The sequence below is a fragment of the Amia ocellicauda genome, chromosome 10, assembly GCF_036373705.1.
Source record: "Amia ocellicauda isolate fAmiCal2 chromosome 10, fAmiCal2.hap1, whole genome shotgun sequence".
Classification (NCBI taxonomy): domain Eukaryota; kingdom Metazoa; phylum Chordata; class Actinopteri; order Amiiformes; family Amiidae; genus Amia; species Amia ocellicauda.
In genome coordinates, this window is record NC_089859.1 from 2,438,024 (window position 1) to 2,559,919 (window position 121,896).

Genomic DNA, 121,896 nt, shown 5'->3' on the forward strand with positions numbered 1-121,896 from the left:
TTATGTGAGTAGTACAGTAAAGCACTAATAACATACACATGTTGATGGCCATCCTGCTGTGACACCTTGTGGACATTTGTAAAAGACCTCTTCCCCCTGTAAATCCGGTCTTACCCTCGACACAGAAAGTCTACAGGCATTTCAGTTCTCATAGATTTGACATGTGAGTGTAAACACACGTCTCTGTATGAGAAGTCAGGTAATGAAAACTGTACTACTATTGTCAGAAGACAAATTATATTAAAATAAACTTAAAAAAAAAAACAATCTCCACATAAATATGTATATTATTTACCAATAAATCAAAATATTCTGTTCAGCAGTTCACAAACATCAACAGCAACAAAAACGTCATTTATAGAAATAATGTCTGTTTAGTCAAAGGTGGATATATTAAGCCTTTAATAGTGATGTTTTGTCTTGTCATTAAAATCTAATTTCAACATGGTTTTTACTCCGGTCAAGCATGTATGTATAATTGAATAACTTCCCTACAATTAAAACACTGAACACTCAGGGTCAAAACTGAGTAAATGTCAACATGCTTTTATATTATTGTAAATGTGGACAATTTACAGTTGCTGAATTTATACCATTATCTGTTAATAAATACTGTTCAACCTTTTTCTTACTTACGTTCACACAGCTTTCTTCATCAGACAGTAGAGGGCGCCCGGGAGCTAAAGTTTGCCTTCAGTTGAGTTTTGAATCTTGGCGTTGACATTCGCCATTCATTAATGTTTTACATGGTAATAAACTAGATTATGATCTAGCAGTGAACAATATTCTACGCAGCATTGAATAATGTCTGTGTAGCATTTTCAGAAGAAGGCCACACATGAAGCCACATAATGTTACCTTTCAATTAAAAACCAAAACATGAAACTAGATTAATGCAATTAATTTATCAAACACAGTCTTCCATTGATTTCCTTCAAGGGAGCAGATTTTTCGTTATTGATTTTAAAAGCCCAACACATTGTTACGGCTGTGTGTGTACAGTCCTGGCTTCAAGCCCATGTACTTAATGACGCAATAATCGCAACATGTATGATTGCAAATTGCTGTGGCAGTATGTCAGGCTGAGGTTTTTTATTTTTTGTACAAGTGTGAGGCTCTCATTCTGAAAGGGAAAAATGACATAAAAGAAGAAAGCATACCTGATACTGTGTGCTGCAGAGGAACTCATTTGTATGCTGCTAATACTCCTCAATAATAACAATAACACAGCGAATGGGAGGGTAAATAATACTCTGAGATGTGTGCAATGGCTGTAATTACCGCACGCGTTTCACACCCACTGTATCTTCTGCAGTGGAGATAAATACCCACAGGGCCTTGACTCTAATGCTGGTGTTTGAAAGCCTGTCTTCAGAGCATCCCCTGGGGTCCAAATGGATGGTGACCCACAGGGCAGATTATATGTTGTACACACACCTACACCACTGGTTTCCATTAATGTTATCAGGTGTAAAGTCGGTGCATCATTATTCCTTTGGCTGCAGCCGTCTGTTTATCTAGATTGGCCCATTTGTCACTTCTGTTGTATTCATTGTTTTGCATCTTAGAGGCCTCTTTGTTACTTCTGTTGTGGTCGTTGTTTTGCATATTAGAACTGAACATAGAGCCGTTAGCAGCTGTAGTGTAGTTGTAGATTGTGTAATGAATCTACAGAACAGGACATGTTTTGCTCTGTCGTCCCTTTTAAGAAATGGTTAAATCAATCATAGAGTATTTGATATGCTTTCCCTGATAAAAAAAAGTTGAGCAGCTTTGCTCTATTGTGTCGAACCTGTAAAGGACCTTTAAAGGCTTTGCCGAGGCCAAGGCCTGACCCTTACCCATCATGCTTCGCAGTTCAATGTACACAAATCGCTTTCAACATGCTGAAGGAATAGCTTTGGTTCGAATCTCGCTCACCGGAGCAAACCGTTGTGGATCTGTGGATGTTCATGTCATGTTGCTGAGCACAGAGACGGCCCTTCGCTGACATGAAATGAGAAATGCTTTTTTTTAATGCACAGGGACTAACAGGACACGGGCCATTTCTGTTTGAATCTTTGTATTCCATTTCTATTGTTTGCATCTCTTTACCAAGTGTACTTAATCCAGCCAAGGACTTCCCCAGCAGTTGTGTCCTTTGGAGTCTTCGGTGCCTGACTGTGCCTGAATCACCACTATTACTAATCCTATTGGTACTACTACTACTGACTACTAGCACTACTACTAGTTATGTACACTTGCGTATAGAGCACGGCAATGATTGATTGGTCCAGCGTGAGTCAGGATATATTGCTCACCACGATACGCCCTTGGTATTGTCATCCCTAAAGAATAATTCGCCACCAAGAGCTAGAGCGATGGCCCAAGATGGGCGATTTCTGCAGGAGGCTCTGTCACTCATAGTTATTTCCACATCAGCGGTAACGAATGGTTTATTGAAATGAAGACAGGTAGCCACAGGTAGAGAGACTGAGATCCTGTTGTGTCACTATACCTCTGGGTCCTTCTGCGTCTCCTTATTCCAGAGGCACCTCACCTTGCATACGTAATTCAGACATCGTAGAAGTGGGTACATTTGAATTTGAATACTTACACATGCCCCATCACTAAGCAAATCTCTGTGAGAAAATGCAAATTCACCCCAGGGCAACATACATGATTACACAATCACTATCATCCAAAGTTTTATATTTACATTATCACAATGTTACAAGGGAAACAACATAATTATTACAATCATCCAGTTACGGTGAAACCAATTTAAAGCAAATGATCAAAACACACACACACCCCGCCGAGGACACAACGTCTGTTTTGATAATCTTGTCTCTTCGTCATTGCAGTTGAGTTTGGATACCCAATATCTCCAGCATTTTGTGAGTGGTACATACAATGTAATATCTTTTGATACAGATCACATTTGTAGGTAATGATCTCCTCTATGACGGATATTGCATCCCATTAAGAAAGGTTTACAGTTGTGTGCTTTGCAAGATGAAGCTCACATTCTTTGAACTGCCTGTTTCTGAGCTATTATATACTATTTGGCTTTGAACTTCTCTCTATATATTTATCCCCTATAACTTCAGCAGTGTTTGAAGTAGACATACAGTGTCTATTCCAATACAGGACTGTGAAGTTAGATTTATGGTAAGATTTGACTTGAGTCAGTAAAATCTCATGGAATAAACTTAAATACATTCAGGTTTTTATCTTTGGGAGGAAATTAAGCTTCTTTTCACTTTGTTTTTAGACACACAGAAAATCCTGAGGCACAAAGGGCAGGGAATCTTTAAAAAAAGTATTTTAAAAAGTTAAATACAAACAAATGAAATTAAAGCCATTGCTCTAGCACCACCTTTTTACAAGTTTTTGATTGTTAAAAACTTTTGCATTTTACATTTCTAATACAAAATAACTCAACCTTTGGTAATAACATTAGCTATTGTCACTTAAATATGTTCTTCATATCAATAAAAAGACAGTAAAACAGTAAAAGTTGCTTTGAATGTATTCATATTTTAGTCAAATCTTTCTAATGACAGGTGAGTGTCTCTGGCACATATTATTATTAAGATAGATTGTACCAAAAAACTAACATTTTGTTCTCTTTGGTAGATCAGGAAAACCGGTATTTCAAATTCCAAGACTGCATTAGAAAAGGCTTCGTCTGGCAGTCGAGTAAGCTGCAGTAATTCCTCTGTAAGCACAGGTAGACAGAGGCTCCCTCGAGAGCTTTATTAAGGTTAGCTATCTGGAGAGGCTGTCTGCACATGCACCGACTGAGAGAATAACTTTCCCCGAGTTAACTGAGCACTTCTTTGCTTTGGGATTGTGAAAGATGTGCCCGGGCTCTCTGTAAAATAAGTTATTTCTTGACTGTGTGACAAAGCTGAAAAATCTAAACTTTGGAACATCATAGTTCCTTATTTAAAGTAATTAAATGCATACACATTATCTTGACTGTTGAAGCACTTGAAACAGGTGGCAGTTTTCCTATGTAAGTACAGATGAAAATTTAAAATAATTATGTAAATTTACTCCTACTGATATTATATATATATATATATACACTCACCTAAAGGATTATTAGGAACACCTGTTCAATTTCTCATTAATGCAATTATCTAACCAACCAATCACATGGCAGTTGCTTCAATGCATTTAGGGGTGTGGTCCTGGTCAAGACAATCTCCTGAACTCCAAACTGAATGTCTGAATGGGAAAGAAAGGTGATTTAAGCAATTTTGAGCGTGGCATGGTTGTTGGTGCCAGACGGGCCGGTCTGAGTATTTCACAATCTGCTCAGTTACTGGGATTTTCACGCACAACCATTTCTAGGGTTTACAAAGAATAGTGTGAAAAGGGAAAAACATCCAGTATGCGGCAGTCCTGTGGGCGAAAATGCCTTGTTGATGCTAGAGGTCAGAGTAGAATGAGCCGACTGATTCAAGCTGATAGAAGAGCAACTTTGACTGAAATAACCACTCGTTACAACCGAGGTATGCAGCAAAGCATTTGTGAAGCCACAACACGTACAACCTTGAGGCGGATGGGCTACAACAGCAGAAGACCCCACTGGGTACCACTCATCTCCACTACAAATAGGAAAAAGAGGCTACAATTTGCACAAGCTCACCAAAATTGGACAGTTGAAGACTGGAAAAATGTTGCCTGGTCTGATGAGTCTCGATTTCTGTTGAGACATTCAGATGGTAGAGTCAGAATTTGGCGTAAACAGAATGAGAACATGGATCCATCATGCCTTGTTACCACTGTGCAGGCTGCTGGTGGTGGTGTAATGGTGTGGGGGATGTTTTCTTGGCACACTTTAGGCCCCTTAGTGCCAATTGGGCATCGTTTAAATGCCACGGCCTACCTGAGCATTGTTTGTGACCATGTCCATCCCTTTATGACCACCATGTACCCATCCTCTGATGGCTACTTCCAGCAGGATAATGCACCATGTCACAAAGGTCGAATCATTTCAAATTGGTTTCTTGAACATGACAATGAGTTCACTGTACTAAACTGGCCCCCACAGTCACCAGATCTCAACCCAATAGAGCATCTTTGGGATGTGGTGGAACGGGAGCTTCGTGCCCTGGATGTGCATCCCACAAATCTCCATCAACTGCAAGATGCTATCCTATCAATATGGGCCAACATTTCTAAAGAATGCTTTCAGCACCTTGTTGAATCAATGCCATGTAGAATTAAGGCAGTTCTGAAGGCGAAAGGGGGTCAAACACAGTATTAGTATGGTGTTCCTAATAATCCTTTAGGTGAGTGTATATATATATATATATATATGCATTTATATAAAGGTCATTAATTTATTTTGATATTTTATTATCAGCCCACTGCTGGGAGAAAGCATCCCCAAGATATTTTCTCTTGTTTTGATATAGTTTCCCTATTCCAGTTCACAACGTCAAAGCGCCCCATTTCTTATGTTGTGATCTTCTAGTTTTTTTTCAAATCTTTGTATCCATTCAATAACTTATTTTGTCCATCTCTGGCCTGTTCGTCTGGCCCATCACCATTTTAACGTTTTCACTTTTCACTCTTTTTCTTGTCTCTTGTTATTCCACTGTATTAATATACATCTCCCCATGCTTTCTTGTGTTGTTTGCAGTTTCTGTATAATTTTTGCATTAACAGGTTTCACACCCATACGTGAGCATTGATCAAATACTTTTCTCTTAAGACAAATGGGTGAATGTATTTTCAATGTTGTGCCATTTCTTCCCATTTTTACTCTTCTTTTGATGTCTTCCATAAGATCTCCCTGTGTTGATGTGCTGTAGACATGCTCTTAGGCTTCTTCACGTATCTTTTGATCTTCCGAGTTTCTGAGTTTCAACCAAGCTGTTGAGCATGACATTGGTCTTACTCAAGGTCATTTGGAGTCTAGTTTTCTTGCTTGCATGAGAGAGTTCTTGAATTTGACGCTGCGGGTCATTTGTTAACTTGAAAGTGATTTCTGATGGGAATTTGCATTTCTAACACAAACTGCTGGCACACTTGATATGCTGTTAATGCTTTATATTCACATTAATAAAAGTATTAAACAAGAGTTCATGTCCATGATACACACACACACACAAATATATTTACATTTCTGACAGTTCTTTAAGATGTTTTTTCTGACAGTTGCTGAAGCACTTGTTCACAATCAACACATGCTCCAAGTTAGACATACTTCTACTGAATTAAATCAAGCATATTTTCTCCACGTGTCACTCATACCTTCATAATGAATGCCTCAGAAATTGAATAAAGATGAGAACAAAAGCCTCTGAGTCTTGTCGTACGGAGGATGTAATTAGTTTGAACCATCCAGTGTTATTTATGTAAGCTTATGGATTATGAGGAAACTTTCAAAAACTTCTGCAAGTGTGATCGAGTTGAGAAAGGATGGCTAAATTAACTAGGTTTTGGAAAGTAATCTGAAATTATAGACTAGCATCCTTAATAGTGAGTAATAAAGCAAATTAAACAAGTTTCCACACTGACTACAGTATTGATTCTGCTCTTTACATTGTGATCTGTGTGTAGGTCAGAGATAATTAAATTTTGTACTTTGGAATAAGAGTAATAGTTAATTGATTTATCCTGTTTTTAATGGGCATTCAAACAGCTCGCACTGGTGTAAGTGATTTGAGAGTGCGTGGAACATATCATGTGCTATAATGAGCATCTTGACTTTTCAGATAAGTGGGAATTCCAAGGTTGTGGCTTGTTTCACTTAATTACTTATATAACAGCAACTGGTAACTGTAACATAGGGGGGGAAATGGTGCATGGTAAATATTTTGGAAAACAAGTATAGCAATATTTCATAATATAATCAAATAATACAAGTAAGCACAATAATAATCATAATAACTTATAAATTGAAATTGATCACCTCCTTTTACTGACATGCGGTATACATGAATCTCAGCATGTGATGGGATGTAGTCAGTAGGTTTAGATTAATAACAAAGTACTGGTACATAATGTGATCTAAAGTAAAGTATATAATTAATCTTAAAGGGTTTCCCAGGCGCCGACACTGGCTTGTTTCAGTTTTGTTTTGTTTTTACTAAATTGGTATGTAAGACCAGAAATGTGCAACCTGGGTTTGAGAATAATTTATATATATATATATATATATATATATATATATATAATGTTTCTATTAAAATGGGAACTATTCCTCCTCCACCCCAACTGTCACAGGGATCCTGCTGCCCCCGGATGGGAGTTCACCAGAACAAAGCAGAAGACCTTTTGACAGTTGCCTAATAAAACTATAATAGCCGTTATGCTTTTAAACAACTGTGTGTATCCTCCTCTTCCTCCTCATAAAAATGATTAACTTGAAAAACTTAAAGCACACATTCTTCACTGGAATCCTGCCACAGACTTGTATGCATTATTTATTTAAGAAGATTATTTGAAATTTGCCAGCTCAATTTGCAGCAGGTGTTTTTAACAATCCTATCTGCTGCATGAGCAAAGCATGGGAACAGACATTAAACAAGCTACACTATCTTAAACAATTTATTGCAATATTACAATACAAAAAAATATATAAAAAAACATCAATAATCAAAAGCATCAGTTACAACAACAAGACATTATATTTTAACAAAGTATGTAATTAGTTTCTAGTGTTACCACTAAAGTTGTGCAAATCCCTTTGAATATTTCTAATTGTGTTACCATGTGCAGCCAATACACAAATATCAGAGCTTGCAGGGCTCTTCCAGGTCAGACATCTGTTTTTGATGTCACCTTATGGACTCCATTTGTAATGCACATCTTTCTCTCCTATTTATGTCCAATGAACACAAAGGTGATCCACACTGCATACATTAAACACAGCACAGTAAATAAAACAAGTGAAGCCTGAGGTGTGGCTATGACATCATGACCAGAGCTCCAGTTTGCAGCTCCTAGACCCCCTCAGGTCTTATTGATAATCAGCCAGGCTCTCTATCCTAGACTTGTTTGCATATTTGTGTACATATATACCATTGAAATTTAAAGAAGGCTTAAATATAGTGGTCAGATTCCTATCTCCCCATCCTTTTCACATTCAGGTAAATCACACAATGATTAAAAAATATATCTGTGGAGCTTTACAAAAGGATACCAAGTTACAAAAGGCCTAATGTACACTTTTTTTTTAACACTTAAATGTAACCTCATAGTTTTTAATTATTATTTTATCGTTGTTTACAGTAAACCACAAACTCATTCATGTTGGCTAAATGAATCAAAGGAGACAATCAAGGTCAACATTTCAAACGTTGAGGGACCAAGCAATGTATTTAAAAAATTGTCCCTGAAAATAATTACAAATTATAGACAGTTCCCAGAGTACAAAGCAATATGAATTATTATCCAGTAATTAGTTTTTGTCAATATTACGGTACAGATTCAATTTAAAAGATCTCCTAGTAGTTCTTAGAACATGTAGTATCATGAACATTAGTTTTACTTTTTCCAAGAGTTATTGTGATCGCTGTCTTTTTAAAAGCCTAAATTTGGTCAATAGATTGCTTCTCTGAAATAAATAACACAGGAAAATCATCCGACTGCAAAACAGATTGACAAGCTCCAAGTTTGCAGACCTTTTGAAGGAAACGCAAGTGCAAAACAGACAGAACAACAAACCTACTTGATATATAGCAAATAAAAACACTGATGAAATTCATCCTTTGCTCAACAAAGTAACGATCATCCCTCTAATTTCTAGAACGAGTTCAGTAGCTTCAACACTGGTCATTTTTAAATGCACGGAAATCACGCTTTGACAAACAGCGCATCTGTGTTTCATTTTAATGACACATCTCATCTATCGGCAGTTCTTTGCAGCACTGAGAGAGAAAAGCAGTGACCTGCACGTTCCCGACTGTCGCTGTAATGCCTCTCTGTCACACTGCGGCAGTTAGCTGGCTTTTCTGTGTCATTCTGGTTCACCTGGACCACAGCAATTTGCATCCGTGTTACTGGCGGCTAATGGGTGCAGACACTGAACCGTCTCTGAGTGGCATATTCGCACAGGAGGAACAGCGCGTCGAACCTCTGCAGTCGGTGGAACGTGTTCAGCAGGTCAGGCACGGTGCTCAGCGTGCTGCAGGAGAGGTAGTTAAACACGTGCTCAAAGCCCCGCATGCTGTCCAGCACCTGCCCGGGGACCCTGAGCTCCAGGCCCACCTGTCTGAAGTTCTTCACTCCCGGGAACGATGGGTCCAGCTTCAAGGACAGGGCTTCGACCACAGCCTTGGGCACCCGACCCAGATGAACCCCTGGAGGAGATGACAAGAGTCCAAGTCAGTGACCTCAGGCACGGTGAGGTCAGTCGGTGGCAGAAACACTATTAAATATTCACCACAGCTTGTGTCAGCATGGAAAACCTTCATCAGGGCTTTCTTTAATGTCACTAAAATTAAATCGGCAGGATAAGTTCCACTCAAAATCCAACTGGTGCGGATTTGCGGACGTGAGGTTATTCGAATTCCAGGAGACGGGGCTTTAACTTCACAGAAGCATTCGAGAGCAAAAGATCCCGGTCGGACGACTGTGCTCTCATTCACATTCAGAACTGCTTTCATTTCAGACATTTCCCCCAAAACTAATTCATATTTTATCACTGGTTGCCCTCAGCTAGTTCTGAGTCTCCTGATCTCCCCATTAGATATTTGGGGACAATTAGTCTCTTTGGATCGAGAGGAAAATGCACCCAGACAAGAGTTTACACACAGATTAGTCAATACTGTCTCCAAAATGTGTTGTCAGAAACAGTAAGGCATTGTGAATTCAGCTATATTTCTCAGCCAAGATAATGGATAGATTTGGGACACATTTTGCACAGTGGAAACGGATCAGTAACGGCTCATGAAGCAGGCATGTTCAAGTGCTTAAAAGTTTCATGCAGGACTTTAAGAATCAAATACAGTATATCTGTGTACATCACATGAATTCTCATCCACTGAAGTTAATGCTGGCAAGACAGCTGATGCTGCAGCTTACGAGGCGACTCCCAGGCAAATCCTGGATTTGATAAAAAAAAAAGTTTCTGAATCTGTAGTCACAGTGACTCCTTAACCTGCCAGCCAAGAACTAACAGAGGATATTTCTGAAAGGAATTAAGTGCTGTTAAGAAGTTTGACCAATTAACAGTTCGAGGAGTATATTTATAAAGATTGTTATCAATAGTTGGCAGGATCTGCTTTAAAAGTTTGCCGATACTCCCAGCTGTTTTCTACCCTAATGTAAACCTCTGATGATATTCACAGAACACTGAATGTTTACTTCGAGGAAAGTACTCTGTGTTTAAAATGCTGTAAACCGTGCATGCTTCACTTGGTCACAAGCATTGCAAGATGAGGAAAGTTAGGCTGTCCCTGCTTTACTTACGTTATATCATTTAAAAGCCATTAAAAAGGTCAGTGTAGTACATCCAGTTTTTCTCATCCTACACGCACAAAACAGACATCCTTTGTCAACTATGAAACCTAAGGTACATATTGTAAAAGCATGTTTCTTGTACCACAGAAGTATAGTGATATAAAACTTTATTATTAGCTCTTTGCATTTTTAGACTGGATTAACAGTAATCGGGATGAAACTAACTCACTGTGGCATTCGGAGTGGCATGAAAGCTTTATTCTCCTGGATAAAACATTCCTCACATCAATTTGTGATTCAAAAGTGCTTTTGAAATGTATCCATTCATAATACTATTACTATAGCTCATGATTACAACTGTTGCTACTCACAGCTGTAGGTTAGGACACTTGACTGCATGGTGCCTGAAGAAATATTTCAAAACACCACAGAAGAAAATAATGTTACACAAGCCCTGAAGGGTAAATTGATCGGGTTTGACTTGTGGCAAATCACTGATCAGTAGGGTCAGATGTGTTTCAGCTGCAGTAACGTCTTCAATGATTTGCACTCAGTGTCTTCAAAGACACTAAAGCAAGAAGAAACCAGGTTAATCACTCTGGATCCCCCATCGTATTTTAAACAGCCTCCTGCATTTCTTCACTAATCTGTTTAGTCTTTGATGTCTTTTGATCCGTTTAATAAACCAAACCGATGCCTTATATTTAAGGGTCGGTCTGTGATTAAGCAGCTAGTGATGATTTGGAAATTATAATACTAAAGGCAATCTCAAAAGCAAAACATAAGAAGAAAATAATAGATTGAATCTAAAACCCCATTCACACTGAAACAATTGCCGGCAAATTGGCGGCATTTTGTTGCCAGCAAGGTCTGTGTGAATAGGTTATTGCCAGCAAATCATTGCCAGCAATTTTCTGGCAAGGCTCCTAGTCTAATTGCCAGCAATAGAGTGTCCGTACAATGTTTATAAATTCCTTGTACAATTTTAAACACATTTATTTAAACATTGGATGTTTACACAACTAATCATCATTGCAGTATTGTGTTAATAAAAAATATATATATTAAATGTAAGCCATTTGCAGATTATAATATAATACAAATATGTAATATAACATTATTTATACCTGTATACCTATCTAAAATAACAGCATATCGGTTATAATAATATACACATGAGTACTAGACATTGCACTCACCCTGCGTGACATCACAGCTCGTCTTTACCAGACTCTGAACTTTAGAAACCTAGATTTAAAGAGAGAGATAGAGAGAGAGAGAGAGAGAATTAATGAAAGAGACACACAAAGCAGTTCAGCTAGACATGTCTCTCAGGGAAAGGGCAGCTCTTGGTTGGCTACTGGCAAACTACAATACATGCCTGAATAAAATTAAAATTGGTGGTGTGTACTTTTCATATTGTGAATTAAATTACTTAAACAAAAATGTAATCTTATTTATCACTTATTTATCCCCAACCTTTCACATTTTATTACTTTCTTAATTCTAAAATCACTTGGAAAGTCGGGTGAGTGAGCAGACATCAGCGCTGTGCATCTGTGGTTCCTCAGGAGAGACAAGACAGAGACAAGTCTTCAGAAACGCACATTGTGACAGACATGCTATTGTCCGTTTGCTCAGAGACCCATAGGCAGCTTTTACACCGTCCAGACAATGGGATGCAACTGAGACTGCGGCAGTCTGACCTTCAAGATTAGATTTAATTATGATTTAAGGCAGGGGTGGGGATCCTTTTTTCATCAAGGGCCATTCGAGTGTTCACAAATGTATTCACAGGCCACAACCTTAATTAATACACCTTCATCAAAACATTAATACAGATGAAACTTACATTCTAATGCAAGAACAAATCACTTTTTTCTAAACGCGCACACTGCAGTCAAAACATAAATAACTATATAGCCTACAATAAGCAAAAAGCTCAAAACAGCATACAATAAGAGAATGAAACAAGTGTAAACGTAAATATTGGAATAATGCTCAAAAGCAATATTGTATAGTTCAAAAATAACTATTGCATTTATCAAAACATAACTGTACACTAAAGTAAACATTTCCAACACTGTGTAAACTTTGTTTTCAACATACAAAGTTACAGTGAATAAAATCAGTGTATTTCAATAAACGATTTACTATATATTTAGCCTGCATATCGGGACGCTCCACACAGGACACGTTTCTGAATTTTTCCCTGCAGGAGCTCGTACCTAACACTGCATTTTGACAGCCTCTCCAGGTGAACACTTTTACTGCACGAATATATAGCATCGCAATAAATGCTCCTCCACTGATATTGTCCATGAATCATTATTTTGGTGGATGTGCTGCGCTATTGCTCTCTGTACTGTACAGTATTAATCGTGTATTGATCAGTGGAGTAAAAGCACTCGGTGCCATTTGGACCTGGCGTTTCACTCGCAGGTTTTCACAGCCCTGGCACAAACACACGAATGATCTGTCATTGCCAGTATCACTGATGCCCCTGAATCAGTCATGTTCATATACACAGCATGTCCAAAACGCGCTCTCTTCAATCTCCGTTTCCAATCCATGTTTATTTGCAGGTAATCACTGTATGCACTCAATCTGACTACAGCTGTAAGAAAACCCCTGTAATGCTGGACGTTCCCCACCCCTGATTTAAGGTCTGAACAGATTCCCATACCAAACCCAGTTTATAGTCATCTTGATTGTATTTGAACATTGGGAAGAACAGAATATTAAGATACAATCCCAATTAAAGTACGATTTTGTATTTTTATGAGTTAGTTAGCCATCAGTTATTATAAAGCTGGTTACCATCTCACTGCAGTTGATGCTGTCAGTGCCGAACTGGTCACTGGTTCTCTCACAGCCGTCGGTATCCAGGTCAGGTCTGTCAGACGCTCTGCTGCTTTGCTCCGCTGACCTGTTGTCCACAGAGCAGCCCTCCATCTCCGCTGGCACCAGGACAGGACTCTCCTGAAGAGCTTCACAACTCTGGAAGTCCATCTCGGTGCACTCGACCGGGGTGTGCTGCAGACATGTGCGCTGGTCAGAGGCACAGTACAGGTTGGCCGGTCCTTTATCCTGTTTAGATTCCCACTGGGTAGAAGACATCTCTGAGGGATATTCGGCACTGTGTCCGGAGCTGGAGGACCTCTGAGATGAACAGGCCGAGGAGCAGTGACCGCACGGCAGGTCTCTCATCAGAGGCTGGGTTTCAGACGAGCTCCTCAGGAACGGAGGTTTGAGATCCGGGGACATCGTCATGGTCCCTGCGAACGAACACGCCTGGATGTAGGATCTTAAGCTGGTGGGAGACGTGTCCTCTGCAGTGAATGGGTGAGACGGACCTGTGGAAATGGGACGTGTATCAGAGCTCTCACAACGACAGGGTATAAGGAACTTATTTATAGACCTCTGGATCCAGAGGAACACTGGGGAAATTGTGTTCACACTCACACAATAGAGAGTCTGACCTGTATGGAACAAAAATATATATGATTTATTGTATGCAACAACACAAAACCACACTTGGCTCGTGTGAAAGGAATACATGGGTACACACTTCCCCCAGAACCTAAACAGAACACAGCAAAGTATAGATTAATGTATTTTATTCATGTTCTATCCTTTTGCATCCTGTGAGATGGCAATGACAATAACGAGGACTTGCTTCAACATCAATGTTGCAATAGTGTCTTTCTGGGTGATAATTTGAGGGTCAGCCATCTTACCCGTGACTCGCACTTTGTCCTGAATTGTGGGGCTCAGAGTAATTCTGGTTTCAGTCGTGGCATCAGACTCCCCCGCTTCCCTCCGAACAGCACTTTGAGACCTCAGGCACCCTTCAAAGAACAGTACAATACTATCACAAAAGTATGATGCACAATGTAGATGGTGTTTACCATGATTGATTCCCCCTTTCACAGCCAGTTTGCACTGTACTTCTTATTTCCCTGAACCACAAACATGAAATCTCCTCTTACTAACATAAATAGAATTGTTTATCACATGGAATTAAACTATATTTACAAAAGAGTAGGTTGGATGTATCTGTTAGTCATGTTTACACCTTTATTTAAGACTAATCTCTTATCACGACTGAGCTTCCATTTAGCATAACAATTACATTAACTTATTATTTATAAAGTGTATTTTCTGTCAGAGACAGACACTCCCTAGAGAGACAGTAAATCTAGCACTCCTTTTACATAATGAACACTTGTCTGGTCTATTCAAACACCAACATTTATCATAAACAATTATCAACATCAAATCTGAACAATTTCGTAATTGGCCCCTCCGAACAAACAGAGCTCACCACACCGAGGTTAACTTTTATTATGGTAAACAAAATGAATAAGGGAATTAAAAAAATCAATACCTTGAACAAAGTTCCTTATAAAGGTGCGCCTGCAGTACACAACAGACAGCATCACTAAAGCAATCAACACGGTACCCAAAGCGGCACAAACTGCAGCCGGTATCGTGGCATCTTGCGGGGTTGCTTCTGAACTCCACACCCTCACAACATCGATGCCTCGGCTTCCTGCAACGCAAGTCACAAAATAAACACAACTGCCGACTCCGATTTGAATTCAAATACAGTCTTCAAAGGAGAATTGGTTTCATTTTGGGTTTAAACGCTGACAGGTATCATTTTCATGATGGGGCTCACTCACTCTTGAAATGATTTGAAAGTGTTCTGCAGTTTCTGTAACAGCACCAACTCAAAGCCATTAAGTCTTTTACAAACTTTTATGTCACTTTCGCAGCTCCAGCTGAAATAAAGTTGATCCTGTGTAACAGTACATCTTGAATAGCTCTTCATTTCAAATCACGGTTAATACATTTCTATCTGGTGTGCAGTAACCACACTTGCTGTCGGGAGAATAGGACAGTTTCATATTTAATATACTGTTGTTCCTACATAGCCATTACTACAAAGTATGTCTCATAGTTTGTGTTTCCAACAACCTACTTGTGCACTGAGGCTCGCTGGCGGACGAGAGAGCACAGGGCATGCACTCCAGATCCCGCAGACCGTCGATACGAGTTTTACTGAAAAACCTGCAGATCAGAGAAGAACACAGGTCAGCTTTAGAAGACACACTTTTATATTCATTGTTCGTGTTATTTATCTTTGTATGCATGCATCTATACTTTAACGTATATCTCTAAATTGGACAATTAGAATTTCTACACATCAGTTCCTTTCGTGCATTTTTCTTTTTTCTGCCCTCGCTTGTGTTTCTGCAGCTCCAGGTTGTGTGTGTCTCAGTGCTGTGTTGTCACAGTGTGCAGGTGCCGTACAGAGAGCCACCCACCCTGGTAAACACTCTCCACACACCGCGTTGCTGCTGCCGGTGCAGTTGGAGGTCTGGTGTCTGTTAACGAGTTTACAGGACTGACACACTTTGCAGCCGTGATGCCCCCAGTCATCTTTATACCACCTGGGCCTGCAATTCACACAAAGGGCTTCTTCTCCGCTGCTGTAGCCACAGTCCTGTTGACAGGGGAAAGCAGAGGAAGGAATGAACTGGGAATGAAACGAAAAACACAGACGAGCACAGGCAACTCTGTCATCACTCTGGGAAAGGAATGGTTTATTTTTATATATAAAGTCTGACACCATCTTGAAGAGGTTGCATTTCAGTCAAATTACACCAAAGATTGTTGCTATGGAAAGATAACAGATGTTTTGTGTTTTGTTTTTTTCATCTATCTAGATATAAATCCTTATGATTTTCTCCCTGATTGCACAAAAACATTTTTTAAAGACAGCTTCTCGAGACTATAAATGTAAAGTGGAGGTACAGTAGAGTACTGTTGTTTCAGCTTCCGCAGGGCCGAGAGGTTACTCGAGTTCAGGATTAAAGCAGCTTTGGCAGGAGGTCGCTTTTACAGCAAATGTGCAGATTCAGGGCCCGTCTGCCAAGTGTACTTGATTCAGGGCCCGTCTGCCAAGTGTACTTGTGTGAACTTGGAACAAAGCTTCTTGTGCCAGCAGGCTTCTTTCACCACAGTCAAAATACACTCTGCTCCCTCTTACAGTAATCTGAACTCCTAGCCGCACTCTTGTGTTGTTGTTTTGCAGTGCAGTGCCTTTGCATTAGCCGGGGGTATTCGCTCCAGGTATATCTGTCAGTATAATCTGTAGTCCTCTTTGTAAGAATGGCCTATATTCTATCAATCAATCTATCTATCTCTCCAGATCACATACTGTGCTGCAGGCCCTTTCTAAATTGACTAAAATGGCTGCTGATCAATGCTGCACGCATTGTTTGTTTGTTGTATGAAATGGACCCATGGGATCAAAACAACACAAACCCACCTCGGAGAGCTCCTGTCCCGGGCCACACTGCTGGCATGGGAGACACTTCCCATCCACAGAGAACTGGTTTGCAGAACAATCCATAGAGAAGATGGCTCTGTAATAATAATAGTAATAATAATAATAATAGCAATAACAATACATATTAATACAAATACCTAAAGAATGAAGGAAGGTATGGCTATTTAAGAAGAAAACAAATAAAATATCTTACAAAATGAATGCAGAGATTCAGGGCAACAATGTATACAGACCCAGTTATTCAAGTAAAGAAAACGCGGCTTTAACTGTTAAAAGCAACAAGTAACACGTTGCTGATCTTCTCATGGTGTTGTTGAGACTGTATATTGTCATTGCACTGCCATCGGCTGTGTGGTCTGCTGTCCTGAGTCGGAGAAGAAACACACAGAGCTATTTTAAATCACTACACTGACCCAGCAGGTCAAACTACACCCCCCAGTTAGGGATGTAACCCCAGCCGCACCAGATATGACACAACTAGTGTCTGCGTCTTTTAAAAAAAAATACTGGTATTTAACCGAAATCTTTTAAGTTCATATCACAAAGAGTGACTCATTCAAAAGCCTGTGTGTAACAGTTAATTGAATATGCGGATTGTTTTAAAGAAGCCCGCAAAGACTCCTCTAACTACCGCGTTTATTTGTTAAGGATAACATGCACGATTGTTACACAAGTGAAAAACTCGTGTACAATGAGACACAGTAACCGCCTCTCTCTCTGACAGAAGCCCCGGTACTGTACCTTGTGCATCTGCGGCGCACTCCTCACACATACACAAAGACTTTAGTCCCTCGGTGAATCCCCGTGCAGTCTGTGCAGTCTGTGCGGTTGTGCAGTTTGTGCGGTTGTGCAGTCTGTGCGGTTGTGCAGTCTGTGCAGTTTGTGCGGTTGTGCAGTTTGTGCAGTTTGTGCAGTTTGTGCGGTTGTGCAGTCTGTGCAGTTTGTGCGGTTGTGCAGTCTGTGCGGTTGTGCAGTCTGTGCAGTTTGTGCAGTTTGTGCGGTTGTGCAGTCTGTGCAGTTTGTGCAGTTTGTGCGGTTGTGCAGTCTGTGCAGTTTGTGCGGTTGTGCAGTCTGTGCAGTTTGTGCGGTTGTGCAGTCTGTGCGGTTGTGCAGTCTGTGCAGTTTGTGCGGTTGTGCAGTTTGTGCAGTTTGTGCAGTTTGTGCGGTTGTGCAGTCTGTGCGGTTGTGCAGTCTGTGCAGTTTGTGCGGTTGTGCAGTTTGTGCAGTTTGTGCAGTCTGTGCAGTTTGTGCGGTTGTGCAGTCTGTGCGGTTTGTGCAGTTTGTGCGGTTGTGCAGTCTGTGCAGTTTGTGCGGTTCTGCACAGTGGTCTGCGCACTGCTGTATCCCTGCCGACACCGCGCTGCTACACATGTCCCGACTTGTCCCAACATGTCCCGCAGCATCCCTGTCTGCACAAACTCACCCCTGGATACGCTGACACTGCAACTCTGAAGCTAAAGCCATTGACACAACGATACATTTAAATTGCACAATTAGACAGCTTGATCTCCACAGTTTACCTATACAATCTTCAAAAAATATGTTCCCTGTCAATTCTCTGCACTGGATCTGTTCTTGATGTTATGAATGCAGAGACTGAATAACCCTGAGCGGTGCTGGTCAATTTGACTGTAGTGTGTAGTGTATTACCTGCGAGACACGATGTCCCGGCTGATCGGACCCACGACCCGGACGCCCCGCACTGAGCCGCTGATCTGAGCCGCTGATCGGGCAGCCGCGCTCTGGCTGCAGGGCCAGGTTGATGCAACAGCGCGCAACTTCAGAGCAATCTGCGCCACGTCCACGTCTGCACTATCCACAAATAAGCGTAAATACACCGAGAGGAGAACAAATACATAAAGACATACATACATAGATACATATTAATTAATACATAAATGTTGATATAAATATAAAATGTCCATGTTATACCGATATGTATTTATTTCAATATTTATTCATCTATTTATGGATTATTTTCTATCTGTATTTATTTTACATTTTGGCATAGATAGTCCTCCGTAAGCAACTTAAGACCGCCCACCTCTACCATGACCCCAGTGACTGAGGGGGCAAATGAGCAGTCACTCACTCACTCACTCACTCATTCATTCTCTCACTCAATCACAAAGCGGGGTTTTTAAATCCTCTGCCAAGACCCTTGGGATACAGTGTAGTTCTGCTATGACAAATATTTAAATTCATTATACCTATGGGTATATAGAAAGTTTTAATTATATATATATATATATATATATATATATATATATATATATATATATATATATATATATATATATATATATATATCTTAAAGTCTCGCTAAAAGGCCCAGACCTTCTCTTGATGAGGTAAGGTCACTGCCCTGTGGCGCAGGAGACAAAGGTTTGAATCTCAACCTGGCTGGAACCCCCCGGGATGTTTTATTGGTGTGAGAAGTGGGATGGAAGAGGTGCACTGTAATTACTGGGGGGTAAGTATAGCGAATTAAAGACAATTATATCTCTTCATTTTGTATTATATGTTATGCCTCAAGTGGTTAGTATAGGAAGTGAACCACAATGTTCCACATTTTATAACATAATTAGTACTATTTGTATCGGAGGAAGAACCAAAATAAATGATCACAACCGGAATAACGCAGATTAGTTTTGCTATTTAAGAGTTAAGCACATTGCTGTTAACAGATTCTATGTTCTACTTCAATTAAGAAAAAACACAAAGCAAGTAAAGGTTAAATACATATTTTAGATTGTGTATGATTGAGGTATCTGTCATCTTACGAAAAGGAGATGGCAAACTTTATGTTTTATGAATATGTCCAATAATATAAATACAAATATAAACAAGAAGGGAACGTATATTTAAAAAAGGGGAGGGATTCAGAATGCATTTGTCTGCATTTGGTGTGTTATTAACATATATTAACATGCATTGCACCTATATCCTAAACTAGCCTTCAGATAAAATAGTCATGATGAAATTAAAATATGTGAAACACATGGCACCACAAGGAGAGGACATCAAATGAACCCTCAAAAGCTGACGGTTACTGATTTCCTCTTTTAACAATTAGTTCAATAGCTGTTAGTATTGTTAGTATAATATCAGTTTAAGTTAATGTAATCAGTAGCATTATCAATATTAGATTTTGTTTTACTAACAGAACTATTTAATCAAGTTTAATGTAATAAGATGTAATATTTGATATGAAACACAGTAGCCTTTTTGTCAAATTACTTTGTTGCTGGAGTACATTTAAATTGTTCTAAAAGCAAGCCTTCAAATACTATTAAGGTTACAAATATCATCTTTCTAAAATATCATGAACATCCGGGGCAATATGTGCCAGAGCTCTTAACTTTGACATCTGTTTATATGTCAGGATTCAAGTGATCACAGACTGACATCTCGCCTCCCCTGAAAGTGTTCAAGTGTTTTGTCATAATGGGTCTCAGGAAGATCTATTTTAAAGCAAAGAAAAAGTTACATAATTGCAAAGGATGGTGGTACCTATATTTCACCTTCGTTGATAATGGTTTTATACAGTTTAGCGGGCAAACAGAATTGAAGCTTTGCTTAAATAGCATGACAAGCCACTGTCTGCGATAATCTGCATGTATGGATTCCCTGAATTGTCAGAAGGCAGAGAAGTCACATTTCCCCCGTTCCTCCCGCTTATTCAGGGCTGATGAGTTATGCATTCTCACAATACATGAATAAATACCACATACATCCCAGTGAGTATTTATCTAAGGTGGCTTCCATGTTGCTGTTTTTACCTGCTGTTTTGTTGCTGTACAACTTATACACAACACTAAAAGGGTTACTATATCACCACAATAACTTCATTTAGCTGATACACAATCACAATACAGTGAGTGACATTAAGTGATATATACTAGGTAGAGTTTCTGTTAGAGAAAGGGTGTGCAAAAAAGGGTTTCATTCTTTTGAAGAGTCTTCTTTAAATAGCCAAAGCAAGAACATTAACCAAAGTCAAAAGAGCTGTTGTCCAGCACCAGATCACAGTTGAATAATTCCTGTTATAATGGTTATTCCACAACTGCCAGTCTGCATAGTAGATTTAACACCCATAAAAAGCACCCGTGTGGCCAGTGTTTGGTGCCACACTTTCACGCTGCCATCAGTAGCAAACAGACTGAATCAGGATCCTTCAGACCGCTCACTGTTTTCCAATGGCCTGCTGTCTAATCCTGGTGTGTTTGTCAGAGAGGACACTCTGCCAGCCCAGAGATCACAGAGCCCACTGTTCATGGCGTGGGTGGTGTGGAAATGCCCCATGCTTGACTGAAGATGCTGCTCCACAGTCCTACAGACGGTCACCTGTGTGCTGGCGCTGGCCTGGGCAGCAGACATCCCTGTCCAGCAAACAGGTCTGCCACGTTTCCTCCTGCTGGATGTGGTTTTCCCATTCAACACCATGCTGGGGTGAGCATAGACTACACAATAGTTGCCCATGCTTGGCGTACACCAACAAAAAGGCCTTGTGCAAAAACCTTTGTGAAGAAATACAAGTACCTTCTAATACACGGACAGAGAATGCCCAGACTGTTATTATTATTATTGTTGTATTGTAGGATGACTTGTGTATGTATGAAATTGAAGCTCCTAAAAAGCTTCAATAATTATTTATTTGCTTTTCCTTAATTGCACATTAATTGTATGTTGTTGTATGCTGGAACTTTAGAAAAGCAGAATACTGCATCCTGTCATTGAAATCATTGTTACCACTGGGCGGCACAATCTGCCATGAACAGGCAGTGCTGCCGGCCAAACGATAACTGAGGAAATCCACAATCAGAGCCTGTTCAACAAGTGCCCACTAATAGACGATTAGAGGTCATCAGAAACCAAAGTAGCTGCTGCACTTTCTGTGTGCATGTTTGTGCGTGTTTGTGCTCTGTAGAAGGTTGTTGTACAAGACTTTGAATGTTAATTAACATGTAAAAATGTGCTAAAAGCATGCCCCAAAGCATGGATATGTAGTCAATTTCCAACATCACGATCTGTGATTGTCAGCAATAATCATATTCCCAGTACATTATAACATCATGCAGTGCCCCCTGTGTACTTTTTAACATTCAGAATATTACTCCTGTTGATGGGGTGTTCATTTAGTTCTCCACCTTGAGAAAGAGTCCGTTGGTAGGCAACTGGCCAAGTCTCCCTGGGTCTGACCTTGGCAATGACCTTGCGGCTAATCAGCGATGAACAATTCTGAGAAGGTGTATATTAACATACTGCTTTCGTTGCAAGCGTTAAAAAACATGCTAATCATATTATTAGATAATTAGGTCATCTATAATTTAAAACTTAATTAAAACTGTTTACTCTTGGCAATGTATCACTGTTGCATAAAATGTCTGACTTCTTATGTAATTCTTATATATGCCTAAGTGGGGAGTGTAAGTAAAAATAATTGCTACAAGGCAGCATATAATTAGAAACCTCGCACACAAGTGGGTTTGTGACTTGATGTTGGCCTTTTCAAATTCAGGTTGGTGAGAACAGGTGGAGGATTTTCATATTGCTTATGCCTTGAAGATGTGTAACCTTTTTAAAAAGCTTTTAAGGAGCTGGGGTTTGCTCTTTTCTGTTTGATACGTTAAATAGTTTTTAGTAGAAGTGCACCTAACATAAATCAATAGGGAGAAATGTAAGTAGGTACAGGAGACATTTTATGCAGAATGCCAGAATCATTTAATGTGTACTGTAAAAGCATTTACAACTTTCTTATAACTGTATGGATGTGTTATTGATGTGAATGTTTATTTCATACTGATCCAAAACATTTCCCTTCGATTCATTCATTATTTTGTTTGTTAGTTGTTGTGGTTTAGCTCACTTGCTTGGTTGTTATTTTCTCCTGCCTACAGTTTAGTTTATTTAGCTTTTTTAGGCTGATGGTTCACTAACATTTACACAGGCACTGCAAGTATGTCCGAATAGCATTTTTGAGGAGATTGTGCCCCCAGTCAATCCACACAATAAAACAGCGCTATGATGCCACAAGAGAATGACCAACCTCTAGATACGAATCCCACACACACGGTCTATCCCCTATTCAACTGATTTCCAATGATGGCTCCCCAAATACAAATCCAGTGCCAGAAATGCACTGCAATTTCACAGAGAAGGATTTCTGATTTCACCCACATCCCTACAACCCGACACACAGCCCTGCCTTTCATCGACTGCAAGGGATGTCACTGAAGCACAGTTGTTCAATGTTTTAAAGGTGTTCTTTCCTGGTGTGCAGCTCTGTATAGCTTTGTCTAGACAGTGAGGGGAACGTGGCATTGTGTGGCTTTGGCATTTTCTTCGAGTGACTAAACCCAGCGTCCTCTGATACGTCCAAGTCTTCTTTCTCGGACTCCCAGCTCTGGTGTTTGTGCTTAGGAAAGCAGAACTGATTACTATTAAAACACCACATTCTCCAGGATGAGTATTGTCCACAGTCCTTGCACTTATCTTTGTTCATATTTCCTTGTCCTTTGTGTCTGAAATGATAGCTTGGGTGCTGCTTACACAGTACTACAACAGTCTCCTCAGATCAGGAAGAAACCGTTATATGTTTTATACAATATAATGGATGTATTCATGCTTCCATCATTTCTAGACTTATCCATATTTCCCTTTTAATGGGAACATTTTAATCATAATCCATAATCACCTGTATGAAAAAAAAATAGTTGATTCCAGGAAATATGAATGTGTTCCCATTAAAATAAATATATAAATATCATGAAATATGGATACAAGTAAATGTATTACAGACAGTCGAAAGTGCAGAGCCCTTAATTGATTGCTCAACATGATCTCCCTGTGTGCCTTTTTCATAACAAATAATTACATAAATATGAACCAAATCACTTATGTTACATTTTAATGTGAAGTACTGCTTTTCCAAATGCATTTCTCAATGCCTTGACTCACGTCATAGATACAGACCATGTTTGCTGTATTAATTGAAAACATACATCTAGTACAAGATTGCCAGACTTATTTATTTATATATATAGAGAGAGATATTCGTGAGAGCCTCAATGGGACTATAAGGTAACCAAGGTAACCTTTGCTGGAGAACATTACATTGGGTCTCAACATTTGAGATACATTTACCAGAAATGCATTGTGAAGGAGATTGGGTAGTAAACTGACTGTTACACATACCCTGTTCAATAATCAGTATATTCATATGAATTGCCTATGGCCTTAATTGCCGACTACAAAGAAACTAATTCACTTTATTACATCCCAGGTGATGCAGGTTCTGATGCAAGCAAACCCATCATATAATGAAGTTCAATCCAGCAGGTTTGAAAAGAAATTATGTAAGGCAATGATGCACAGAAATCTGGATGTTTTATTTTCCAATATAATTAACATCTTTGGTTATTTTAGGTCATTCTAAGGGTAAACTGCAAAATACCAGGTTGAAGGATAATTGATTTTTACAGAATGATCCCTGACCCATTTGGTAAAACCTGAATTTTGCTGTATTTATACAACAGTAATATATAGTAATTATATATCTCCTAAGGACCAATTGTATTTGCAAGTTTTCAATTTTCTGAACATGTTCTGAATCATGTTCAAATGCGCAATTCTGTGCCGTTCAAATTTCAAGGTTCCTGAACTCCTTATCTAACCCTAACCTTACAGTTTAAATGTCCCCAGACCTTCATAATCTGTTGTTTTCTTATTTTTTTCCATTTCAGACAAATCTTTCTCTAAAAGTTGTGGGAATCCAACTATTGTTTTCATCTTTTGAATGAGCCGTTGAACAGTCAAGCAGATGCTGTTGTGCTCGGAGAACTTAAAACAATTATATGTAAACATGAAAAAGAAACTGTTCATAACACATAACGATGTGTTCCAAATGGAGTTTGTTTGAGGTTCAGACAATGGCGTAGTATCGTGCAGAAGCCTCCTTACATTCCCAGATTGAACCTCAAACAACCCACGGTCAGCCGTTCATGATGTATTTGTTTAGACTTCATACTATTTTTGGTGTTATTTGTTTTATCATTATTTTGATTTTGCATTTGTCTCTAAAGATCGAATCCTTTCTGTGTTTTTTTGTGTTAATCACCATGTTTTCCTATAACCTTTTACATTATACTTCAAACTCTTCCTTTCACACAATTTAAGATCAGTAAAGGTTTAACTCAGTGTTAACTCTTTCATAGTTTCTCTTAATAAAAACCACATCTACGTGATGCCTTGTCTAAACACTTCCATCTGAGCTTGAACAACTCTCTCTATACTTCATAAGAAAATGTGCAATACAATTCAACACCCTTGCATTTCTCTCCCCCAGGGATACATTTAATTCACTTTATAAGACTGTGAAACTGAAACCATTTCCAGCTCTCTGACACAAAGTTTGTCTTGACATTGTGGAGTTCTTTGCTACGTTTTTTGCAAACTATCCATCTCCTTCCCTCCTTCCCAACCGCTCTCATCTCCCCATCTTTCACAGTTATTAAACATACCATGGTCATTTATTTTATTTTCATCCCTCATCCATCCCTGTTTAGTATTTCTGCTCAGAGAGCCAACAGTTTGACATCCTGCAGGCGTTCAACGGTGTCATATTTACTCTTAGAACAAGGAAAGACAATCCATCAAATTTAGCACCGTGAGCAACAACTAATGCGATGTCTCTCTCAGAAACATAGAAACAGATAAACATCAGCACCTGGGTTCGAACGGCCCGAGAAAAACAGAATGAGAGTTTATGCAAATCTGCAATGGAAAAGGAGTGACTAAGTGCTCGGCCCATATGGACACCACGTTTGACAAAACGAAGCCCCGATTCAAGTCAGAGCATTTTTGTTGCGCTCATTATTTGGCAACTCTAAAGGTTTTCACCAGCTGTGAAATGTGGGATCTGTCTGGCACATTTTTCTTTAGTTAAGAAAACAACAATGAGAACTTTAGGGAAACAAGATAGATAGATTAGATATATAGATAGATAGAGAGAGAGACAGATAGAGAGATAGAGAGATATGGGGTCATTGGTCTAAAACAATACCCTTGTTTGTTCAGATATTGCATTGCTCATTCATGGAATGGCTTCAGAATGTTTTAAAAACATTAGCTCTGACGCATTTGGAAGAGCAGGTAATTAAAGCAGTGTTTGGGTCAGGGTTAATGGTCAGACAATATCTCACAGTTACGAATGCAATCACATCGTTTTATTTCTCCTGGCTGTGATTCGACTCCTCAGTTTTTTTATTTGTAAGGGATGTGACAGTAAGGACATATACACTTCTTATTTTAAATCATTCACTAAATAATTGACTCAGCTTTTGAAATTGCGCGGCCAGACTAACTTTGACATTATTAGCCAGACACACACAAGCTGATATTTTATACCAGAATTGCTGTGGTTTTCTTAGAACTGATTGAGTTCCCCGCCAGTGCATCCTGAACCCGTGGTAACCTCCTCATATTTGCATGGGGCAGAAATGAGCGCAAAGTAATGCCACAGGTTATTCGACTGGTGAATAATGGAAAGGTTTTATCCCAACTAGTACGCTAGAAATAGCATTTGAATGTAAAAGTGTAACTCAATAGCTCTGCTTCCTCTCTCTCCCTTGTCTAACCCAGGTCCTGAAATGGAAGGGGAAACAATATATAATGAATTAAATCAAATGGTGGACTGGACAGTTGTCCTTGCTGACGTGAGTCGAGGAAATATCAGCAGATTGTCCTGCATTTTTAACCTGCGATGGATTTTCCATCCCAAGACCGCAGATGCAAATACTAATCTTACATAACGGTGGAAGGTTTTATTATTGTCTGCAAATTTAGATGGCCGTGACCCCTCAATATAATAATCTATGTTGCTATTTCTAGAGTAAAAGGTAGGCTTCCTCTCCCTGACGATAGAAATAGCCCTGTTTCAAGCTGGGCAAAGACAGAGATTGGGGCAGACATTATTATTTCAAACATCCTTTGTTTTTCAGCGCTGGCGAATATCACGGTACTGAAAGCCAATGGATGCAAAGGGAGGCATCGATTGGTACAAGGTGTGTATAAATGCTTTATAATCAGAAACATAATAACGGCTTAATAGATGGTTAATAACCAGGTACAGTATTAACAGACATCCACCACTGACTAACTGCATGTTATTAACAAATTGTACACTATTTGCATGTGGCCACACTTTATGGACTTTATGCGAATAGTTTTGTGTATAAGTCATATCTAGAAATGTTAACCATCAGTCTTAGTTCTGACATCTCAAGGTACTAACGGATGCCAGTTTCAATCTTAGGAAGAGTGACTACCTTTAAAAGTATTTATTTTGAAATTGACTCAATTATTTGCTCTTCCTCTGGCAGAAAGCAGGACTCTGGCAGATTTGGCAATGTTTCTTCACCTTGCTATCTGTAGTATTTTCATAAGCTCCTGTTTTTTAGCACAGGTTCTTCTTTAAGACTTTTTTCCTCTTTCAAAATAGTCAGACAGGAACTACAGCACATCAACCAAATGTTAATAAAAACACTTTAAGTCTGCTTTTAAAGCTTCATTTTATTGAAAATATCTTCCTCATGGGTTTTTTTCCTCTGATGTTCAGAAGCATCAGGTAAAACCCAAACAATGAAACTATAGACTACGTCATGCAAGATCTGGGGGCCCATGGACTCGCCGACATCTTCAGGGAAAAAGTCTTGAAAATGTTCATTAAAGAAGTCCAGTGGTCTTTCACCCAGTGTGGCAGATTTCAAGGATGGATGTGTGTTCTGGTGGGAGCTGTCCTGCTGAAGGCCATGTAACTCAGCCAAATCACTGCCAGACGGACGCTGAAATGTTTCAGATAAGAAGGGGACTGAAATATTTAACACCTGCAGCCAAAGAAAAACTTTAAAGTGATAAGTCTTCTTTTTTTCTCTAAGGTTTACATTTCTGGAATCAGGCTTTTGACAGCATCAATGACATCACCCTGGCTATTCTCCTTCTGAAAATATTAATTATAGCTAATTAGCAAACGTGTGGGGATCCTCTCTCAAAAAATGGGATGCCAGGGTGGGGATGTTCTCCAAAATTACGTATTGTGTTCCTAAGGGCAAAACCAACTAGCCTTCCAACTAGATTGTGCTTTCCTTATGTTCCAGTTTTCTGAATAATTATACAGTAGAATCCCATATCCCTGCAGATATATTAGATATTAATATAGATGTTTTTTTTAATCTACTAGAAACTGAGTGGTCTTATTACCACAATGTATACTTTCATTACCAAAGATATTGATGAGCAATATGAACAGGCCACCTGCCTTTGAATGCAAAGACTTATTAAAGCCTTATTGAATTATTAAAGCACATATTCAGAAAGGTATCCAGCCCCTGCAAGCTTTTTATTCAGCTCTACTTGTCCACTTCCATTGCATTGCATGTCACCAGCACTCTGCGGGTATTGTTTTTATTTCCCATGTGACAAGCGTTTTCTCTTCACATCCCCATAGTTGTTAAGCTCTGAGAGTTATTTGTTTAAACTCACAGTCAAACACAATTTTGCATCACGACATCAAACTCAGTATCGTATGATTTACATCAAGTGTTACAACACATTCTGGGCACTATTATGAATTATTACTGTAGTGGGAAAATGTACTTTTATTATTTTCTTTATATTCTTTGTATTAGTAATTATTTTATATATTGTTAATTCAGTTCTGTCTATAAAGCAAACCATTAGTTTGGATTTACTCCTTTCTGGGAGCTACTTTAATTATTAGTTTGCTTAAAAAATGTGGTCTGTAGCTTCTTACCAAACTAAGGATGCTACAGAAATCCAAGTCATGTTACCCTGCCTCCGCCTAATAAGGTTCATTGTTTCTTGAATTGTATACAGCTGTTGTCTTTTTAATACTTTTTGAAATGTCTTTAATCAATGACTGTATTAGTATGCATGAGGTCACTTGAACTTAGACAACTGGATTTTCATGGCATGTGGTGAACTGAACTTGTACAGGTGGATTGAACTTGTACAACTGGTTTTCATGGCATGTGGTGGATTGAGCTCATACAACTGGATGTGATTGAGAAGATTGTAACCTATCATCTATCAAAATCTACAAAGGGGCATCTTCCAACTCACATCTCTAGTTCTTTTTCTTTGTGTGAGAGGAAAGCTCAGAGTTAACTTGTAATTATTATTGTATATAATAAACATATTTAGTTATTTCTTCATCATGTGTATCCTGGGATTTACTGATACCACTGCAATATTAACAGAATTAATCTAAAGGTGAGAATATTATACTAAGAAAACAAGTACTGTGCTTAACCCACAAATGTTTTCCACATATCATTGGGGTGAAAGAGGCAACAATAAAACAAGAGAAACCAAGTGAAGAATCCTCTTCACACAGAAAATGAGATCCAGGCGAGGTTTCTCTTAGTTCGTATTCTTAGCTTTCATCTCAACTCAGACATGTTTTGATATAACAGCTGTTCTTCCACCTTCATCCAACACTTTTAAAACCTGGTCCTATTTCTGAATGGCAAGCTGTCTCAACAGCTTTCTGATAATTACCTCAGAAACCTGCGTTCATGTGTATTAAAGCAGTTTCTCGTTTGGCCTGGATTGCTTATCTTGGCTATAATGTGATGCAAACTGATGTTGCTCAATGCTCTGAAGCCCATTGGCGTGAATTGTGCGACTGTGATCTACTTCCCCATTTCTATCCTGAACTTTGGGGAATATTTGATTAGATGGAATTGAGTAATTGTTATATATCCCATTTTATATTTAAAAGAATTATAAAGTATCCATTAATTAATTTGTGGTTGGTCTGTGTGTTGATTAAATTTTGTTTAATATACATATGTATATAATATCTGTGACTGTGACTGTGAATGTTGAGAGGTAACATTAAGTATAAAGCTGTTTTAACAATCTTTCAACAATTATCATTCAAAATAAAAATGTACCTTCCTAAATGATTTTCAATATTGTATCAAGTTGTAGCGGCCCTTATAAAGCCTTGAGTAAATGAGTAGGTTGTGATATACAGCTCTGGAAAACATTATGAGACCACTCCAAGTCATCAATCAATCAATGTTAAGTGGTCTCTTAATTTCTTCCAGAGCTGTACAGTATTACACGATGCTATTTATTAATGTCTCTAAGCATTCTTATCAGGGGTTTTGCTAAATAAATTGTGTTTCAATTATTGTTGCACATTACTCTTGCGAAGAAGGCCTGCTAATTCATATTGATCACGTTTAAACATTATTGTTTTTGTGGAAAACAGAACAGCTACATGTTCTGAAACAACAGCCACCACCCCCTCCCTGATTCTATGATATAATTAGCACTGTGGATAACACTGCGGTTGGGATACATCTCATTTTAATGTATTAATATTAAAAGCTGGTAAGAACATTCTGGGATCTGCCCTTGGGAGCTGATGTTCAAGGATAGTTAAGGAGGCGATAAAATAAATCCGCCGCCGGGGTTGTGTTACTTGCATGAGAACCTCAGCATAACTTATGCTCCCAGGATCCATAAATTGCATGTTTAACACGCAGAAGATGCAAGATAATCCTCGGCTCGCTCCTCCAGCTGTGTGGTTTCTTTATTTTGACTCCGTCCCCCTTGTCAAGTAAACAATACGGAAAGTCAAGTGTTTATATACAAAAGGTCAGCTGGCTTTGGCTTTCATTGAACACTGCACGTTTGATGTGGCCTGGCAAACATTCACCCAAAATATGGCAATATAATACTGTCTTTTCAAGTTGTGGGTGGCAGACAGTTAAGGAGTGTGTTAATATTTAATCTTTGGCTGTTCACTGCTTCAGAGCCTGGCAGAGACAGTGTCCTACTGTATCATGAAAAGGGGGTTTATATGAAATAGGGAGGACGCGGTTTTGTTTTTCACAGTACACTGCTCCAAAACACTGCCCCTGTCCTGTGCCAACATCGCACCGGGCACGATATGCATTCATCACTATGTAAGTCTAAGAGAAAACAAATGCATTGTTTCATAACTGGATGAAAACTATATGTTGTAGATATTCCTCCAACATTTCCACTTTGAAATCTGGAGTGCTCTCCGGTTTGGATGTACACACTGTATAAGTGTTGTGGTCTGTTTGATTTTCACAGGATACCAAGACAATTGCTCTTTTGTGACTGTAACTAATTAATGGGCTGATTAAATCTAAAGGTTAATCCTCACACACTAATGGAAAACTAGAAAGAAAGTGGTGTTTTCTTATTGAGAGGAGGAAGATGCTTCTCAAGAAACATTAAGCCACCACTGAATTCAGGTTTGTTGTTGACTGTGAGCAAGGTCAAGGTCAAGGTTTGGTATTATTCTGGGCTTGGAGTGTGAGGTAATTCAAACTGACTGGTTCCTATTAATGATTCTGCATTTCTATTACATGCTAAAGGAATATGCTACAAATGTCTGTTAAAAGGGAAAAGCAAACAGCCTTAAAGATACTTTTTAACCAGATGACACTTATTCATCGACATGACGAGAGAAGAACTCCTTTTTCATTGTCGAAACTTGCTAAGAATTTCCACTGTAACTTTATATCTGAAAAGCATTCTGTTTAATTTCACAAAATCTGTCTGTATTCTGAATAGGAAAATGTATATGGCCCATCATCACTGATATTGGCCCCGACAACCAAGCGACATGGTTTTAAAATGACTCAGTGTTTGTCTTCTATTAAAGTCCTGCTCACGTGCTTGGCTGAAGGATACATTGACTTTAGTATCTACTGCTTATAAATAACACAGTCCTCTTCATGTGTTTTGGCTATTTACTCGTGTAATGCTATTTAATGTGATCTGTTTTAAATTACAACACTTGCCAGGCGCTGCGCACACATGAATAAATCAATAAACAAACAAACAGACACAATGAATTGAGGGCCGCAAGTGAGAGAGCGTTATTGCTTTCTTGGCATGAGCCCAGAAGGGCGGTTATGATTTTCTGTGCGTTTTCCCTGTACTGTATGAAACGTGTTAAAAACATACCGGGAGCTTAATCAGTTGGGTACTTAGGGACAAGCATTGGGTCTAAGGCTTGACTTGGTGTTGTCTTCATTTGTGAAGGGACTCGGCCAGCTATGATTTTGGTCAACCTTTTTTTTTGTTTTTCGGAGGATTATTCCTGCAGAAACTCCTCAGCATCTAATGTCGTTAGCAATGGCTGCGAATGGCCCCTGTTTTTAACTGCTGGAACGCCTTCAAAGGCAGTGTCTGGGGTACCCACTGGCCAGGAAAAGGTTGTCTTTTTCCTTCCTCACTAAGAGCCATAGATGGGAAAATAAAGATTCCCCTCCAAAAGACTATTCTCTTAACCTTGAATTCGCTTTCAAAATAATTGGTTCAGTCGCATTTTATCCTTGACCTTTTACTCTTGCAGAATGATGCAATAGCAAAAGCACTCCAGCTCCTCTACTGCACACAAACACACATTTACCACCCTTCCACCACCACACACACACGCACACGCATACACACACACACACACACACCTTCAACCAAGCAAACTACAGACATATTTCCATAGACCTTGATTTTTCCTTTTTATAAAAGATTGTCAAAGTTACATTGAGCTGCAGACTGACATGAATTTTACCTTTCCCTTACTTTGTACATACTACTTATTAGGGTTATAATAATAATAATAATAATAATAATAATAATAATAATAATAATAATAATAATAATAATAATAATAATAATTGCATCCATACAGACTAGGTCAATAAATATATATTCACAACTGAATCCATCAGCATAAAATGGTCTACAATGATTTGAAATGACAATACTGCGTGTGTGAAATGCATGCAGACTAAATGATGGTTAAAGACACATTGGTGTCTTAGATCTTCAGTCAGTGTCTCTTTCTCTCTGAGTAAATGGTTCCTGTGTTTCTCGAGGCCCTGGATGGAGACAATATCTGTGGATATTAGAAATGTAGGTAAAATGCTAATGTTATTTAGGTTTATTAAGTTCACTGCTGTTCCACAATTGTCATATCATATATTGCACAAATTAGATTTAAATAGTTATTACTTGTTTGTGTTTGAATTCTTGTCAAAGAAAGTAATCATCAATTGAGGCACTGGAAGGCATTGTGACATTGCTTGGACAGCAAAATGGTGAAGACAAACAGATTCACACGCACACAAACACATATATAATCTGCAGAAAAAAATACAACTTGACCCAGTGGGAGTTAAGAGATGTTATTGTTTCCTATGTATGTGATGTAATATTAAAAGGAAAGTATAGAGAACACAAAATATATTGTAATATGGAAACGTGTGAGGATCTGAGGATATTACGGTAGCCTCAAACTACAATGATTTATGTAGCTGTTAATTATAGCTTAGTGTCTTGTCATTTGTCAATGAAATGTTTTGATCTCTCGGGATTCATGCCTTGCCTTGGATTGTTTGCTGTAGAATTTGCCTGGGTTTGCAACAGATGTGGGGGAACATCCATGGTGGCTGAAATGCCCCAGACAGCCATAACCTGAAACCAGAGCTTCATGGCTCCTGACCCTTGTCTGAAGCCACTTTGGCAACAAAATGTGGTTCTTGTGTAATGCTTTTGTCCAATACGGGTGTTTCTTCCAGTTCTTGTAGTTGACCTCACAAGTTCCTGAGGTCTCAGTGTGTTTAAACACACTTTTTTATGACTTTAGTTGAACTCCAATGGGCTCAAACACGAAATGACAACTATTTGTTATAATTTTATTCCAAATACAATCATTATTCCTATGTCATATGCAGATGTGGGAGATTACGGGAACTCATCCCTTTTCCAAGCCAGGAAAATATTGAGTTAAATCTCTCCAGGGCACTTGATACACCTCACCTGGACTCGTGCTCACGTCTGGTCACCACGCGAGGAAGACATCGCTTCTGTGGAGGCAGTTCAAAGGACAGCCGCCAGCCTAACTGGGGATCCAGAGGGACGTGGCATTTGCATAGATTGAGGGGATTTAATCTGTTCAGTCTGCAACTGAGACGATTACACAGGGACACGACTGAGTTTCTCAAAACCAAGAAATGCATTCACCATGTCAATGCATCTTCCAGATCAACGGTGATAAAGGGACCCAGGATACAAGTGGATAATGAGTCTGGAGGTATTCAGAGCATGGCTCTACGGCTACGCCGGTGCAGCCGATTCCTTGGGATCAATTAATAAAGGCTTCATGTCATTCTCGGAACAAGAAGTTACCGAACTACCAAACACACGAGTCAGACGCCCTCTTCTCAAGTGTGCCATTTCTCACGTTTCATATCGATAGGTTGCGTATGCAACCCTGGTTATCTGAAAAAGGAAGCATTGCCCAAGGGGGAGGGGTTTCTGCGCACTTCCATAGGAACCCGATGTAGGAAACGTCACTCTATCAAAGCTGCCATTGGCCCCTGCGCTCATCACTCAGAACAGGTCCCTTCCACTTCCTGTTCTATAAAATGTGACGTCAGCGCAGTTTTGTCCTCTTTTGCCGGGAGCCAGGACCTTGCAACCCTTGGCAGTGCTTCCTTTTTCAGATAACCGGGGTTGCATTCGCAACCTATCATTATCTTTCAAGTCGGAAGCACTGTCCAAGGGAGAGGGGTTACTGTATAACCAAGCCGTTGCAAGGGAGGAGGCAGCGAGCTGATAAGGCAGCCTGCCCCGAGGTGTACTGCTAGGGGCCTCGGCAACACAACTCCAGACAGTAACCTCAGGGGCCCCTAGGGCCGCACCTGAGCCACCCAGGAGCGAGGATCGTAGTCACGCTCTTACCAGGAACTGTCTAGAATCACCATATACTAGGTGGGGCTACAGAGGTCAATTCTTACACTCTCCGCTCACAATAGCAAGGCCGGCTGCTCTACTAGTGCAGCTAGGAACGAGGCCAAATCTACTTGCACAATATCTGGCGCGGGCAATCAAGCACTTTGTGCAGCCTCCGCGCATTATCATGGCAGTAGACCCCTGATCCCATAGGAGCGGGGCCACAGACCCAATGCATAGCTGGCTAGTCAACAGAGTAGCCGAGCTGAAAAATAATATATAATATGTACAAATCACATGACAGCTAGAACTTCATGCTGTCAGCGTGCAGCACAGGAGCATCCAACTCAACTGAAAAGTACAGAGTGGAAGAGCTCCACTGTGCTGACAATTTGATTTCATACAAACAAACTATATACACCACGGGCGCAGGAGCCAGCTCATGCACCACACAGTGGCCACTTGCTCCACTAGCACAGCTAAGAACGAGGCCGAACCAGCTCTATAATGTCATCACAAACAAAACTATATACATTCTGGGGCGCAGGAAACTTTTCGTGTGCTTCCTGCATAACCACAGAAGTGGTGGCCGCCAGCCCTATTAGCATAGCAAGGAGCAAGGCCACACCAGCTTGACTGTTGTGACAAACAAACTATATACACCACGGGGCACAGGAACGTGTCCATAAGACACAAATAGTTGGTCTGAGTGTCGAATGTCCTTAGTGTGTTCCTGTTGGTATATGAAAGCAGGGCATCCTGACAATATTATTAAAGGTTTGAATGCAAATCGAGGTTTACCTGTAGGCCTACAGTTGTGTTCTAGTGCTGTTAAATGTTTGTGTTTTAAGCAGTATGAGCGATCATTTCCTAATTCTGTTTACCTGCTAATAAACTGCACTGTATTTATCATTTTTTGTTTGTACGTTGGATTTATCTGCAACGTAACAAATTAACCTGATGCTTAAAAAAATACAGCTGTTAAAGAACAAGACAAATCCTGTAACAGTATACTGTTGAGCAAAGTATAAATATAAAATAATAATGATCCACCTTTCAATGTTTATTTCTGCTGTCAGTCATTGCCTTTAAAGCTGTAAAAATTAAATAAGCAACATAGTACAGACTGGTGACAAATGAAAGGAAAAACCAACATAAAGTGTCTCAGTGAGGGGTTGGGCACCACAAGCCCCAGAACAGCTTAAATGCTCTTGGCACAGATTCTAGAGTCTCTGGACTCTACTGGAGGGATGAACTCCATTCTTCCAAAAGATATTCCCTCATTTGGGGTTTTGATGATGGTGGTGGAGAGCGCTGTCTGACACGTCTGACCCTTCCCTCTTAGGAGGCAAGTGGACCCAAACCATGCCAGGAAAATGCCCCCCACATCATAACATAGCCTCCGGACCCCATCACTGTAGGGGTGCAGCAGTCTGGCCTGTCCCGTTCTCTTGGTGTCCCACACATGCACTCGCCCACTTGTCGAGAATATGGTGAAGGATGACTCATCTGACCAGATCACTTTTTTCCACAACTCTGTAGACCAGTGCCTATGGTGCCCCAATAATGCCCCCTCTTTCACAGTCACTTAGATCCTTTCCTCTTGCCATCTTGATCCAAAATCGAGGTCAACTGGGCCTGCTCAGCATTTTTATACATGACACAGAGCATTATAGGATGTTAATTGCTTAATTGTATCATGCAGTACACCTTTATTGTATAAAATATAGGAGACATATAGAGAATTACATTTAGTTATTTATACCATGATATTAAGGTTACTGTGGTGTTTTTGCTTAAGGTTATCGTACTGTGGAAATATAGACATACTGCTCTCAGTAAAGGGGCAAAGATAAAACCTGTCCTGTCTCTGAACATCCTGCAATTGATCTCAACCCACCATTCTAGAGACACCCCCACTAGCAGGTTTTATAAATTGCCCTTAAATCTCCAATTTACATTCGTACCAATTGAGCCTTTGGTAAAAGATGATAATATTGAGATCTCTTGGAACAAACCCTCAAACCTCCTTCTGCCCCAAAGGACCAGAGCTGTCTTAACTGAATATGTGACTTTGCTTAATTGATCAATAACGAATGTGTTCTCAGTATTTACAGCTGGTGATTTGGGGTGACCTGTGAACCTGATTGGATGGTAGCTCTCCAACATCAGGAAGGGTTGGAGGCCACTGAAGTACATAAAATGTGCTGACGTTTAATGTCCAATTAGGGCTTAGTAAGGAGCAGCTATTGTAGTGCACCCTTGCCTAATTATCAGACGCCATTAGTCATTTTAAAGTCAACCATTTTAAACTATTAAGGCCTGATGGTTTCTCTCCAGGTGATGATTTCCCTTCACCATTCACAGAGTCGAGTTAAAGCTGTCTGATGGACAATTAGTGCTGCTAATTCATGGCCATTAAGTGCTGGAAGGAGTGGAAAACGAGAGCTGGGAGAGCAAGAGAGGAAACCACGCAAAAGTGGGCCAAGATCTAGTGAGGACCTGTAGGGAACATTTCATTGTCTTTTCTTTGTTAATTAAGTTTTAAAACAACAACAGATAAACATGACTGTACTTTACATTGATTGACTTCAGGATACAGATATGACATGTATAGTAACAATGAGATTAGCCAGCAAAGGAGCCGCCATATTTACAGTCATTCAAATAACACATACACCTTTACAATTAACAAGTATCTATAACACCTGCCTACATACTTGGGCCTCCTTGGATGGCTGATCAATATCCTTTTTTTTGTTTCATTTTTTTAAGTGCTGCTCTTGAGCCTTTATAAGATTTTGAAGTTCTGCTTTGTAATACCAGTTTTCTTAAATGCATACTGAGGTTCTCTAGAAGGTAAACATGCAATCTAAATCAAATAACTTTGTGTTCTTTTACAGTCGAACTCGCTGCTCCTGATGTTATCAACAGAGAGCAATCGGTCAGGATTGATAAGTATCTCGGTACAGTAAGAGCGATGCTGCAAACTCACTTCTGAACAGTAGGAGTCTCATTATTCTTGATCTGTTCAAGTCACCAAAAATGTATTTTACTCTCAACTACAACACTAAATCCTTGGAAGCAAATCAGATTTTTTTTTTACTGATTTTATCTCTCAGAGTGTAAGGAAAAGATAGAAAAATATGTTTTCCTTCTGTGACTTGCATTGAACCTCCTGTCCTTCTGTGGGCAGTACTTTGAACTATGCTGAGCCATGTCAATCGGCTATTATTTGGACAGTGCTCCAGTTTCTCAGTGTCCTATAATTTGAAATAGGTCTGTCCTGTAATCTTTTGATTATTCACCAGCAACGTTGTTTCATAACTAGTTGTTTTACATTTAGTAATAAACCAAAATAAATATAACCCCTTTTAATGCTCTGGTTTATTGGATTTAATTTAATGGAGGTTGTTTGAGTCCAATTGAAGACACAATTCACTTTTATTATTATGGTAACTCTTTTGTTTTCCACATTGTTATCTGCACTTCAATGGTTTATAAAAAACAATAATGAATCTGGTCTAATTCACCTTAATTAATGTGACATTTTAATTTAATCAATGAATCTGCAGTACCTAATAAAAGCCCAATTTCATCCCAAGGGACAGAAAACAAGAATGAAATGCTGGATGAATCTGCTGCCAAGATATTTCTCTGTGAAATCTTTTATGTGGTTTTCTAGATATTTGTTCATCTCTTGTTATGGATTCAGTTGCTCCCTCTCCCTTAACTTTTATCTGCTTTTCTTGAAATGCATCTATTTCCACATTTTCACCCTCGCTCTTTATTGTTTGTTTGGATCCATTCTTTTTTTCCCTCCCTCTTCTTGTTATTCTGAAAATACATCGTTCCATGCGCCTGGGTGTTGTCTGTATTTTTGCGTTAGTGAGCAGGTTTGGAGCCAGACAAGCCCTAGTCGTGTGCATTGATCAAATACTTTTCTCTTCTGACAGGTGGGTACATTTTTAAACAGCTTGCAGTTTCTTCCAAATGTACCTCATTTATATATATATATATATATATATATATATACACACACACTGTAAAAATGTTGCGAAAACACACTTCATTACACAAATTGTGTGGGATGCTTTGTCCCTATTCTCCTTGTTTTTCAAAGTACAAAGCTGAAGGAAAAAAAAAAATCCCTGCAAGTCAATGTCTCTCAGTGTTTTTAATGAACACCTGCATTTGGGTGCCAGAGATATACAAAACAAAAGAATGAAACAGTCTCATGATGTATATTATATGGCATCCATGTCCTTTAGCATTATCCACGGCACACTATCCATTCATTTTGCATTATATACATACATTATATATAATTTAGTTGTTGGGGGGGAAAAGGCTTTTAAAAACAACTCTCCTGCAGGTTACCTACTACAGAGAGTATGTTTCCTATCCTAATGTGGCCTCTACTAATGGGTATTGACCCTTGAAGGATGCGGTAGACTGGCTCTTCACACGAGAGATGTGCTGAGAGGCCAACAGGGAAGAACAGCGCCCGGCTGCACAGAAACCAGGGCTTTAGCAGCTTCCGTTGTCTTAAGCAGATGTAATGGTGAAGCCCTTCCTAAGGCCCTTTACCATTAAACCAGGATTAGAGTTGATATTCTCTGGTCATTTAGTCATATTGTGATGCTCCTTTTTCCATGATGTGTAAATCTATGAATGATGTGGCAATTTATGTACCATTGTGCTCCATGGGGAAGGAGCAGTGTCATAGTGCATACTAATTCAGGGTATAAGACAATCCCCCAATAGTCGAGGCTTCGGCGTCTCGTTCACGGCACTGACGACTCTCTGTGACGCCTCGCAGCGCAAACAAGAGCTGCCTTCCAGCAGGTTCTGCATCGGCTCCTCGGCTTTGAATAACTTGACACGTCTACAGCAAGACTGGAGCAGGTTGCAGTGTTAGTAAATGTAGCTTTTGGCAATGCCTTTGAAGAGAATTTAAACTAAAAAGGTTGCACTGAGGAAACAGAGGAGGCTGTTTTTTTATGTTTGATTGTTTTATCCTGAAAACCATATTAATGTCAGCAGCACACACACACACTCATGCACACACACACATAACCAGTGCAGTATAGATTCAGAGGAAACAAGTCTGTAAAAATACTCAGTTATCTAACTAACTAATCTAAGTTAAATAATTCAGTTTTTCTTCTATCTCGTCTGATGTGATTGGCAATCCATTTTCTGGAGATGAATGACTCACTGTTAGGGGTGGTTTGTCACTGAAATGTACTCATTTGTGTTACATTGCTCTGGGTTGAGGGAGAAAGACTCCAACAAGAACAGTGCGGATAAAACACAATGCTTTGTATTCCCCTGATTGTAATTCTTTCACCTTTCAACATATGTTCCCCAGATTGCTCTGTATCTGGACAGCGTGGTCTGGTTTATTATATGAGGCACAGAATGGCTGTGCGAGTGGAATAGTGCTGGAGGAAACTCATAAATCAGTGCTGGATATCACAGGTCATTTACAAATTCGCACCTATAATGAAATATCAACATTTGCGGAGATTGCATGAAGGTTTGTCTAAAAGCACAGGATTCCTGTATCTCTGCATCGGTAGTGTCAATTAGGTATAACACTTATTTACTACTATTACTAAATCATACATCTACAGATGGTACAAATATTCTGTGGTGCCAATGCTAAGGTGTCTTTCCAGTTACAATTAACAACTCACCCATTGAGGGAATCTTATTCAAAAGGAAAAATATCAGAGCTTTTTTATTAATGGTGACACAAGCAAAGCAACGAACGATACCTGACTGTACCATTGTTTCGTTTCGTTAATGCCCATTTAAATTTAATTTCATACTGTAATCTGTGTGTGAACACTTACAGTCATCAACTACGCCTTCTCACATGACTAACAGGTTTAGCTCCCTTCCAGGGAGAAGAGAATATAAATAGATACGAAGCTCCGATGCTGACAGTGAAGCGGTTTGGATGTGGGCAGGTCCGTTTGTTCAGGGGGAATGCCAACTCAAATCCTGTCCGAACAGGTCACCTCATTTTTAAAAATTAAACAAAACAAAGACAGAAACTTTAAATCTCTGCATGCAAGATGGTAAAACTGAACAACTAAAGCTACCAATGCGCAATAGTTTTAAAAGTCATTTAAGAGAGTTAAAGTAATTTACACTTTCTAGTTTGTAGTCTAAGGTGTATATGTGCTACCCGGACTGTCATGCTGTAGGCAGGACACAACAAGAACAATCTTTCTACTTGCTATCTACTGGAGGCTTAAATCCTGTTTCAGGATTATCATATTCAAAGATTCATTTGTAGCTAAATAGTCAAAAGCAAAATATTTGTAGTATTATTATTATTATTATAGTCAAATTGCAAACCTCTACTTTGTGGGCAATATGGGGATATTTAACAGATGTACATAGATGTTGGCTGTGTATTATGAATCAGATTTTTCAAAAACGGAAATAGATTTGTTTTTTAATCCATGACCTGATGACTCAATTAATTAAATGTGCTATTGGGGGGTTGTGGGGGAGGGAGGGGTAATGCTACTCAGAAAAAGGAAAGACATCAAAAGTAAATCATTAACAGGAGTTTAGAGTCTCTCCGTAGGAGCATTATAAGTAATTGTTTCATTCTGTCTTTCCATTACCTATTTTGAGGACATGGTGTACTAACGAGTTATTGAAAACCACACACACACATACACACACATACACACACACACACACACACACACACACACACACACACACACACAAATATTAAACAACTTTTCTGTTCTTTGTTGTTCTTGCTCACAGGGAAAGTCAAAGCTCAGTGAACCTCACATGCAGATAGGAATATTGCCAACAAGTAGGCTATTTGTTTAAGGAAACTAATGTTAATATCATGGCAGAGTGAACTTCTGCAGAGTTGTAGCATTTGTCAAGGAGAAGGCTTTTATATATATATTCCTTCCCAAATAGCAAAATAGTAAAAGTCATTTTCCCATAAAGACATGTACATAATATATATGTATTTTTGTTTTCTACATTTATTTCACATTTAGATTTTGATGTAACATTTAGATTTAAACTAAACATTGATTTAAAAGCTATATATTTATTTTGTGACACAGAGATTTAAGATATAAGTTAAGCATATATTTCAAAGTTAAATATTTAGTTTGCAAATCATATATTTAGGATTTAGCTAAATATTTCATCAAACGATGAAATATTTATCAATGTAGGAAAAATCTGCTTAATTATTTACTAAATCTGGAAAACACACAAGATATAAGTTAAATCTGTGAATAAAGACACTCGAAAAAAGTGTGCACTATTTTACATTTGGCGCCGCATAAATACACAGCAACACACGTCTGACCTGCCATGTCTTCAATTAGAAGTGAAGGAACACTACTCGCTCTCTCCCTTTAAACGATACTGTCTGTGTGCGTGTGTGAATTGCGTGTCACCAGGTTCCCAGACATGGACATTTAAAATATTCAAAGTACATGAAAGTAAACTGAGAAAGGATTCATAATTGAAGTTAGAGCAGAGGTTTCTCAAATCAGGCATGTAATCTGCCCGGCACCTGCCAACCATGAGCGCCGACTTGGTAGCCAAAGTGAGAAAAGCTTGGCGGGTGTTTCAGACTCAAGACAACTTATTTCAATACATCCAACCTGTGATTCTGCATCTCAGAGTTAGAAAACAAACGCTCTCTTTACAGATATTCAACTTGGCCTTCTTATGTATTCAAACTCTCTGAGCAATGCAACAGGACTAGTAAACACATTCTACTGTAGAGATTGAACACAAGTTGTTGATTTTTCTTGTTAAATGTTTCCCCTTGAGAAGGAGGCAACATAACTTGGGGACTTTGCGTTAACAGTGGCTCAGTATCTCGCATCCAAGTAAAAGCAGCCATTAGGATCTACTTTTATTACCAGGTGCCGGGGGTGGGGGGGGGCGGAATGAGGAATGCCAAAAACAAATCACTTAGGGCTAGATGTACGGATAACGATAGGTTAAAATAGAGCTAGGACTCCTGTGCGACCTTGCAACCCTTGGGCAGTCGCCATCAACTCAATAGGCCTGTTGACATGGAATGGAGACAGCTCTTTCAGGAGGAACGCAGGGTTAGGCCATAGCGTTACCCTGGAGCCATCTCCCGCAAAACGGACACACGATGGGTGTACGGACAGGGCATGTAACTCGCTCACTCATTTTGCAGAGGTGATTTGCCAGCAAAAACGCAGTCTTAAGTGACACCAGCTTCAGCTCAGCTGAGTTCAGTGGCTCAAATGGGGCTTGGGAAAGTGCGTCCAGCACTACATCAAGGTGCCATGCTGGCAGTGAGGGGGTGCAAGGAGGAAGCAGCCGTCGAGCTCCCTTTAAAAACTGCACAGCCTGGAAATGAAACCCAGGAGGCTTGCCATCAATCCGGACATGACATGCGGAGATGGCCGCCAGATACACTTTGAGCATGGACGGGGACTTGCTCTGGTCCAACAGCTCCTGAAGAAATTGCAATATGACCCCGATGGGGCAATGAATTGGGTCTTGACTGCCGTCTTGGCACCAGGTGCTAAACGTCCGCTCTCGCAGACTGAATAGTGGCTACTACCGCGTCTGACAGACCCCAGGCAATCAGTCATTCCCGCTCAGGGGCCAGGTCCAGAGCTGGAGGAGGCCCGGATTGGGGTGCCAAAGCGTGCCCTGCACCTGGGACAACAAGTCCGCTCTCACTGGGAGCTGCCAAGGCTCTCCATGGAGGAGGGTGATCAGGTCTGAGAACCAGAATCTGCGAGGCCACCGAGGGGCTATCAGCAGAACTGTTGCTCGTTCTCTCCTGACCTTCTCCAGGACCACTGGGGGAAGGGGGAATGGTGGGAACGCGTAAAGGAGACAGCACAGCCATGTGTGGGCTAGCACATCGATCCCTAGGGTTCCTGAGCAGTCTTGGACGGAGAACCACAGTGGGCAGTGTGTGGACTCTGCCGAGGTAAAGAGATGCACGTCTGCCCTGCCGAACCAGCTCCACAGTTGCTGTATCACAGACGGGTGGAGGCACCATTCTGAGACCGGGGGGCCTCCCCGAGAGAGGAGGTCCGCCACCGTGTTGGCCAGGCCTGGGAAGTGAACTGCTCTGATGGAGCAGAACTGTGGCTGTGCCCACAGAAGCAGATGGCCCGCCACACAGTACAGTCTGCGCGACCGGAGGCCTCCTTGCCTGTTGATATAGGCGACCACCGCTATGTTGTCCGTCCGAACCAGCACATGTCTGTCCCGCAGGACTGGCAGGAAATGAGACAGTCCAAGGAGTACTGCTTGTAACACAAGGACGTTGATATAGAGGGCCCATGCGGGCTCCGTCCACCTGCCTCAGACTCCACATCTGTCGCAGACTGCTCCCCAACCCTGCTTGGAGGCGTCTGTTGTCATAACTGCTCGGTGGTAGACTGGCCCCTGGGGCACACTGAGGGTCAAATTGTGATGGCTCCGCCACCAACAGAGCGCCTTCCTTCATCGCGGTGAGGGTGCATCCTGAGAGACCTGAACCACCACTGCAGCGTCCTCAACTGAAGGAGGCCAAGGGTCTGTGATGCAGCCACTAGGAGGCCAAGCAGCCTCTGGCAAAGGGACACGAGCTCTCAGTCTGACACGAGCTCTCAGTCAAAAGAGGGAGAGACATGCATATGCGAGGCAACTCTTTCTGGCAACAGCGTGGCAAGCATGGCAACGGAATTGAGGCGTAGTCCGAGGAACTGTGCCTGCTAAGTGGGCATCAGGCGGCTCTTCTCTCGATTGACCCTAAGGCCCAATTCAGAGAGGCGGCCTAAAATCAGGTTTGTGTGTTTCTGAACCTGCTCCCTCAAGTGAGAACCGAAAAGTCTAGATAGTTGAGGACGCAGTCCCCCTGACAACGCAAGGGGGCTAACACGACGTCCATGCACTTGGAAAAAGTGCGTGGGGCTAGTGACAGGCCGAAGGGGAGAACAGCAAACTCGAACGCTCAGCCCTCGAAGGCGAAGAGAAACTTCCTGTGCGCAATGGGGATGTGAAAGATGCGGCACTGCCTGTTGGGGCAGGCCAGGTCGCGTGGCTCCACTGACAGCGTAGGTAGGGAGACCAGCATGGCTATGGTGGAACTCCACCAAGCTCGCTTCTGCCGTGCCCTGGGTCCTGGCATAAGCCTCCCCTCTCCTGGCTAGGGCGAGGTCTTTTGCCAGATGGTCCCAGGTATCCCTCAGTTCTTCAAGGAAGTCTGGCAGCAGCGGGAGGGCCCATGTGGGCCGCTGCGTGCGGTGACCCCTTTCGACTCTAGAGAGCGGCGGGACAGGGTCAGAGGGCCAAGGGAGGTGGAGACTCCACAGCCCTCTGGATGACTGCCCAGAATTCCCTGTCCTGTCCCGTGGGAGAAGGGGTGTCCACACTTAACGGAGGAGGAAGGGTGGGAGCGACCAACTCCTCCTCCATGAGCTCCACCTTCATCTCTGAGTCCTCGTGAGGAGAGGAGCTCATCGCCGAGTGCCGAGCGCACACGTGAACAGGGAAACGTGCAGCAGAGGCGCCGGTCAGTGTTTGCACCGGGGGCACACAACAACTGAAACGCCGCAACAAGTTGAGAACCTAGCGGGCCCACCGCTGTAAGTGCGTCTCCACCCGGCAACGTTTATATACACAGGGGCGCTGCGACACCAACCACACGCAACCTTGCTGTTGCTGGACTGAACACTGTGTATACCAAGCACCAGGTGCTGGATACAATCGCCGCGTAGGCCCGTAGGCTTAACCACACCATGTGTGCAGGGGTATCCGGGGAGTACGGGGACGCGGAGTCCGGGGTCTGAGGGGGCCGAAGGTAGTAGACCACCAGCCATAGCGGGATCTAAAACCGAGGCCTACACGCATGGATGGGGAGGGCTAGCAGTGCTTGTTCTCAGCGAACTGAGAGAGCGAAATCTCCTACAGCAGGAGTGGGCTGTAGTGCAGGCGTAAGCCGGCTGAGGAGCACCTCACGCGGGCAAGATCTCTTACGACACACCGAGGCTCAGGCCAGGCAGCCGGGCCTCGGATTTTATTGCCACTGCTAGCGCTCCTGCTGTGGAGGAAGAAGCCCTGTGGACAAAAAAAAAAACACAGCAAGCAGTCGGAAAATATAAGGCACTATATAAACACGACTATTATTTTTAAAGTGTACTATTTCTAGCCGAAACTGAAACCGAAGCGCATCGGAGTCCCGGAGCGCGGACGGAACAGAGTCGGGATTAGCTATCAATAATAACAACTAAAACAATACAAATAGACACGGAAGTAAATGGTGGTGACAGCACAGCCATGAAGCCAACCAACCGAATAATAATAATAATTACTGTAAAAACAATAATAAGGACAAGACAAGACACAGAGAGCTCACGTTCTCGGGTCCAGGCGAAGTGGCAAAAGAGGACGAACCTGTACTGACGTCACGTTTTATAGAACAGGAAGTGGGAAGGGACCTGTTCTGAGTGATGAGCGCAGGGGCCGATGGTAGCCTTGATAGAGTGACGTTTCGATGGGTTCCTATGGCAGCTCGCAGAAACCCCTCCCCCTTGGGCAGTGCTTCTGACTTGAAAGATAACACACATTTTAAGAATCGTAAACCTGTGGCCTAGGAGTCAGAAATGGCAGGTGACTTGTGATAAACCAGCACATTTACTTTTTGCGTGGTTTGTCTTTGTAGTGAAGCCATTGATGAATATTAAATTCTTGGGCGTTTCTGCAAAATGTCGAAAGCCACAATAACCAGGCACATATAGGGCACAACAAGACACTTGTTGTGGAAGACATGCCTTGTGACTGGCCCTTATGGTTCTTTACACAAAATGTTGACTGTTGTAAACTTTTTAAAACATTCATTTTATCCCGATTCACAGGAATTGCTTTTGACACACTTTACAGTATAATGCTGCTTGCATGTTATGTCACCACTGCCAGTGTAAGGTGAATACTAGTACAGGTGGATGGATTAAAACATCCTCATGGGATGAACAGTGTAGATATTTTGAAAGTGTCTAATAGTCATGATTGGTGTAGGTAGGGAGACCTTTGTGTAGGTAGGGAGACCTTGGCGTAGGTAGGGAGGTGGTGACTTTGCAATGAAACACAATCTCATATTAGTAAATAACAAACACAAAGCTCTGTAGGCCTAGCAAGTAAGTCGCTGCTGGACACATAATTATCCCTTTGTAGCAGGAGGTCTCGGGAAGTCTCGGAGCACAGGTTTGCAATTTGCAATATACATTAAACAACGTGACTTGAGGTTAAACGCTTTTCAATTTGGAAACATTTAAGGGAACTGTTTTTAAGAAAGAGCATTTTGGTCACAACATGTTTTGGGGAACTGGCACAACGTTTACCCTCCTTAATCAGCACAAGCTAACATTATTATCATCGATAGGCCCAAAGTAAATACAAATGTACCAAACAGGATAGCTTGTGGTATCTACAAGGGTGGCAGCCTTGAAGTGGGCATGCTTTTCATTCCATCAGGAAACCGAACAGACAGGCTGTTTAAGATGCAATGCAATGCATACATGCGGGACCTCTCTGTATGAAACAAAGCTGTACTGGAAATAAAAAAGGATTTTAACTTGTATAAGAAATATGAAGTGCTCAGTCAGCACTTGTCACCCTAAAAGTGTGTCCTTCGGTCTTCCAGGATGCTATAGTGATTCAGTCCTTTATCTGTGGATGGGTAAGCGATGCTACAGTAGCCGTCTTTTTTTGATGTTTCAACACCTCAAGATGCTGAATTAATTATCACATTTTACGCCTTGGATTACAGAATGAAGTCAATAATCTGTAATAATGGAAATCCTGTTAAAGTTCTTGTATCATATCACTCACTGTATGGCTGCCAAGCTGATAAATTCTCATAAATACACCAAGTTGCATGTGTCTGTAGATTTCTTATTTCTGTGTCCTTGCATTTTTTCTGCCAGTTTTTGTACTGAACCTCCAGTTAAACCTTTCTAATCCCAATTTCTGTCAAAGAACTCCCTGTTTGATATATTACAATAGACAGTTTCTATATATACCACAATGCAATGGGAGAATGATGGACATGCCGGCCATGTTTTTCTTTTGCTACAATCTCTGTAGCCCCGGCTGCTCCACTCACAACCCTGTGACAGAATCAATAGCAAGAGAGTGAAACAGGCCTGTGCAGCACTTGCCAAAAGCAGGATTATCTAGTTACTAAACCTTTTCAAGAAATAGCTCTTGTGTGTCATTTGTGGGATGCCAGTGGATGCTCAATGTAGTCTGGGCTTCAACAGCAGTTTTCTGCAGTTTTTCAAAATGGTTTCCCTTGGTTCTGGCTTTCTCGTGGTCCAGGGCATCTTCTGGATCCTGTGTGTCTAATTTTGGATGGATTGTCATTTTTGATTGGATTATTGTTACAGTGTGACTGCTGGTTGGCATCATTAGCATATAAGTAGGTGTTACCAAATGTTTCTTCATTGGTCCTTTGCACAAAGGCACTGATCTTTTGTGTTGCATCTCCAGGTGATTTATATTTTGCCACAGATGCTGCATGTATTGAGGTGTCTGTATTTGTGCTCATGTGGACATTGTTCATTGTTTTACAATTTTGAGAAATAACCGTACATATTGAGGTTCTGTGGTGGGTTGGACCTGGTACCGGATTAAACCACAAATGTGTATAATCAGACAACTGACATGATCCACGTCAACATGTGGCATGCCATGAGTGTTTTGTAACATTTTGTCCATTCAAGAAAACACTGACAACTTACCTGCAGCCTGCGAGTACCAACCCAAACTGTGTTAACCCAGGGGCAACTGGGTTAAAAGTAATTTCTACAAACTTGGATTGCTTAAAGTTTGTTCAAAGGGACTATTTAAAATGTATCCACTTTCTCAGTCAAAAAATACACTAACAGGTGGCAAAATGCTATAGTCTAATATGGTTGGTTTTGAATTTTGACGTTTCTGTCTCTCTGTCTCTCTCTCTCTCTCGTTTCTACCTTCAGACTCTGTGAAATGGCAGATTGGATTTCCATGTTTTCTTCCTCTGTGTGACAACCATTTGCAGTTCTGACTTCACTTTGTATTAATGCTGCCTGGTGTGGAAATATATACATACATTATATTATTAATTATTATTATTATTATTATTATTATTATTATTATTATTATTATTATTATTATTATTATTATTTATTAGCAAACACCCTTGTCCAAAATATAAGAGCAATACAAAGTGCAATAATTACAACAATATATACAAACAATACCTACCCTAATGTTCATGTGTGTTTATTTATCACCACAGATACTCCCAGCTTGTCAATTCGTCTCCATTTACAAGAGGAGATATGTGACCTTGTTAAATCTACAGACTACCTTGAATAAAAGCCACTTCTGAGTACAACATGCTTTTCAAGGTTTTATTTCTCTTTTTGACGTAGACTGGAATTGCACAGTGGTGTTGGAATAGAAGTGGTGTATACTATCTCTTTAGAGGAGTTTTAAAGTGTGTAGGCTGTTGAGCTCAATATAATTGCTCTTTTCAATGCACCACTCACTTTAGTGCCTCACATATTATGTGGGACTTTTGTAGTCTTTTTGATTAGTTTTATTTGATGTTTAATGTGATCTGTCTGTATAATTTAGGTAATTCTTAGAGTGATTAGAGAGAGATTTATTTTGTACTCATAACATGTATGACAATAAATGATGAATGTTGAATACATTCTGGTCACTGTTTTGTTTTTATTTATGTCTGTGAGAAACAGCTGATAAGGAAATAAATAGTATTGCAGATGGTAACGCTTAAGACATTAGGAGATCTGAGCTCCGGCTTCTTCTCAGTTCAAATTAATAGTAGCTCATAAAGACAGCAAAGTAGAACACAATAATTGAACACTAACCAACTGAAACTGCCTTTGAAAACGCTTGAGACCACAAGGCCACCTGGACAGCAATAGTGCGTGTCAAGCAAACTGAGGATGATCAGGGCGTGGGGGATGTAATGCAAGCAAAAATAAATAAATAAATACTCTGGTAAACACAGAACAGTTGCGCTCATATTGGTAACCTTAAAAACCCGAATGTTGGGATTTTATGAGTGTAATTTGCTAAGAACACCATGTGTACCTGTATGTACATTTGAAAATGTTTTCATCTCACTCTTTGTTGGATTTGATATTTTTTCTGCCTGATACATCAGACTGAAATACTGAGGTCCAGGTGAAACCATTTTTCAGTCATTAGTCTTTCGCTTAGGTGGCACCAGATTACAGATTGGACTTTAGTGCCTCATGCACATGTGTCAAACATCAGTGACTCATTTACACAACTTGAGTGGAGTTTCCACTTAGATTTTGTATTTCTTGAATTGTTGCATAAAGTACCTCAACACACTGAAGCCAATTCCCTACTTAATGGAATATATTATATTTTGAATGCTCATGTTTATCAATATTTTAAAGGTTGGCTTCACAGATGCAGAATACCACTAGTCTTGGACTTCCCTGTGTTATTTCGGGCAGTGTAGGCCAGGACTGGTGCTTATTGAGGAGTTTGAATTGTGTGAAAGCAGGTGAAGGTGTTTTGTGTGATAGAACGGCAGGGAATGGTACCTAATGAGAGGATTGATGATTGTCTGTGTTTAGAAGCAGGAAGCTTAATTAATTGAAATGAGTGTCTTTTTCCAAATGCTTTTGAGTCTGTTGGGAAACTCAAATGCAACTGCACGGTATACAGGGGCATTGTGAAAATAAAACTGCAATACAGAGAACTCCGTATTTCCCATGTTAAGTGCTCTCAGAGGTATCCAAACTCACTGAATAACACAATTTAAAGATGTAGAGATAATGCATTTTAATACAATACATTCAGCCAAGCACAAATAATATCACCAGTATTGCATTCAAAACATTCAAACACAATACTGTAGTTCAAAATGGTGTCAAGAATAACAGCCAAAAATTAGTGACACTTGAATATTTTTGGTAAATATTTTTTTGTTAACCAATGTAATGAGTCTGAATGTGGTACAATGCATGATACATAACTCGTCAGCTGTTGAATATGCAAGCTTTCGAGGTTTCAAATCAACAAGTCTGTAAGAGAAGAGAAGGAGATATACCAAAGACAGATGCCCCTAGAAAAAGCCTCCTAGATTTAGTAGTAGTAGTAGTAGTTGTCTGTTTCAAAGTCAACTTCAACATTGTGAGAGGAAACTTTAAAATGTCTTAAGACTCCTAATTGCTAAATAAACACTTTGCGGTATATATTTCAAGAGCCTCCAAACCTCAGTGTCATTTATTAGTTGTTTTAAATGTATTTCTCACTATAATTTGCTCCATAACAAACCCACATTCAAAGCAATGATGACAGGCGAATACTATGGAGAGTGTGTAAAAGTTTTACAGGTCTGAAATCGATATAGCTCCTGGTGACACCATAAATGGCTCAAGATTGTCAAGACGTGAGTGATGTCAGCAGGGCAGTCTTCAGCCCTGAATAATTGCCTGTTAAAACAGAGGTCACCACAGATACACTGAATATATATATATATATATATATATATATACACTCACCTAAAGGATTATTAGGAACACCTGTTCAATTTCTCATTAATGCAATTATCTAACCAACCAATCACATGGCAGTTGCTTCAATGCATTTAGTGGTGTGGTCCTGGTCAAGACAATCTCCTGAACTCCAAACTGAATGTCTGAATGGGAAAGAAAGGTGATTTAAGCAATTTTGAGCGTGGCATGGTTGTTGGTGCCAGACGGGCCGGTCTGAGTATTTCACAATCTGCTCAGTTACTGGGATTTTCACGCACAACCATTTCTAGGGTTTACAAAGAATGGTGTGAAAAGGGAAAAACATCCAGTATGCGGCAGTCCTGTGGGCGAAAATGCCTTGTTGATGCTAGAGGTCAGAGGAGAATGGGCCGACTGATTCAAGCTGATAGAAGAGCAACTTTGATTGAAATAACCACTCGTTACAACCTAGGTATGCAGCAAAGCATTTGTGAAGCCACAACACGTACAACCTTGAGGCGGATGGGATACAACAGCAGAAGACCCCACCGGGTACCACTCATCTCCACTACAAATAGGAAAAAGAGGCTACAATTTGCACAAGCTCACCAAAATTGGACAGTTGAAGACTGGAAAAATGTTGCCTGGTCTGATGAGTCTCGATTTCTGTTGAGACATTCAGATGGTAGAGTCAGAATTTGGCGTAAACAGAATGAGAACATGGATCCATCATGCCTTGTTACCACTGTGCAGGCTGGTGGTGGTGGTGTAATGGTGTGGGGGATGTTTTCTTGGCACACTTTAGGCCCCTTAGTGCCAATTGGGCATCGTTTAAATGCCACGGCCTACCTGAGCATTGTTTCTGACCATGTCCATCCCTTTATGACCACCATGTACCCATCCTCTGATGGCTACTTCCAGCAGGATAATGCACCATGTCACAAAGGTCGAATCATTTAAAATTGGTTTCTTGAACATGACAATGAGTTCACTGTACTAAACTGGCCCCCACAGTCACCAGATCTCAACCCAATAGAGCATCTTTGGGATGTGGTGGAACGGGAGCTTCGTGCCCTGAATGTGCATCCCACAAATCTCCATCAACTGCAAGATGCTATCCTATCAATATGGGCCAACATTTCTAAAGAATGCTTTCAGCACCTTGTTGAATCAATGCCACGTAGAATTAAGGCAGTTCTGAAGGCGAAAGGGGGTCAAACACAGTATTAGTATGGTGTTCCTAATAATCCTTTAGGTGAGTGTATATATACTTCACCAAAGATATATATATATATATATACTAGTCATTACAGTGCAGGCTATAAGTAATCTTGCTCCGAACCCTGTTAGGATATTTGCCACTACATTTTGTGAAATATGTATGGATATTTTACCCCCATCCTTCTTCAACACATCCGAGTTCTATATATTTTTTCAGTCCAGTGTAGTTTGCTTCTTTGATGATATTCATTCTTCATTGGATACTTAATCCCCTTAGAAGAGCTATAGCAGTAATTGCTCAATTTTAATGTATATAATCTGTGCTGTGTTTCCCTGTTGTCCTCTGTTCTTTCTTTTTTGTGCTCACAATATAATTCCCACAGCACTGGCAGCATAAGAAACCACCTCAAACACTCACATTCTATCAATCAATTCTTGGTGGCAAAAGTTAATCAAAACAGAAGAAAACAAAAACAGAGAAGTAAATTATTTTAAAACTAAACATGGGGGGAAATACAATAGTAGGGGTTCCTTATCTGTCAGGACTGTGGGAAAGACCAAGCATGTGTGAGAATCATTACTTGAAAGTATTATGCAATTTTCCGTATACGATCAAAATTTGTATGAAATAAAACCCTGTTTCAATCATATCTTCAAAACCTTCAATATTCTTTTTCTTGTGTCTACCTAATGGAAGTATTTAAACTGTATATTGTTTGTGCTGAAATATGTAATATTCTAAAATCATCTGTTTTTCTCTATTGCCAACTGAGTAATTAAAAGTCTAATTGATGTGTTTCATCACCATTATGTCTGCAAATACATGTCCACAGTTTATGTCAAATGCTCTGCAAAACAGATATATTCATATTACAAAATACAGAGAGACACTCCATATAGCATTACCTATGGTACCATGGACGGTGTATCTTCGAGTGTGTGTCCCACGCTATAAAATCTACATGGAAACAAGTCATCATTGGCATTTGTCCGGATACACAAATGGTTTGCCATTGTACTTGCAAAAAAGTGAACTTGTTTTAATTTCCATCAGATAAACCAAACAGGTTTGATGCTTGTGCATCACTAGTGATTCACTGGCACATATTGCATGGTCGCAAGGTATTTTATTAATTTTCAAATATTTTATTTTAGGATGGCACTGTTGTTCTGCTTGCAAGTGGATGGTGTTCTGAAGGCACTTATACTACTTTAGGAGGTGGTATCAGGCTTCTGTAGCTCTTCTTCAATTTATTAATCTAAACCTAAACTGTAGGTACTATCCAGCAGCACAATATCACAGATTTCTGTAACTTTCCTGACACACACCTCCCTCTATGACTTCATGATGTCACTGTGTCAGATTGCTTGGAGTGGCTGTGAATCCTGAGTGAACTGATACCAAGCAGCACAACATGTGAATAGAAGCCCCTACTTGTGTGATCAGATGTAATTGTTTATTTCCCCATGCTTTACGGAGCATCATAAAACATTGTAGAACATTCCAGTTATGTAAACTGTTCTTCAAGGGAAGGGGAACAATCAGCACAATCTCCCTGCATTAGACAGAAACATTGACTTTCAGGTTTGCTTCTATAGTGTCACATTTAAGTCAATAAAAGAGTGGTGACTGTTGTACAGCCCTCAGGAAGAGTCTGGAGAAGAGTCTACAAACAAGAGGTAGCAGCCAGTCCTGACCACATCAATGGCTATACTTTGGAAAGTAGCTGTGCAAAGAGAAATATGAATAATCAAAGTCTTAAAGTCTTTGTTGCTAGCTGAAATTCATTAAATTGTATTGCACTTGTAACTGTTTTAAGAGATTTCAAGAATTCAACTCATATACTTATTTAATGTATATATAATATTTGCTAAATGACTATTCGTTGTCATTGCTGTCTTTGGAAACAGGTTTGGGCTGAAATTCCTCACTCTCCTTTCTGCAGTACTTCACGAAGCAGGTTTGCACCCTTACATCAGAGCAAAAAAGCACGCTGTGAGCGCAGCATCTGCTGCCAACAAACTGTTAAAAGCAGCAGCCTCTCGGTGTCAATCGATGACAGTTCCGCAGGTGAAATTACATTCGTGCCATAAGGAACAGGTTTTACCAAGTTGTCCTGTAGGGCACTGATGCAGAATCAGACAGATGTTTTGCATCCAGTGAGTTAGCTCTGGTGGCTCACTCAAATAGTTTTATGTGCAATGCAGCCTAAGACAACACTACCAGACAAATCTTGCTCATGAACCCAAGTCAAATCATTAATAGTTTCACACAAACAGAAAGAGCTAAACTCAAAAAGACTTCCAACATACACTCACCTAAAGGATTATTAGGAACACCTGTTCAATTTCTCATGAATGCAATTATCTAACCAACCAATCACATGGAAGTTGCTTCAATGCATTTAGGGGTGTGGTCCTGGTCAAGACAATCTCCTGAACTACAAACTGAATGTCTGAATGGGAAAGAAAGCTAATTTAAGCAATTTTGAGCGTGGCATGGTTGTTGGTGCCAGACGGGCCGGTCTGAGTATTTCACAATCTGCTCAGTTACTGGGATTTTCATGCACAACCATTTCTAGGGTTTACAAAGAATGGTGTGAAAAGGGAAAAACATCCAGTATGCGGCAGTCCTGTGGGCGAAAATGCCTTGTTGATGCTAGATGTCAGAGGAGAATGGGCCGACTGATTCAAGCTGATAGAAGAGCAACTTTGACTGAAATAACCACTCGTTACAACCGAGGTATGCAGCAAAGCATTTGTGAAGCCACAACACGTACAACCTTGAGGCGGATGGGCTACAACAGCAGAAGACCCCACCGGGTACCACTCATCTCCACTACAAATAGGAAAAAGAGGCTACAATTTGCACAAGCTCACCAAAATTGGACAGTTGAAGACTGGAAAAATGTTGCCTGGTCTGATGAGTCTCGATTTCTGTTGAGACAGTCAGAATTTGGCGTAAACAGAATGAGAACATGGATCCATCATGCCTTGTTACCACTGTGCAGGCTGGTGGTGGTGGTGTAATGGTGTGGGGGATGTTTTCTTGGCACACTTTAGGCCCCTTAGTGCCAATTGGGCATCGTTTAAATGCCACGGCCTACCTGAGCATTGTTTCTGACCATGTCCATCCCTTTATGACCACCATGTACCCATCCTCTGATGGCTACTTCCAGCAGGATAATGCACCATGTCACAAAGGTCGAATCATTTCAAATTGGTTTCTTGAACATGACAATGAGTTCACTGTACTAAACTGGCCCCCACAGTCACCAGATCTCAACCCAATAGAGCATCTTTGGGATGTGGTGGAACGGGAGCTTCGTGCCCTGGATGTGCATCCCACAAATCTCCATCAACTGCAAGATGCTATCCTATCAATATGGGCCAACATTTCTAAAGAATGCTTTCAGCACCTTGTTGAATCAATGCCACGTAGAATTAAGGCAGTTCTGAAGGCGAAAGGGGGTCAAACACAGTATTAGTATGGTGTTCCTAATAATCCTTTAGGTGAGTGTAGTTCACCTTATTCTTCAAGGGCAACCACTGCTAATAACAGCTATAAATGCTTTGTATTGTCTAATTTGTCAATGTCTCTTCTGAGAAGTTCAGTTTGGGTTTGGAATAGAGATTTGTGTGTTTACCTTGATTTTTAAATTGAGATATCTGTAAATGGAGTTAAATGAGATCTCAAATTAATTTAGAGAGATCTGTAAATATTGTAGTGATCTGGGACTGGGGGGGTCATCTGGGGTATGTTTATGTAACTGGGCTTAGTTAGTTCCGGGGGTCAGGGGTTGGCCCAGCGCGGGAACATGGGGCGCGCTGTGATTGGGGGAGCCAGTCACAGGGTGTAAATTAATAAATAGGGGTGCCCGGTTCCTGCCGGTTGCAGTTGAGTGTGAGAGTGAATAGAGTGAGTGCTAAGAGCTATAAAGACGCTCCAGCCAAAAAGCCTGCTGTTCTTAATAAAGTTCTTGTTTTGTTAGCAACCTGCGTCTTCTCTTCATTGCTGCACAGCCTGGTGGATCCACGACGAGAGCCGGGAAAAGCGGTGCTCGTTACAATATCTCTAAATTCTAACTTGGTTTTATTTACATTGTTTTAATTTCTATTGATGCATATGCAAATCCTCTTGTGTGTGAATGATTGTTTCCACAGTGGGTTTGTCCTGTATCCGATGTTTGATCCTGTTTCTGTTTGCTCTGATGTTGATGCGGGAGGCTGGGTAGTGTGTCAGATTGGAGGAAAAAACTTCCACTTAGAACAATTACTACAGTCTGTGAAAAGCAAGTGCATCACAGTGGTAAATTTACTTTGCTTTAATTTCAGGTTGTAAGTTTAAGTCACGAAACGTAGCTGAACCAGGAAACATGGGATAGCATTATTTTACTCCAATTTCAGAATGATTATAAAAAAGGGGAAATATATAAAGTCTAGTTTTGAGAATCATGCAGTAAGCAATTTTATTTTATTTTGAATAAACTTGAACCAACAGTATTTGGACATTTTTCTCTTCAACCTTTCCTTGTCCACTTTTCTTGATCGAAATAAATGATGTTGGGATTTGAAGCAAGAAATAAAATAATAATGTATAGCTTACTTTCTTTTCAAAGCAAGGTGGTAGGAATTCAGCTCATTCAAAACTTAAGAAAAGCAATTATGTGTTGGTCCCTTGCCCAATATCTGTGTCCTCATGTTCTCTGCTGCCGAGTGCTTTACATTGTCAGGAATTCACACTTTAATCTTGGCATTCAGCAGGAAGATTGTGACAGGTGGCTTCGCAATTTGGTTTGCTTACTACAAAACTGCTAGATCAAATTCAGAAAAGTTTGTGTGTTTTGTTTATTTGTTTTCTATTTAACAAAATATTATCGTTATCATGTTCACCGGCTTGAAGATGTACATTATTTTCAATATCAAAGAAGTACAGGGTGATCCGATTCCTGGCTACTATGGTAATGAAACAAAGGTTACCGAGGCGTGGGTGGTCGGGAAATCAATGTTCCAAAACCGCAGGTGTTAATAACGGGAAGCTTAACAAATAGTCTACTGCTTATATCACTTACAGAGACTGCAGTTTCCTCTTGCAAAATGTAATGTTACCTTCCATATTACTTTCAATGATAGCTTTGATTGATCTAAATATTGCATACTTTTTGAGTAGCAAGATGTGAAGTGTACAGACTTGTGTATCCTCTGGATTTATATTGTTTGAAGATCCATTTAATTCGAAAACGTGACCCAAATCAGGTCTTTACGATTACATATCAATAATCGCTTCATCCAGGATAGGGTCACGTTGAGCCAGAACCTAAACCTGGGGACACGGGGCAGAATGCCAGTGCAACACACACACATACACACCAAAGTCACATGAAGTCAGTCATGTTGAGAGTGTTGCTCAATGCCGAGTACCAGAGACCGGAACACAATGGTGTCATTCGTGCTAAGCATTTGATGGATGTGTGCCCAATGAGGAATGGTCTTAGGTGTCAGTCAGATCCCCATTAGCAGGAGCACCAATACTTGATGTAGTCGCTGATCACCAATAAGAATCTATACTGGGGCAGTAAAGGCCAAAGCACTATCAAGAGTGTGTGCTGCGCAGCGCCCAAGAGATGCCCGTCAAGGAGCATCAGTGTCCCATGAACCAAAACACCCAGCACTGGAGCACATTTTTAGTTAGTATCCAGGAAGTATTTGCTATATATGTTGGTTGCCATTGGTATTTACTGTACACATTAGCTTACTACAGAGATGCATAATAAACACAGGATGGTTCTGACTGTGCTGCTTTCATTCCGTTACAGTCAGTGTCGTATTGTGACCAGTGGCCACCGGTGAGTTCATGAACTGGTGGGGCACGAAAAAACCACGAACACGTGGAACGTCATGTATATTTGCAACCCAGTTGTTAAATTTCCAGCCAAAAGTTCCAACAAGTTTAAAAAGCAAGTGTTCTCCAAGGGTATGATTCGGTTTTTGAGCACCGATAATCGTGAGAAAGCATATTAAAATAATAAATAACAATAAAATAAAATAAATACAAATTATGTTACATTTTCGGAAAAAACTAAACACAATCAATTGCAAATGATGTGCCGAGGCGCCATATAAAAATAATACATTATTGTAGATTTAAGGTAATTTCTAATTAATAAAGCTGAAAAACTAAACAACAATCACAACCCATATAACACAGAAATACCAATACGAGTATGGCATAGAATAGAAATGTGTCAAAAATAATATCTCCATGATAGTACATATGCTCCCCCGATTCTTCTATAGATAATACTGTAGCTGTATAGTAATGAATTTAAAATAACACGATAAATGACTCCATTTAAATACTTTAATGTTTTCCTGGTCTCTATGAAAAGTGTTTAAAGTCCCTGTAGCCTGAGTTTGTCCACACGGTCTCTCCGCCGAATAAAAGTCAAAGAAAACAAAAAAGTGATTTTCCAGTAATGCATACGATAAAGCCTTTTTTTCTTCATTCCATATTAAAAGCCCTATTTTTTTCCTTTTCCCATTTGGGTGATCTGTCTCGATTGGGACCTAAACATTTGATTTCAATATTTTCTTCAAATGACAACAGAAAAAAATATATTTTCTAACAAGAAATTGCCACTGTTCATCTTCAGGCTGATCAAGTTTGTACAGGACTCAACATAGCAGTAACTCACTGATAAGCATGAAACGACAACATCATGCCCAGTAAAGTGAGGTGCCACAACTGAAATGCCCCTTCTGAGATCATTAAAACTCATAAAGCGCATGCGTGAATGGAAGTATTCGCTGTATTTCTGTACAGTACACTCAAAGACCCTCTATTTAAACAAGCGCCGCGTCCCAAATCACACACGTGCTCCTACACCCTTCGACGAGTGTACACTTCGCATGACGTTGTGAGGAGGGTGTAGGGTGCAGCTAAAAGAGCTCAATGGGACACACTTCAGTGCCAGCTTTGCCGTTGACCGAAAAAGTACCTACACAGTCTTTTCTTGTCATCTATCTCTGTATTAAATTAAATTATTATTATTAAAACATATTTTTAAAATACATTGTTGGTTAATATCACCTCCTAGTTTTGTAGGATACTACTTCAGTAACTAATTAATAGGCCCCGAAACGTTTTTTGGCTGAACTTTCTAATCATATATTTAAATCATGATTATATAATAATTTTATATTATCTATGTATTATAATTGCCTTGAAACATAATTTAGCAATATCTACAACTGTGTAGCTGGCATTACATGACATTTATCTTCACTCGCCGCTGCCACGTTTTCCCAGTTGACGTGTCTCCGCCTTTACCGCACAGAGCTGTGGGACTCAGCGCTGAACTGTGCGGCACAGTGCGCTCTTTTGTCCCGCAGAGAAAGGTCCCATGAAATGTATGGGCTCAAATTAGCGCCATAAGTAACGAATTCAAAAATATATATATATTGTAAACAAAAAAACAAAAGTTGAGAAAAAATTGATGTTGAGATCAAAACTAAAAAAATCGAAAGCAAAATGTATAGAATTGTAAACAAAAAAAAATTACATCGGAAGCAAAAAAAAAAAAAAACTTGAAAGCAAATCATGTTAAATCGAGAGCAAACCTCGCTGCAGTCGCTGTCTTTGCTTGCGATGCTGCGATCTTTGCTTTTTGCTTTGTTTTGTCGTGAGGGCGGGATTTACCGGGAGGGGTGGATCCTGGGTCTCCATTGGTCCAGCAGGTTTGAGTGACGGTTCTTCTAACCCAATCAGTGCGCAGGTGGGCTGGTCTGGATGGTATTGACTGTCTCGGTTTCAGTAGCAGCGCCGGTTCATTGATCATTAAAGCCCCTGTGTGCGCAGACCTGCAGTGAAGAGCTGCGCAATCACTGATCACCGCCATCGAGCCCAACATACAGCACTGACACACAGCACTCACCTGCTCCGTGCACAGTGACATGTTAATATCATGTGCATATCAATGAAACCTGCAGAGCACTTTACTGCTCAGATAACAGCTCACAGCATTTAGCAAGAGGCAAATGGAGGGGCATCGTATTCATTATGAGCATGTGATGTCCCAGTATATGTTTAGGTAAGAACACACACACATACATACACACATGCACAGTCACCTACAACATTACTGGCGCCATTGATAAAGATGCGAATAAAGGCTGTATGAAATAAACACATGTAATATGTAGAAAGCGATTGTCTACAACTTTTAGTAAAAGCATGCTTTGTTTATAATTAAATTCATGTAGCTGCTCCTCTCAGTCTGGGTCAGTCAGCGGTGACGTCACACCAGCCCACCTGCTCACTGATTGGGTCAGGAAGAACCGTCACTCAAACCTACTGGACCAATGGAGACCCAGGATCCACGCCACGTGGGTTAATAAATATAATAAATAATTATACTATAATTATAAATACATGTATAAATGAATTACAACATTTCTGGACATGTATTTATGCATTAATTAATTCATGCATTTGTGTATTTATTTAAACATTTAGACTTTAATTTAAAATTTGGTTTGGGATATCATCCATAAAATAGTCCTTGTGCCAGTTGAGTAACATTAGTGTGAGTTAATCAAATCACCCCAGAAAGGACCAAATTGATCTAACAATATTAGTAATAAAGTCGCCTACTTGATCTAAAGAAAAGCACGGAAGACAGAACAAGAAATTGGAGATCTGGAAATATTGTGTTTATGTGACTGAACATTCATGAACAATATCCCATGATCTGAGAGTGCACACGGTATTATAATGCATATAGTAGTGCAATAGTTCATCCACACTTCTATAACTTAATGCCTATCATCATGATATAGACATTAGTAGAATACATTTACACAAAATAAACGTATTTTTCACAAATATTTTAAATTATTTTAAATTATTTACGATCTATTATCTATCTATCTATCTAGTATTATTTTATTCTGAAAGGTAATACAGTCGACATGGTGTAATGATATGTATACATTCAATTAAAAGTTTATATTTTCATCCTTTTTACACTATGGCATCATTACCAGCATTTTTTTTAACGTCTGTAGGTTTCCACTTGAAGAAGTGAAATCAGTTATTAATCTGCCAGAAGACATGGTGAAGGAGCAGTTTGTGTTGCCATCACATATTGTGTGGCTAGTGTAGTTTTACAATAAGCATATGGCATTGGGGTTTGACAAGACTAGCACTGACAAAATAATAATCATAATCATAATCATAATAATCCATTAGCAGGAGCATTAGTAGGTGACATTATTAGGAGTAATAATAATAATAACAATCACGAAAGAGATGTCATCCCTACTGTACGTGTTATTTTTCCAGTTTTATGCCAACTTAATATGAATGTCTGACTAAGAACCGCACGTTTGTGTAGTTTGTATCACTGACTGTATTGGATACAACAGTCTCTGTGCTGCTCCTAATATTTAATGTTAGAGAACAGACCAGATATGAATGTGTTCATGACACCAAGTCATGCGTTTAAGTCATTTCTCCTTTCTCCACCATTCGCATTTTATAAAATAATACCACTTTTATTAAATTGCATTATTATTAATAATAATAATCTTGTTATTGTTGATATATGCCACAAGATCTATAAAGTGGGAACATACTTTTAAGTTGTGCCCTGTGCTTTGGCACACAGACGTCTCTAGCGGAAACTACATGAGCAAACTAAAACAGAACTTAAAACGTAGTAAAAGAAGTTTAACACACTGGGCAGTGCACCTCCGAGTTGCACTTTAAAGTTGTTGTGATTGACATGGCAGATTGGCTGAAGCCCAAGGAATTTCATATTTAGCGTCGGCAGGGCTGGGTGCCAAGCGCACAGCACACAGGGCGAGAAGACGCACAGAGCCCTTCGGAAAGACGGCACGATAGCTTTGCGCAAATTGCAGCCAAACAGGCAGAATTGCATTCAAACCCGCACTGACCCAGCGAGCCTCCGAGCACAGGGATCCAGACGCGACGCCGGTCCATTCTTTGGTTCGGTGTGTTGACACGCGGACCGCACATCGCCAACACCCCACCCCCCCACACACACACCGACCGCACTTTACTGGGTCCGCTTTTTCGGTCCCAGTCCGCGCCTGATTGTGCCCACAGGCTCGGTGTATGTGGACATGTCTGCCGTTTGTGCTGACTAGCCTCAACTCAGAAGAAACCCAATTTAACGGCAGCATTTTGCCCTGGACAGATCCATGTTGTCATCCGACCTTCTCGGGGGAAAAGGGGACTAAGTATACGACTGTCAGGCGGAGCTCCTTCACAGGGCTGATTTCGGTGCTGTCCTCTTGGACCCTGGCGGTGTGATCAGCCCTTGGCTCTCACTGGCTCTTCACTGTGACTGGGAGTCTCCACAGCAGCCGGATCGCTTTCTGTTTTCTGCCTCATTTTAACTGAATGTAGCTGCAACTTGGGCACCTTTTTCACCGGAGTTTTGCATGCCTCACTGGCCTGTATGTAATTGTAATAGGTAATACGCACTTGTTATGTTACTGCTGACTGAATCAATGTAGCAGTTGTGACTGTTACATTTCCTTTTGCTTTTAGCTCACGCTGCCTGTTTGACTCTGTGACTATTCTGAGTCACAATGCGCTATTGGTCTCTAAGTATTTTTTTTTAACACTGCAAATGATCAATGCTTTTATATAACGTTATTTTGAATTATTCTGCCTTTGGAAACGTGTTAAATTGCATCCATATCCTCAAGCTTTCCCAGCCTATCGCCGTGCCGGAGCAGCGCTGACTGTGGACTATGGAGAGCCCGCTTGGGTTAGGATTAGGAGGACTGTGTGATTCCCCAAACAGGGTTTTTCATGGACCTTTCCAAAACGTTTTCCACAGCGTGCGAAGTGTGCTCCAGAGCAACAGCACCGCCTGCGATAGCCTGGAGCTGCCAAGCTCAAGGTACAGGTGTTTGGAGGAGCAGCACCCCTGGGAGATGCGCCAAACTCATCGGCAGTTGCCGTACAGAGGACTGTGCTTTGGGACCTCACACAGCTGTGGCGCCGAGGCGAAAGACGTCCAGAGTGCCGGCTCTTCCAGACAGCCCGATCCTTTTGCCAGAGTCGGTCATTTTGCAAAGGGATTGCTGGCCGGCAGGAGCGAGTTCTCGGCTGTGGTCGAGCCAGATGATGTGGAGGAGGGCGCTTATGGTGCGTTTCTCCACGGTTTGCGCGACTGCAACACGGAACACAAATCGTGCCGACCTGTTACGCCCCACCAGAGAAAGCAGGCGAAAAGTCACACCAGTGACGCCTATGTAGAGAGCAGTGGCATCGAGTCCGCCTGCACAACCATCTCGGAGACTGCCCGGGAGCTCTGCAAAGCGGTGTCTGTCTCACTGGGCTTGGCCATTGACTCTAATGAGATGAATGACCCGGGACCTAACCAGGGGTCATCTCTGGCCAGTGACGGGAGTCAAGGGAACTGCCTGTTTGATGTGCCCTTGCTGGAGTGCTCTGCAGCTGGGGCAGGTGACCCCATGGCACTTTACAAATACCCCATTGCACAGGAGGGGAGATCCATGCAGAGTGGGGAGGATGGTGACATGTACAAGGGAGCGCACGCCAGTGAGGTGGTCCCTCTGCAGCTCCACAGTGCCACACATGCCAAAGGGGGGGGACAAGAATCAAGGCTGGATAACGAATTGAATAACACAACTGGCGAGGAGTCTGAACATCACATGAATATGGATGGGGGACACTCGGGCTGCTGCCAGTTTGACCAATCGGTGCCACAGAACCCCACTGCCTATGGTCAAAGCGAGCCCTTGTCTGTGGAGCAGAGTCACGTCCCGTCCCATGCCTTGTACAAACCCGCTGCTGTTCCCACTGGACCAGAGGGCAACGCAGAAGGTAAGAATGCCGACTACCCCCCTGAGTATGGTGTCAGGATAAAGACCGAAGGAGAAACCCTAGACCGCGGGCTCTGGGCTGTCCAGTACAGGTACAGCGACAATGGCACCGGGCCTTACCCACCCAATAGACCGTACATGCCCCCTCAGCACCCCGAGCAGTGCGGCGCCGGTCCCTTTGTCTGCCACCCATTCGGGTACGGGAGAGGCTGTGGGCTGGGGCCCCAGGACGGGCACTCTCCAGACCCGTGGTCCACAGGGGGACTCCTGGGCAGGGGGCCCTACACCTCCGCCCCCTGGGTGAAAAATGAAACGGGCGACTGGATGGAGGTCCCTTACCCAGACGTCAGGTACGTGTCCCATTCTACTGTATTTTTATGTATGTATTTATTTATTTATTTTACCCGAACTTTTCTACTTTTCCTCCTGTTGCTTCAGAGACACGTTAACTTTTACATTTATGAATAACTGCTCATTTTACTTCGGTCCCATATATCGACACAGTGCTAAAATAAATACATTATATATTAACCTTGATTTTATGAAATCAAAGATGTTACTTATTTGGTATGTGCTGCGATTATAATTTAGTAGTAGTATCCATAAACCATCTAAGGACGTAGGTTTACTGTTTTAAAATGTATAATTACAATATATGAGTTTTATTTGAATGGATTATATAAACAATATAAATTAGTGTTCATGGGACGCCATCAAATCATAATAAATAAGTGTTTGTTAAAATTATTGTGTTATGTCAAAACAATATTTTAGATTTGTTTTTGTTTGTTCACCAAATTGTTATTAAAATCAACTAAAATCCTTTTAAAAACAATAACCAATTCTGCTCGTTTAACAACTCTACCACAAAATTGCTCTCCTTGTTTAAACACCATTTATTTAATACATATTTTCATTTTCGATTTTTTTGAGTGCTCAAAATAATGTTCAACATTTTATTTAATTGTATTCATATTTGAAAAAAATGATATATAACTGATAACTTTAATCATAAGTTATTATGATACAAACTTTAAATAATGGGTTTCTCGTAATATTTGCACATTTCTGCTGGAATTAATACATATTTTCCACCCGTTTTTTTTTTAATAAATGGAGCCGTGAAAATAAATGTCTTACATTTACTCATTTACATATTTTCATTTAACTTCAGACTCACCTTTAATCAAACCTTTTCACTTCAGCTGCTGCAGTTTCTCCAACATAGTTTCAGTTTTGTAAAGGTTTAAAAATATATATATATTTAATATATACCAATTTGATACAATATAGGCTAGTTTATAATAATTGTGGTTGTGTACATGTTGTGTATTTACCCATCTTATAGCATTCATAGTCTACAGCTGTACCTCGGATGTAAACAAAGCCAGGACATGGACATAATATGCACAATCATACCGATCAGTTGGGAACACACTGTTCTGTCAGGAAAATTTGCTTCTCACTGGCAATCAAAACATCAATATCTAATTTGGTTATTTTATTCTGAATTAAGGAATCAATTGACACCTATTAGTGGCACAATTAGCAACATTTTGTTATGAATTTCAATTGCAATAACAGCTGACTGATGTTTAGATTATCCTCCTAAACCGCAAAAACTGCAATTTAAAAACATGGGTGTTTAATTTTCTGTGATCCTTTTATTTCACACATTTAACAAATGAAAACATAATTCATGTTTGCAAACTTTTAAACCCCCTTATCTCTCAGTTGCTCACATGCAGGTCAATCATAGAAGGTAATAGACAAGAGAAACGGGTTCAATTTCCAAACTATAGGCAGTGGACTGCACTGAATCATTAATTGAATGAACTAGAGCACACAGGCACCAGACACACTTTGGTGTGTGCCAGGTAATCAAGCTCTCCTCTGGGCTCTGTGATAGTGTTTTGTTTTCACTGAAGGATTACATTGCTATTGGATTTAAAGTGTTCTCTTAAATTCCATAAAACAGCTGTAAATGCTCGAATAAAAGGCAATGCACAGCAGTTGCAATTGTTAGTTACACACCTGGTGTCCAAGTAAAAGGAAATACGACCTGAAACCAATAGTGGGAAAGCAACAATCACCTAATAGCTTAATACAATTACACTGGGGACAATTAAATACACACTGCAGCTCCAGAAAGGTACACATAAACCTGTATGGCTATAAATAAGCAAGACTGCTCTTCCGTTGATGTATAAATTAAATCTCACAGGGATTTTGCAGCCACAGCAACACAGATTACTTTTAAATCAGTACTCATATTTGTGGCTTTTTTTTTGTACTGCCTTAGTGCACCAAATATGATATCGCAACGCACATTTGCAGCTGACACTTTATTGAAACGTAGCTTACATTTCCCAAATGGTGTCTTGTGCCGAAGTACCAAAACAGCTTCATTATATATTTAATTTTTGTTTGGTGTTCCTTGCTCTGTGAAGTTCTTAAATCGAATGTTATGTGACTGCAAGGAGATGCACAGGTAAAGTCTAATGTTTCATTTTGAAGAATATGAAACAATGTGAAAAAAGGAGTCCACCATGAAATAAAAAAGCAAATGGCCGTGTGCCTCGTGGTTCAGTTCTCAGCCACACCGGATGGAACTGGTGAAGGAATGGTAGCAGATATTCTGTCAAGGGGACTTGACATGGCTAGGCATGTCATTTTTAGATCAATTGTTAATTAGTTTCGCAAACCACTGCATGATACGGAACAAGTCCACAACTACTGCTGATTGAGATTTTATTTCCATGTAATTTTTACACCTTTACATCTTTAAAAGCAAATCTCCTGTGTTTTCTAGCTTTAAAACTCACTCACTCACTTATGACTTTATTACTGTGATCTCTGTTAATATGTCCTATTTACCACTTTTTCTGGTTTCTTAAATCTTAAAGCTTTAGGGCATCGAATATTAAATAGAAACATAGGAAAGAGATTAGATACTGCCAGCTGAAGTCTGCAGTTTCTGTTTGCTATGTAAAGCTGCTTATTCAATAACTTTGACTTATACATCTCTTTAATATAACCACTCATTTTAAAATCATGTCGGAGTAATATTGTGACTAAACATCAGTTTGTTTTCCAAGGCCTGTCCCCAAAGCCATTGTTTTTTTAGTGCACAATTCTCCCTGCTAAAACTTTAGGAACATTTTTGTGATGACAGCAACAGTATTTCTTCTTCAAAGCATAACCACAATAGGCCATATGTTTAGTAACTGCTGTTTCGGTGTCAGTTGGATTAAAGTTAAAAATAATGTAAAGGTCAAGGCCATAATAAAGTTAGTGTTTATGTGAAGTGATTTATAACAAATATAGAGGGGTTCTACGTACACAGACATGTAATAAGAAGCTTGCATAAAATACTTTTAAGAAAGGAATGTTTCCCACATTATTTTTAAAACGAGGCCTGCATAAATAAAAGGCATGAAACTACAACACCGTTTCTACAACTAACACGTTCAGTGAGAATCAACTCAGGATTTCTGTGTAAGATTCTTTTCAGACAATAAATATGATTCTGTATGTTTGGATTCAACGAAGCTGGTCGTAAACTAGGAATCTTATCTTACTACTCCTGTAGATAGTTACAAGTCCTCGTGCCTCATGTGGCATGAGAATGATCAAAATAATAATATTGGTGTTTTTTAATTAGTGTGTTTTTGATTTTATTAAACAGTCTTTCTATTGATGTTTATAGTAGTTAACTTTATATCGTGAATTTAAAATAAATAATAAAGTCAGCAGCAGTTTTTTCCAATGGGATATGTGTCAATATTGATTACATTGTTTATCATTACATTTAGATACACACAGACACATTATATAAACGCGCAATACATTCACATTGGTGCGTGAATTGTATATTCATCATAAAGCTAAATATATTTAACCTTCATACTATATGAAAAGAATATAATTAAATTATGATAATGAACCCAAAGCAGGGTCACCCCAGTGAATGTTGTTTAGCTTGTTAGGTTTCTATGGAGTGGCAGTACAAGTTTATACACACCCTGACTCACCTGTATCAGTGTTGAATGAACTCTTAATAATAATAATAATAATAATAATAATAATAATAATAATAATAATAATTATTATTATTTATTTATTTATTTATTTATTTGTTTATTTGCAGATATGCAGTACAAGGCATAACATTACAAATATGGAAATATATACAGTTATCAGCAGGTGTATTTTAATGCACACTAGTTAGTAAATGTCACATGTCATCGAATAAGGGTTTTCAAATGAGGTCGTTAAAATACTTCCATCTGTACACAAAGGTAGAAATACACTCCAGTGTCCCAGTCTCTTCCCCGATGCCTGAAACAGCATGGAAACTATGAAACCTGAAGAGGCCATGTCCAATCATGTCTCTCATCAAAGGCAACTGAAAGGTTCCTGAAATGAGCTAAATATCGAAACAAATGAACAAAACAAGAAACGTGTAGAAATACATAAAAACAGCACTGGATGTGATTGTGAACTATTTGAGTTTTTCAGCTGCCTGACTAAAGAATTGTGAGATCATTATTATTATTTATTAACTTGGGATTTGTCACGTGAAGGTTTGGGATTTTATTTTAATTCTGGCCCATGAAAAGGAGATCAGTTAAAGAGACCATATTGGTCCATTCTTATTGTACAGGGGCTGTTTTTTCAGTATAACAATAACAGTAAACAGGCACTGAGCCAGACTGCATTTGAGAAAATAAGAAGCAAACAAACAAGAGAACAGGTGCCGAAACAGCTTGGTCACTTGACCTGAACTCCATGGAAAGGTTAAGGTTCGGTATTTCTGTGAGAGGAGTTTGCAGGAATATGCAGTAAAACATAACCCTTGTGATATTTTCATTTGTGGATGTATTTAACAAGTGTTCATTGCATTGTTTCTATAGGATTTCCATAATTTCCAACATTCTGGGCACCTGCATGTATTTGCTAATATATGCATATTAAGAATTAGATGTTTGAGTAAATGATGTCCAGATAATTTGTAAAGGAAATAAACATGACCTCTACGACTTGCATTTCAGTGAACATTTGGCAAAATCAGAATTATTCCATTTGATATATATTTTTATATATAATACACATACTCTGTCATTTCCTTCAATTAAATTACATCAAGTTTATCTGGTGTAAAAGACACTATTGATAATTTATTTTATCCTCTGTACTAATTACTCATGGCTCGTTGTGTTTCAATGTCTAAGCACAACCAGTTTATTAAAAGCGTGGCTGTGAGGTGTGATCAGTCTGGGTTTTCCATAGATTGAAAATTAGATCTGAAAACTTGAAATCTGAAATCTGAAGTCTTTTTTAAGAGTGATTTTCGTGTTCAGGCTGGTTATGTTGACCTCCCATTCCCACCGTAATTCAATTCTGATTGATGGCGGTTCCTTCTCCACTCTTTGATTCGTTGAGATTGCGAAATGAAGAAAATCTGTTTCCATTGAGAAACAGTTTAATGGTTCCCTTTAATTTAATTTGAGAACTTTGTTACGAGGGTCTGTTTCACATATTGTTAATGAAGGTTACGCTGACCTACTTTATCATGTCTCTGACATCGGCAGCCTTATTATTTATACACTTGGCCAGAATATAAAATACCTTCATTTAACAGCGAGAAGCCGAGTCTAGCGGCAGGCATACGGTTTGAGAGGAGGTTCGGCCTGGATACCATCAATAGCATGGGCACCATTGTGAAACCAATTGTGTACCCTCATCAGTGTGCAATCTGAGGCATCTGAACCCTGTAAGTGGGCTGTGTCGGCCAGTCACTCCCCTTGCAGTGTCCCAGCAGAGAAGGAATTACTCTCATAAAAATAAAGTGTGTAGTAAAATGCCTAATTAAGACACAGCAATAGATTTTACATATTGCATTAATTGGGGAGTCCTCTGTGACTGTGTACCGTATACATTAATGAGATGCCATAAAATATTGCAGAGGGACTAGACAAGAAACTTTGTGCTCTTTGTTTTGCACATATTAAAGGATCCTCTCATTTGTGATTGGAGAACGCAGCACATGTAATATAGCTTAACATTTACTGCATTGATTAAAACATCCTAAGATGCTCAAAATATAATTAAAATCAACGTTCGATGGGTGTGTCCTGTCTGAGAAACCTCAGCTGCCAATTGTTTGGTTCCTGCCGTGGACAGCATCAGTGTCTTGAGCAGCAACACCATGAGAGATTAGCGAAACACAATTAGAGCAAAATGTTGGTAATGCCATATAAGATTGAACCTGTACATATAATGAGCGAGAAATATTACTGGGATCTCACAAGAGTCTGGTGCCCTTTTCATCTGAATTCATTTCTTGCACATATTGGAATTAAAGGCTCCTAGAAACCAGTTAAAAATATATTATCCCATTTCAACCTCTCGCTGAATAAACAGGACTGTTATTGCCATTCATTTCCGAGGAACGCTAACACTTTTCCTGGAAGAATCTGCATTTAAATATCGGCACAACTCTTCTATTAGATCCGTGGTTTTTACGAACGTTTCCAAGCGTAGCCTATTGCCATTTAATAGTCACTGGATAGTAATAAACCCAGATGAACACTTTGAAGTCTTTCTTTGTGGATGGCAGTTTGTACTTGCGACAGAACATTCCTACTGATGTTTTCAAATTAGGAAGAATTTGGTCATACTTGCAGCAACTGAGCCACTAATTAGTTGATACTTGTAGCAACTGTTTATACATGATTAGTGATTGTGTACGGGGTGTTTTACTGTGTGCAGGGGCACAATCTGATTACAAAATAAACAAGGTAATGTTATGATACATTTCTTTAAAATAGTCCTGATAGAATATTATATCTATTTATCTTTCTGTATTTTTAGTAAAATATTTATTTTATTGCCTTACATTGTTTGTATTGTGACCTAACCTGTTGTGACTGAAGCTTTGTAGCCTGTTCCTGCTTCCGAAGCCTTTGACTATAAACATTCAAATCTGAACAGAGATAAGGGGATCTCAATGTGCCGGCTATACGTTTATACACAGAAACAGAAATCATTTGTGGAGAATAAACGTCTATAAATGTGTGGCAGTTTGCAGATTTCAGTTTATAAAACCACAAACATATTTTTCTTATTATAGTTGAATGCTTTGATTGATCATATTAAAAGTGTTCCCAATTCTTGATATACACCTTCAGTCTGATTCTTCCTTCTCTTCTTCTTGTCATTGTTGCTTTTGAATTTATGGATTTTTTGGGGGGAGGGTGGGGTGTCCTATCCAAATTACCTTTGAATAAATTTTACATAATTACCTTCTTGTTCCCCAACTCAAATGAGACTCCAGCAAAACCCAAAGCGATTGGTATTCCTTTACCTTTCTGAGCCGGGTGAGGGATGTGTGCTGGTGCCACTTGGCCCCTCAGCCCTGTGTGTGTGTGTGGGCGGAAAAAGGGTTTTACATTCACTAGCTACCGTGCTCCCGAATACATCAAAAACATCACATTTTGAGACTATTGTTCGATGCGAGTTGGTGCTGAAGTTAAAACACACTAAGAGAGCGTGTATAGAACAATTTTGCAAATAACAGATTGTTGTCAAATTAGTCTTATTCGTTTTTTCTAATCTGCAATGTCTGGTTTCAAATTATTGATCTGATACATTTTATTATAGCATATGTCTTGTCCAATGAATGGGCATTCGATATTGATGTGGGTGCTGAAAGTATCAGAACAGTCACCCTCTCTGCTTCAAGTGAGGAAAATAAGCAAACATTCATTGGGCATTGCTGCCGGAAGACGCCCAACGTACTGTATTTTTAATTTGGTGGCATTTTCCTCGATTTCCTCTGCCAGGACATTACCAAACCTTTGGCATATTTGCAAACTTGAAAGTAATACAGCATTTTAAAAGTCCAAAACAGCATCCGTTAGAAATAAATTATTATGTGTCTGAAATGAATTATTGACATAAATTAGATGGATTTTTAGTTTTTGTCACTGAAGGCCATGAGCCCAGGTATTAGCTTACTTACTGTAGCTTTAACTGCTACGAGCTTCTCAATTACGAGACGGTAGGATTCCTGCTTTTATTGTGCGTCTCTGAAGAAAGTCTGGGCTCGAGTGAGGCAGGTCAGTATTGGGTAACCACAACAGTTTAGATGATAAATGATTTGTAGCCTGGAAGGCATGTCTGTTCTCAACAATCTTCTTGACTGAATGTAATGAAATGTGCATCAAACAACAAACAACGAAGCAATACATTTTCAGTCTGAATGTCATGGTGGCATTACCTGACCAACGAGTGCTGTTTTCAAACTTAATGATATCCTGTGTGTGTGCGTGTGTGTCTGTGTGATACAGTTGGTTGGCTTGTCCCCCCCCAGCTCTAGTTCTACTTTATAAACAGGTGTTTTTTCTCACTACTACATTAAAGACTTTCATCTCTTTACCTCAGGGGTCTGACCTGAATGTTTTCTGTGTTTTCTCCCCGGAGATGAGTGAGGGAGTTAGAGCTGTCACTCAGCAGCAGCACTTACATTCAATTAGAAAATTAAAAAAAAAAAAACAAGGAGAGAAAAACATGTTGTAACAGTTGTGTCCCTTCGCTGCGTCAGCCCAGCAGTAGTTAAAGGGTCGATGGCATCGGTGGAGAGTGATGACCTGTCATTCTCACAACAGGATAATAAGAGGTTCACAAGGAAAGCCCTGACCCCTGATCCAGACGCTGAGTACAGCGCCAATACTTCATTGCGGCTTTTTATTTCTTAGAGGATTGTAACTCCAGCCTTCTAAGCAATGTTTTCCATTTCGTAGCTGCTGAATTGCAGTTGATACACCTTTTCCAAGAGTTTAACTGTAAACCGCACCCTTTTCTCCAAGGCTCCTTAATCTCTGTTAATTAGGAAGGAGGATGGAGAGTCTTTTATAAAGGAGCAGCATTTCAACTTGGAACTGCAAGCGATGCATGAAGGAAAAAGTTAACAGGAAACACACACTTATAATGCGTTTTAACTTAAAACAAATATTTCCTGGCCATGCTGGGACAAAAATGCCCATCATACCATGAGCATAAAGCAATTATTAATTGTGCTCAAGTTTTAAACCTAAACACTCCACATTTGCTGCGTATATAAATATTATGGTGAGGGTAAATACCATCTGTTTTTAAACCGTTGTTGTAGGACAAACCAGGCATGGTGGATGAAAGAGGGGTACAACAAATGTCATGCAGGTTCACAATTAATTGAGCTCTAACTCTTCTGTTCTGCTGCTGGAGAAACACAATAAATACTTATAGGAAAGTATCGCAAATGAAATTAGGAAAAGTTTAAGCGACACAAGCCTCTTCCTTCTCAAAATACATGTCTCTGTAGAAATCCTTCGTGGATTTGTGTCTAACGTGTAACTTGCCCGTATTGTGCGTGTGCTTTGTATAATGTGAAGCAGATGAGGTGGGTGCAGCTTTGTGTTCAGGTGACCGTCTGTGTGGTTTCATGGCAAGGCTTTAGCAGATGCCCAACACAGTCATCACGTGCCATCATCTTCCTCCTCTGTGAAAAGTGTTCAGGGCAAAGGGAAGTTGGCAGATTTGTTGTTTTGATGGCGATTCATAGTTTGTTGATGATTTACTTTTTTTTGGAGGCCTGAATACAACTTCCAAAACCTACTCCTATTGTCATCATCATCCAAATAATGTCCAATATTAAATCCAGATTGTATTGTTATTAAAGAAACCCAATGTGTGATATATTAAATCCCATGTTTGTTTTTGTAGTTTGTTTGTTTGCAGATCGATGGAGTAATGTGAGACGTTTAATAATCAGAAGACAGTTTCACTTCACTTTAATATGTGTCCTCTGAGGTAGTAAATGCATTGTATTAGTGAACATGCACAAGCTTGATGATCGTTCGTAAATTACTTTGCAAAGTGTGTAACTGAAATTGAATTTGTGAAAGCTTAATGCTTAATGTTCAATTTTATATTCTACAAATTGAAAGTGAAACTAAAGTGTTTCTTAGCAAGAGGGTAATTTATTTGGGGAATGTGTGTTGTGCAGAAGGGGGAATATTCTTTCATCTACAACATGCTGAACATCAAAACGAGAAAAAGAAGTTGAGCAGGATTTCATTGTTCACTAAACTCATCCCTTTTCTTTCGTTAGCAGATTAAATGTAATGCCTCCTGTACATCAGCAGTAGTGCCTCCACTCACAGGGCTCATCTGTAATCCTGGATCTCAGTGGGGTCAGGGTGTGGAGATTAAGTGAAATGCTTACACTGTAATTATTACGTATAAAACTTCTTATTTGTTATTTTGTTTTGAAATGTAAACTTTTACAGTCCTCAAAACACGAGTAAAATAGAGTTTCACACGTGTGTCACAGCAGCACACCTAATTAAACAACTACTGTAGTAAAACAATCAGTGACTTTTCAAGTAAAACTTTGATGATGTGCACATTGAAACAATGCCAGACATTTTCATAAACATATACAGATAAAAACATACACTTTTTTATTACAGAAAATATTGCACCTGCTTCAGAAAGTCTGTCCTTTTCATCGAAGCTTCAGATATTGCAGCGAGCTCTCCTTGGGGTTTTACAGGAACAGCCCAAGCTTTAAGGATTTAGGATTTGAAAACAGTGAGATTCATAAAAGCAGTGCCCTTAAGCATTTTATATATACATATGGATTTTCATTGTGTTCAATTACTTTTGATAATAGACGCTTCCAGAGCAGTGTACGTATTTAGAAATCAAATCAATTAAATCGATAGGGAGATGGGGAGTCTTCGGAGATCCTATATTCGAACACAGAGGAGTGTAGCTGGACATTTCAACGGATATAAACTGAGGAAGAGTGAAGAAAGCTGCAAATGTCTGTATTTGAAAGGCAAATACTGCGCTCTGTGTATCAATTCAAGTTTGGTGGCAGTTGAGAAGTTTCCAATATGAACCACATTTCAATGTTGATTCCCTGCCAAGGACTGGAGATGTTTTTATTACAATTAGGGAGCCGTTACTCTTGGTTACCAGCTTCGTCCTTGATATTTTTTGTGATTATTTTCGTGTGTGTGTGTAAAAAAGCCTTGGCATCTGTGCAGCAGGTCATCGTGTTATAGTTATGTCTGCACACACCGTCCAATCAGTCCGTCTTCAGGGCTGCAAATCTCTTCTCGCTCCTGACAGACTCTTCACACCTTCCTCACACCTCTCCGCGGCCCTTATCACGTCTGGGAGGATAATTTAATGAGAATCCGTCAAAGAGGCTCGAAAATGAGGAAAATCAGGTCCATTATGCTTTTCACCACCGAGATCACGCAACTCCGGCAGCAATGATGAGAAACGGTGGGCCTGGGAGTAAAGGAGTAATTTGACATGTTGTGTAGTGGGAGCTTTGCAGCGACACAGGGAAGCCAGTTGGGGTGTTAGTTACACTGTCGTTGTGATTGTGGACCACGTGGAATTTAGGCTGGTCTTGGTCTGTTTAATACACATTTTGTTTTTGAAGCCTAGCGTATGTTTGAGGTGTTTGAGGTGGTGTTGAGGAGTAATACCGAACGCACTTCTCCTTCCAGGAAAGTGAACAATTTCACAAGTAATCCTTCAAAACCAAAAGAAAAGAGCAAGCTATCCTACAGTATGTTATTTCAGATCAATATTATTAGGTGTATCCTTTGCACGGTGCTGATGATGTTGATGAGTTTATATATATTGTAGTTTTTTGGCTACAATATCCTGGTGTATTTTGGAATCTGTATCTCTTGATTCTAAGAAGGGACCCAGCAGAACCTTCTCAATATCAGCTTTGCTTTCTTGCATCTAATACACCACCGGTCTGAGGGCTGACATGGCACCTGGTTGGGGTACAATATCGCTGACCTGAACGGCACGACACCCCCCAGGAGCCTAGGGGGACTCACTCCTGGGGCCTCCCTGATTGGCCCGGCTGCTGCATATAAGCAGGAAGCTGGCACTCCTTGTTTATGGAAGAGGGAGGAGAGCCAGTGATGGAGAGAGAGAGAGAGAGAGAGAGAGAGAGAGAGAGAGAGAGAGAGAGAGAGAGAGAGAGAGAGAGAGAGAGAGAACAGCAGAACAGGAACATCATTGTGAAAACAGCCTTTGCTTTTGGATTACAAATCTGATTGTGGCTTACAGATTTGGACTGCACTGTGTTTGTGTTTGTGTGTTAAGAGGGGCCTTTTTACACCATTTAGCTCAGGCTTCAGAGGAGCAAGGCTTTTCTCTGTAGTTTGTCTCTTTGTGTCGCTCACTTCTGGTACTTTATAATAAGTATCACCTCCTTCTGCCGTCTCCCCGTGCATGCGCCCTTCTCCGAGGCCCTGCCCACACATCGAGCCCATCCCCGTGCCCATCCCTTTCGTTGCCATAAAAACATCCCGGTTCACTTAACAGTAATTGTTGTTATGCAAGAAGAGCAGCGGTACATAAATCAGAGCATTTAATCGCTGTATCAAATTTTAATTACACTTCTTCAAAGGCAGGTATAATTACTGTCGCATGTGTGTATGTGTGTATATTTATACACATACAGTATGTCAACTGTCTTAAAGCTCATTTGAAAGCTTGGCAATCCTATAACTAAGTCTACAAGGCACAGAGTGTGCACTTGTGTGCCATTATCCCTGCTTGAGAGAAAGGCAGAGTAATTTCCTCCTCGTTCAGTCTTCACATGGGCTCTGCCTCAGTGATCAGACAGCACGTTAGCGATCCCCCCCTCACAGTGCAGCCCCCATTGATCTCTGAATGGCAGCTGGGAATCTGTGCTATTATTTCATCAATTCGTTGCAATTACAAGAGTGTACAAGTGTCCGCTGTCTCTCAATCCGTGCTACAAAGCCGTGAAGCTGCCAGTTTGCCTTCATATTATGCTACACTTAACCGGCTTAACCACTTTAAATGGAATACTGTAAATTAATTAGATTTGTGTTTGTGTTTGAGAAAAGGTTTTGTCAAGAAATATCCGTAAGTGCGTTTATGTATTTTTTTAAGCTAATGAAAGCAACATAAAAGCAGCAGTAGGTTTTTAATTAATTCCTCCTCAAAACTTCAGCCCTATAGCTAACTTCAAAAGCATATTGTCATAACTGTCTTGTTTATTTCATGGCACACATTAAATCAATTACTGATTTCAGAGTGGTGACAGATATAATTTATTCTCCCTCTCTTCCACAATGCCAATTCATTCCACTTAAAAGCAGTACAACCTGTATCGGCCGTGCCCTGAATCGTTATCAAACAAGCCCCGGGTAAACTGCTGCCATCGGCGTGTCATTTAGAAATGGGGACATGAACACAAAGCCTTCAAAATGAAGCCCCTTCACTTCCCTCAAACCCCTGAAGTGTTTTGTTCTAGGTTAAAAAAGGAAAAAAAGGGTTGTGCAGAAAACATGATCCCCAGAGTGGAGAAGGTCTTTAAATATGGGGGACATGCAAACACACAACGTTGTTAACCACACATTTGCAATTGCAGCCAAAGCACCAAAAACACACTCAATCGAGGAATAATTTTAATTCACAGCCATCCACACATGAAATCTGTCATGTTGAATTAACAAGAGGATTTAAATATCACCTTTTCAATGATGGTAGGTTTGTATCTACTTTTAGTGACAGCACCAACACCTGATCTCAAGATAATTAACCTGCACCAATAGCAGCAATTTACACAAAGCTATTAAGAAGAAATGCAGTCCAGTGCAAAGCTTAATCATTTTAAACCATTTTGTTCAGTCTGTTTAGCTAAAGTGTCCTTTACTTAAACAGTTTATGTTAAATGTGGCAGAAATTCATCTGTGGTTTTCATTTCACTTTCACAACACTTTGTATTCAGTTCAGCACAATTCTTCTTCAGGGATAAATGAGCACCTTAACTGCTTTGGCAATGTTTCTCTATTATTATAATATCGGTATCTTTCCAAGCTTTTTTCTCTTGTGAAAACACTTTTTTTTAAAACTCCAAACAACCTATAATTAATGTAAAAGTAAAAGTAAGTAAGTAAAGTAAAAACAGCTCAGTGAACACAACCTCAGCTTGTAAAAGTGATTTGTTTGCCATGAACAAATATCAATCGTGTTCCTGAAGCTTTACTCCAAGAAGTCCTAGATCTGATACTTAGGAGTTTGCAAACCCATTTGACAATTATTTGCCTGTGGAACCAGTTTGGTATTTTCTTAATTTGAAATCACAACTTTTTAGGTTATGCCCAGATGTTTTCTAGCCTAGAATATCAAATTAGTTATATGACATAAAATCGGGGAAGTCTTCCAGACCGGCCCATGTGAGAGGACATCTTGTGTGCACAGACAGAGACCTTTTTTTTCCACATTATAGGATATGGGTCGTAATAAACCGCACTGCAGTCTGCGGTCAGTGAGCGATATCATGTATATCTGAAACCAAGAAATATGTACTTCGCTTTTGAATGGATTGATTGCAATGTCGTTGGACGGCTCCGTAACAACATGGGGAAAGATTCTCTCTTAGTTTAATGCATACCAATGAGAAGCCACGCTGGGGGTACTTCTTCAACTTGTACAGTTTGTCGAGTGTCTCACATTACCAGCTTTGTACGTATTCACTGAAGGGTCGCATCGTTTCATTTGTGCAAAGATGCAGATTTGCGTTTGCAATCTTGCCTTCATGGGTGTCGAGTCTGGACCGTTTGGCAGAGAACAGAGCATTGTCTGAGGCTCGATGTTATATTGTTTCTTACGACCCGCAATCTATAACAGCCCTGACATCAACCATCATTCACTGCGAACTGCGTCTTTGCCAAGACTGAAAAGAACTGGCACCCACGCAAGCAATGCAATTCAATTTGTCAAAAGGAAAATAAAATAGTCAAGCTTTATTTATTTCCTTGTTTCATCAAATCTTTGTATTTATTTGCATGCCTTTGCTAGTATGCGATTTCATTGCACTCAAACTCTGTTGTTTAGGAAAGTATATCTATATCTATATCTACATCTCTCTCTCTCTCTCTCTCTCTAGATATTTATTGTACACATTTACCAGTGAAAGCTTCTTACAAAGAGTGTTTGTCATTCACTTCATAAAAGGCATCATTGTAGTTCATTCTAAACAGATATTATATTATTATTTTGAGTGTGTGGCCCAGACCCCTTTGGACAAAATTTATGTGACTGTTTATTACTTAGCTCAGTTAATCTCTTCATGAGATGAAAATACCAAACAGTCTGAGGTTTGGTTTCATGCAGACTTGCTCCAGTCACTTGACAGATCCCGTGTCTCCATTCATCTCCTTTTAGGCTTTTAACCATGTGTGCAAAACCACACCTTTTAAAGTATAGTCATTTCTTAAAGTATTTGTGCCACTCAATATACATTAGACAAAAGCACTTGATTAATTGATTTATATTTTTTAAATGGTTATTTCTTGTTTGTAATGGCCAGTTTTATTGACAGTGCAACCACACTTATGAGTTTACAATCTGAGTTTCAGACAGACTTACAGTCCGAGTCACCATTGTCTGAGTCCTTGATTTTTGAGACTCAGATCTAAAGTTGAACTTATGAACAACACTTAGGATTCAGAGAAAGCCCAGATTTCAAAGATTATAACTTAGTTGGCCTGTGTTTCCATTTCTCTTTATTGTTTATTCATGTTTCTTAACAATTATCAACATTAAATAAACTAAAAATCTAAACTCTGTATGAGCCCATTTCCACTGTCGATTGTCCTAATGCACTTAACCCTAGTTAATAAAAGTCATCAAAGGTAATTGTTCTGTACAAACTCAAGATTGTTGTAGTAGCCCTACACAATGTTATGTATTATTATACAATCATAGCTCTCAAGTCTCGGCTCTCATTGGGCGTGAGACTCTCACATTGAGCCTCCATCTCTCGTTCTCATGCACAGCCCCCCACCCTCTGGGGAGCGGTTTCGGTCACTGCGTTTTATTTTTTTTGTGAAAAATCTCACGCATTGACGTTATGAACACTTGAGAGTTCTGTACAATTATGTAACATTATAGAACACATTGTATTCTAGTGCTTGAAAAACCTGTAAGCCTTGGACATGGACTTTAGCCAAACAATAAATAATAATAACTGTGTGTTTATCTTTAATGAACCCCTGTTGGTCTTGTTATACTTTAACTATAATGTGTGATCAGAGGGCACTTCCAGTTCGAATCCAAGTCACCAAATCCACGACTTGAGTCATACAAGTCTGGCTCTGACAGTTCAGTGAAACCGGAATGTGATCCAAAAAAATAATATGGGTAAAACAACAAGATTTCACATCCTTGCCAGCCCTCGTATTTCTGTGTGAAGATGCAGTTTCTGTGTACAATCAGGCACAATGTTTTTACTGTCTCAGACTTCAATTAAGTACCGAGTCTTGGCAGATATACATTTCTCCATCGGCATCGAGATGCAGAGGAAGGTTGTCAGACTGTCCTCCTACCAACATGCGTGCATTTCTTTCTTTTTTTTTAATGCTTGCCCTTCCAAGATCTTTTTAAAAAACAAACAAAAATAATTGTTGGTTGAGTTGTCAGTCGTTTGTGACACCCTTTTCAAAGCCTTGGAGGACCGGATGATCTCGGTTGTACATATACAGTTAGGTCTATAAATATTTGGACAGTGACACAATTGTAATCATTTTGTAGAACGCCCCAAGAACAAGCAGGACTAAAGACACTGCAGTGCAGGCCTGGCAAAGTATCACCAGGGAAGAAACCCAGCATCTGGTGATGGCTATGGGTTCCAGACTTCAGGCAGTCATTGACTGCAAAGGATTTGCAACCAAGTATTGAAACTCACAATTGAATTATGTTAGTTTGTCCAATTACTTTTTTCCACATATAAAAATGGGTTTCCTTTCAAATCCATTGTGGTGGCGTACAGAGCCAAAATTATGTCAATTTTTTCACTGTCCAAATATTTATGGACCGAACTGTATGTATGAGGTTTACACTCATCTCCCAGTTCTTCAGACCCCTGTAACCTCTCCTTCTCCCACTCCATTCCTCCCATTTTCAGATTTGAGGGCGGCAGAGACAACCTCTTCCCCATGGAGTACTTCTTCCCGCCTCAGAGGACATGTTTGATCTGCGGGGACGAGGCGTCCGGGTGTCACTACGGCGCTCTGACCTGTGGCAGCTGCAAAGTTTTCTTCAAGCGGGCGGCTGAAGGTGAGGCTGGGGGGGAACTGAGCCGAGCGCCAGTTAGTGAATAAATATGACGAGTCAGAGACTGGTTCCAGTTAAGCTTTCTGAGCAAGGGCTTATCACTTATCACAGGTAAACAAGAAAAAGAATATATATATATATATATATATATATATATATGCCCCCTACTTTTCTGACTATAGTATAATTGCTTTTAGGATGTAATATTTCACTTTATTCCCCCCGCAATATACTTATTCTCCAGTAGAACTTGACTTCCTTCCCTGATTTTTGTACAACTTTGTATTTTGAAAATCTCTATACTGTAATTTTTTAGATTAAAAAAGTGTTGTCAAGATATCTTTCATGTTTGTCAACCACAAATGTTGATGGAGAGAAATAAAATAAACATTATTTGTACGTAGGATTTCACAGGGTCTCTCTAAATCTTAAATGGGCGTCACGTTTGGGAGTCTTGCTTTGTGTTGACAGTGTAATCACATTATTTATATCTGTGTAACTCCTCATAAAATGCCTTTGTTTCATAAGGGGGTGGGGGAGTAGTGTGATCTAAAACAAAACTAAAATAAATTCATACCAAGTTATGAACCTCTTCCACTGTTCACAAATAAATTAGGTTACCCTACAATAAAACTTATCTAATAGGTTTGAAACCATAAAATAACCTCTTTGTCCTCAGCACATTTAGAAACTATAGTCTCTTATACAGCCAAAGAGATAATTGTGTGCGAGAAACCAAATAAACATTGTCTGTAGTTTATACAGGGAATGGACACAGGACAGGAAGCACAAAGGCCGCATGTATTTCAGTGGTCATGTGGCAGAGAACTGTTTCATCCATGGGTCTCCTCGTGGTTTGAAACCGAATAATAATAATTTCTTTGTAGGTGCTTTTTCAAATCTTCCTCTAATCTTTCTAGTGTTTACATTATGAGAATTTGACCTATAAATGTGGTGCAAATGCGGTAGATGGATAAATATACAGCATATCGGGCCATTCTGACCGCACCGGCTGCAAGAGGAGCGTTCTTTTGTCTTTTTTGAGTCATTTTCCATGGCGACTATAACTTGGTTTCAGTTGATGATGGCATCTACCAAGGTTTGAAATTGATTGATAACATTTGTAGCCCTTTTATTTGTGCATTTATTGCTGTGGTATTATTATCTTGATGTATTCAAATCACAGTGTTGCCGCAGAAATCACATGGATGCAGAAATCGAAGAGAAATATCCTTGAGTGTCCTGGGAAGACGTTTTGAAACATGTCCTCCAGACCGGGACAAGTCTGGGTGGATAACGATTAATTTCACATGACTTAGTCCTTTTCCTCGATATTTACAGACATCCGCTTAATGATTTTGTGATTGGTCTTCAACTTTAATCGTTCAGCAAATGCACAACACAGTAAATGACAAAACTGTGGCTTCATGTTGAAAGATACATAAAATAAATGAGGGCTGTCAATCGATTAAAATATTTAATCGCGATTAATCGCATGATTGTCATGAGTTAACTCATGATTAAATCGCAATTTAATCGCACATTTTAATCTGTTCTAAATGTACCTTAAATTAATACTTTTCAAGTTTTTAATACTCTAATCAACATGGGCATGGACAAATATGGATGCTTTATGCAAATCTATGTTATTATTAGTGAAACCATACTCAACATAGAGCATGAATACTAGACATGTTTCAAAGGTCATAGATGTTTTTCAAAGAACTTGTTCATGTCTATTAGACACATTAAAAAAATTACATAGAAGTAATGGGAACCTGGTATTTCTCTTTCTTTGCACTGAGCAATTTACTTACACAAGCCTGTTTACATTTAGTTATTTAGCCACCCATTTAGTTATCACTGTGGTGAGTCTATTGCTTGTGGAGTTGTCCACCCGTCTCCGCTGCTAATGATCTAGTGTGCTCTGCCTTTGGCGAGGGGGAGGACAGCTCTGCATCAGTTGAATTCGCCATCAAGTGATATTTTAAACTCGACGTGCTGCGGTGATAACTTAATTCATATCGACAATAAATGCAGACAACTTCAGACATCGTTTTGTATATGAATTTTCCGTTCAGAAGACCTTTTTCTTGCTCCATTTGTTTTTGCTGCTGCATCCTTTCCTGTCTTAAGGCTCACTATGGCTGCATCTCCATTTCTCCAACTACGGGCTAGGGTACGGGTCAAAATGTGCGCTACATTAATCGCGCGTTAATAAAATTAGTGCCATTAAAATGAATTTGCATTAATGAGTTATTAACACATTAATTTTGACAGCCCTAAAATAAATCCTTTACAAAGAACATGTCTATACTGCTTGGCATGATAAAGCATTGTACGAAGCAGAGTGGATATAGTCTGTCAAGCCTTGATAGGCTTAGTCATTGAAATACCCATCACTTATTTGTGATTTTCCCTTCAAGGCAAGGTTGACAAGGTTAAAACTCACCAGTTTAGGCACCAGTGTGAAACTGACAGACCTCACCTCCAAATCCCAACTCTTGTGGTGCATATTGAGAGCAGAGAAGCTGATCCAGTGGAGGAGAGGAAAAAGCAAAGTATCTTCCCCCTGGCTCAGGTGGAACTGTGGGTTTTGTATGGCTCAATGTTGAAAGAAAAGTTTTAAGTTTGCAATTTGTTTTGTTTTCTCTTTACAAACAGGGACGCCATTTACTGCCACTGAGCAAATTCATATGCTTGTTGATTGCATCTTGTAAAATGGTTGTGTGCCTTTCAGTTCCTTCATTCATTTTCTGATTGTTATTTTTGAAGGAAAACAGAAGTACCTCTGTGCCAGCAGAAACGATTGCACCATTGATAAGCTGAGAAGAAAGAACTGTCCCTCCTGTCGGCTGAGGAAGTGTTTTGAAGCGGGAATGACCCTCGGAGGTAAGACAACAGTTTTCAAGTTTATTTCAGACAGTCAGCAAAACAGAAGCACTTATGAGCAGCGTCTGAGCAGAAGACAGGGTGAAACAGAATAACCAGTCTCAATTGTAATCGCTCATTACTCTGTGAGATGGTTTCCTCTCTAAATCGAAAGTCTGCCCACATGAGTACCATTGAAAATGTTGAATATCTCCTGTGCAGGAAGACGCTCATTTCCTGTCCTCAGCCCTAGAGTGGGTGGAAATAGCAGAAGATACACTCGGCCTGCAGTAAATCACTGGTGGAGCTGCAGACACCATAGCATCGCAGAGCTGGTTACGGAAACACAAAGAGGGGTCTTGTGAAGTCCGTTAAGCAATTCATAATCCTGATTTTGGTCTAATTAGTCACTGGGAGAGATGAATCCAGATTCATTCCAGTACGGTGTCTGTTATGGATTTGGAACAATAACTTTCCTTGCCTGAGATCATATTGAAGGTTTGGGGCTTCAGTTTAGTTCAGAAAATGCATTGCTTTTCCCAGGAAACATGTGTAAAGATACGAATTTCCCTTCAGGTGTGACTTGACTTGATAAATATCAAAAAGTCAAAAGTTAAATTTAAAAAGTTAAAAGGTACATTTATGTCCATTGATGTTTTATTTTGCTTTGTGGTATTTGGGTCACAATTTCAGCTGGTTTCTGGTTCTGTGTTTGAGGGTTTGTAATATAAGATGCAAGTTATACGTTTACATTTTTAAAGTTGTTAAATGATACAATGGGACACAAAAGTTAGATAATTTACTAATACACTCTGACCAATAAATAAAAAATAATAATACAGAAGAGAAGTTGTTCTTTGACTGCTAGGGTTGTGCCGTTGTGGAATAATCACAAAAACATTTTCTGAAAATAAAACACACAAACTGATATTGGCATGAAACCCATATCTGTGTGTTTCCCAATTGTTGGTTTTTGGTTTTAAGCGACGTCATCGAATCCAGGGACGACAACCAGTCATGTCTCTAAGGTGTTGCCATACGTGTCCCAAATAAAAGCCGTCTCTAATCTCACACAGATTCCTAGAAATAAGAGGATGAGAAGCAATGCTGCTCTTGAGTATTTGTTGCCAGCAGACACCTCAAGATTGTGTGTGATGTTGTTGAAATGCATGCATTAGTTTATGCTAGAACACCATGGTTGAATAACATGTTGGAAAGCAAATGGAAACTGTGGTAAAGCATAGAGAATGATAGTAAACTATGATACAAACCATAGAACCATGGCACATCCAAGTACGTGTTCAGTAAAACCACCTGGGGGCATTGCCCATTCCCCGTGCAGATACTACAGTAAACTGTGATCAGGCCGGTTAATCAGTACGTCTGCTGTATCGATGATGATTGTGTATGGTGTGGTGACAGAGATTTGACCAGTATAATATTGCAGCTCTGGGCATGACGCTGCTTAACTCTGTGTGTTGTCCTGTGGAACTTCTCATCAGAAGTTTAATATGCTAAGTTTTACTAGCAAGCAGCCGCACACTTCACCAGAACCAAATGGACCACCATTGAAGGTTCAACAAAGTAAGAGCATCTTTACTGGCAATCTGAATCTGTCATTATAAGTTAATAGGTTCCCGTCTTTCACAACCCCTGTGTCTGTAAAATTGCAGCTTCGTATTAGCTATGCAGTAACTAATCAAACTCCTAAAATGCTCCGGCATCATTTCAACCTATTCCCCACACTCTGGTCTCAATCAAAAGGCATTATTATCATTACTATTATTATTTTTCATGTCGTATTAGGCCCCAGGATTGCAGAGGCTCTGGCTAATTCCAGTAACATGCTCAGTTTTCACTTTCCTCAATTTGTCTCCTCCTGCTAATGGGGGAGATTGTGAGGCGACGCACAAAAAGTGACAGGAGACGCATGAATTAAAGACTCTTTAAGAGGTTCAGAATCCAGCGAGAGCCAGTCACAGCAAGTAAATGTGTGGTAATGCATCTCCAGAAAGAATCACCTTTTTATTTCAAATGACAGAGAGACTTCTGCATCAGCCCCTCCGCCGCAGATAAGCTGTGCGGCAAATTGCTGTGTAATAGCGCAGCGCTCTCCTGGTCACACCACCTGCTCTTTTGATCCTGTTACAGAGTACAATGTCACCATTATAGCTTTGATAGCGAGAAGAAGACCTCGGTTACTACGCTTAATGATTTCTTATTCTAAATACCGCGGGGGAGCTGGGCTTACAATTTCACAATCTCAATTTGCATTGCTACAGCCAGGAAAGCTTTCTCCACTTAGACCCGAGTCTCTAGTGTTCGAGAAGGCGGCCTGAAACTGATGGTTTGGGTTTGGACACTACTCTCACAAAGTGGTGAAAGAAGACAGTGTATTTCATTAATCTTTCCCCTTCTAAAACTTCCTACAGACCAGAACTGTATAAAAGGTGTAAATCCAGTTGTGCGTATGGCTCTCAGACAGATAGAGGCACCGTGGGCGAGTTTCGACTGTTGTAAAAGGCATGGCACGTAGTTGTATTGTAATTTGTTTGTAGTCAGGACTTGTCCTAATTGGTTTTCAGGTTCTCTATGTGAAATGTTTGTGTAATAAGAGACTAAATCTGTTCACAAGTGTTGCAAAATTACATTTCAACCGCAAAATGCAACTCACTTTATTATTATCATCATCAAAAACACAGAGTAGCAGGTAAAATAGTAACTTAAAAAACAGCACTCATACCCAGTTTACACATTAACACCTTGAGTGGTATCTAAAGGGTCTCTGTTCCACGTTTCCAAGGCCTGAGGCTCAATTTAAAACCATGTACACTTAAAAATTATATTTGAGCTAAACGTGAACCTTTCTAGCGCAGCCGTTGAGAACTGGAGTATTTTAAAATAAATTATTCACTGTGAAAAATGTTTTTGAAGTGATAGACATTGGAAAGTTGTGTTAAATTGTCACATTTGTTTGATATAACTGACACATACAGTGCCTTGCAGAAGTATTCAGATCCGTGAACTCAATATTTGGTGTTAGCACCTTTAGCAGTATTTACAACCACAAGTGCTTTGGGTGTCTACCAATGTTGCACATCGTCTTGGTGCAGTGTTTGCCCATTAATCTTGGCAGATTTGCTCCAGCTCCCTCTAGTTGATCGGGGTTCGCTCGTGGACAGCAGTTCTCAAGTCTTTCCACAGATTCTCAATAGGATTCAAGTTAGGGCTTTGACTGGGCCACTCAATTCCTTATTCTCTAGCCACTCCAGTGTAGCTTTGGCTCTTTGTCCTGATGAGACCAGTTTTAGGTCTTATTTTTGTGTACCCTTCTCCTGACCTGTGGTTTTAATGACTGTATCCCTGACTTGCTTTGAAAACGGCCTGGTCTTCATGGTTGAAGTCACAGAGACAGGTGTTTCATTCTGAAAGCACTATTACTGCACACAGACAGAGGCCATCCAAATAATGTGTGGCTCGTTAAGGTTATTCTGTGCACCTCAATTAACTGAGGTTGGCACACAGCAAAGGGGTTGAATACTTCTGCAGTCTTATTCACTAATGCAAACTGAAAGGCCACTATGTCAATAAAAATACCTTGACCCATATCAATAAAACTACACTGCAAGCACTAATATCACTGGGGTCCTCAGCCCTGGTCCTGGGGAGCCGCTACCCTGCTGGTTTGTGTTCCAACTGAGCTCTCGATTACATAATTGAACCCTTAATTGAACTAATACTTTTCTTACATTTGACTTTTTAAATTATGCAACTGATACAAAGTTGGTTTCTTAATAAGATGAGTGCCTTACAGTGAGGGGAAAAAAGTATTTGATCCCCTGCTGATTTTGTACGTTTGCCCACCGACAAAGAAATTATCAGTCTATAATTTTAATGGTAGGTGTATTTTAACAGTGTCAGGGACAAGATTGTAGATCTACACAAGGCTGGAATGGGCTACAAGACCATCACCAAGCAGCTTGGTGAGAAGGTGACAACAGTTGGTGCGATTATTCGCAAATGGAAGAAACACAAAATAACGTGAAGGACTGAAATCCTGCAGCGCTCGCAAGGTCCCCCTGCTCAAGAAAGCACATGTACAGGCCCGTCTGAAGTTTGCCAATGAACATCTGAATGATTCAGAGGAGAACTGGGTGAAAGTGTTGTGGTCAGATGAGACCAAAATCGAGCTCTTTGGCATCAACTCAACTCGCCGTGATTGGAGGAGGAGGAATGACCCCAAGAACACCATCCCCACCGTCAAACATGGAGGTGGAAACATTATGCTTTGGGGGTGTTTTTCTGCTAAGGGGACAGGACAACTGCACCGCATCAAAGAGACGATGGATGGGGCCATGTACCGTCAAATCTTGGGTGAGAACCTCCTTCCCTCAGCCAGGGCATTGAAAATGGGTCGTGGATGGGTATTCCAGGATGACAATGACCCAAAACATACAGCCAAGGCAACAAAGGAGTGGCTCAAGAAGAAGCACATTAAGGTCCTGGAGTGGCCTAGCCAGTCTCCAGACCTTAATCCCATAGAAAATCTGTGGAGGGAGCTGAAGGTTCGAGTTGCCAAACGTCAGCCTCGAAACCTTAATGACTTGGAGAGGATCTGCAAAGAGGAGTGGGACAAAATCCCTCCTGAGATGTGTGCAAACCTGGTGGCCAACTACAAGAAACGTCTGACCTCTGTGATTGCCAACAAGGGTTTTGCCACCAAGTACTAAGTCGAAGGGGTCAAATACTTATTTCCCTCATTAACATGCAAATCAATGTATAACTTTTTTGAAATGCGTTTTTCTGGATTTTTGTTGTTGTTATTCTGTCTCTCACTGTTAAAATACACCTACCATTAAAATTATAGACTGATCATTTCTTTGTCAGTGAGCAAACGTACAAAATCAGCAGGGGATCAAATACTTTTTTCCCTCACTGTATATACAATTTTATACTTAAATTAAAACCTCTCCTGTTTAAAATAATGAAAAGGCTTGATTTAGGAAATTATTAGTTACCTCACCTGAGCGGCTGCTACTGCCCTGATTAGGAGAAAATTAATGTAATAAGAAAACTAATAATTCATGTAAATTGTATTCAATGGATTTCATGCCCAGAGGCCTTAAACCCTTTGGTTGAATTAAAGTAAAGTGATTGAAGTCTAGCCTTAGTACTCACTGCCAGTTTTTGGATTTTCGATTTGAGATCAGTCATCCTTCTGTCCTTTGTGGCCGATTATACGTATTTGTTGTTTGCCTTTTGGAAAGAATTTAAATAAAAATGCACGCAGAAGGCAACAGCAGGAGACCGAACACTGATTATAGATGTGTTTCCTGATTCCTGTTGTGGTTGAACAGGCATTGGACTGAAGCTTTTTGTTTGAGCCGTCCATGAACCTGCGGCGGCGACTTGCGTGAGGAGAGGCAGCTTTATTGGGCGACACAAGGAAACAAAGGGCCGGATTAAATCAAAACTTTGACCCACCTGTTAATAGAAAACTACAGAGCTGTACTCAGTACTGTACAGCTGTACTTCATTTTTAGTTAGAAGCCACTTTCTTCTAATCATAAATGTAACCGCTATGATGTACAAGTTTGTAGTTTTCTATTAGCGGGTGGATCAAAGTTTTGATTTAATCCATATCAAAGTCTGAAAGTAAAACACTTGCATTTCTTCAAACCTGTGTTCGAAGTCACACATCTTTTGCCAACTAGCAGCAGTTTCCTGAAGAAGAAAATAATCTATTTACCATGAACTGCTGGCAACGCATAATATTTTGTTTTACACAAATGTACTTGAATCCCAAAGATATATTTACAGCTGTATACTTACATGAACAGATCATTGAAGATGCAGTGCATATACTGACACCATAATCCCCCTACATCTGACTGAATCAGCTCTTAGGTAATTTGAACGAAGTTATCTTACTTTAATAGAGCGTTTGTTTAATTGTTGAAAAGATTCCGTGAAAGTCAGTGTTCTCTCTTAACTCTCAATAGGATGTTATTGTTTAAACGGATGCTGTAATCCCGTCTAATAAACAAGGCCTAATGTGTGTTATTAGAATATGTGGGCCTTTAAGAAAAATAAAATAAATCTGAATGGACGATTTCCAAGTTTCCTGGCCAGGTCCCGTGCTCTTTGACTCGAATGTGTGTGACTTCTCAGAAGCATATATTTGGGTAAAATGGTGGAAATCGATGCCACGCACCCATCTGTGAAGAATCACATCAAGGCTGTTTTCACATTAATAGACCGTAATGAAAATATAACCAAATCCTTAGTTTTGCCTGACCCTTCATTTTGAGTAAAATAGCTTGAATTTTTACACCAGAAAACCATTATTGCCGGACAGATTCATAGTGACAAACTCCCCCCATTTAAATACTGTTTACATGTAGAGTTTATCTGAATTGTCAAGCACATAAACTTGATATTTCAAAGGGCGTCTGAAAAGGTATTTGATGCTTTTTTAAATTCCACTTTGAGATCTTGTAGTATCGGGACAGGTAGTGAAAACACTTTGAGCAGGTGAGTGAAATAATCAGATCAGACAGGGCTCCGAGACCTTTGCTGTGAAGTGAGTGTTTTTCTTTCCCTGGCTTTCTTGTCTGAGCCCGATTGGGCGAACTAAGCCACCGCCAAGGTCGTGTTTCAGACACAGTGCTGCTCAAGGGCACAACTTCAGCCAGCCCTGGACTCAAACACGCCTCACTGAAATGGATATATGCCTCGACAGAAACACGTCAACAGCACAGTAAACATAAGCAGAAGAAAACTGACTGACTGACTGATTTTACATATACAGCTGTGGAAAAAATTAAGAGACCACTTGGAAAATGATCAGTTTCTCTGGTTTTACTATTTATAGGTATGTGTTTGGGTAAAATGAACATTTTACTGCTGACAACTACTGACAAAATTTCTCCCAAATTTCAAATAAAAATATTGTCATTTAGAGCGTTTATTCGCAGAACTGGTCAAAATTACAAAAAAGATGCAGTGTTGTCAGACCTTGAATAATGCAAAGAAAATTAGTTCATATTCATTTTTAAACACAATACTAATGTTTTTACTTAGGGAGATTTCAGAAATCAATATTTGGTGGAATAACCCTGATTTTCAATCACAGCTTTCATGCGTCTTGGCATGCTCTCCACCAGTCTTTCACATTGATGTTGGGTGACTTTATGCCACTCCTGGAGAAACAATTCAAGCAGCTCGGCTTTGTTTGATGGTTTGTGACCATCCATCTTCCTCTTGATCACATTCAAGAGGTTGTCAATGGGGTTCAGGTCTGGAGATTGGGCTGGCCATGACAGGGTCTTGATCTGGCGGTCCTCCATCCACACCTTGATTGACCTGGCTGTGTGGCATGGAGCATTGTCCTGCTGGAAAAAACAATCCTCAGAGTTGGGGAACATTGTCAGAGCAGAAGGAAGGAAGTTTTCTTCCAGGACAACCTTGTATGTGGCTTGATTCATGCGTCCTTCACAAAGAAAAATCTGCCTGATTCCAGTCTTGGTGAAGCACCCCCAGATCAGCACCGATCCTCCACCAAAGTTCACAGTGGGTGTGAGACACTGTGGCTTGTAGGCCTCTCCAGGTCTCCATCTAAGTAATTAGATGACCAGGTGTTGGACAAAGCTGAAAACTGGACTCATCAAAGAAGATTACCTTACTCCAGTCCTCTATGGTCCAATCCTCATGGTCTTTTGCAAACCTCAGCCTGGCTCTTCTTTGCTTCTCATTGATGAAGGGCTTTTTTCTAGCTTTGCAGAACTTCAGCCCTGCCCCTAGGAGTCTGTTTCAAATCATCCTCGCCGTGCACTTCACCCCAACATCCGTTTGCCATTGTAGGTCACTTGATGTCGTCCTACGGTTTTTGAGTGACATTCGAATGAGCTGGCGGTCATCCTGGTCACTGGAGAGCCGTTTTCACCCTCTGCCGGTCTGTAGCTGTGTTGTCCCCAAAGTCTGCTGCTTGACCTTGATCTTATGAACCGCCGTCTTTGAAATCTTAAGGATGGAAGCAACCCGACGCTCACTGTATCCCTCTGCCAGTAAAGCCAGAACTGAACCCTTCTTTTCCTCAGTCACAACTTTCCTTTTCAACTCTTTTGGCATGGTCAATAGTTATTTTTTGATTCCAATTACTTTTGAGGTACTACTAGCACTGTTCTTGCCATCCAGCTGGTCCTATTTCAAGAGGATAGTGATGACCACAGCAGTGGGTTTTATACTTTTCCTCGTTAAATAAGATATGGTTCAGGTGATCACCTAATCAGTAGCTCATTCAGTAGAATGAGGTGCCTGTGTTGGAATTCAACAGACACTAGAATGGAATGGCTGCCATAAATGTAGAGATGCTGATTTAACAAAAATTGCAGTGGTCTCTTAAGCTGTATCTACTCTGTGTTTATTATGACTCAGTGAAGATGCGTTATTAAAAGTTTTTGCCATACCATGCGTTTAACACCATGATTCTATTTTGTATGAAATTGGATATAGATTTTAGCTTATACCTTATAATATTGCATTAATATATGGTCATGAATCACGTAGGGTTAAACAATCCTGTTTTATTAAAAAACTATGCTGATGCTGACATGTCTATAGTTTCCTATTCTAAGAAACCACAGTCTCCTCAATGGTTTCTGTGCTTTTAGCAAAGTTTATTAAAAGACAATTTGCGGTCAGTGGTAAATGTATTCATTTGGATTCAGGATGTCTGTCAAAAGACCCAGCTTTCTGAAGCGAATCTCCAAAAGGGCAACACAAATTTCATAATTTTTCCTCAAACCCTGTGATCAAAACACAATAAATTGGGAAATGCAGTTTGGAAGGTTTTTCTGTGATGATATTAGTGTTTTATTGACACTCCCTGCCTGCAATGAACTGTGCTGCTGACAGGGAGATAGGACTCCCTCAATAGGAAAGGACTGATTTAATAGTAAGTAGTTATAATATAAAGTAGTTTACTGGGCAGCGCTGCGGAGACTGACGTTTTTCTGAAGAACATACTATCGTACATAAAATGACTCCCTTGGCTGCTGAGCGACTACAGGACATCAGTGAGGTCACTAATGTACCCCAAATTTTATCACATATTCCTTCTTTGTCCTCTGTTCTCTGTGGCCTTGAATGAAAATGTTTTTCTAAAAATCAGCTACACAGAAACTACTGAACCTTGTTTACTCTGGGCAACACACAAAGCTGTAAATTGCACACGATTTACGCTATTGTGCTGCAACAGTAGCACAAAGAGAAGATATTTGACATCTAGGCAGGGCACTGTCCCTCATCAGACCCCCTTTGACCACACGGTACTGGACAGGGACACCACGGTCACCAGAAACATGGTCTGTTCTGTGGAAGATAAGGGTATTAATAATTACCCCAAAGGGTCTATATCAAGAGGAAAGGGGCTCCGAGTTTAGGTCACTCCCCAGCCCACGGTAACAGACTAAGGGTAGGACCCTTAGCTACACACATTGTTCCCTGGAGCCGTACCTTTTTAGTACATTATTTAAATTTCTCTCACTTAAAGCAACTGTAGTTTTATCAGTTTGAAAGTCAATTAAAGTAATGTTTTGTAAAGTATACATGTTCAGCATTAAATACCTGACTGCAAAGCGTTAACGTTCAGGCTGAGAAGTAGGTTGTATATTTTCAACCACAGATAATCAGAGGAAAAAGGGTTCTTGTGTAAAAGTAATAGTGTAATGGACTGCTAACATTTTGAGAATTATCTCTCTCTCTCTCTCTCTCTCTCTCTCTCTCTCTATATATATATATATATATATATATATATATATATATATATATATTAATCATACCAGCCACCAATTGTAAAAAGTGGTTTTTCTCCTCTAAGAAATCAAGGAAAACAACAGCCAGTAAAATAGATTTCTGTTAATAATAACGTTACTTTAAAAGTGGAAATAGACAGAGGTCTGCTCTGGACAGGTAATGTATAAACCTATTATTCGAGACACAGCAATTAGGACTGAAGCTTCACAGCAGGGACCTGAGGGAGGAATATGTTTGTCATTTCTGTAATGATATTCAAACAGACGTGTAAATGTTGGCCTGTGCCCTTTCTAATTCTCTGTTCTGGCCGTGGGGCAGCTGTTAAACTGTTCACTCACAGCGCCCGTCACAGAGTTTCTGCTCATCTCAACTCCTCCTTCGATGCTGTCCTGTCCGTCAGTTATACCGGGGGGGGGGGTTCCTTTATGAGCTCGGAGCTGCTCCTCTGCTGCAGCTGTGATGTCATCCCTTCCTTTCTCCCAGTCTCTGCATTCCTCCTTCCCTGCGCTCACACTTCCAGCTTTGAGTCTCACAACTAGATAAACTTTTGTGTCGCACTACTCCCATTGTTTCACGCATCGCTGCCTCCAGAATACGAGCTGTGGCCAGCCCCCCGTCCCCCTATCCGCTGAGGAGACGACACCGCTGTGAATTCCATTCATCACACAACTTCAAACCTCTTCACCACTGACCGCTTCACTGGACCGGGGATTCAGGGTCTCATCCTTCAGTAATTGCTTTATCTATTTACCTATTTTACACCTGAAATGAATTCCTTTTTCCTCTTCAGTAGTCTACAATGCCACCCAGCCAGCCTTACCGAACAGACTTACATGTGCATTAGAAATCATCCAATCATTGAAGGTTCCCAATTAACTGTTTCTATGAACACTAACATGAGGAATGTGTTGATATGTACAAGGGATGCAACCGGAACACATTTTGTGCACATCAGTAGCATCATGGTTACCATGACAGAAAACATGCCACTCTTGCCAGTGGTCGCGGTGACATGCATCACATGCTGTGCACAATAGTTGAATTTCTAATATCCTTGAAAATTCGACAGGCTTTATATCTGCAGAAACAGTGTCTTGGCTCCCAGGTTTTGGCTTCCAATGACAAGAGAGAAATTCACTCCCTTGACAGACAGGCGGACAAGGAACTCAGGGCCGATTTAATATGAATAATATCACACTAGTTTATTCAGCTCTAACACAGCGCTGCGGAGACGGCCAGTCAGGGAGACGCATCTAATGTTTTTCTGCTGAGCAACTACAGGATGTCAATGAGGTCACTAATGTACCCCTAACTTTATCAAAGACTTTTTCTTTGTCTTCTGGTTTCTATTTGGCCTTGGATGAAAAGGTTAGTTTATAAAAATCAGCTGCACAAAAAATGTACTGAACCTGGCCTGTCTAGAGCAACACACAGAGCTGCAAACTGCACACGACTTACACAATCTTGCGGCAAAAGGAACACAAAGAGAATATATTTGGCATCTAGACAAGGCACTGGTCCACATCACTGCTATTATTTGTGTGGTGTTAGCTGTGTGAGATAATTTATGCTGTGAATTTAGAGCTTACAAATGTATCCAGTGATTAATTTTCAAAATATGTGTGCCTGGAGACTGTCATTGACAATTAACTTAATTAAATACACAATTCATTTTTTTGGCTTGCTTGTTTGGCAGTTATACACTAACCTCAAAGTGTATTCAGACCCTTGAGGGAGTGCCACTAAAAGTTAATTAACAAGAAAATGCAGGTTTCCCCTTGGTATTTTTCAATACTAATAAAATTAAAAAGACGATCAATATTGTAGGCTTCGATAGCAATATGTGACAGAAATAGTAACATATATTTCTTAAGACACCCTGTTGGCATTTACTCAGACCGTAGCAATCTGTATTTTATGAAGACGCTTTGACAGCATGGAGAAGGGTTTTGCTATGGCCTTTAATGGGTTAATTTCACATGGGAAGTATATCTGACCAATCAGAACACCAATCAGTTGGGTCCCCTAGTAAGAGAATATTCCATGTCTCCAAATGACAGGACTTATTTAAAGACACTATACACCTGTCTATCCACTCAATGCAACTGGTTGATTTTGGTGCATGAACACACTGTGTCCTGATGTGTGCAAGAGTGCGTCGAATGTAAAAATGTACTGGATGCCTGAGAAGGGCCAGTGAAATGCCCTCAGGCGAGCACTCTCAGCAGCGTTGGGGGTAGAAGTATCTCTGTACAGCACTTAAATACAGCATGATATGCAGGGGAATACAAAAAGGCAACATGCAGCGCGTAAATCACGCCAGACGGTTAAGTTGGAGGAAGGGAAATATAAATCGGGCCATATTAATAATGCTTTGGGTGAAGAAATCTGTTTTTCTTAGTGTGAGAAAAGGAGGTGTCACATTAATCTCGCAGGGTGCTGATTTACAAAAGCATAGTAATGTTCTCTCTTTCTTTTGTATCTTTGTGTATTTGTTTTTCGCGGGGGGATGGACTGACCGTGACATTAAACTTGTAGGAATGTGTCTGTCGTGATTACTCTTGAGCTGCTATGGAGTGGGAAGGTGGTGGGGGGGGGGGTACCTGGAAACTCAAACATGGTCTGATCAGTGTTGCACAAGTTCAATTCTTGGGTTGTGCAAAAATTCTGAGATTCGTGATTTCACAGAGTTGGTCCACACTGCACTGAATGCAGTTGTCCTGTATTGCGTTGAATTGTAATGAGACGCATTCAAGAGCAAGCGAAGGGAGATGAGGAGTCGCCCCTTTGCCTCGTGTATCATCAGCTCACACTAATCACCCCCACATTCCTGTAGCTCGGCCTGTTTGGGAAAGAGAAGGAAAAAACTATTTTGGATGCTTCCTCTCTGTTTGCGCTTGGCGTCGGTTCAGGGGCCGAGGCGGGCAGGATAGCCAGAGCAGTGCACCCTGACCTATTTACTGTGTGTATTGCTCAAGGAGGCTCCATTGAGCGCTGCCAAAACAAGGTAATTTCAATTCTGTTATCCTGGAACCCAAGAATGGGAGATTTAGTAGAAACATTAACATTTTTAATATGATAGGACTTGCTTTTTGTGTGTGAAACTAGGTCTCTAACTCAGAAAGGGCTTCTACAGGAAGTAAATCAATTTCTAGGATCACTGTACAGAGAATCACCATACACTATGGTATATATACTTTATGAAACAGATCCTATAATGAAGCTTTGGTATTTACCCCACTTTTCTTTTTTCTCTGTATATTGTTAGCCTTAAGTAGTGTGTGTATATTTATATACAGTGGGGGAAAAAGTATTTGATCTCCTGCTGATTTTGTACGTTTGCCCACTGACAAAGAAATGATTAGTCTATAATTTTAATGGTGGGTGTATTTTAACAGTGAGACACAGAATAACAACAAAAAAATTCAGAAAAACGCATTTCAAAAAAGTTATACATTGATTTGCATGTTAATGAGGGAAATAAGTATTTGATCCCCTATCAATCAGCAAAATTTCTGGCTCCCAGGTGTCTTTTATACAGGTAACGAGCTGAGATTAGGAGCACTCTCTTAAAGGGAGTGCTCCTAATCTCAGCTCATTACCTGTATAAAAGACACCTGTCCACAGAAGCAATCAATCAATCAGATTCCAAACTCTCCACCATGGCCAAGACCAAAGAGCTGTCCAAGGATGTCAGGGACAAGATTGTAGACCTACACAAGGCTGGAATGGGCTACAAGACCATCGCCAAGCAGCTTGGTGAGAAGGTGACAACAGTTGGTGCGATTATTCGCAAAAGGGCATTGAAAATGGGTCGTGGATGGGTATTCCAGCATGACAATGACCCAAAACACACAGCCAAGGCAACAAAGGAGTGGCTCAAGAAGAAGCACATTAAGGTCCTGGAGTGGCCTAGCCAGTCTCCAGACCTTAATCCCATAGAAAATCTGTGGAGGGAGCTGAAGGTTCGAGTTGCCAAACGTCAGCCTCGAAACCTTAATGACTTGGAGAGGATCTGCAAAGAGGAGTGGGACAAAATCCCTCCTGAGATGTGTGCAAACTTGGTGGCCAACTACAAGAAACGTCTGACCTCTGTGATTGCCAACAAGGGTTTTGCCACCAAGTACTAAGTCGAAGGGGTCAAATACTTATTTCCCTCATTAACATGCAAATCAATGTATAACTTTTTTGAAATGCGTTTTTCTGGATTTTTGTTGTTGTTATTCTGTCTCTTACTGTTAAAATACACCTACCATTAAAATTATAGACTGATCATTTCTTTGTCAGTGAGCAAACGTACAAACTCAGCAGGGGATCAAATACTTTTTTCCCTCACTGTATATGGATATGTGGGCGGGGCTTTGTTGAGGGGAGGGTCTTCAATCCAGCTACATAAGGAGAGATGCAGCCCTGTGTTTTAGGAGCTGTTTTGGAGTTGTAGTTGAGGTGTTGTTGAGCTGCTGAAGTGAAGTGAGTTGAAAGCTGCTTGAAAACAGAAACTGTGAAAAGAAGTTGAATAAGTGCTACGGCACATATTACTTATTTTCAATTTGAGCTGCCAAAACAGTTTTTATTAGTTAACTGGTGAATATAAGCTCCTGTATTTGATTTTACTGGAGACTCCTCTGTCTGTTTCATCTTGTCATCTCACTGCAATTCTCTAATCCTGATTGGGCCATCAGAGCATCCACATAACCATAACTATATTTCATCATGTTGGTTTTAATTATTAAGTTTATTAAGTCAACAGTATGAATCAGAATGCAGTTATAGCTTACATATATATGTTCCTCCTTAAGTAATCTTCTGCTATCAGACAATTTAATTCACACAGAGTGCTGTGGAAAAGGGCTAAGCATACAATTTTACAATGTTAACCTGCTTAATAAAGAGATAATTCAAATTAATGACTACTAAGCACGCTAAGGAAGGCATTTAAAAAAAAGCTAAGGGCTTTATTTCAAATGCTGTACTCTCATAAATCAATAGAAAGTCAATGGGGTTTTGAGCCGGCATACTTTTAAAAGTCCAGCGCACTTGAGGCAGAAGCCAAGATCCTATCTTTGATGTGAAACAAATTGTTGGACTCCTTTCAAACATATCCCCGAAAACATCTTATGATAATTTATGAAAACAAACATTAGACTATACAAGTGGCTATGGAATTAAAATAAACATCATCTCATTATGTGAGAGATGATCTGGAGGCCAATGAGAGAGCTGTCTGACACACTCTGAACTTGTGTGCCCTTTGTAGCTTCCTAAATATAGACGCCTGGGCCGGCATTACGTTACTGCGCATTACACCGCCTGTACTGTAATGAAGTATGTTGATTAAGAAATCAACAAGTGTGGCTAAAGCAGCTACAAAGCATTGATTCAGGATATACAGTGTATACATTTGAGAAAGGACTAGAAAGTTGAGCTAGGGTTGAACACAAAATAAAATAGTGACAGAAAAGGGGAGGCTGGCAGATATGTATTCTTGTCTTTCACTTCTAAGAGCACCTGAGCATCTGCAGCTATTTTGCCAAACCTCTCTGACCTTCTGAGTTTTAAAAGTTAATGTTGGTGTCGGGGGTGCAGGATGTCAACTTCAGTCACCAGCCCTGTGTTTAATTGTTACTCTCTGTGAAAGCTAAATGGTATTAATGACCAGCTGGATCTGCGCGCTATGAGAGGCCATCCCCACAGGGCCGCTGAACTCTCAGGCAGCAGCGAGCTGAAATCCTAAGTGTGACTGATAGTAAAGGACAATAAAAGCGCATAAAACCTCCAGCTACTTCCTGACAGTACATCTGACCGCGGTGAAAGCTTCAGACTTTCTGCTTGCTGTCCTCAAATGATCAAAAGGAGGTACAGCAACATAGTGGCTGCTAAAATATTTAGATTGCTGGCATAAATGTAGTGTTTTGACCTGCCAGAGAGGGTAACTGGGGTGCGTGGAAGACGCTATTGCTCAGGTTACTGTCACTGGTCCACAATGCCTCTGGGGACGTAGGGACCTCCTACAGAAGACTACATATTGACCAAGACCACCTAAACTAATTGCTGTGATGTTTCTTTAAACCGGCCGCTCTGTGACCTTTGACAACTGAAGTCATTAGAAGAATGTTCTCTTTCACGGACACCAGCCAGCAGAGAAACCTGAGCACGGGATCCCCACTCCAGCAGATGCTTGCATTGTGTACACAAGTCAGTAGACGTTTTGCGTGTTAGGTCCCCCCTGATCCCAGTGTTTGACTTGGCAGACTGTCGTAAAATTAAACAAATCAGTGTAGATCTGCATCAGTTGTGGTTCAGACACTTCGGCAACCTCATTATGAGACAGTTGCGGTAAAAGGAAGCAACTTTGTTTGGTCATTTGCAGCTTCTTTGAAGGGTTAATGAAGGAAGTGCTCTGGCTAAAAATAAAGGAGATTTCACTTGATCTCAAAAACAAAGACCTCAGTTCCTCCGTAAGAGCGTGTCTTGGTTACATTTTCTTATGTAAATGTATCACCATTGACTACAAAGCCTTTTGTTTTTACCGGTGCAAATTAAATCGGACGCTAATCCTCGTTTCCCAGGATTTTCTCAAGTCCTACGATCTTTGCAGTGTCTATCATTAACACTCTTCTTTTCTCGCCTACGTCTGATCCGCACTAAATCTCTTTAAGTACTATTCTTAAAAAGCTCATCTTTCTGTAATATTGCAGTGATGATAATGTATCCTGTCATGTCTGCTTATATTACAACGCTTTTACTCGGAAGGATCTGGAAAAATGGATGGGACATGGATAAATATACTCTGTACTCGGTTTACATCATTGCCATTAACTAACATTATTGCTCAACTCCCAGGGCATAGAACCGCAAAATACTGCAGACCACAAACTGAGTGCATACCAGTAACAAGGAGAAACAGTGTGCGTGATCCTACCAACCTTACCATATGGTTTCTATGATTAGAGTTCTTGTTCACGGTATTGCATTCCTTATTTTATTAATAGAACAAGATTGATATTAAGTAAGTTTTGTGAGCCCTCCCACTGGTGTGCAAGTGTTATTTCTTCTGCTTAGTATTTGGTTTGGCATTGGTTAGTTACTAGGAAATATGGTTCAGTTCAGGCGATGCTGTAAACAGGGTTTTTCCAGAAAGCAATTTGCCTGCCATCTTCCAAAATGGGGAAACCAGTGTTACAAAACCACGGCAAGAAGAAACAAAAAGCACTTTCTAATGTTCTGAATTGAAATAGATTTTTATGTGACCAGCATTTTAATCTAAATCATATTCTGAATACAAACTAGAGCTACAATGATGATAGATTTACTTTTTAGTTCTTTAAATCAAAACTACAGATTATTTTTTAAGTGTTGGTTGCACAGTAAGGCCTAAAACAACAATATAACAACAACTGTCACTGGATTACAATTGAAATGTTTTTAATGAAAATTGAAACTATAGAGTAAATTATTAAACATATCTGTTTTCTGTGTTTTCCACATGACTATAAAATTAGATAGATTACACAGGTGAGCATCGTTTACACCTGGTGGCTGAACAGCAATTGTTGAATTACTATTATTGATCTTCATTAACTTAAAATAGATTTGCCATTTTAACTAAACTATTACAGAAAATGTTTTGTGTGGAGGGGGTTTGGTTAGTTTGCTTTAGTGATCTGGTCGTTAAAGACTTGACTAGAAAATACATTCTAATACATTTGAAATAAATCAGATCAAAAATCTGTACGTGCTGAGATTGCTACCATGACTGCCATGCTGAGTCCAAGAACCAGAACAAGGCTGATCTTGAGCCCAAGACCGAATCTCCAGACTCCACCTCTGACACATATATCGTCCGATTGAGGGATATATTAGCATTACACTCAATTTAATTATTTGGAAAATAACTTTTGCAATCAGTTTGTCTTTTGTTTGTACAGCATGAATTTGCTGAAAGATTTACGCACATCCTTCCCTCTCCCTCAGTTCATCGTAAACTCCAGGCAGACACTACCTCCATTGTCTGGTTCTGTTTTAACGTTTGAAAGTGCGTTGCCAGCTGCCCGAGCATCTTCCCTCTAAAAAGTGTCCATCTGCTGAAAAGCACAGACAGAACGGCATATTGTGAACAAATACAGAGAAACATAAAGTTTGATTGTTTGAAATCCACTTTTATTTTATTATTATTATTATGATTATTATTTATTTATTGGCAGACACACTTATCCAGGGCAAGATGCACACATTTTGCTTGTGGACAAACTGGAAATATATTCAGGAATGCCACTCTGCTCCCAAACTGAAAATGTAGGCACATGTTTTTTAATGGCTTCTTGGCTCAAAAAGCAACGCTGGCACGAGTATTTAGGTCAGTTTATCCATGTGCTCCCTCTCTTTTTCCTATTTGGCTTCTACAACACTACATTGCTTTTTGTAACCGAGTTTTCTTTTTATAACTATTTTTATTGCTAGAGTTTTGTTTTAGCTTGTTAGGTCACGTGTGGTCTTCCAGGCGGCAGCAATTGTCATTCGAGGGAGCTTAGATGCCCAAATCCAACAGGGAAAATACACTCAGTGAAGGGATATTGATGGTCTTATCAAGATTTTGGAATTTAATTACCCAGAAACTGTTCACAAATATAACATAGTGCACAATGCTAATTCCTTTTCCTCTAACGAGTCTTGTATTATGCTGGCAGGGGCTTTTATTGCTCATGGCCTTGTGATGGGATGTGGTCAGTAGCAAGTGTATATGTTCAAAAGCTCCATGAAAGTTTTACTCACTGTAAAATCAGCAGCGAACAATACTGCTCTCTGGGGAAGCTAGTCAGATTTTCTGAAATGGGGATTGTGCGTTTGTACAAGACATTAGGCACACACATTAACATGACACAATGCACAGTGTCTTTACAGCTGATTGGAAGTGGGAGACCAACAAAGGGAAGAATGGAGAGATATTAAAATGGCAACACGTATGAAACTCCGTGCACAATTGTATAAAACCATAGGCATAAAACGTATTAAATAATTTCACAGAGCCGATACATTTCGTAGAACTGAAATCTGGGGCTGAAACACTTCACAGAAGTTATGCAGCACCTCTTATGAAATGTACAATTCTGTAGCTGTGTTAGGTGCTAAAATGTTATGTATTCCTCCACGATTGTTCGAAAAACAAAGCAATGCCCTTGGAGAGTAACCGGAGGTGAACAATGCAGCCTTTTTGTGTAGTAGATGAAATGCAAAACTGAGCAAATTGTTGGTTCTGCTTGCTGTCAGCAATACAATTAAGTTGGGAATTTGCTTCTACTTAGATTAAATTCCCTGTAAGATTCTTGATATCAGGGGCTATGAAACGAAAGGAAATGAATGAAAAGCTAATCAGAATTGCACATTATACTGATATACCTGTTGCTTTGAGCCATGAGACACCCATGAACACGCACACATCTCCATCTCTCTTCAATGTTAGGGTGTAGTTCTGTTACGTGTTTGTTTTTGTATGAAGCAAATGCAATTTCCTTAAAGCATAGTTTATAATGAGGTTGTGATGCTGCTGCTGTTTGGGATTAGTAACATTTTGTCATTTGTTTAGAATTCACTTGTTGAGCTCCATTGGGATAGTTTGATTTTTGTTAAAGGTTAAGTGTGTATAATTTATTTAGAGGAATGTGTGTGTGTGTGTGTGTGTGTGTGTGTGTGTGTGTGTGTGCGTTTTTATTTATGTATGTCCCCCCTCCCTCAATCTGTACCTCTGGGTCCTGTCTGAGCCAAGCCTTTTACACAGCCATAACACGATCTGAAAATTAAAGGGTATTGTAGTGAAAAGATAAAAGGAGATTTTATGTCCGTACAGGAGTGCCAAGATTCGGCAGAGTCTCTCGCTGCTGGATTCTTGGCCGACGAACCCAAATGGTCTTCTCTTTGATTGGGTGGCGGTGGGGTAGAGTAACAGCAAGTGTGTTTTGGCACCTTTTCAAACTGTGTGTATCGCAGGTATCAAAGGCTGGTGAACGTGTTTATTTTAGAGGAACACAAGTGCTAAAGTCTATTCTCAGTACATGTCAGTTCGAATCACATGTGGAAAACACAGAACTGCTGTATTTTCCAACCCTTCCACCATAACAATGATTCTATTAATTTAAGTTTCTAAAGTTTCTAAACTAAAGCCAGACAAAGCGTTTCCGTGTGGTTCAAGCGGTAGGAAAAGGTGGAGTCTGGCCTACTTGTTGCTCTATCAAAGTGAAGTAATTGGTGTAAAGAACTAGATTTGAAAACAAGAGAGTAAAACAAGTATTTAGTTGTATAATTATGGAAATTATCTTATATCAAAAGTAGGGGTGTTTATCTTTCCCTTTCTGACACTTCGATATGCACCTAGATATGCTGCCACTGATACCATACAGGAAAGATAGAAAAATTAATGATTTGATACGATTCGATTCAGCTTTGAGTCAATTCAATGCGATACAATATGATTTGATGCGATACAATACAATTTAATTCGATACAATGCGATTCAGTTCAATTCAAAGTGGCTGGATTTAGAAATACATTTAAAATAATTCAATTCACATCATCCAACTAAGGGATAGAAATGTACAAACTGGCTATTTACCATACAATTATTATGGCAGCCAATTTAACCCCAAGCAAAGTACAAGTCTACAAAATTTATATTTTGAGGACCTCAAAGGGGAAAAAGACTGAATAACTGTAGGATTAGAAGATTTCAACCCTGAAGATTTCGTGTGGAATGAATGCTGTAATCAACAATTTGGCTGAAATTTTCGTTGTTTCTTCTCAGATCGGTATTAATGTTTGCGATTATTATTGTATCGAACACATGTGCATTTTAAATAAAACTGCACTACATTAAACTCTCAACTAGTTTCAATGCAAAATCACTGTTTTATTTTTTGTATAAGCGTGAAAATAAGAGCCGCACCTCCAATTTTGAGTCTTTTTCCCCAAGTTTTAAGTGATTCCAGTGGAGAGACGCTGCCGAGCCGCCATTCAGTGCTACTGATTTATATGGGATTTTTGTGTGTGTTTTAATCCCATTTAAAAACATTTAAAGATTAAAATGAAGATGCTTCAGATTACGTTATTTTGCAAACATGTAAACTTACTAAATGCAAATTTGTAAAGTTACATTATGTTGCAAATCATTATTTAGTATACTATACATCCGTATGAGCCCAAGACTAGCTTAGACTTGTTTTCGGCAGCACCATCCCATTTCCTTGTAAACCAGCCATGTACTTTTTCACCAGTCAATCATATGCATGCAGAGCAGGACAGACAGGTGTCTCCTGTCTCTGAATTTGAATTGGTGCAGTCGTATCTCAAACAGCTGATCCTGTGTATCGATTCGAATCGGTGAATCATTATAGCCCTAATCAAAAGAATGCGAAGCCTCACTGAGCCCAACCCTTTACTGCCGAACTCCCCAGGCGATTTGAATCTGGAAAATGATTCAGCCGAACTGTCCTGCCTCCTCAGGTGCGCTCGCGGTGTACTGCGCGTTGTTATGGAGATGCCAGGTGGTTTTATGATGATCTTCTCTGGAGACTATTGTGCTGTAATCCCGCCTCGTGGTTATTAGCAACAGTGCCGGTTTATTTACGCTGCAATTTCTGAGAAGCCACGGCGGTTATCTGGATTTCGTTACAGGGCTGGTTCGCATCCCCAGTATTGTTTTCATGCTGCTGTCCTCTAATGTAAGCTATCATTTATCTCACTGTGAAGATGTTACCACACTGGCAGTTGAAATGATCTTTTCCTTCACTTTGCATCACCACACACCGCCCTGGTTGTTTTCTCTCCTCGTAAACCGCACCACAACACAACCATTTTGAACTACCTGTGCCCAAGCTGCTCTCTTTTGTGTGGAAGCCAGACTGCATCGAATTTTCATGAGTCTAGGCCTCAGGGTGAACGACTGGTTCTTTTAAAACCGGCCAAAGCACAGATGACTTGTTGATACTACTGTATAGCAATACTCTGTCCTGTTTTCTGCCCGAACCCCTTGCCATCGAATTTGCAACTCATTTCTGAACACAAAGACCCGCTGAAGAGGTGTCAGTATGGCTTCAGGACAGCCTTTTTCTTTATTCAGCATTATACAAAATGGAGAGTGCCACACTAACACATGCTTGGTTGAGTTCATGTCTTCTTTTAAAGGACACAGATAGCAGCGGTGTTGTTTCAGGACTAAGAGCAGAGCAGAGGAGATGTTCAAGGGCAACACTCGAGAAGTCGTATGCAAACAAATATTTTTGTTATTGCTTTATTGACATTAAATAAATTCCCCTATATAGATTTTGTTCAGTTTTAGAGGATATCCATGTTAATTTTTCCCGAAAAATAATTCCACTGCATAATGTGAGCTTTAATTTTGAAGAGTATTCTTCCTTCATGTCATACAAACACACTACTTTGTGGGAGGGCGGGGGGCATTGAATTTGGCCTGCATCGACTGTAATTTACTTACAGAGGTAGTTCACCGCAGTACACCGTTGTAATTCCACAGAAAAGTGTAGGAAAGCAAAGTGAAATAATGGTAAAGCCTGGAGAAGTACAGTAAGGGACAGACCGTGGACATGTATGTCAACTCAAAGTATCTGCGTGATATAATCATGGTAAAACTGTGCCACGTCACCATGCACATCTCGTGTGGCAAACCTCCATAAAGGATATGCCTGCCTGGACTTGCACTTTTGAATTAATAATCCTCAACTCAACTGATGTCAACGAAGTGAAGTACCTGCGTGATACTGTACACAATTATAACACATGCCTAGCTCTTTATAATTCAACACTAACCGCTCCATCACCACAGTGGTAATGGTGTTTAACATGACAGTATTTCATGGGAGGATTTATAAAGGTTTCTGCTACAGAAACAAAACAAAACGCATCTCTTATTCCCGACAGAAGGGGATGTCATTGGAGCGTAGCATATTATTTGTCTGATTCAGGAAGATGTATCCTGTAATTATTTTACTTTTAATTTCCTTTTAATGGGATCATAATTACCACTCATGCTGCTATATATTTTATGGGTTTTTAGATTTTGTAACCTGTATTGAGAAATGTATGTAATAACTTGGTAATTATATTTTAAAGTTAGTTTTTACTTGTTCGAACAGGATATTTTCCATGCTGGGAAATCATTCTTTCAAATTTCGATCAGTTATCTTTGTTTGTCGTGGACAAAACAGCAGCATCTATAAACCTGTGGGGCCAGAAAAGCAGGATGACCTGGGTATTTTGAGAGGTTGTCCTCCTTGTGACACGTGATGAATTAAACACGCAATCTCGGTTGATCTTCTTGAAGACACTTCAGGAATGTCCAAGCTTTTCGACAGACCACCTAGACATAATTGTCACCCTAAAACTAAGGCCTGGAAGAAATATTCAAGAAACAGCGTCTTTTCATATGCATTAATGAAAGATTCTCTCCTTTTTAGCACAGACTAATTTCATATTACTCTTTTCCCTTTTATTTCCATAAATGAAGAATCATTTACATCTGATCTCTATAACAAGACATTCTCTAGGTCTTTGTAATTTAAGCAAAAGTTGCTTCCCTTCATATGACACCATAAACGGACCCTTAAACTGAGTGGCAACGTGTGTGATCATATCAGATTAACGCATGGACTCTCCATCTTTCCTGGACTGTATTTGTGGGCAGACATGCATTTAAGTACAGAATATTCTCAGATACAAATTAATTGCAGAGGCACTTCATTTGATTATTTGAAGATTTATTGATGGATCCACTTTGATCTTTTAAGATGATTTGTGAGTCCCTGACAATTTGTATGATAAAAAGACTTTGTAACTTTTATTGAGTGTAATTCTTGCTACACCCATTACTGGCTGGGATAATAAATAGTTTGATAAATCAGTTTTAAATGTATATTAATACCACATCATATTTGTAAAGAAGATGTGCTATAATTTATACACATGGACCACGATTTAGTTTTCAAAACTTTCCATATTAAATGAACATGCTGATGTTTTGTTTGTTCGTTTACTTCTTTATATAATTGTCATGATGTCACTATATTTAGACATCAAGATCTTGAGATATTCAAAAACAAACATACTGTGTGTGAACCGAAGGGTCTGTCTCCTGAAGAACTATTCTCAGAGAAAAGTCTAGAAAGACTCAGAACTAAGAGGTAAATTGGAGCGAAACTGTAAAGTGTTTCATTGCCAGTATTTATAAAGGATGACAGAATGATAGTTCATGGATTTTTTATAAGGCATCTTGGTAACAATGCAGGAAATGTATGTGCCTGGTATTTTTAACTGATGTTTATTGATCTGCAGTGAAATAATCAAAAATACTATTCTCACAGAAACCCAATGTATCTTATTGTTTACACATTGTTTTTGGCACTTTTTTGTATCTGTAAAAAGTCCAATCGAATCTTTAAATCCATTTACATTGATCACACTTTTGCAATGTTGAGTCTTGGAAAACAAAACAATACAAAAACATGATCTTAGCTAAACAGTTTGTCAAATCTCACAGTTTAATCAATTTCCTGCTGCACTATCAAAAATGCTACAATCGAACACATCTGTAACGCCTGGATAGCGCAGGGAAACTGGTTGGATGTGTTACACCTTGTTCACGCACATCTTGAATCTATATGAGTATATATGTATAAGGAGGTGGCAACACAATTAGTATTCTCCAGCAGAAACTACCATGGCAGTATGAATTAATATTGTCAATAAAAATAATACACCATCAAGGACTGGATATTTAAAACACTTTTTTTGGTTGTCAAAGCTTTTATTACCATACTGTACCATAAACTCCCACTGTATGACAGTCCAGGCCTTGGGCTCATTAATTGATTTTAAAAAACAAGAATGAAACCATATTTATTATTGGTACTTCATTTTAGGGTATATTTATCATTCAATCCTGTTACTTGTTTGCAGAAGGTGTTGCTTCTTCAATTAGCTACTATTTTATGTCTTTTAAAACAGCTGCTGAGTAGTGGCACTGTTTAGAAGTGATATACGAGCTATAGGTTTATTAATGTGATATTTATTTCAGTCGTTTGCCATCACTGCTGGAAATAGGTTAGGCGTCAACTTTTTCACATTGCTGTGCCGAAATGTGACATGTTCACTCGAGCACCGGCCAGCTCGGGTTTCCCAGAGCAGCACGAGGGCGGCTATCAACCCAGCTTCTCTCAGGACCAAATTTAACTCAGCGCTCTGCAACTGATCCACAGATCCCAAGGAAACCATTGCCAGAAAATGTCCTGTGTTGCTGTTATTATTATTATTATTTTTATTTCTTGGCAGACGCCCTTATCCAGGGCGACTTACAACCTAAGTGCAAACAAAGTGCAGAAATACAGTGAAGTACAAGTTATTCCTCAGTCAGTTCCTCAACAGCACATGCCCATATACTATAGTTAGAGTGTACAAGTTTAAAATCTAGTTTGATGACAGATATCTCATTACATTGCCATGTGATCACAGTATGTCCTGTGTGTGTGTCTCTGTGAAAGGAAGGAGCAGGGCTTGGAGATGGACATAACTTTTGAAGTCTGACTACTCTTTGGACATTTTCAAATAGCTACTTTAACGTGTGGCCCACTGAGTGTGTATAAATGCAGATCTTAGTTTTACAAAGTGTATGCTGAAAGGGGATGTTAATGACCCACAAGCATCCCTTGATGACCTTCCAATTACTTAACTTCATTTTATATTGATTGATAAGGGAAGGCTGGCAGCTTCCACTCCAAACAGACTGGAGCTGGATGGTGAAGCTGGAACACGTTATTATCCGGCTATACATACTGAGAGTTCTGTATTGGTGCTGTGTGGACTTGTTTGACTCTAACATGACATTTGTTTTGTGGAATGGACTGAACTCTGCAAACCACTAATACTAATACTAATATCACAAGCTATTGTATTGTTGACGTTTGTTGTTTTGAGCTCCGTGTCAGCGGTATTTGTTATGCAAAACGTTGCCATAATTAATTTAGAATAGAGGGAATACAGGTGTGCTGGCATTTTTGTCAATTTAACTTGCATGTATAAATAAATAAATTCGTACCCAGAATGCTTTATTCTCGGTAGTCAAAGCAAGTGATTTTTGGTTTCACTGAAGCCCGTGTTTAAGTGTAATTAAGGACTATTTACTTGAGTGAGGTTTTGGTATTGGGTTATTGACTGCAAAAAACACATTACAATCAGTTCTATTGATAACCTGAAGGAAACCTGATGTCCAAATCAAGTCTGGTTGACTAAAGAAACTCATGAATCTCTTCTGGGTGAACATTAACCATGCATATCTGATTTGGCAAAATAAATTCTGAATGAGATCTTAAAAGGTAAAGTTCTTGGGAAACAGCATCAGATTGTTTCAATGGCTCCAGTTTGCCTTGTCAATAGGTATTTATTAAAAGGGAGGGAGCTTGTTAAAAATTAGTTATAGCTTTTGGTAGAATCTGGGTTTCTGTGCCGACATGGCGGATAGCGTGGACGTTTCCTTGCGTAATTAACTTTCTCTCACTCTCTCTGTCTCTCTCTCGTCGGAATCCAGCTCGCAAGCTGAAGAAGATCGGGCAGTTGAAGGGCCCAGAAGAAGCGGGGAACAAGAACCACACTGACACAATCCAGTGCTTGTCTCCGAAGCCCAGCATCAGCTTTCACACCCAGCCAGCATTCCTGAACATCCTGGAGACCATCGAGCCGGAGGTGGTGAACGCCGGCCACGACAATGGGCAGCCCGATTCTGCAGCCTGCCTGCTGACCAGCCTGAATGAACTGGGAGAGCGCCAGCTGGTCAAAGTGGTCAAGTGGGCGAAGGGCCTTCCAGGTACGATCAAATCTAGAAGTCAGAGGAAGGTTGCATTGGATATGTCCATAGTTATATCGCATGACTGAAAGACACTGTTAGGTTTCAGAGATTTCCCTCAAAGATCAGTATAGTCCTGCTTTAGTCATCAGTTTCTCTGTACCCTGATTGTTTAGTTAGGCGTTGATAACTCTCTGTACTCTCATGCACATCGGCCATATCAGTTTAGTGTTGGAATTAATAGTCACCTCTGGGTTAATTGCCTTCACTAGTGAGGAACAGGTAGAAGCTCAGGAAGGGATTCTTTCGGCAGTTATAAAAGTGTGTAGAGTTGTGTATGTGAAGCAAGAGAGCAAACGTTGATTCTGTGTTGCCGAGATACCAGATCTACAATAAAGCACTCACTCCGTCCCAACCGGAGCTACGAAGGGCTGTGATTTGCACTCTGTGTGTTTAGTTGTATTTACATCTGCTTTAGTCCAATAAAAGAGATCATCTGTTGCCCAAAATCTGACCTCCCAAGACAGCCACTGTCACCTCACACTGGGATTTCATTGCAACTACTGGCTTCCCTACTTCACACGGGAAAGATTCAGATGTCACAAACCACCGTGCAAGCGAACAGGTTGAGTGTCAGACATTCAAAGTGGTGTCTGCAACACTCACGTATAGGCAGAGCTTCATGAATAACCTGAATGACACACTCTCTGATCCATCTCTCAGTTGCTCGGATCTCACACCCCTTAGTCTGAACTTTGTGTTAGTGGGCAGATTCTTCACACGATCTTAAAATCAGAAACTGTTTGTGAGCAACTGCTGCCTGCTTTCTGGAAGAATTCAATGAATACGACCAGATTGGGCAGATTGGATTATTGTGAGTTTGCAGACCTTATACCTTTAAGGGTGGCATTGTGTGTTGATGGGGCCACACAGAGAGTTGTGTACGAAACAGACTGACGACAGCCTCAGAGGTTGTCAACACAATTGATTGGCTCAAGATGGTGCCTACTGCCTCTCTCATTGGACATGATTGTAGATCACTCGTGACATCACAGACAATCTACCGGATCCATTCCACCATTGGTCAGTTCCTTGAGAGGAGACTCCAGCAAGAGTCTTATTAACGGTTACATGTTTGTGTGTGCTTATGGACCGCCGTTCTGCTAGGCATTTTAAAGTGTTGAATCGCTTTCATCTCCAGGACTCACAGATTGTCCTTCTGTAAAGACATCAGGTAGCTGCTGATTTGTGTAGCAAATAAACAATTATTTAGCAGCAACAACAAAAACATACAACAAAGGAAGCATGTGAGACAGAAGCCGGGCGGTTTTTAGGTTTCAAACACTTTCTATTCAAGATAATGTGTCTAACTCATCCTTTAAGCACCTTTATACATATTTTGGTCAGCAGAATGAGAGTACCTGTGATTTACATTTGAGCTGGGGCCGCGGAGAGGGGGTGTCTGTGTTTAGCGATCCCTCAACCCCGCCACACTAACGATGAGAAAGCAGTCACTCGCTGCAGAAGGTATCGCATGCCGGAGACCAGAGTCGAGGACTTGAAACCGTCGCAGATGGCTGAGCATTGCCTTTCTTCTCGTTTCCATCAGTTGAGCACATCATTTCCACAGAGGTTAAAGTTCTCTATGAGTTGCTTCACATAACTTGCTTATGAATGGTTGCTGAAGCGCGTTGCGTTCATTTTTAGTTTATTAAACTGTCTTTTCTGTCTTTCTCTCTCCCTTTGGATCGGTCTGCAGGTTTCCGCAACTTACACGTGGACGACCAGATGACTGTTATCCAGCACGCGTGGATGGGGGTGATGGTGTTTGCATTGGGATGGCGGTCCTATAAAAATGTGAATGCCAGGATGCTGTTCTTCGCCCCCGACCTCGTGTTCAACGAGTAAGTGCACTTGTACGATATCCACGTTCTTCCGTGCTGAGAATTTAATTTTGTCACTGATGCCTCGGTTTCTTTTCCCTCAAGGTTGACACCAGTGCAGGACTGGCATTTCTCGTGACAAGATATCTGGGCACTGGTTCCAAACACATTTAAATGTTTTTGGTTTCTGTATTCAAAGCTAAGAGCAGTTCAAGATCACACGGGATATCCCTTCAAAGGGTTCTGCATATTCACAGACCGTAACAAAACAATTTGAATAAAGGAACATACTTCAGAGAGAAGAAAATAATCCGTATGCCATCTGTTGTCTCTTACCAGAACTAATGTAATTAAAAGGAACAAATACCATTTAAAAGATCATGGTACTCTGGGATACAATCACTGAGTATCATATGCTCTGTATTTCTGATCTAACATCTGACTTGCTCTCACTTTACTTATCACAGAAAATGTATTGGTTCTGTCAAGATGCGTTGAGACAGTTAGAGGCTTTTAATATCATTCTGTCTGAACAGTTATATCTAATTTCCCACAATTAGATACCTCCTTGTAGACCTTTAGTAGCACAAATCTTTCACCCCTGTGCTGGATAGATATTTATTATTATTTTAAGTAGAAATATTCCTGCATGTGTAAATGAAAGCCAGTGAGGCACATTTGCGATTCAGTATTGAATAAAAATGCTAAGTATGAATTGACTCATATAGATCTCGTGCAGACGTCTCTAAAGTTCAGCAAAATGTAAAATGAAAAAAAAAATGCCCTTAATAAAACACATGAGGGAATAATGCCATGACACAAGTGGAATACGACAAAACATGCCATTGGCCACTCAGCTCATTAGCAAAAGTTTCTAGTGTCTTTCACGTGACATTCAAACACTAATCAGCAATTCTGTGTTTTTACTGCTGCAGAACTAGTCTTGTTAGACATTTTAAAGACCTGCGGTAATGCATTGTAGAAACAATTTTGCATGTTCATATCAAATTGCCTAACTTAACAGACAGCTTACGCAACCAGTTGTTAGTGGTCTGTTAATGCAGTATTCATCCCAACGTCTGGCAGTTCATGTTGTGTGCTTAAACCTACTCTTTCATTTTCAGTCCCGAGTTCCCTGCCTCTAATCTGGGTTGACTTTTAAATTAACTTAATGCATGTATACTGTATATTAGTTAAATGATGGCACCTCACCTAATGCCTGGTTCAAAATAGAGGCACAACAGTTAAAAACACAACCTTGGTGTCCTCAATGGTAGCAATGGCCATAAGAGGTAGCATTGTGTCTTTGCTCAGAAACTCGTCCTCCTAAGACGTTTCTCTAACAGAACTCTCTTTCTCTGCAGCCAACGGATGCACATGTCCAGCATGTACGAGCACTGCGTGCGCATGAAGCACCTGGCGCAGGAGTTCGTGTGGCTGCAGGTCACGCAGGAGGAGTACCTGTGCATGAAAGCCCTGCTGCTCTTCAGCATCAGTGAGTGAATGTTTCTCCCACAGGCGAGACACAGTCTTCGTGAGACTGCAGTTTGTGACAGACCCGATAAGACATCAGATCTCGGTGTGAGCCCGGCATTCGACCAGTATTGATGGTTGACCCTTTTGTCAAGAAGGAGCCAACTAAAAATGTAAAAAACAAATATCGAAATGATACCGTGTGCATAATTTCCAGTTGAATGCATCTTCATACTTCTACAGCTAAAAAACACAAAAACCACACATAACTTCACCCTTGAAACTCCGAATACAAAGCCTCATTTATCCACAGAGATAATTCCTGTCAATATCCCTCGATTTACAACTATTACAATGGAAGAAGTGATCACGTACTTAGGAATCAAACTGGGGATCATCTCCTCAGGTGGCAACTTCTCGTCTGATGACAATATCCTCGGCACAGTCAGACTCTCGAAATTGCATCTCTTTTGCTTGTTTAGCTGAAACAGTTGCTATTGGAGCGCCTCCAGACTTCTTTTGTGTCTTTTTATGAGATCATTCGATCTTTCCAAAACAAGCCACGTTATAAAACCTGCAGCTCCCCCTCTGACACTCGCTCTGTGTTCCTTGATGTTTATAAGGTTACAGCTTCCCAGTTCGAGGGGCTACCGCAACACCACGATGCTCAATAAATCGTGCAAAGCCTTGTTGATCACATAAGACAAGTCCTGTCCGTTTACGATGTTCCTACACCGAAATATTAAACCTTAGGTGTGTAGACTCTGACATCTAAAAAAATGTATTGATGGGAGCTGGAGTGTGAAGGGTTAAGAAGGATGAGCCACTCAGATGATAAACAAGAGGGTGCTGTAATTATATGCGCTGCAGGTCAAAGGACACAGGATCAACAGTAATATATCAAGTGATCCAACTCTAGAGCAGTATTTGTATTGCTTGTTCTGATATCAACAACAACCTTTACGTCACAGACAGACTTTCCTGGCACTAGCTTTTAAACAATATGTAATACAGTGAAGTCAGAGCGAAGAAAGAGGGAGGACCAAATCTACTGAGGCAATGCATTCTTAGAGAAGAAGAAGAGAAAATAATCAAAATGCTTTCTACTTCAATCTCATTATTGCTTTTTTTTCAGGTAAACAACATTTCTTATTTATTTCTTGTTTGCTTCTGGAATGTTCAGAGGGGAAAAAAGAACATTAGCTACATTCTTCCCAGGAACGGTCTTTCCATTTAAAATGCTTGTTTTTACCTCTGATTTCCTCCAGGATAAATAAATAGATTCAATTTGTCCGGCGCACGCTAGAATACATTACTGCTGTTACTGTAACACTGGCAACTACAGGCACAATCAGTTAATCTTACACAATCTCAATGTATTATCTCGTAGGAAATACATTTAACTCAACGTTTAAGGTCAGGGTGAATACTACCGTCTTATCACCCGAGTCCTTCAGCTGAAGGGGATGACAGAAAATAAGACATAGTGGACCAAAGGACTACATTTAAACATTCCTGTGCGGAGACGGACATGTTAATAAGCGATTGTGTTGTGTTTTGTGTCTCAGTTCCAGTAGAAGGTCTGAAAAGCCAGAAGTTCTTCGATGAGCTGCGGACGAACTACATTCACGAACTGGACCGGCTCATCAGCTACGGGAGGAAGACCTCAGAGAACTGCTCTCAGAGGTTCTTCGAGCTGACGAAGCTCATGGACTCCCTTCAGCCGGTGAGAACCAGTTTCCTCCAATGGTACCTTCTGACAGAGGACAAACAAAAGGAAGACGGGCATTGTAGTGTTTCAGAATATATTATCGCTGTGGCAAATGTTTCATTTTGGTGGAGAACATTTACACAGATTAATTGATTTAATCCAGGACAATCTATTTCTTTATACATCCTGTATAGCATTTTCCCTGGTGTTTTCTGTACAAGGTATACTTCACAGAACCCGCATGGTAAAAGAAGGAATGGTTATATTGTTACTTGAGATGACATTGTCTTTTTAAGAAGCTTCTTAAGACAGACAGATGATCTGTGAGCTGTGCCCTGATTCAATCAAGACTTTAACCCTTCAAATGTAAACGTAATACTCAATGGCAGTTTTCAAATCGGGCACAAGCAAGAAACGTACAATAAATGAGTTAATTGATCTCTCATGCCAATCAGATGTACGTCCTCATTGATACTGACTCTTCCCTTTTTTGTTTTTTTCTATTTCACTTTAAAGATCGTGAGGAAGCTCCACCAGTTTACCTTCGACCTGTTCATCCAGGCCCAGTCCCACCCCACCAGGGTCAACTTTCCCGAGATGATTTCGGAGATCATCTCAGTGCAGGTGCCAAAGATCCTCGCTGGAATGGCACGGCCCATCCTGTTCCACAAGTAGAAGCGTTTCTCACGATCATCTGACGGCCCTCCGTCTCCAGCTGGTGCAGCGTTTCTGCGACAGGGCACTTCCCACATGCCAGTGTCCCGTACATTTCCATTTACTGTTACTCTAATGGCTCGAATGTACCGTTCAATACATGACATTATTATAGCAGTTCAGTGTGTTTATCTGACATAATTTAGATTATTTTCTCAAGCAGCTGTGTGTGTTTTCCGAGTGTTGATCTGCAGTGTCATCCAAGAATGGTACAGCTGTATTTTCACATACCTCCAAGATCATTTTTAAACATTTATTCATACCTTAGTGTTCCTTCCAGACATGGAAAAAGATGTCAAATACATGGACCGTAGTAGTACAGTCTCTGCACTGACTCTGTAATAAATACATACATAAATACATTAATTAAATTCTTAAATGAAAGGCTATTTGCAGGATCAACCACAGGCACAAATACTAGTGCTTGAATGGCATTGTGTCGAAGCTGATCGATGTCCATGCAACTGATGGAGGGTTTATGGTTAACGAAACAATAAAACACACTGCAGTTGTGAGATTCTGTTGTAAACGTGGCTTCTGTTCTCTGCTTGGCTGTGGAAGTTGCAAACCGTTACCAATATTCCTATTATGATCGAGAGACGAGACAGAATTGTACTGAATAAGATAACCGGTAACAACCACATTGATTTCACGGTGCAAAGACATGGTGTACCAACTATATATACATTATTTTTAAATATCCTTTAAAATAGCATTGAGTGACCAGAGAATTTCAACAGAATATCAACGGTTTGTTGTGAGGTCGAGTCGTGTTGGGAAGGAAATCGCTGGCTACGGTTATACTATACTAATCGACTGCACTATGAAGACATAGTGATTCATTGCACCAACGTCCCACGAGTGCTTACAGATCCGTACGATTAGGAGACACTCACCATCAGTGGCAGAAACATGTAGAGACAGCGCATCACAGCTAGACGAAACAACCACCCACTGGGATAGTGTGACTGCAATGTTGAGGCCGTCTGGAGATTTAGCTTGAAATCCAGTCGGGGAAAAATAATGTTTTTAAGCAAAACTGCACAGAATACAAGGTGCAAAAACTGAATGTGGCAGAAATGTCAGAAAGTTCAAAGTGTGTGAATGCTGTCAAAGGCCATAGTGATGACCATGAGATCAAAAAGAAAGCTGACAATCGTACAACATTTTTAGAAAAAGATCGTTGCTGTCGGATCGCTCTAATCGCTGGTCCAACTGGCGAAATCAAGGCTTTTCGTCTTTAGTATTCTCTGTTCTTAAGCTTGCAGCATTTTTTAATGCATATTTACATTTTTTAAACAAAGTCCTCTATGGCCACGGCTTCTGTTGATTAAGTGTTGGTTAAGACTGAGCCTTTACTAATGAATCTGCATGACGAAACAACTTTCTGTCCGTCTGATGAACTTTCTAATAGGTGTTTAATGCACAATACATTAACCTTGATATTGACAAAGATGTGTTTATTCTTAAAACATTGTGGTTTCTCTGATACTGACAGATTTTAAACATAATAGGCCACAATTGGCCTGTAATTTGTTTGTAAATAAACTAAGAGTTCCCAGCATTTTTTATGATTTTTTTTTTTTACTAACTACAGTTTTATTTGAATGTTTTGAGGGCATACATTTCCTTATTGCCCCAGAAACGCTGATTGTACAGAATCGGGTCGCGCTCACCGGTACTGCTGTCTAATACTAAGCGTTTAAAGCTGTTAAGTGCATTTTTCCTAAAAAAAAAAAAAAAAAAAAAAAACTCTCGCATAATCCTGCCAAAGGGGCATCTGTCTCTCTGCACCAGCAATAAATGCTTTATTTTGAATTTTTTACATGCTACAAATAATCATTTCTTGTTGTTGTTCAGTGTTTAAAGGTTGCTTGTTTATATATATAATAAGAGCACTATATACAGCTCTGGAAAAAATGAAGAGACCACTCGAAATCAATGTTAAGTGGTCTCTTCATTTTTTCCAGAGCTGTATATAAATGCATGCCTGAATAAAAGTTCAGTGTACATAATGAGTTTTGTTTGCTAACATGAAAGCGAATAAACAATCAGACACTCACAAGTTTATATTTACGAAGATTTCCAAGTTCAAACATAATTTACAGTGAAACTAAATATTGCTGCAATTAAATGTGAATGTTAATGCTAATGTTTAGGTCCTTAGTGGGAAAGCTGGCTTCTATACTTTCATATACAGCCTTTATGGTCAAACAGACAGTGGGTTGAGTTGCATCAATGTATCTTTGGACTGAGTCTGTGCTTTATGGAAACGGTGAAAAAATGCTTCATAATCAGTCACACTCAGTATAATGTTTTTGTTTTTTACTTTTTCAATTCATGGCAAGAACCCAAATAATTCACAACAGCAGTAAAATATTGCTTTGGCGTTTTCAAGTTAACTTCAATTAATTCTTCAACCTCAAAGGATGACTGTTCAGGTTGAAGAGTAACCTTAGAGAAGTTATCTTCAGTACAAATATGGATATATTGTTTTTGTTTTTTTAATCTTTAGGCATTTTTTATTTTGAATAAAAATTAGGTTTATTTATTTATTAACTGATCAGTTTGACTGAGAATCTGAGTATTGTGTTAAAGGAAGGTATTGTCCATAACTGATTGGAAATGGTTTTGATTGAAGAACATGTGGTCGAGGACAGCGATGCAGAATTGGGGCTTGTTTAGGAATCCCATAAATCTACACAACAGCAACGCACACATAAACAGGCCTTCATTACCAAAAACACTGCAGTATCAGATAAGAATGATGTGCAATAATCTTTTGCAGGTGCTTTGTCCATTTTTGTCCATCGAAGAATTTGCTTGAAATAATACAATATTTTACAGCAAAGAAATATAATATCACATGAAGTTGTATTATTACCTGAACTAACTCTAACTTAACTTGAACAGACTGTTAAACCCCTTTAACTCGGCAGAATTAGCCACATTAACCTGCGCAGTTAATCTGCTAATGCAATTAGAAGACACCTATGCCAAGGATTAAGGAATCAACCTTACTCTATTATTATTATTATTGTTGTTATTATACCTGTATTTCCTTTGCTTGTCACAATGTAAATCTGACATAATTGGAAAAAGAAAAGTTTATATATTTGATATATCTATCTATCTATCTATCTATCTATCTATCTATCTATCTATCTATCTATCTATCTATATATATAAATTATATATATATTTAATTCAAAACATAAAATACATATATATATATATACTATATATACACATATGTCAGGATATACAACAAACAGCAATACATCTTTTATGATTGTAACATTTTTCTATCTTTCAAGATGGAATCCCATTTTTTAAAAAACAACAATAATAAGAGCACTGCAAAATATTAAGTTATCATGATTCATATGATTCTACAGCTAAATATCGGAGGTCAATTTAAATGATTGCAAAGCATTTTCTGTTAATCCGAATGGCTTAATTTCCCCTGAAAAGTCACTACTACACAGTCATCGTGAAGAAAGGGGCTTTGTTTAAATGTTGCATTTCGGCAAGTGTTGCGAGATCTGAAATGCTATATCCAGTGCCATGTACATGTTCTTAAGCACGAGAAACAAATACATTAACAAAGACTGAGACGTGCCTAACTATATTTTTGTTGGATTCAAATATGAATTTCTCCCCCAAGATTTACTTCTTTCCTCAGTAATGTATATTGTATCAAACTACATGATGGCACAAAAGGAGGCTTCAAAGTAACTACATCCTTTACAAAAACAAAAAAACTGCAAGTAGCAATAAATGGTTTAACTGTAATAAAACTTAGAATGAAGTAGAATTTTTTGACATTTAATTTTTTTTTATTATATAAGCACACATTTGTCTCTTAACAAATAATAGGTATTGTAATGTTGTCATTAAAGTCAATGCTTTATACTGGTAAATAAAGTTTCATACGGTTTGCTACCTACTTTTATATATATATAGAAACATATATATATATATATATATATATATGGGACTTTGTAAACTGCTGTATCTTTAGAAAGTTTTCTTTAGTGGAGTTAAATGAGCAAAATAAAATGCTGTCCTGTTTCATAACTTTTCTCTAGATCCTATAATAAATTGGTTACATGATCTGAAAGCAGGAAAACATTTTTCAAAACCTATAGAGGTAGATAGGATGTTTTTATCTTATATATTGCTGACAGAAAAGGACTCCTTCATAAAGATACAATGAAGGCTTTTGTATGTTATAAATTCAATTATTACTTCAAAGCAAGTGTGAAAAAAAGGAGAAAAGCTGGTTTTAAGACTTTTACAGGAACTCAGACCATGAAGACAATTATTGGATACGTCATTCTTTCACGATAGGTTCTTTATCTTGTATTGGTTGTAAAAACTTACATACATGTTGTTTTTAAAACCACGGGGAAACCTGGCTATCAAATGTGCTACCTACTTCGCTACAATGACTGTCCCTGCACTTTTTTACATGTGTGTTTAGATACTTTCATGCAAAAATGTGTACAACTGTAGAGTTTCTCGTTACACACCCCTTTTCAAAAACCTGTAAATTGACCGTGTCCATCGTCAGTTGTTCTGACCTGATTAGATGTGTACTGTAGTCCTGAGTTCACACGATTGGTTTTGTTTGTGTACCTGTTTCTTTGCATTTGATTAAACACTGTCAAATAATACCTGTGTGTCTGTGGAAAGCGTTACTCATTAAAGCCGAGCGCCTGGAGGCCCACAGCGTGTCTGAGGAGCACAGAAACACGCTAATTGCTTTGGTTTAATGTTTATTAATAATGCGCTAGAGTTATTGGCAGGAGGAGGACCAAGTGTCTTCAGCCTTCAGTGCTGCTCACTGCGGTTTGAATTAAAATTTCAACTGTGTGGCAAATTCATAATAAATGTTTAAAGTATTAAAAGTACTATTATATTAAAAGTACCATGGCAATGGATTATTTATATGTTTATATCAATGGATTGCCGCAGTGCGCTAGAGTATTTTTAATTGTTTATGACAAACAGAACGAATAAATACATATACTTTATCATATCACAATCTCCTAGAAAACAGTTTTATTGATGATAAAGTGACAATAATTGCCCCTAATCTGAATCACTACCGAGTAATCCCTTGTGTGTGATATATGAAGTAGCCATGGGCTCCTGTGTTCAGTGGCCAACGT

At 39.8% G+C, this 121,896-nt stretch overlaps 2 protein-coding genes across 3 annotated transcripts; one reads left to right on the forward strand and one right to left on the reverse strand.

Moving 5' to 3' along the window:
• Positions 1–7,540: 7,540 nt before the first annotated feature.
• eda2r (ectodysplasin A2 receptor) lies at positions 7,541–18,658 on the reverse strand. 2 transcript variants are annotated; one of them, XM_066714721.1, is made up of 9 exons: positions 18,422–18,658; positions 16,751–16,847; positions 15,744–15,922; positions 15,398–15,486; positions 14,801–14,965; positions 14,151–14,261; positions 13,231–13,766; positions 11,610–11,658; positions 7,541–9,308 (listed from the first exon to the last, which is right to left on the reverse strand). In XM_066714721.1, exons 1-9 carry the CDS (start codon positions 18,643–18,645, stop codon positions 9,016–9,018), a joined length of 1,743 nt encoding a protein of 580 aa, XP_066570818.1. In that variant the 5' UTR covers positions 18,646–18,658; the 3' UTR covers positions 7,541–9,015. The 2 variants fall into 2 exon arrangements, with proteins under 2 accessions (XP_066570818.1, XP_066570819.1); XM_066714722.1 differs by lacking the exon at positions 18,422–18,658 and adding an exon at positions 17,513–17,959.
• Positions 18,659–62,210: 43,552 nt separating this feature from the next.
• Positions 62,211–121,398, forward strand: ar (androgen receptor). The gene is made up of 8 exons (XM_066714723.1): positions 62,211–64,583; positions 81,263–81,414; positions 84,187–84,303; positions 110,684–110,959; positions 112,698–112,842; positions 114,186–114,316; positions 115,863–116,020; positions 116,522–121,398. Exons 1-8 carry the CDS (start codon positions 63,133–63,135, stop codon positions 116,678–116,680), a joined length of 2,589 nt encoding a protein of 862 aa, XP_066570820.1. The 5' UTR covers positions 62,211–63,132; the 3' UTR covers positions 116,681–121,398.
• Positions 121,399–121,896: the final 498 nt, after the last annotated feature.

Excerpts from the sequence above, each read along its gene's own strand:
- eda2r (XM_066714721.1), bottom strand. The coding sequence starts at position 18,645 with ATGTATGTATGTCTTTATGTATTTGTTCTCCTCTCGGTGTATTTACGC. Across the intron at positions 15,487-15,743 it reads TGTGGAGAGTGTTTACCAGG|GTTTTTCAGTAAAACTCGTA; the intron begins GTGGGTGGCTCT and ends TCTGATCTGCAG. Across the intron at positions 13,767-14,150 it reads GGACAAAGTGCGAGTCACGG|GTCCGTCTCACCCATTCACT; the intron begins GTAAGATGGCTG and ends CCATTTCCACAG.
- ar (XM_066714723.1), top strand. The coding sequence starts at position 63,133 with ATGGAGAGCCCGCTTGGGTTAGGATTAGGAGGACTGTGTGATTCCCCA. Across the intron at positions 64,584-81,262 it reads GTCCCTTACCCAGACGTCAG|ATTTGAGGGCGGCAGAGACA; the intron begins GTACGTGTCCCA and ends TCCCATTTTCAG. Across the intron at positions 81,415-84,186 it reads CTTCAAGCGGGCGGCTGAAG|GAAAACAGAAGTACCTCTGT; the intron begins GTGAGGCTGGGG and ends TTATTTTTGAAG.